This window comes from Osmerus mordax, chromosome 23, assembly GCF_038355195.1.
Source record: "Osmerus mordax isolate fOsmMor3 chromosome 23, fOsmMor3.pri, whole genome shotgun sequence".
Taxonomy (NCBI): Eukaryota; Metazoa; Chordata; class Actinopteri; order Osmeriformes; family Osmeridae; genus Osmerus; species Osmerus mordax.
Genome location: NC_090072.1, coordinates 8,019,631 through 8,129,270, shown reverse-complemented (window position 1 = coordinate 8,129,270; position 109,640 = coordinate 8,019,631). Strand labels below are relative to the sequence as shown.

At 43.8% G+C, this 109,640-nt stretch overlaps 13 protein-coding genes across 16 annotated transcripts; 6 read left to right on the top strand and 7 right to left on the bottom strand.

The window, feature by feature from the left end:
* The first annotated feature begins 7,677 nt into the window (after positions 1-7,677).
* polr2a (RNA polymerase II subunit A) lies at positions 7,678-25,381 on the top strand. The gene is given in 30 exon segments (XM_067261934.1): positions 7,678-7,968; positions 8,701-8,833; positions 8,986-9,122; positions 9,300-9,473; positions 9,568-9,849; positions 9,989-10,150; positions 10,233-10,351; positions 10,353-10,451; positions 10,562-10,694; positions 10,786-10,910; positions 11,276-11,486; positions 11,705-11,914; positions 12,004-12,172; positions 12,289-12,383; positions 12,531-12,734; positions 12,952-13,174; positions 13,466-13,649; positions 13,867-14,038; positions 14,211-14,316; positions 14,971-15,176; positions 15,429-15,692; positions 16,044-16,251; positions 16,367-16,467; positions 16,582-16,686; positions 16,911-17,093; positions 17,399-17,602; positions 17,997-18,183; positions 20,578-20,691; positions 20,812-20,961; positions 21,264-25,381. Coding segments are annotated over 30 exon segments (5,904 nt in total). The 5' UTR covers positions 7,678-7,881; the 3' UTR covers positions 22,421-25,381.
* Positions 25,382-26,642: 1,261 nt separating this feature from the next.
* capgb (capping protein (actin filament), gelsolin-like b) lies at positions 26,643-35,051 on the top strand. The gene is made up of 9 exons (XM_067261742.1): positions 26,643-26,800; positions 30,163-30,356; positions 31,834-31,988; positions 32,674-32,835; positions 33,102-33,251; positions 33,480-33,566; positions 33,714-33,846; positions 34,002-34,093; positions 34,607-35,051. Exons 1-9 carry the CDS (start codon positions 26,733-26,735, stop codon positions 34,670-34,672), a joined length of 1,107 nt encoding a protein of 368 aa, XP_067117843.1. The 5' UTR covers positions 26,643-26,732; the 3' UTR covers positions 34,673-35,051.
* A 1,298-nt stretch (positions 35,052-36,349) lies between these two features.
* Positions 36,350-42,577, top strand: si:dkey-219e21.2 (E3 ubiquitin-protein ligase TRIM39). 2 transcript variants are annotated; one of them, XM_067261741.1, is made up of 10 exons: positions 36,350-36,820; positions 37,144-37,197; positions 38,068-38,216; positions 38,483-38,581; positions 39,614-39,742; positions 39,912-40,031; positions 40,460-40,588; positions 41,417-41,495; positions 41,645-41,671; positions 41,811-42,577. In XM_067261741.1, exons 2-10 carry the CDS (start codon positions 37,152-37,154, stop codon positions 42,341-42,343), a joined length of 1,311 nt encoding a protein of 436 aa, XP_067117842.1. In that variant the 5' UTR covers positions 36,350-36,820; positions 37,144-37,151; the 3' UTR covers positions 42,344-42,577. The 2 variants fall into 2 exon arrangements, with proteins under 2 accessions (XP_067117842.1, XP_067117841.1); XM_067261740.1 differs by lacking the exon at positions 36,350-36,820 and having other exon boundaries at positions 37,065-37,197.
* A 1,723-nt stretch (positions 42,578-44,300) lies between these two features.
* LOC136967719 (receptor-type tyrosine-protein phosphatase eta) lies at positions 44,301-50,322 on the bottom strand. Its single transcript, XM_067261625.1, has 13 exons — positions 50,302-50,322; positions 49,998-50,053; positions 49,819-49,881; positions 49,078-49,166; positions 47,856-48,384; positions 47,428-47,676; positions 46,968-47,213; positions 46,746-46,866; positions 46,299-46,447; positions 45,859-46,134; positions 45,368-45,649; positions 45,139-45,230; positions 44,301-44,585 (listed from the first exon to the last, which is right to left on the bottom strand). Exons 1-13 carry the CDS (start codon positions 50,310-50,312, stop codon positions 44,520-44,522), a joined length of 2,229 nt encoding a protein of 742 aa, XP_067117726.1. The 5' UTR covers positions 50,313-50,322; the 3' UTR covers positions 44,301-44,519.
* Positions 50,323-50,982: 660 nt separating this feature from the next.
* LOC136967455 (cellular tumor antigen p53-like) lies at positions 50,983-56,695 on the bottom strand. Of its 2 annotated transcripts, XM_067261236.1 has the most exons (12): positions 56,586-56,695; positions 55,428-55,579; positions 55,265-55,325; positions 54,923-55,123; positions 52,964-53,150; positions 52,761-52,873; positions 52,432-52,541; positions 52,168-52,295; positions 51,980-52,065; positions 51,778-51,881; positions 51,312-51,398; positions 50,983-51,237 (listed from the first exon to the last, which is right to left on the bottom strand). In XM_067261236.1, exons 2-11 carry the CDS (start codon positions 55,508-55,510, stop codon positions 51,323-51,325), a joined length of 1,149 nt encoding a protein of 382 aa, XP_067117337.1. In that variant the 5' UTR covers positions 55,511-55,579; positions 56,586-56,695; the 3' UTR covers positions 50,983-51,237; positions 51,312-51,322. The 2 variants fall into 2 exon arrangements, with proteins under 2 accessions (XP_067117337.1, XP_067117336.1); XM_067261235.1 differs by having other exon boundaries at positions 50,983-51,398.
* Positions 56,696-60,236: 3,541 nt separating this feature from the next.
* LOC136967416 (solute carrier family 2, facilitated glucose transporter member 4-like) lies at positions 60,237-70,315 on the top strand. The gene is made up of 11 exons (XM_067261176.1): positions 60,237-60,515; positions 62,583-62,678; positions 64,818-64,978; positions 66,110-66,234; positions 66,458-66,573; positions 66,788-66,950; positions 67,157-67,344; positions 67,483-67,587; positions 68,276-68,377; positions 68,670-68,873; positions 69,035-70,315. The coding sequence occupies exons 1-11, from the start codon at positions 60,483-60,485 to the stop codon at positions 69,254-69,256; spliced, it is 1,515 nt and encodes a 504-aa protein (XP_067117277.1). The 5' UTR covers positions 60,237-60,482; the 3' UTR covers positions 69,257-70,315.
* Positions 70,316-70,802: 487 nt separating this feature from the next.
* On the bottom strand, positions 70,803-76,007 carry LOC136967417 (Y-box-binding protein 2-B-like). Its single transcript, XM_067261177.1, has 10 exons — positions 75,762-76,007; positions 74,691-74,754; positions 74,192-74,225; positions 74,007-74,096; positions 73,541-73,786; positions 73,191-73,279; positions 72,776-73,082; positions 72,017-72,166; positions 71,821-71,896; positions 70,803-71,405 (listed from the first exon to the last, which is right to left on the bottom strand). Exons 1-9 carry the CDS (start codon positions 75,838-75,840, stop codon positions 71,861-71,863), a joined length of 1,095 nt encoding a protein of 364 aa, XP_067117278.1. The 5' UTR covers positions 75,841-76,007; the 3' UTR covers positions 70,803-71,405; positions 71,821-71,860.
* A 1,298-nt stretch (positions 76,008-77,305) lies between these two features.
* On the top strand, positions 77,306-82,632 carry LOC136967934 (eukaryotic translation initiation factor 5A-1). Its single transcript, XM_067261937.1, has 6 exons — positions 77,306-77,647; positions 79,404-79,576; positions 79,825-79,929; positions 80,223-80,354; positions 80,459-80,531; positions 81,491-82,632. Exons 2-5 carry the CDS (start codon positions 79,409-79,411, stop codon positions 80,519-80,521), a joined length of 468 nt encoding a protein of 155 aa, XP_067118038.1. The 5' UTR covers positions 77,306-77,647; positions 79,404-79,408; the 3' UTR covers positions 80,522-80,531; positions 81,491-82,632.
* Positions 82,633-82,639: 7 nt separating this feature from the next.
* On the bottom strand, positions 82,640-86,606 carry LOC136967933 (G protein pathway suppressor 2-like). 2 transcript variants are annotated; one of them, XM_067261935.1, is made up of 11 exons: positions 86,467-86,606; positions 85,854-85,971; positions 85,605-85,714; positions 85,362-85,474; positions 85,131-85,210; positions 84,957-85,036; positions 84,577-84,757; positions 84,367-84,450; positions 84,029-84,105; positions 83,813-83,908; positions 82,640-83,211 (listed from the first exon to the last, which is right to left on the bottom strand). In XM_067261935.1, exons 2-11 carry the CDS (start codon positions 85,945-85,947, stop codon positions 83,119-83,121), a joined length of 1,008 nt encoding a protein of 335 aa, XP_067118036.1. In that variant the 5' UTR covers positions 85,948-85,971; positions 86,467-86,606; the 3' UTR covers positions 82,640-83,118. The 2 variants fall into 2 exon arrangements, with proteins under 2 accessions (XP_067118036.1, XP_067118037.1); XM_067261936.1 differs by lacking the exon at positions 83,813-83,908.
* A 1,717-nt stretch (positions 86,607-88,323) lies between these two features.
* On the bottom strand, positions 88,324-90,988 carry LOC136967773 (gamma-aminobutyric acid receptor-associated protein). The gene is made up of 4 exons (XM_067261701.1): positions 90,756-90,988; positions 89,431-89,509; positions 89,227-89,345; positions 88,324-89,096 (listed from the first exon to the last, which is right to left on the bottom strand). The coding sequence occupies exons 1-4, from the start codon at positions 90,843-90,845 to the stop codon at positions 89,016-89,018; spliced, it is 369 nt and encodes a 122-aa protein (XP_067117802.1). The 5' UTR covers positions 90,846-90,988; the 3' UTR covers positions 88,324-89,015.
* A 754-nt stretch (positions 90,989-91,742) lies between these two features.
* Positions 91,743-97,963, bottom strand: LOC136967586 (CTD nuclear envelope phosphatase 1A-like). The gene is made up of 8 exons (XM_067261429.1): positions 97,309-97,963; positions 95,363-95,429; positions 94,510-94,628; positions 94,347-94,418; positions 94,043-94,159; positions 93,713-93,824; positions 93,238-93,322; positions 91,743-92,986 (listed from the first exon to the last, which is right to left on the bottom strand). The coding sequence occupies exons 1-8, from the start codon at positions 97,411-97,413 to the stop codon at positions 92,926-92,928; spliced, it is 738 nt and encodes a 245-aa protein (XP_067117530.1). The 5' UTR covers positions 97,414-97,963; the 3' UTR covers positions 91,743-92,925.
* Positions 97,964-98,603: 640 nt separating this feature from the next.
* On the bottom strand, positions 98,604-101,320 carry elp5 (elongator acetyltransferase complex subunit 5). Its single transcript, XM_067261538.1, has 8 exons — positions 100,997-101,320; positions 100,689-100,749; positions 100,514-100,594; positions 100,212-100,423; positions 99,846-100,021; positions 99,471-99,566; positions 99,279-99,379; positions 98,604-99,160 (listed from the first exon to the last, which is right to left on the bottom strand). The coding sequence occupies exons 1-8, from the start codon at positions 101,067-101,069 to the stop codon at positions 99,052-99,054; spliced, it is 909 nt and encodes a 302-aa protein (XP_067117639.1). The 5' UTR covers positions 101,070-101,320; the 3' UTR covers positions 98,604-99,051.
* Positions 101,321-101,539: 219 nt separating this feature from the next.
* On the top strand, positions 101,540-106,663 carry phf23b (PHD finger protein 23b). Its single transcript, XM_067261537.1, has 5 exons — positions 101,540-102,074; positions 103,495-103,526; positions 103,649-103,741; positions 103,855-104,491; positions 104,700-106,663. The coding sequence occupies exons 1-5, from the start codon at positions 102,047-102,049 to the stop codon at positions 104,891-104,893; spliced, it is 984 nt and encodes a 327-aa protein (XP_067117638.1). The 5' UTR covers positions 101,540-102,046; the 3' UTR covers positions 104,894-106,663.
* The last annotated feature ends 2,977 nt before the right edge of the window (positions 106,664-109,640 follow it).

Below are 109,640 nucleotides of genomic sequence, written 5' to 3'. Positions count from 1 at the left end.
AACACCCTTTTCTTTGGACACAACAATGGAAAACTGAAATTCCAATGAAACCCTCTCAGTTTTCACAATCGGACAATGTATTCACCTGGCGTCAGCCTGTAACCCTGATGTCTCAATATCTGTAAACAATTCTGTGGACCAGCAGCGTGCCTATTCCCGGCCAGTTGATGAAGCAACCAACGTCCATCTCGATTTGTCTCAAATATGACTGTCTGCTTTCATTGCGAACCCCTGAAGACTAAAGAAAGAAAACCTAATAAACATCCAAAACAGTCTCTGGGTCCCAATACCTGCACCCTTTCCCCCCTAAGTGTGCACACTTGAAACACCACATGGAGTTTGGGACAGCACGTTCAAATCCAATCTGCTTTCAAGGATGCTGAAGGGCATGCTTCCAGAAAGTTCTGAGCGAAAGAAAGAGGCTGCTGACCTGCTATCCTAGAGGCCGGGGACAAGGCGTGGGGCCGAGCAGAGGTTATCTCTGGTTCATGCAGGAACTGACCGTCTGAGAGAGAGGAAGAGGCTTAAGAGGGTTTCCGTTTACAGTTATCGAAAGAGAAGAAAACATGTCGGAGGAAATCATCAGCGCACACACAGCACATGCAACCACAAACACGGATGAATTTTGGACAGTTGAATCCACCACTGGCAATTCAACCCGCGCTCTATAAAAACACTGATTCCGTCATTTCTAGTCTGCGCTAAGCAGATGTCCCCAAACAGCTTGATGGTAGACGTACTGTAGTGTGGCACAGCAGATTAGGGAGCAGGGTGGATCCGCCGCGATATCAGATGACACAAATGGGTCAGCAGTAAATGGCGCTAAGTGATTCATATCTGCTTTGCGCCGGTGAGAGAATGAGCCAGCATGTTTGGGTGAGCGGTGCAGGCCCCGGGTGGTGCGCAGAGCAGGATCCGTTGTGTCGAGTCACCTAAACCGTTTTCGGGGGGGGGGGGGGGGGGAGACAACAGCGGTGAAGGATTTTTTGGGTAAGTTCGCAGGTAAGCGCTTAACTAGCGTGTAATACTTTAACCCAGTGTGATATACAACTATGGGAAAATCTGAATGCCTCCCACTCGGACAGGGGAAAGGGAGAGGAGTGAGAGGAGGGAAGGCCAGAGTGAAAGGAATAAACACTGCCAAAAGAGACTGGAAAGGATGGGTGGAAAATCATATGGAGGGGTGACTGATACAGTTTTGGTGGGAGGGGGGGGGGGGGGTGAGGGGGTGGGGGGTGGGAGGAGGTGGGGAGGGGGAGGGGGCTGGTTTTTCCACTGCAGGGAAAGAACGGCTAAATCAAATTAATTAGCTTCTTCATCTCCAGGCAGCTACTCAGGCATGCTGTACTGGCAAAGAGAGGGAGAAAAAGAGCGAGTGGAGAGCGAGGAGGGAGGGGAGGAGGTGTGTGCAGAAGAGTGAGAGACAAAGTGAGAGCACGGAAGAGCGAGAGGGGAGAAAAAGAGAGCGAGAGAGGCAGAGAGGAGGGAGTGGGGCAGAACTCGGAGCGGGGCTGAATAGCCTGTTGTGTATGTGCTCCGTTCATGCGAGCTGGAGAAGGGGGGGGAGGGGGGGAGAGGGAGGGAGGGCGCATAATTCTCTGATAAGCGGGAGGGTTGTTTTGCTGGGCTGAGCACGCGGAGGCGGGCGGGGGAGGGGGGGAGGAAGTGGGGCTGTGTGGTTGACTGTGTTGGACAGTGTGTGCTCGCGCTGCTGCCGCTGCGGCTGCCGCTGCGGCTGCCCAGCTTCGGGCCCTGTGATACTTCCTGTTTCTAGACGGCCCCGCTTTTTCAGGCTCTTGTCAACACCCCGGCTTCTTCCGTCACGCCTCTTTAAATAGCACGCACACCTCAATTTGAATCTACGGGAGATAGGGAGAGAGGAGGGGGAGGGGGGGAGGAAAGAAGAGAATGTCCGGGAGGGAGGGAGGGGGGGGGGTGCGAGCGATAGACGTGGAGAGGGGAGCTTGTGAGCGAGAAGCGCAGAGGATGGGAGGGACGGGCGAGTGGGAGAGAAGAAGAAATCGAATCACTCCCCGGCGATCAAAAAGGGGACAAAAAAAACACCGTAATAATCGCTGACATCAGGAAAGGGCGGGGGGGGGGGGGGGGGAATAAAAGGAGCGATAAAGGGAAAGAGAAAAAGAAAAGAAAGACGGGCAGATGGTCAGAGGCGGTGGCACCGTGCCAGGGAAAACACAACAGCGGCGGGGCAAAGAAACTAAAAGAAAGGAGAGGAGAGGGAGAGGAGAAAAAAAAACCGGACAGCCAGCATGCGGTCGTCTCTGCAGCTCTGTTTGTACAACACGACCAGGGGACGACAAGAGAGCAGGCAGGGGGGAAATGTGGGTACGGGAGGATAGAAGGGAGGCCGACAAGAGGATTTGGCGTTGAAGAGAGACCTTACGAAGATGGGCGAAGGGGAGAGGAAGAGAGAGGGGAACCTGAGGAGTCACAAAATGGACACCGTGGAGAGAACTAAGTAGAGGCGGCGGGATAGATTGATAAAGAAAGTAAGTCAGGATGAGAAGGAGAGGCAGAGACGAGGGAGGGAGGGTATAGTGGTTAGGAGAGGTAGGGACAGAGAGAGAGAGAGAGCGAGAGCAAGAGCGAGAGAATGAGAGCGAGAATGAGAGAGAGAGGAGAGAGAGAGAGAGAGAGAGAGAGAGAGAGAGAGAGAGAGAGAGAGAGAGAGAGAGAGAGCGAGAGAGAGAGCGAGAGAGAGAGAGAGAGAGAGAGAGAGAGAGAGAGAGAGAGAGGAGAGAGAGAGGACGCCGGGGGCAGTACTCTGGGGGAGTAATACTGGGGAGCTGCTCTGGCCAGACTTGGCCGCTGTTGAAAGAGGCCCAGATTAATACTAAGCCGATTGCAACGGAAGGTGGGATCAAGTGCAATTAATTTAGCACCCAGATAGTTCCAGAAACAGGATCCAAAAGCACCGCAAGGAAGGTAGAAGTACGAACCTCGATCAAAACCCTCTGTGTGTGCGCGCGCGCCCTCCAAGGAGGCAAACTGTTGCACTTGCATCCCCTGGCTTGTGTGCATCTGTAACATGACGCATGCAATATGGCTATAAAAAGCATCGTAGCACTAGGCGGGGAGAGATGCATGTGGGTAGAAGTGACGGATGGCTCGACGATGAAGGGCCTGATCAAAGAAAAGACTCTTGGAAAGTGGGCGCCGCCATCATCAAAACAAACAGTTAGGGAACAGGACATTCCCTCCTTGTGCCTCCCGGTGGAACTCCGGGATGCCTTTCATGTAAAAGACCCACTTGTTCCACTGCTCTTCCTTGAAACGTGTGCGTCTTGCCTAGAGTCATTAGTGTTATGACATAACAGCAGGCCCACTGTATATAACTGATACGTTGCTGTTTTTGTTCTTGTGTATTTTAGACGCTGAAGGTTCAACGAGGAGTTTCGCATAAGCAGGCAGGATTCTCCAAACCTGCCATGTGATTCTGAATCTCATCTGATGATCCTACACTGCACTCGATAGGCTAGCTTTGGTCACATGATTCAATCTGAACTCCATTATAAAATAGAGCATCAGTAATAGAACTATAATAGTAAGATAATAGATAACAATAAATAAATAAAGGACAAGGTTTAAAGGAAAAAAAGCTTGAAAGGAAAATGTAACATGATAAAATACAATGTTTCTGAAGTATTCAGAAACATAGATATGAATAACCTGGTCAAGTATGTTTGGCTATGTTGCCATGACTGTTTTAGTTTGTTCACACCTGACGAAAGCTGACATCAGAAGGTGAAGAGGTCAAAGGTCACGGTAGCAGACGGGAAAGGAATCTGAAGAGAGGATAAAAGTACAACCAGCTATGGGAGAAACAATTCTCAGCATTCATACCATGACAAGCTGGAGTAACCTACATGAGATTGCCCATCCATACCAAGCCTCCTTGCTTAAATCACCTGGATAAGCATTCACACAAACAGCATTCAAAAACTGGGAGGCCTGTACCAACAGTTAATAACAAGAGCGGTATCTAAAGATGAAGACTTAAGGGGATATCCTTGATCGTCTCTGATAATCTCTTACCTTTCATTAATCAAAAAGGACGAACATTTCGACGGGCTCCACAATCTGGAAGTCAAAATGGAGTCCCTTCTGTCCTTCCCCTGCCGTTACGTGTTCTCTCCCACCCTCCGGCTGTCTCTTGTCCCTCCCTCCCTGCCATCCTCCATCGTTACCGAGCTACGGAGCGACCCCTCCCTCCCTCTCTCTCTCTGCAGACTCGCTCGCTCTCTCCACGAACACTCACTGCCGGGCAAAAACTGTGTGTGGCAGGGAGCTCCCCCTTGATAAGTGCATCTTGGTCCTTTTCTAGGAAAATGTGACACCTTGTCAGAAAAGACACGGTCATAAACAGAAGCGGTAAGACAACGTTGTTCACTGTAAAGTCACTGTGACATTGTAAACACATCCTTCAATTACTTTGACCCCATGAAGACCCATAATTCTGCATAAAATGAGGATCCTCAAATAGCCTTTGGGTCATTTCCCACCCCCTAAACACACTACCTGGCGGTATGGTGGAAAAGGCCAATGCATCTGGTCTTGTCCACTTCAAGGTAGCACTGTGGGTACTTGACACTGCTAACATGTGTTCTGTGTCCAGTAGAGGGAGCTAGTTCAATGGATTCAGTTCTGGGAGCATTTCCGCCTTTGAATTTATGTTGCGCAATTTCTTGATGATACATGACATTCTCACCACACGCCACAAGAGGTAGCCAAGTGGCCTATAATAGTTGTGCTTTCACACACAATAAGGAAGAACAAGCACTGTGTTATGATGAATCGTTTTTGCCGTCACTATGGTATGTTGGAACTAGCAATCCTTACATATCACCTCTAACCTTAAACAAGGTTTGCCCACTTAGGAATATGTAGGATTTGACTTCTGTAACAGCTACCAGACTTGGGCTTGAGAACAGCATGTTATTCAATATCCTGGAGTATGAAGGCAAAGACAACCATGTTCATCCTGGCAACAGTCTCAAACTTTACCATTCAATAACAGTCCAAAGTTGATTTATTTATTTTATTGGTTCTCATTGGAGCATAACAAGAAAATTACAATACAGTTTGTCAAGTTAAGACTGTCCATTTAACATTAGAACAGTAGGCCATCATATGAATTGTGCCAAGCAACTACAAAGTCAGTATCAACACACACCAGTTTATGTACACACAGCAACATAACTTGTCAGAGAAAACCAACAAATCAAAACATTTCATGCAATAGTCTGTCATTTCTGTTACAGCTACACACCTAATAATAACAGCTATAAAGTTTAAGTGAGAAATTGTACAATTCATCCTGTCCTTTTTATACTCAATCATCTACAATGGCATTTGGCAAAATGTGCTTTGTATATTGGCTCTGCATGGTAGCACTTGGTCAGTTTGCTTACAAACGACAATTTAAACCACACTTTGTGGTCCAACTCCTTTACTAACAAGATGAATGTATTGTGCAATAGCAGCCACAGCCATTGGACAAGCGACTTGTCTAGGTCTGGAAATAACAATGAACATGAACCAGTAATGGCTTGAGAGACTCATGAAGCTATCTGACAAGTTTGTTGACGAAAAAGCACAAACGAGAGCAACCAAGTCGTTGACTACAGAAACTAGGCCTATTACTCATTTTTTTTGTAATGAAACAACAAGTGAGAGGTATAGTAAAGATGTGTCACCATAAGAGTACGCCAGCTCTTTACAAGAAGTCTCCATTTTTCTGACCAACAAGAAGCATTGCCACAACACCGCCATGTTGAGACGGTTTCAATGTTGAACACAACTAGACTAGAGCTACCTTACTAGCAAGCTAGCCAACCACATATATCTAGTCTACACGACAAACGGAATTAAAGCATCGAATTTAAACCACACAGCCCAAGAAGAGCTCAAATATTTGTTTAACATTAATTTAATAATGTATTAGGCCACTCTTGATAAGAAATGACTACTTTCTAGAGAACTACAGTACCGTAGCTAGTTACAGTACATAGCTACAAAGCCACCAGCCGCTGACAGTCCAAGGAAATTATCTCTCCATTAAGCTGGCCGTCAACTAATGATATTAGCACCAGTGATTGAATAACTAGTTGATAGGGCTAATGCGACACTACTGTTGAGAGCTTGCCGGGAATAATTCGAAGTTCCTACATTTGGCTAACTGTAGAAATATGTCCTATTCTTCTTGCCTCTCTTGGCGGCCATTTTACTTCCTAGCTAGAACAAAAACTAGAGATAGTAGCTACTAACGGTTCGCTACCTGTATACATTCATAATTACTTACAAAAACGCTTACATTTAGTGTGTCATCTTGAATAGGTGATACGTTATTGGCCAAGTTGCTCAAGCTAGCCTGGCTAGATAGTAGTGCTAATTCCCAGACATTCCTATTGAATAACCTTAGCTACTGTTGCTAGCTAGCATAGTTAATGTTGGAGCTAGCTCTAGCTTAACTATCTACGTTTGTTTAGTTGTATTTTAGTGGTCATCGATTCTTGAAATAAATCGAATTACTTTGATTAAAAATTGTTATATTAATAACATCCTATAAGCCCAAGCCATCTTTCGCTATCGCCACTTATTTTAGCCTAGCTAACCACAGTACCGCCAAAGCCAGCCATTCAGACAACACACTTTTGTTAAACGTGGCCTCCTAAAATTACCTTTCTAAACATAGTAAAAAATATATATTGTATAGCATGCGTCACCGCTAAATAAATGTGCATGCATTTGACTAATAATTTGGTCAAAGTAGTCGCAATTAAGAGTAATTTACACCCGAAGGCTTTTCCCGGTCTTGCCAAGTTCACGCGCGGAAATTAGTCACATCACTTGGGTCTCGGTCACAGGCGAATCCGAGGACTGAGGTAAAGTCCCGTAGAAAATGCAAATGTTACGAAAATAAAATAAATATTTCGACATATTCTAAAAAAGCGTCGAATTACAAATCATATGATCTGGTTTTAAATAAAAAATTACAAGATCACACTTATCATATATCTATGGTTTCATCAAGGGTTTAGGTAGGCCTCATGCGCGAGCTTCTTTTCCAAGAGTCGTAGCTGATCCAGAGCGAGACGAACGAGACAACACAGATTTTTTTTATTTTTGCTTTGAGGGTAAAAATTACGAATCGGAAACGTTCGGAAAATATCGGAATTGAGGCGGGTTTAACGAAAGTTATTCAGGCGCTATAGTATCTTTGTAGGGATTGGTCCGTTTGTCATGACTAATACATATTAATACGAATTTGGACAAACCAAATTCAAGCTTATTGAATATGCAATACACTAAAACTAAAATGAGATTGCAGCTCCTCCTTTAACCTTATTTTACCAATGAGAAGAAGTTATAGCGCTTGAATGCCCTCCTCTTATTCTGATTGGTTTATGGAAAGAAACGTAAGGTTTTATTGGCCATGCGTATTATGAATTGCATTATTCATGTTGTCCTCTCGTCTAGCCAATTAGCGATTAAGTACGCGGATCCATAACCCGCCTACCGACTGTTCAGCCCCTGCTTCCTTGAGTGTGTCAACCTGTAGCAAAGCATACAGTCTATAAAAGCACGAGTTGGAGCCTTTCGAGCTCAGATGCGCTTAGAGCGCACTGGAGTGTAGAACAGGAAAAGGGAGGGGGACAGCTAGTTCAGATAGCGGTTAGGACCAAAACGTAAATAAATAGGATCCTAGGACAGTTAACAACGTGGGTCCTTGGGATATCGCCATCGGAAACATTCCGGTCACCGTTGGCGGCCTGGTCTGAGTCCTGGTGGCATTTTAAAGCTGTTCCTTCTCACAAAAGCGGCGTGCCGAGGGAGGACGCGTCTCTTTGAGTAGACAGGATGCACGGACCGCCCTCCGGCGACAGCGCATGCCCATTGCGCCTCATCAAGAGAGTGCAATTCGGCATCATCAGCCCAGATGAGCTTGTAGGTTTTGCTTTGGGAATGGGGGGTCATTTACTTTCTGATCATTTATCTTATCATTATGACTACACCTAGAATTGATCTTTGATGACAAAGAAATGGTTATGTTTACAAAGCAAGTACTTTGCAGCTAGCCTAGCTAGCTAAATCAAGCTAGAGCTAGCTAGCTAGCTAACTCGCTAGCAAGGTAGAGCATGTTGCAGGAAGTTTGACAAACTTTCAGCACATCGTTTTCCAACTGAGCAAAGCCATAACATGAATGAAACTCCCTATTACTTTGGAAGCTCTACATGTATGCTGAAAAAAACAAACACATTTGGCAACATTTAGTTAACATTGTCATTGGGTTTCCCTAAAGTTGCATTCACTACCATTAGCTTTTCACTCCAAATGTTTTGTAATAATTCATAATAAAAAGGTAACACAAATAAAGTCTAGGCTATGCATGTGTTCTTTACAATATGTGGTGTTACCCGTTGCAACGTAGTTTACCATTGGCTGCAATGTGCAGTATTTGAGCAATCAAACCTACCCAGTTAAGTCACTTTGCTTTATGGTTCACAGTAAAGTATTGTCTTCTTTATTATTGCTCTTCATACATTTGTCTTTAATTCCTTTTATATATATTTTTGTGTTAGAAAATGTGTTGGTGTCAGTGCAATGATGCCCTGTACGTTTAATGATGTAACTGCTAATGGTGGATGCAAATGATTTAATTCCAATGTTTTGTCCTAGAAACGGATGTCTGTTACGGAAGGGGGGATTAAGTACCCCGAAACCACAGAAGGAGGGCGTCCCAAACTTGGTGGCCTTATGGACCCAAGACAAGGGGTCATAGAACGATCTGGAAGGTGTCAGACATGTGCAGGTAAAAACAAAAAAAAGCTGTATTTTGGTTTATAACGTAGGCCTATCTTGACTTTACTGATATTTGTAAAGCGTTTTATTTATGACTTATTCATAGTCAAACTGATATTGACCTTATATGTTTGACAACTAATTTTGCCTTTTGCCACACAGGTAACATGACAGAATGTCCAGGTCACTTTGGACACATAGAACTGGCCAAGCCTGTGTTCCATGTGGGCTTCATGACAAAGATCATGAAGGTTCTACGGTGTGTCTGCTTCTTCTGCTCTAAACTCCTCGTCGATTCGGTCAGTACACAGCAAACCATCTCTACACAGCCTTCACAACCAACTCATACTAAATCATCCACAACCACTGTCCCGTTGTGAGAAAATATTTGTCTAAAGATTGCTGTGTACGACAATATTCAAGCGGACACTGGCCTGTGGTAACCAACAGTTTCTGTTGCCTACTTAATTTTCCAGAATAACCCCAAGATCAAAGACATCCTATCCAAGTCGAAGGGGCAGCCTCGGAAGAGGCTGACCCATGTGTACGACCTGTGTAAAGGAAAAAACATATGTGAAGGTGGGGAGGAAATGGACAACAAGTTCGGAGTAGAGCAGCAGGAGACCGAGGAGGACATCTCTAAGGAAAAGGTAGAGTGAAGAGAGAGACTTGGTGGAACGCGTGCTTCTTTAAGTAGTTCCGGCTCTAACTTCCTTGTTTTTCCTTCCTTCTTCTGCCTTGCAGGGCCACGGTGGCTGTGGGCGCTACCAGCCCCGCATCCGCCGCTCCGGCCTGGAGCTGTACGCCGAGTGGAAGCACGTCAACGAGGACTCCCAGGAGAAGAAGATCCTGCTGAACCCCGAGCGCGTCCACGAGATCTTCAAGCGCATCTCCGACGAGGAGGACGTCATCCTGGGCATGGACCCCAAGTTCGCCCGGCCCGAGTGGATGATCGTCACCGTCCTCCCCGTGCCTCCTCTGGCCGTCCGGCCTGCCGTGGTCATGCAGGGGTCGGCTCGTAACCAGGTGAGGCGTTGTTTGGCGAAAAGGAAAAACCGAAAAGACGTGCATTAGGGGTCGTTTGTTTTAATGACATTTGAAAGGTCATATCCGATGCGCGCTAGCTAGACGGGGTGACGAACTGTCCTCTTTTTCGTTCTCCCAGGACGACTTGACGCACAAACTCGCGGACATCGTCAAGATAAACAACCAGCTGCGCCGGAACGAGCAGAGCGGCGCGGCGGCCCACGTCATCGCCGAGGACGTCAAGCTGCTCCAGTTCCACGTGGCCACCATGATTGACAACGAGCTACCGGGCCTGCCTAGGGTACGCAGGCTCCCCCGGGGAATCCCGCTTTTTTTTCCCGTCCCTGCGTTAGATAAACGAATACCTCTCGGTCTCTCCTCAGGCGATGCAAAAGTCTGGCCGGCCGCTCAAGTCCCTCAAGCAGCGGCTGAAGGGGAAGGAGGGCCGTGTCAGGGGGAACCTGATGGGGAAGCGTGTGGACTTCTCCGCCCGGACGGTCATCACCCGACCCGAACCTGCAGATCGACCAAGTCGGTGTGCCGCGGTCAATCGCCGCCAACATGACCTTTCCGGAAATCGTGACGCCCTTCAACATCGACAGGTGAAGCCGAGCGTTTGACCTTGTGTCGGATGTCGCTGTTGGCTTTATTGGCCATTTGACTGTCTTATCAGACGCCACTGTCAATGTTGTTTTTGGTTGCCTGTGTTCAGGTTACAAGAGCTTGTGCGAAGAGGCAACAGCCAGTATCCAGGAGCCAAATATATCATCCGTGACAACGGGGATCGAATCGACCTCCGGTTCCACCCCAAACCAAGTGACCTTCACCTCCAGATTGGCTACAAGGTCAACTGAGGGAATGTTACTAAAATGAGTGCTTTGAGCCGTTATGTGAGAGCTTGACTTCAATTGATCCAATGTGTTGTCTGCTCCTCAGGTGGAAAGACACATGTGCGATGGAGACATCATCATCTTCAACAGACAGCCCACGCTACATAAAATGTCCATGATGGGGCACAGGGTTCGAATCCTGCCCTGGTCCACTTTCCGACTCAACCTCAGGTACTAGGTTCAGACATGTTGTGACTTGTCCCTTCAAAGTCTTAATGTGACATGCATGACATACCACATACTTATATATATATATATATATATATATATATATATATATATATATATATATATATATATATATATATATATATATATATATATATATTAAAGTGTTTAGTATTTATAAAAATGCTTGTATGTGTATAATTAGTCGTTCTTGGACTTTCTTTCTGGAACATTTGGATTTAGAATAAGATGATATACTTTGCATAGAAAAGAACAAGGAATGTCAGAACGATAAAGCTTGCAAACACCTAAAAATAAACAAACAACTTGAGACTCAACAACATTGACATTCTCCCCTCCCCCCATAGTGTGACCACCCCATACAACGCTGACTTTGACGGGGACGAGATGAACCTCCACCTCCCCCAGTCCCTGGAGACCCGGGCGGAGATCCAGGAGCTGGCCATGGTGCCTCGTATGATTGTCACGCCCCAGTCCAACAGGCCCGTCATGGGCATCGTGCAGGACACCCTCACGGCCGTTCGCAAGTTCACCAAGAGAGACGTCTTCTTAGAGAGGGTGAGGGACTCGCACTCACACACCACGGAACGATTAGTGATATGTGCCGTGACTCGAAAACAAAATCATCGCAAGCTGTACGCGAGCAAACGTTGTTGCTCAGATCTCTTTCGAAATCAGATATTCGAGATGGGTACTTTGTAACCGTGCGAGAATACACACTTTTTGAAAAGTTTCTAACCTTTTTGCATTCCCTCACTCTTCTGGGCCCTCCTCAGGGTGAGGTCATGAACCTGCTGATGTTCCTGTCCACGTGGGATGGCAAGGTGCCCCAGCCCGCCATCCTGAAGCCCCGGCCCTTTTGGACAGGCAAGCAGATCTTCAGCCTCATCATCCCCGGCCACATCAACGTCATCCGCACTCACAGCACCCACCCGGACGAGGAGGACAGCGGGCCCTACAAGCACATCTCCCCTGGCGACACCAAGGTCAGCGACAAAACCCACAAGCCGTACCTGAATCCCAACACCATCTAGAAGATTCCTGAAATTCAGATCGTCTGTGTGTGTGTCCTCAGGTGATTGTGGAGAACGGAGAGCTGATCATGGGGATCCTGTGTAAGAAGTCTCTGGGGACCTCCGCCGGCTCCTTGGTCCACATCTCCTACCTGGAGATGGGCCACGACGTCACCCGGCTCTTCTACTCCAACATCCAGACGGTGGTCAACAACTGGCTGCTCATTGAGGGTGAGCAGCGTTTCCAGGGTCGACCTGCGAGGACGTGGTTAAGCTGAAGGGGGGGGGGAGGGGGATGGGTCTCATAAGGGTACAACTTTTGTTTTAATATCGACCTTTCTGTGCAGGTCACTCCATTGGTATTGGGGACTCCATTGCTGATGCCAAGACATACCTTGACATTCAGAACACCATCAAGAAAGCCAAACAGGATGTGATAGAGGTGCGAGCATAAAAAACTAAACAAAAAGGTCTTAAAACCACCAAAGTGCAAGTAAAAAACAAGTCTACTCACAAGCTAAACACTTCTACGGCAAAGACATGCTCATAACATTTCCCATGAGCACATTTCTTTTGCGTTCTCCTCCAGGTGATTGAGAAGGCCCACAACAACGAGCTGGAGCCCACCCCCGGTAACACACTGAGGCAGACCTTTGAGAACCAGGTCAACCGTATCCTGAACGACGCTCGTGACAAAACGGGTTCCTCCGCCCAGAAGTCCCTGTCGGAGTACAACAACTTCAAGTCCATGGTGGTGGCCGGCTCCAAAGGCTCCAAGATTAACATCTCCCAGGTGCGTTCCCCAGGAGACCCGGGTCCTGCAGACTAGTGTCACGAAACTCTTGTCCCAGGGGTTCAGTTCAGTCTGTGAGAACATGGGAATGGATGGCTTTAGGTGTTTCGTTTATTTTAAATACAATTCCCCCCAAAACAGTATTTTGTGAAGTATTGAGTCAGTGGAGTCCCCCTGTTGACAATTTGAGGTAAATGTTTTCTTTATTTCCCCCCAGGTTATCGCCGTGGTGGGGCAGCAGAACGTTGAGGGGAAGCGAATCCCCTTCGGCTTCAAGCACCGCACGCTGCCCCACTTCATCAAGGACGACTACGGCCCTGAGAGCAGGGGCTTCGTGGAGAACTCCTACCTGGCCGGCCTCACGCCCACAGAGTTCTTCTTCCACGCCATGGGAGGCAGGGAGGGGCTTATCGACACGGCCGTGAAGACGGCCGAGACTGGTGAGTCACCATGGAGAAGGCGTTGAGAAGGAGTAGAAGCCCGGTTCACGTTTCAGTCAGAAGTTTCTGGAAGTGATGAGGGAAGATGACGTTCTTGCATGGGGTGTTTGACAAGAACAGTTAAGTGTTGTTAAGAGTTAAAACTCTTAATACCAAAAGTACATCCTCTATGAGTTGGTCACTTTTGTGTTTATCTACACACTTCTCCATTGCAAAGTTGTTGTTGACTTCGACTAAGATGGATAAATGGTGCTATGTTAACAACCTGATAACCGTGCATTTTCCATCCAGGTTACATCCAGCGTCGTCTGATCAAGTCTATGGAGTCTGTGATGGTGAAGTACGACGCCACGGTGAGGAACTCCATCAACCAGGTGGTGCAGCTGCGCTACGGGGAGGACGGCCTGGCTGGGGAGTCGGTGGAGTTCCAGAACATGGCCACGCTGAAGCCCTCCAACAAGGCTTTTGAGAAGAAGTGAGTCGCTCCCGGGTTAAACGTGTTGAGTCGAGACTTTCGGAAGTCCATTTGTCCCCATGAGCTATCCCAAGAACTGATAACCGTCAAGAGTGTGGGCGGGGATGGGAACAAGTGTCACTCCTCAAGCCAGCATGGCCGACACGGTTATCGGTCGTCATGTAGCGCTCAGCCCTTCTGACAGTTAACCCCCCCCCCCCCCCCTTAATCCGTCCAGGTTTAAGTTTGACTGCTCGAACGAGCGTGCCCTGAGGCGCACCCTGCAGGAGGACGTGGTGAAGGACGTGATGACCAACGCTCTGGTGCAGAGCACCCTGGAGAAGGAGTTTGAGAAGATGAAGGAGGACAGGGAGATCCTCCGAGCCATCTTCCCCACCGGGGACAGCAAGGTGAGGGAGGGAGGGTCACATAGATACTGTACAACGCCACAAACCAACTCTCCTGTACACGGCCCCTCAAGGATTTGCAGTCCTGTGCTCGCGCGCGCGCAACAGTGACAACTACCACTCGCAAGCCATTGTTGAAAGTTTTAACGGTCGCAATCTCCCTCCTCACCTCCAGGTGGTGCTGCCTTGCAACTTGGCCAGGATGATATGGAACGCCCAGAAAATCTTCAGGATCAACCCTCGTACGGCAACCGACCTCAACCCCTTGCGAGTTGTCGAGGGTAAGCATGAACCGCAAAAAAAACGCTAGGTCGTAGGTCAATGCTAGCATCCTGAGGAGCGGTGAGTTGAGCGAGTAGATTCGCAGTAGAAAGTTCAGAGGCAGCCATATTGAATTTTTGTGGGGATTGGATGTGGGTCATTGTCTCGGAGGCATTATTCTACATGCTACTACCCATTCTCTACTGGCGTACCGCTTTTCAACATGACTCGTCCAAACGACAGCTCGCAGGATTATAGCCAGTAAAGTGCCAGCTACTGCTTACAGCTATATAAAGCCTGCAGGCCTATCAATGCTGGCTATATAAAGAGCACAGACTACTTAGAGTAATTGAGAGATCGCTTACAGGATCTCCAGCATTGTGCCTCGGTGGGCTTTCAGGTAAGTCACTCTGGGACATAGATTCTTATACTGACAAAGCCTGGGTTGCTTTAACTCTTGGATAGTTGGCAAATTGAAATAAATGGCCACAATTCATTGTAAAATGGCAAGGAGGCTGAGTCGTGTGTGTCACAATTGAACATAATGGTATTCAACAAAACTCCCAAGTCCAAGAAAGGTCCCGAAAATGAAAAGCACCGTAAACAGACTTCAGAGTGGTCTACACGACTCAACTCTGTCTCTGTCCCCGTCCCCCCTCCCCTCGCTCCCCTAGGTGTGCAGGACCTGAGCAAGAAGCTGGTGATCGTGAACGGGGAAGACCCGCTGAGCCGGCAGGCCCAGCAGAACGCCACGCTGCTCTTCAACATCCATCTGCGCTCCACGCTCAGCTCGCGCCGCATGACCGAGGAGTTCCGCCTGACCACCGAGGCCTTCGACTGGCTGCTGGGGGAGATCGAGTCCAAGTTCAACCAGTCCATCGTAAGCGAGGGGGGGGGGGGGGGGGGGGGGGAGACACGCGTGCACGCATACACACAACTTAAGAATGAGATACGATCAACCATTAAATAGGTTGTAATAATTCAATATGACGTAGCCCCCTCTCTCCCCCCCTCCTTTCAGAGAACATAAGCTAGATAACGAGTTCGATAATGATAACGACATGATCAGTCACTGTAGCCATTACACCACCACCCATCCCTCCACTCACCTCCCGTCCCCGTCCCTCCTCAGGCTCACCCAGGCGAGATGGTGGGGGCCCTGGCCGCCCAGTCCCTGGGGGAGCCCGCCACCCAGATGACCCTGAACACCTTCCATTACGCCGGCGTGTCGGCCAAGAACGTCACCCTGGGCGTGCCCCGTCTCAAGGAGCTGATCAACATCTCCAAGAGGCCCAAGACGCCCTCGCTCACCGTCTTCCTGCTGGGCCAGGCGGCCCGCGACGCCGAGCGGGCCAAGGACATCCTCTGTCGGCTGGAGCACACCACCCTGAGAAAGGTAGGCGCCCGACCCGAGAAGCTTCGGGACGCTCATCGGGAACATGGGCGTCTGGGACCAATTTCAAACCGAAAACGTCAAACCTAGACACGAAGGCCCCACACTAAGGTTTCCCAGACATGGAGAAACATGGTACTCGGCTAAAAACATTTTCAATGGAGATCTTCATTGAATTTCTCGTACTTTGGAACTAAGCTTAATCCATGTCTGGGGAATCGGGGCCTAAGCTTCTGTTTGGAAGGCAGGAATAATGGCCATATGGATTAGGTCAAGGATTAGGTAGTTGGGTTGATATGAAATGTACTTGAACGCCTTTGTTTTAACCAATGCCCCCCCCCCCCCCCCCCCCAGGTGACTGCCAACACGGCCATCTACTACGACCCCAACCCCCAGAGCACAGTGGTGACGGAGGACCAGGAGTGGGTCAACGTCTACTACGAGATGCCCGACTTCGACGTGACCCGCATCTCCCCCTGGCTGCTCCGCATCGAGCTGGACCGCAAGCACATGACGGACCGCAAGCTCACCATGGAGCAGATCGCCGAGAAGATCAACGCCGGTAGGTGGCCCATGGGAGCTAGCGCTAGAATCAGAATCCACTTTACAACACGACCACACTCGCTCTGGAACACACACACACCTGCTCACTCTGCTCCTGGGCTCGTTTACTCCAGGTTTCGGAGATGACTTGAACTGCATCTTCAACGACGACAACGCTGAGAAGCTGGTGCTGAGAATCCGGATCATGAACAGCGATGAGAACAAATTCCAGGAGGTGAGAGAGGGGTCACACTGGAGCCCGTCCTTGAAATGAAACACAGGGGTGTTTTGGAACGAGGATTCATCCGAGAGACCGACCGCCTTTTCTCTGTGCCTTTTCTCTGTGCAGGACGAGGAAGTGGTGGACAAGATGGACGACGACGTGTTCCTGAGATGCATCGAGTCCAACATGTTGACAGACATGACGCTACAGGGCATCGAGCAGATCAGCAAGGTGATTGGGAGATGGCCTACACACACGGTCAAACAGCCACAAAGAACATATACCCTACAATCCCCTCACCTTCAGTTTCACCAACCGTCACAATATTCAGCAATATTTACTTGCCATACGTGCCTAACGCCCATCTGTCTGCTCATGCCTCGGTGGTCTAACTCCCCCCCACCCCCTCTCCCCTCGTCTCTCTCTCTTCCCCCCCCCCCCGTCCTCTGTTCCAGGTGTACATGCACTTGCCCCAGACGGACAACAAGAAGAAGATCATCATCACGGAGGACGGGGAGTTCAAGGCCCTGCAGGAGTGGATCCTGGAGACGGACGGCGTGGGCCTCATGAGGGTCCTCAGCGAGAAGGACGTGGACCCCGTCAGGACCACCTCCAACGACATCGTGGAGATCTTCACGGTGCGCGCTCGCCCCCGCCTCCCCAGTCTCTCTCAGAGTTCAAATGTGGACACGTGATCGGCTTTCAGTACACACGATGACTTGCATTTCATAGATGAGCGTTCCGATTTAAATATAGGAGGATTGAAATGAAATGTGAGAATTGGAAGGGGAATATAGGAAAGGGGTTATTTTTTTTTTAAGACTTCCAAAGCTGAAACAAAAACGAGGTGCATTTCATATACCAATATGACATAGTCAAAAAGGGAGGACAAAGCGCAATGAAGTTTTATATGAATCTGTCTCGTTCCCGCCGTCCTCCCCAGGTGTTGGGCATTGAGGCGGTGCGCAAGGCGCTGGAGAGGGAGCTGTACCACGTCATCTCCTTCGACGGCTCCTACGTCAACTACCGCCACCTGGCTCTGCTGTGCGACACCATGACCAGCAGGGGTCACCTGATGGCCATCACCCGCCACGGCATCAACAGGCAGGACACGGGCCCGCTCATGAAGTGCTCCTTCGAGGAGACGGTGAGAGCCTGATGCGTTGTGGGTCTCCTCCCAGCTGGGATGATGATGAGGGGTTGGGGGGGGGGGGGGGAACGTGATTGTAACATTTAGCCGACATTTGTGCTGTTTTCACCTTCCACCTGCCATTTAGGTCGAGCGCCCCAGCCTAAGGGTTAGCCACATTCTCCACCAACCCCCTACAACAGCATCAAATCAAACTGTATTAGTACAACCCTTTTACAAGCTGTGTCACATGTGCCCATAGACCTACAACTAAACCAACCTACAATTTCAAAGAAGACAAGCTCATCACAAACTTTATCCGATGTCCCCCAATTTTCACCACAACATTGTTCCACTCTCCACCAACCCCCTCCTAACATCCACCTGTCCCGTCCCCCCCCCCTTCCCCCAGGTGGACGTGCTGATGGAGGCATCTTCCCACGGGGAGAGCGACCCCATGAAGGGCGTGTCTGAGAACATCATGCTGGGCCAGCTGGCCCCGGCGGGGACGGGCTGCTTCGACCTGCTGCTGGATGCTGAGAAGTGCAAGTACGGCATGGAGATCCCCACCAACATCCCCGGGATCAGCGTGGCTGGACGTGAGTACCATACCTCCATCTCCAGCATTGTCTGGTGCTATTACAACCACCACATCAACCGCGAATCTCTGAATCCTGTCTCTAGCCTCCTCCATGTATTTGATTTATTTATATATGTAATTATTAGTGCTGTCAGTTTAACGGGTTATTAACGGCGTTAACGCAAACCCATTTTAACGGCGTCAATTTATTATCGCACGATTAACGTTCTTTTTGGCCTAGCAAATTTTGTCGTTTTTTTTTCACATGCTGTTGCAGCAACTACTGACGTTAGAAAAACGACAACACCACACCGGATCTAGCTAGACCGCAAACAAAACAACAGGCAGGCCGCACACACTTTTTTGGGCTTGCGAGCCGGCTAAAGAGTAGTAGGCTAACGTTATGTTTTGAGTGGATTGCGATTTGCGAGACGCCGAAATGGATGCCAATAAGATTCTGAATGGAAATTTTACTTTAAAAAAGTTGCCAAATGGTTCCATTGACAAGACCAAAGTAATGTGTGTTTTTGTCGTTGTGAACTGAGCTATCATCGCAGCACGTCTAGTCTGAAATACCACTTGATGGCCAAGCACACAGCTGATGCGAATTCTCCGCCCCCTCGTCAAAGCCAGGCGATTGCAAAGTTGTTTAAAAAAAAAAAAAAAAAACATTTGCACCAAGCAATCCGATCCACTTCTCCAAATATCCAAAAATAATTGGACAAAAAGAAATCAAGGGACATAAAAATGTGCGATTAATCGCAAGTTAACTATGACATTAATGCGATTAAATATTGTAATCGTTTGACAGCACTAGTAATTATATAGACACACACACACACACACAGCTCTGGAGAAGAGACCACTACACCTGTTTCTTTCCTTTCCAAAAACGTTGAGAAGGAGAAAACAAAACAGAGCAATAGAAGGGTTCAATTCAGGCCACTAAGTTGAACCCTTCTGTTCCTCCCTTAACTTTCCTTATATAAATATTTGGAAAGGGAAAAAAAAGGTACAGTGGTCTCTGAATTTTTTTCCGGGGCTGTATATAATTATCTTAATAACTAGAGAGGGTATAATTTCTGGGGAAATTGTAGGGTGTGCTTGCTTGCGTCGGTTGCACAGGGGTCAGTTTTTGAATGACATTTTTAAAACTGATATTTCTGTATATTTTATATAAAAATGCATACTTATTATTTATAAAGATTACATAGATTTAAAAGCATTTTTTTTTTTGCTGCTCATTTACAACTGAAAATACGAGTGAAGTGTAGAATGAAATAGATCTTCTCATTTCCCCTGCAAAAGGCATCCTCATCGTTGAATCAAAACGAATAAATTTGGCAGACCGGTGTAAAAATTGACCTAATCTCTATGACGTAAACGTCCTTTTAAGTTTTTCCCTTCTCGTGATATTTTCATGCATTTAGCCTACTCATTGCATTCATTCACGAATAAAGAACCCCCTTTGAAGATTATTCTACAACGTTACCGGCAGTAGAAGATTGAATCGCGATTCAAACAGTACCATCTTCTAACTGAAAATATTCCCCCAAAAACGTAAATAAGCTTGACATTTATTTAGTGGAAAATCGCTTTCACAAAGCTCACTGGTAGCGGATCATTAAGTAACAACAGTAACAGAAGTGTGGAGAAGCTGCCCCGGTAAATTGTACTACTACTACGGTACAGTACTAGACTACTGCTGTGTTCGTCTTGGTAGCGATTGCGTTGGTTGAATTGGATTTAACGTTCCGTTTTACGGTTTAGGCTGGAATTAATTATTTTCATGAACAGATTGACAAAGTTTAGGCTGTGGCAATGAAGTTAAGGTTAGCAGTTAGATAGACTTTTGATTTAAGTAAGGGGAGTGCCGAACATGTTCTGTCGCCGGTTGACTTCCTAAACAGCTGTGTAGTTTACTGCAGCTGACTTGCAGTAAAGCTATAGTTAACCTAGCTATCCCCCAAGTTAACAGATGTGAAACGAATGTTCTGCTACAGGTAGTCACGCGTGTTTTCGTGACGTTAGTGACGTTAGTAACGTCAGTGACTGTGGCTAGCAAATTAGCCACCGTTAGCTTCACTTTTCACCACAAAAACGCAATTTCTACTTAAACCATGCAACGGAACGTAAATAAAAATACAACCAACGCAATCGCTACCAAGACGAACCTTTTGACACCGCCGTTGTGTATGTAGTCCAAATATTGACTGATCCTTAGGGGGGCGAAAATAAACAATAAATAATATATGTGAGAGAACAAAGGTTGTGCCCAAAGAACACCCAATTATTTTTATTATTATGTTATTGTTATTAGTATTAAAATATACATATATGTTATTATTATATATATGTTTTGTTGAATTTATTTTTCTCAACCATTAAAGTGTCTCTGTTTGCTTGTCTCCAGCCACTGGAATGTTCTTTGGCTCTGCGCCCAGCCCCATGAGTGGCATGTCCCCTGCCATGACCCCCTGGAACACGGGTGCCACCCCGGCCTACGGCGCCTGGTCCCCCAGCGTGGGTGAGTACACAGCGTGGCTGGAGATATCAGAGAGGGGGGGGGGGTGACCAGGTTTATTTCCCATGTCTCCTAGCCTGACTCATTGACTGACTCCTGTGACCTTTGCTCTTTGACCTCCAGGTAGCGGGATGACCCCCGGGGCGGCAGGCTTCTCTCCCAGCGCTGCGTCCGATGCCAGTGGATTCTCTCCTGGCTACTCTCCAGCCTGGTCCCCCACTCCTGGGTCTCCTGGCTCCCCAGGCCCAGCCAGCCCCTACATCCCCTCCCCAGGTCTGTGTCTGCACCTGGCTCTCAGCATCATCACAACAAAGCCTTTGTCTGACTGTATTTTCAATGTTGGATTGCAATTTCTGTATGAAAATGTTGTCATTTTGTTTGTTGTCATAGTTTTACATAATGTCATAGATGAGTACCGTGTCATATCACCGCAATTGACAGCTAAGAGGCTGTTTTATGATGTGGCTAGTTAATACAGACTGTTCCTTGATTGATTCCTCAAGTATAATTCTCTATGAAGGAGGATCTCCCATAAGAGTCCTTCTGATCATTCATTTAAATGTTTTGCTTTTCAGGAGCAATGTCTCCAAACTACTCCCCCACCTCCCCCGCCTACGAGCCCCGCTCCCCAGGGGGCTACACCCCTCAGAGCCCCGGCTACTCCCCCACCTCCCCCTCCTACTCCCCCACTTCCCCCTCCTACTCCCCCACCAGCCCAAACTACAGCCCCACCTCGCCCTCCTATTCCCCCACTTCTCCATCTTACTCCCCCACCTCCCCATCCTACTCCCCCACCTCCCCCTCCTACTCCCCAACATCCCCATCTTACTCCCCCACCTCCCCCTCGTACTCCCCCACCTCCCCCTCGTACTCCCCCACCTCTCCCAGCTACAGCCCCACCTCCCCCAGCTATAGCCCGACATCGCCCAGCTACAGTCCCACCTCTCCCTCTTACTCCCCCACCTCCCCCTCCTACTCCCCCACCTCCCCATCTTACTCTCCGACATCCCCCTCCTACTCCCCCACCTCCCCCTCGTACTCCCCCACCTCCCCCAGCTACAGTCCATCCTCCCCCAACTACACCCCGACATCCCCCAGCTACTCCCCCACCTCGCCCTCCTACTCCCCCACCTCGCCCTCCTACTCCCCCACCTCCCCCAACTACACCCCCACCTCCCCCAACTACTCGCCCACCTCCCCATCTTACTCCCCCACCTCTCCATCCTACTCTCCCTCCAGCCCTCGCTTCACCCCCCAGTCTCCCACCTACACCCCCAGCTCGCCTTCCTACAGCCCCAGCTCCCCCTCCTACTCCCCCACCTCCCCCAAGTACACACCCACCTCCCCCTCCTACAGCCCCAGCTCTCCAGAGTACACCCCCACCTCGCCCAAGTACTCCCCCACCTCGCCCAAGTACTCCCCCACCTCACCCAAATACTCTCCCACCTCCCCCACTTACTCCCCAACAACCCCCAAATACAGCCCCACCTCACCCACCTACTCGCCCACCTCGCCCACCTACACCCCTACCAGTCCCAAGTACTCTCCCACCTCCCCCACCTACTCTCCAACCTCGCCTAAGTACTCCCCCACCTCCCCCACCTACTCACCTACCAGCCCCAAAGGCTCCACCTACAGCCCCACGTCCCCTGGCTACAGCCCCACCTCGCCCACCTACAGCCTCACCAGTCCGGCCATCAGCCCCGATGACAGCGACGAGGAGAACAACTGAGAGAGCCTGGAGGAGAGGAGGCAGCTGAGGGGATCCCCGCTGCCCTAAACATGCATCCCACACCTGGGGTGAACTACCGAAGGATGAGCCCCTCTTCTCTACTGGAGGTGGTGCTTGGAAATTCGACGCAAAACTAAGGGGTTCCATTTGTGAAACGCTCTCTCTCCCCCCCCCCCCTCCCTTTTGGACTGCTGTACCCCTAGCCTCTTACTCATCTTAGGGGGAAGGGGGCTCCAGAGATCTTTACTACTATTGTATTTGATAGACTTGAACTGTTTAGCCAGGTGAAAAAAGGCTGCCTTTTCTGAAATAGACCTTTTTTTGTTTTCCAGTTTTAAATTTTCACACAGGGTGTTTGAAAACTAAGAGTGGAGTAGAAAGGAGATGGTGGGGGGGGTTGGAAAGTTGCAATGGAACACTGACAAGATGGCCTCCTACCGGTATATATTTCACTGCATTTAGCTCTCTTTCTCACTAACTCAACTTCAGTGTTGGATGTATAGAGTTGTATTGGAGAGCTCAAGCATTGCCAAAAGCCTTTTGAAAAGCTACCAGTGGATTGTATTTATCTCCTTAATTAAAGCATTTAAGCTTCCAAAAAAAAAACAGTCAGGAGTTAGTTGAGACGGTCTTTATTGCATATTTTACTAAAAACTTATCTTTAGTAGTTTTGTTTTTTTTCCCCAATTGTTTTTCTTAAATGTATAGTTGCTGACAGTTATGGTTGGTGGAGGAACATTGAGCTTTTGATATCAGATGGTTGGGCCAGAGATGAGAAACATTAATCAGAAGGATAGCTTGTCTTACAATTGAAGTTACTCTTGTGCAATTCCAAACTGCTTTGGATGCTTATAGAAAGGGTGGCCTGATTGAACTGAGCACAGCTGTGGATTCGAAAAGCCACTCGGATGTCGTCATTTGATGTGGAAACAGGAGCGAGAGAGGACAGTCTGCAGGGGGGGGAAGGGCGCATGAAATTCTTCTGTGGCTAAGCCCACATTTTTCTCTTTATTCACAAATGTCCTCTGCTTACAAAATACCCTTTAACCCCTTCCTACCTAAACCCCAAAGACAAGCCTGAAAGATGTCAAAAACACCCACCAGCATCCCTAACCTCCTTCAACATTTGGAGAACTTATACAAGACTGCAAAAATTATTTTTCTTTTTTTTTCTTCTGTTTTTTGGAGGGGGCAGGATTAGAATCCTTTCCACCTAAACACTAGGATGGTTGATTTCTATAAAAAAAAAAAAAAAACGAAATACTCATTTAATATCAGGATGTTGATTCTATTATTTGGATTCAAGGAGATGGGGGCGTAGGTGTACGAGGGATACTAGTTTAGCTTTGCTGCTTCTGTCATCGTTTGCATGAGCAGTACCTGTTAATACGTTTTAATCAAGTTTTAGGTTGGTACATCGACTTTGAATCCCTCCCATTGTTCAATAATATTTGTTCCGATTCTGATTATCTCGCTATTTGGACTTGCTATTCAATTTATTTAAAAGAAGAAAAAAGAAAAATGTATTCTGTGTGGATAAGAATAGAGGAAAACCTGTTATTTTGTTGTTTTTTCTTTTGCTCTTTTTTTTTTTTTTTTTTTTTGCTTCCGGTGACGACTTTGTGAAATCTCTTTGCTAAGGCTTATGTTCAGGTACTGTGGATAGAAGCGTTTAGAGAGGGAAAGGAGAACGTTTCCCACTCTTGCCTTGGAGTTCATACCCTTATTATTTCCTTATAGCCTTTCCACTCGACCATGTCAGGTCAACCAAACCAAATGTCTGCCCAAGTTCTTCAGCCATTGTTCTAAATGTTGCATGCAGTCGTTTGCGAGGCTTCATTCTGTAAATATGTTACTGCTGAAGTGGTTCCCCTGTGTAGGCAGAAAGGCAAAGTTCAGGTAGAAGTTACGCTCCTGAACACTGGGGGGCGATACAGGCCTCATCTGGGGTAGGTGATGGAGACTTTTGTTCAAAGAGGAAACTGATTCAATTGAAGGATTTTTAGGCAGACACCATCAAAACGTAACTTTTGACTTCTATTCATATAAACGTCCTACCCACTACATTAGTGCAATTTTGTGAATCCTTTTACATCTATTTTGAAAATGTATCAAGCATAGACTTAGTTTCATTTCTGGGAGCTTTTACATGCAGGTTTGGTAAAGGGAAGCTAGTGTTTGATTCTTTGGCTTGATTGACAATGGAGCACAGATACTTTCCCTTTTCTTGGTTCCACCCAAGCAATAGGACAGGAAATGCAACATCTTTTCCCAACTTTTTATTGGAATTGCGGGGTCTCCTCCCTCTCTCCCCTCTTCATCCACAAGTGTCCCTGATCGTTTCTGAAATCAGTGTTTGTCCTTTTTCTACCAGTGTATGTACCTGTGATTTGGGGAATCTCGGGGTGGGCTTGGGGAGGGAGTACCGAATAGGTCCTGGGAGTCCTCAGACAGTTGAAGTTCTGTCCCTGTGGAATTTCTTGAACTGCACTGTCTGGTTCATGGTCGGAAACATTTCGACTTTATTTCTGTTTCCTGTTTTAATTCCCATCGACCAAATGTTTCCCGTGGCTCTTGAATTGATTGGACTGCCTGCTGCATTGGGGGAAAACACGGGCTTAGCCAGTGTTGGATGTAAATGGGTAGTCACTACAATTTTCATCTAGCACATTCATATCCCATAGTTGTTGTCCAGTTAATTCCAGAAACCGGGACTCCCAGTTGTGTGCATGTGGATGAAAGTGTGTGTGAATGTTTTGACAGGTGAGCGCATGTGTCAGTGATGAGACAGGGTTTTCATGGGTTGGAGAGCAACCGGGACAGAATGTCTGGGGATAGAAGGTTTAAATTAAAATAAGAAATTGCCACTGTATAAAAATCAATTCAATATTTCATTCTCTGTATCTTTTTTGTTTTGTTTTTTTGACTTTGAAAAAAAAAAGAATAAAAAATTTTACTACACACTTGTCTTGTTTTTTTAATAAAATATGTTAACTTTATTCACTATGTAAGCAGAAGGGAAATTATCTTCCTCGTCCTTTAATTTAACTATAGACTTACACAAGTGATTAGATCAGAAATTTGCGTTCATGATTATTATCATGATTTCATTATTGTTGCTGTAGTGATTATCTTTGTCTAGCAACAGCCTAAGCATTGGTGGTTCATGGTTCATCCAGATGACTGCTACAATATTGCCTTAGAGACAGGCCCATGTTAAGTAAACAACTGTCAGTTGAAGGAGCAACACTGACCCATCTTGTCATATCAGGCACAGTCAAGACCGGAGTCCACTTCCTAGACCCTTAACATCATTTCCTACCACCTTTGTTCAGACAAGACAGGCTACAATACCAAAGATGAAAAGAAAGAATAGACACACTGTGTAGAAGGATCACTAGAATAATATATATGTTGTCCTTTGTGATCAATGCTAAGTTTGTGGTCTGGACGGTAGGTATCAAAACGGTACTGGGCTATTTGCAATATAGCGGACGGCCCCCTTTCCAGTAACCTGTCATTGTCAACTGAATCAAAAACGCTGATTCATCCTCTCAGTTCCTCTCTTTATTTCCCCTTTTCAATGTGGTCAAATCACAATATCGTTATGGAAACAGAGTTTTTGATTAAGGACTACTTTATAGGCATAACTATGCCTCTGTTCTAAATGGGGGGCTCAATATTTGTTACACACTGTTAAACACAACACTTTCCGGATCAATCCATGACTTTCGAGTACACTTTTTGTCTTTGATTTGGGAGTCGGTCTCTTCAAAAGGGAACCCCCGAAGGTTATAAAAGTCCAAACACTCAGAGACGCCGTATGTGAATCATAAATTCCTCTCTGGGCTTGAGTATACAGTTTCAATCATGAAGCGATGGCATGCTGTTTGGTCATGGGTGGGGCTCACTGTCAAGTACAGGGTTCCCATCCAGGTGTTTCTGGGATAGTCCACTGGTGACTAACTTGTGGGTGGAAGTGTGTGTGGGGTGGGGGGCATTTATGACAGTATTTAGTCATGTTGCTGTAACATTTCTCAAGGTAGATCCTGAGAGTAAGTTACAATTGAGCTATTGATTACTGTAAGAAGAATTCAGACCAAACCACACCCTCACATAGTGAACACCCCCCGCACACACACACTGAGTTTAGTTTACATTTGGTCTTTTCTTTACATTTCACACACACACTGCACTTTTGTTATTTTTTCAGCTTTTGTGGCTAAGCCAGGAGGCTGGGCTCCAACCTCATGAGACAGGAAGCAGGGAGGAGCACGCCTGTGTGTGTGTGTAGAGACGTGTTTCCTCTTGCATGACTGCATTTCCTCCCACTCTGTTTTCTGGTTCTGTACAGCAACCACCTCACCCAAATCGAATAAGGTAAGCTGGCTAAGAACTTTTAAACTGATTTCTTCTCAAGACTTTTTTTCTCTGTTACATTTTGAAAGGGGGATTTTCCCACCCAAGGCGCTCCTCTGTATCTCTCCTTCTTGCATTCTTTTCTGAAATGGACTGTGGAGGAGCAATAAAACTCAGCCACCACTAAACTCCCTTTACCCTCCCTCCCTCTCACTCATTCCCTCCTTCCACTCTTCTGCTAACCGGTAAATCCAAATCTGATCTGCACTCTTTCATTTTACCCTTCCCTGTTTCAGTTTCGTAGTGTACGTGCCTTTTGCTTTTTTTTAATTGTACTTTAGATATTTTCATGATTGTCCTCATTGGTCTTTCTGACCCTCTTTATCTCTCTCACACACACACACGTACACACAAACATGCGCGCACACACACACGCGCGCACACACACTGTCAATCAGCAAATTGCTCTCATATCTCTCCCTGCCTCCCTCCCTTCATCCCTTCCTCTCTGTGTCTGCCTGTAAATTGGCTGCTCTCATATTTCTCTCATCTGATTATGAACGCATGGGTGGCTGACTAGCTCGTTGACCTTGGCCCCCCTATCTATGACCCTGTGTCTCCATCTCTTGCTCTCCCTCCCTCCATCTCTGTCTGACCAGACGCCAAGACCCGCTCCACTGGCTGGGGCCAAAGGGTCAGGCACCACCTTATACCTCACTGTCTGTCACTGCATGTGTCCTGATTCTCCTGAGTGACTGCCTCTCCTATTCTCCATGTTTCCTTGACTCTTTTCCTTCCATGCCATGGTTGTCGTTCCCTAAAATCAATGTAAGCCACAAATGAGGAAGACAAAATGATGAAAGCAGATGGTGAGGTTAAGCCTCAATTTCAAACCCTTTAGGGAGGATAATCCTACTTTTTCTCCACCCCCATGGCGGGTAAGACATACAGGTGTGAAGGTGGCAGGGAAAGGGGAGGCAGAAGAAAACGATGGAGAGACAGTAGTAAACAGCCCAGCAACGCACAGTAATTATCAGCGTGGTGTTTAGCGTTTGTCAGGAACCCGACTCTTCCCCCACACGGCGTGCTGGCCATAGCCCGCAGGTATCATCACTCTATCTCCAGTTACCTACCCCATATAAGCTAACCAGGCCAGGTAAACGAACGCAAACACACTCCTCCTTCGCTGTCCAAGCCCCTCGGTCCTTTCTCATACAAAAACGTCCACACACATACCACACTCCAGCGGACAGGCAGAATGGAGCCGGAGTCAGACACCGTGCCGGCGCAAGTCGAGGGGATCATGCAGTTAAGTGGACCGGGGTTTTTTCTTTCTCTTTATTTACTCTTCAGGGTTGGTCCGGCTGTCCAAGCATTGTAACCCGAATACTCTAAGGCGCGCACGTGTGCTCCATTCGTGGTCCTCGTAGCCTCCTGATCTACCTAGCATTTTTGTGTTTGCGTTAAAGTATTTATTATCACTCTCTTTTTTCTGTTGCCTTTTTACTCTGACAGTAAGCCTACTTCTACTACTCAGGTGTCCTGAAATTAGTCTCTTGGTAATTAAAAGTATGACATCGACATGGATGTTTTCATCAGGAAAACGCAATTATTGTGGTCAGCATTTATTGTGAAGGAAACCGAGCGGGGCTTTTCTCACAAAATGATCAATGAGTGAACAATGTTAATGTACTCAGATAAATGTTAGTCTTCAGTTGTATTAGGTTAGTAAGTGTCTGTTGTTGTCAGTGTTGGTGGCCTAAATATTACTGCACAATGTCACCTGATGTACTGTTATGATTGTGTGGCACGCACACATGCACACACACTGACAGACACTGACAATGCACACCCATGCAAACACACCAATTATGTATTTATTTAAAGATTAGGCAATAGTTTAGCATTGAGGTCATAGTTTACAGTTTGTTTGCATTCACTTCAACTTGCTCTTTCTTTCTTTCATACTTAACTTTTTCTCTTACTTAAGATGTATGTGAGGTCTTTGTGGTCAAGTGGAAGAAGGAAGGAAGTCAGAGTTGCGGATTTCATAGATGCTGATCAACAGACACATTCTTAGAATGTGACGAGAACGGAGATGAACAGACAACAGAATTCAAAGCTAAGCATTTTTGTTCTGCTGAAGACAACTTAGTCATTTTGTAATTTTACTCAAATAGTTTTTAAGGACCTACTGTATAGTAATGCCAACCCAATCAGACTACATCAGTAACAGACTAAAAGTGGTTCCTGTCTGCAAACTTAAACATAAAGGCCCAGTTTCCCAAACATGGATTAAGCCTATAGAATAAAAACGTTTTCTGTCTGTGAAACTGGGCCGAACTACTGAAACACAAGACTTAAATTGTCACCCTGTCATAGGTGAGGACACAGACAGTATGTTGTGAGCAAAAAGTGTTACCCCAACTGTATATAAACAATATTAAGTGCTAAAGAGCATTTTATTTTTACTCCTCTAGAAACATGACCACTATAAATAGCATATAATGTTGATCTCTTTGTGGTATGTGGCCCATAAACATTAGTTAATATTTTTGTTATATCAATGATAATTTAGGGCATGCAACAACTACTCAAGGTTATAGGGCTGAGTGCGCTATATATTTATAATTCTAGTTCGCTGGAGAGAGAGCATACAAGAGATAAGTGGAGCAAGAGAGAGAAAGGGAGAGAGAGAGAGAGCAAGTCAAATAAAGGTTACGAAACTGTAAAGGGAGGAGGTACTTTGTCCATTGTAAAAATGTGAGACGTGATCCAGCTAGTCCAGAGGCACACCTTCTTCTACAATGGCACTGGTGTTGCGTTGGTACTGCGTGCTTCCTTATCGTGTTGCGTAACAGGGATGTCATCAACCAAGTGTTGTCTGGGAAATCTTTTTCTCAAGTGTTCTGCCCATCCTCTCGTCGTCTTCTCCTTAAACATCTACCTACATGGACGTTTGTATATGTATGCGTGTGCATGTTTGTAGTTATATAGTTCCAACTTTCTGCCAATTCCTCCGAATAGGTGCTACAAGAATATAAACAGCGTATAGGACTACCGCTGTAGTTATCGTACAGACGTACATTATAAGATAGTTATCCGATGGTAACCGCACCTCTTCGGTCATTCCTCTTTGACATTCCCTCCATCTACAGTGCAAGACACAGCCATGCTTCGAAAGACACGTAAACATAATGTCAACACACACAGATACTACACACCTACACTCCCCTTGCAATCCCACCATGTCCAATGTATCTCACGCTCTTCAAGTCAAGATCCCCAACTTTTCCTCTCTCCCCTCCCATCCATCCATCTTTCCATTCTCTCCTGACCCACCTCCCCCTTGTCCCCCCCCCCTCCCCCCCCTCTCCCTGCAGAATGCTCCACTTCCAGGCAGTGCCGGGTCAGTTCGGGCCTGACACCAGGGAGCCAGGCCTGAAGGTGTGGAGGGTGGAGAAGATGAAGGCGGTGCCGCTGGAGCCCTCAGAGGTGGGGGCCTTCTTCAACGGGGACTCCTACCTGGTCCTGGAGAACCGGGGAGAACAGGGGGCAGACCTGCACATGTGGATAGGTGAGATTCTGGAGAAGCAGGGGGGTGTCAGTGCACTCATTGTTTTGAAGTGATGCTAGAGCTTAGACTGAACACTACACATTCTTGGCAATGGTTGATAATTAATGAATATTTCTCATGCAGTTGAAAAGTTGGCCTTCAAAGAATCAGTTTAGGTTGTTAGTCATCAAACCCGTGAAAGTAGATCACATGGAATGCAACACCGTATTAGTTAAACAGTAACTCTCTCTCTTAAAATATATTCTGTTGTCATTTGCAATGGCTTTGTGATTCTATAGCAATATCAGACAATGATAGTAAAAAAAGACGATATAAGTTAGGGTCTTTCATAAGTTGTATGAAGACGTGAAGGTCCTTCCTTGCAATAACTGAGCTTGGGTCAAATACAGCAATGTCAAGAAATTGTGGAGTAATCTTGAGTAGGTGTTGTCAAGCCCTCGTCAAGCAGCTCGTCAACCTGTGAACACACCACATCTAATTACTGTAACTAATAACCCTCTGGCTAATGGCCCCGACACAAAGCCAGGTGGACAACCCAACGAATAATCATGTGAGGAGAGAGGGCCCAATGAGATGGACGGGAGGATGACAACAGAAAGAATTAGAGAGAGAGAGAGGAGCGGGGTGTGGCCAAAAGAGGGAAGGGATCCCGAGGGAAAAAGGGAAGGGCGGGTTTTGTGTAGAGGCCATGAAATATGCAGGAGCGCTGTTACAGTACTCAAATGTGGCCGTTGTTTCCCAGCGTGTATCCGGTGCTTAGGTAACACTAAGCTGATTGTCACAGCATGAAGAGGGCCCCTCATCTATCTGGCCCTGGCCCTCGTTCCCCCCGCCCCCCCCCCCCTCCCTCCACTGACTTTCACCGAACACACACAAACACACCCGCAAACATGTCTAGAAACACGTGTGCGCACACGCAAGCACAGCGACCCAGCACACGACCCCTGACCCCAGCGATGTCGTGTGTGTGTCCGCCGCTTGTTCCCTCTGGCTGTGTGTGTATCCGTTTCCTTGTCTGTTCACCTTGTGCGTGATACCCCGCCCCCCACCCCCTCCCCGGGCCTTGCTCTGCTGCTCAACTCATCCCTCTGTCCTCTCTTTCACCTCCAACTCTTAACGCTCCCCTCCTAACCCAGGCCAGCTTTTTCCCTTCGCTATCTCTTTCTCTTACTTTCTCTTGCTTTCTCCTTCTTACCCATTTGACCCTGCGACTATTTCTGGATCTAGGTGTTAACTTAAGTGTATTGTTGAGACAAAAACTAATAAAAAAAATTCATACAGAATTCACCAAAAATGTGTTGAGTTATGGTTTGTGAAAAAAAATATTCAAATTACCATCACAAACCAAATTATATTGTCCTTGACCCTTGTGTTATCTTTGGGTCATTCTGACCCCGAAGGCAGCCCAAGGGTTAACATAGTGAAATACATGCTCTTTATCCCCTGACCCATCTCCTCTCTCTGTCCACTGTGGCAGGTGAGAAATCGTCTCGTGACGAGCAGGTGGCATGCGCTATGCTAGCTACCCAGTTGGACAACTTCCTGGGTGGCGACCCCATCCAGCATCGGCAGGTCCAGGGCTATGAGTCCCCTGAGTTCATGATCCTCTTCCCTCGGGGAGTCAGCTACAAGGTAGGCAGAAGGAGGCGGGATCTGACCCAAACACACCACTCTGTGCTAGAGTCTCATTGGCTGATCATGAAAGAGATTTCTCAAATAAATATTGCTTGTTTTTCACCCAAACCAAATACAATACACTCAAAACTGTATTTTAGACTACATCCTCGAGATCTTTTAAGGCAATTGCATAGTGAGCAATACATTGGCAAATGATGGGGAATAAGACACATTTCTAGGAAAATCTACAAATATCTGCTAAAACAAATCCTAAACTAATCCAAATCCTTTTTTTACACGTATATGCTGTTCTTTTAGGCTCTACATATTTTTATGAAACAATTTGTAAATCAACATGTTGCTGTCTCCTCAAATGTCTGAGAAAAGGAGAAACAGAAAACTCATTGTTAGTCTATGACACATGCAGCTAAATTATGCGCTTATATAACTATGGACATTTTTTGTTATTTTCCGGAAAGATTATTCCAGCACTTCCACTAGCTGAGTAAACAATGTTAACAAACATAGACAAACTTGATCTTTCAAGAACTGTTAAGTATGTATGTATGAGCAGGTGTATAAAAAAAAAAGCACATTTCGATTTTTTTTCTTTAACTACCATCTTACCTCAATCTTATTATAAAATGTTTAAGTTTATAGTTTCACATATTTTCTTTCTTCATCACACACACTCACAAAGGAGGGTGGCGTGGAGTCGGGTTTCAGACGACCCCAGTCAGGTTCGGACCCCGTCCACAGGCTTTACCAGATCAAGGGGAAGCGGAATATCCGTGCCAAGGAGGTGGCGCTGAGCTGGGAGAGCTTCAACAAGGGGGACTGCTTCATCCTGGACCTGGGACAGGTGAGCGAGACAGGGTCCACCACTGCTGATGATAGACACAAACCATGAACCACTCGAATCTCTGTTAACAGGCAACAACTGTTTATCGTTTGGGGTGGGATAAGATTTGGGAAATGAATAATTGAACATTCGTCTTTTGGGTAACTAATCTAAAGGGCTATATAAGATGTATCAAATGTGACAGAGCTGGCGTGGTTAAAATAGCAAGAGAAACAGCTGAAGGGGGTTGGTCGGTTGTTTGTCGGCCTGTGTTATTTGTGTGGTAGACCATCATATCATGGAGCGGCTCTCAGGCCAACATCTTCGAGAAGCAAAAGGTGCGCGAGATCGCCAGCCTGATCCGAGACACGGAGAGGCACGGGAAAGCCCGCATCACCGACATCAACGAGGGAGAGGAGACGCCTGAGATGCTCAAGGTAAGACGAGGGGTCACGGGGTCGTTACTGAGGTAAGTAAAGATCTGTGAATGTTTGCTGGTGTTAACTGATTTTACCATTGAAGGTTTTTTTTTATCGTATGTTAGTAATGGGTTGGTAGTTGGTTGTTACGTTTTTTATACTCTAAAAGTTTTTGCAAATCGAAATGTTTTTAGAGTACGAAAACATAAACCACATCCCCATAAGTCACGTCCATGTGATTGACAGGTGCTGGGACCAATGCTGGAGCTGGCTGAGAGCACTCCAGAGGAGGACAGCAAAGCTGACGCCTCAAACTCTGCCTCCCTCTTCAAGGTTTCTGAAAGAGTTTTTTAATAACCTAAAACTAGCACATAGCAGAATAGTCACTTATATTCCATAACCTAGTAAGTAATAAAGGTCAAAAGGTTAATTCAACAAACAATCTGACCCAGCACCTGTAATTAACCGTGTTCCTCACAGGTGTCCGATGCAACGGGTTCTATGACGATGACCAAAGTGTCAGAGAAGAGCCCATTTGCCAAGGATCTGTTGGCGCGAGACGACTGCTTCATCTTGGACAATGGAGCCAATGGAAAGATCTTCGTCTGGAAAGGTGAGAAAAAAAACTCTTGACCCTTGAACGAAGAACCCCTGCCACACGTAACGTACACCCGCAAGGGGCAAAGGAATGAAATGTTAATGGCAATCCCGTGAAAAGGATGGTGGGTGCAACCTGGGATGAGATGTTGTTCAATTGGTGATTGACAGGTACTGGTGCCAATGCGGAGGAGAAGAGGGAGGCCCTTAAGATGGCGGATGACTTCATCAAACAGATGAATTACCCCAGGATGAAAACACAGGTTAGTCATGCTTTGGGAAGGAAGCTGTTTGAGAGAGTGACCTGGCCAGTGGTGAATAGACTGACATTGCAAGACTGTAAAAGGTGTTGCTACTGTATGTGAGCACTGGGTCCTGACAACCTTGCTACAGCATAACTCTGTGACCAATTTTAGGATGTAATAAGTTCAGTTTTGGATGCTTTTTGCTCACACATTGTTTTTTTACTGTTGTGTAATTATGCAGATGTTCATGGTTATCATTGATATTACAATAACTTTTACTGTAACTATCACATATTTGGCCAATCGCATTCTAGGTTGATCTTAACAGAGCATCAAGAGAATTCATTGCTCTCCTATAATCCTTGTCTCATCAGCTAATTAAATCATAACTTTAATAATGTCCTTTATGACTGAGACGTTTGTATTTTTCAACCGTCTAGGTCATGAACCTTAGATGTTATATGCTTTATATATGTAAAAGAGGTGGTGTGTCACAATCCTGTTGTTTAATCCCTGTGCCTTGTTGGCTAGGTGGAGATTCTGCCTCAAGGGAGAGAGACCGTCATCTTCAAGCAGTTCTTCAAGAACTGGAATTAAACATTGGTTATGAAACTCTCAAGTTAATGTTGCACTCAAAAAAGCGATGGAATATTCTAGTATTTCCTATCTAACGGTTCTCATGGAGGAGCTACAGCAGTAACATATCTTTTTTTATATGTGTTTACTTGTATGTACTGTATATATTTTTAAGGTACTGTGCTCTGTACTCCTTATAAATTCAAAGCTGTTTGTGATAAGAAATAGGTCAAATTAGTTCATGTTAGGACCACAAATAAGGTTCAAGGTTATCAAAGCCAACACAACATTCCCCAAATTATGTGGTTCTTCTTTTCTTTTTTTACATTTGTTGAAGAACACCAGGGAATTGCTCCACAATCTAACATACATACTAAGAAATAAAAAAATTGAACCTGAATAGATTTGCTTGAATTTGTATTTTATTTTTGTTGTGTTTCAACGACAGTCACATTGAGTTGTGACTACATAATGGAACCTACATAAATAACCTCCACAACAATATTGGCTGAATAAGTGGACACCACACAGAAAATATTGAATGGTGGCAATTGAAAAAGGTTATTACTGAATTTGTTAACCTTTAACTCTATTCTTCATGAAATTGTTCCAAGCTGTGTGAAGATATCAGGGGAGTCCTAACCCACTAACCCAGTTTGGTCAATGCAGTGAAAACTGCATGTAAAATGACCCGTTGTAGATACTTTAAACCAACGTAAGCACATCTTTGGATTTGTTGGATTTGAATAGCACATGTCCAACAACAGCCGCACCTGACTGGGGCAAGGACCTTACAGAGATGTACATGGTATCTATTGTACGTGAACCCTTGTGGAGGTCAACCATGTTGATACTGTTGTGAACAGTAAAGAGGGTTCAGACACTGTACGGTGTCATTCATTTATGGCCTGCTTTCACCTTCACCCTAGGCTCTGAAGCTGTGGATGTGGGTGGGGATGGAGGGTGGGGGGTTAACATTAGATAACTGACACCTGCACAGGAAGATCCCCCTCCCAACCCCCCTCTCCACACATCACACACACAGAAACACACACATCTTTTGTAGCCACCGCTAGTTAAGGCTAATACTCATTTCTAGTAAATAATGTGTACGTGCGTTACATTAACATCTGCAAGATATCCCATCCCTTAACTGTCTTCATGCAAAAAGGGTAATCAGTCATCGGTTGAAAGGGGTTGGATGCCAACCAAACACTTTTATGACTCTTTGTCATAAAACTGTCTAATGCCAGTTTGCCCTTTATATCAGAATCAGAATGGGATTTATTCGCCATGAAAGTTTGCACAGACAAGGAATTTGCTTTGGCAGGAAGGTGCATACAATAAACATATAGGGACCTAAAATTTAAATATGTGGACTATCCATACTAAGGGTACATAAACTAGCAGTACTAAGTGGAATTAGAATTAAATAAAATATACAATAAAATAAAATATAAGTTGCCGTAATATAAAATACGAAAATACAAATATTACAAAAAATACAAATGTACAAGATACAATTTTGTAATGCAGTGCAAAAAGCAGTGCGTTTTAAGCAGGAAGTATAAAGGGCAAACTGGCATTAGGTAACCTATTGCTTGTTCTGTATCATGGTTATATAGATGGGCCCAATTGATGATCTGCAGCTATGAATGTATACTAAACGCCTTTTTGGTTTGCCATTAGTCTCCACTCAGTGTAATTAGGTGAAAGGTTCAATGGATCACAATTGTTGATTCACCAGTATAGTAGCTTATGTGTCAGCACGTATGAGTGGGTCTTTGCCGATGCCATAGTTTATACCTTTAGGCCGTTATCTCCTTCAAATTGATCGACACCCACCTTATAACCAATGAGAAATGGTCCACCTGCGTCACCAAGGTGTCTGACACGCAAAGAAGACCTGTTATCTTCAGCGATCATAAACAAGCATGGATCTCTGAGTTTCCTGTAAACCAGGTGTGATAGGTGGGAAGGTTCATGCTACACTTGATACCCCTTCAAGATCGTTCCCTGCTTTCTCCCCATTGGACCCTGCTGAGGACCATAAAAAAGTCCCAAGGTCAGAATATCTTGATGAGGAACAAAAACACTGAGCACACAGAGCCTGCCGCCCAGTCTGTCCCTCCTTCGAGACCGAGCGCTGGCCCTCCCTTCAAGTACAGGGTATGGTATCACGTACACAATTTTAGAATCCTAATAAAATGGATTAATCAAATGTATTTATGGTCATGTCATTTACCTGTTTTTTATGCTTTGTTTTTTTCTCATCTAAAATATTTTTATTGCATTTAGTTGTTTTTGACTAAACCTGATTTTATAATTGCAAGATGTTGCACTTAGAAATGAACTTTCAGTTCATTCCAAAACATTTTTTTACAACTGTACAAATGTTTGTATTCAAATTCATTTAAAAATGCATACATTATTACATGACATGGCTAGACATCCTTTGGAAAATTTTCAAGGTGCATGTTGTTTTCACGTAGGACTTGAGATGACTCACTTTGAGATGAAGAGTATTCTGAAAGGCAAGACGACGAGTAAGTATCTCTTTCTTTGCCCTTCATTGAGGTTATTTAGATGAAAATTTTGAGGTTATTTAGATGAAGATATTGGACTGCATTTATCCAAAATATTTTATCTAGAACAAACCCTGTGGTTACAGAGATGCATGTGCCATATCACTGATACTAAGATGTGTGTGAAACCTTCATCTTACCAGCTAGACATTTCTGGCTATGAAATAATAGATTTCATATGATTTGATTTTAGATTACCATCAAAACTTGATGAGGAAATGTTGCCAAATAAATTAGCGTACATACAAAATCTCAGTGTTAAAGAAGTTTTAATCGTAAGTTACCTGTAAGACTGTACAGTCGTGGCCATAAGTTTTGGCAATGACAAATGTTGTGTTTTGCAAAGTTTGCTGGTTCAGTATTTGAGGAAAATGTTTTCACATGTTTCTCTAGAATACTGGAATCACAATAAGGCACATTTCATATTTTGTAAAGCTTTTTGTGGGCGAATATTTTCAATATATGCAAATAGTCCCCTCTTTTACAGCAGTCAATCTGCTCTTAAAATCCAGTCAGAATGATACAGTGATTTCACCTGGATAGAACTAGTTCACACTTTCCCCTGTTCTGATTATATCACTTACTGAAATTATGTTAGCAGTCATTTTATGCCAAGGCCCAGCAAGCTTTGCGATCACAAAATGTATGTCGCTCCCAATACTTTTACAAGGCTGTACCATATGCCTTTCAAAAAATCGGAGTGTCTTTCATTAATAACTTCAAACCACGATTATTCACACATTACTGCATAGAAAGAAACTGATTATTTTACGAATCCTTCCTGTTTGTAAATGAAACCCAACGTTCCCTCCACTCCCTTCTCCTCCCCAGAGCTGACCTCTCGGCTGAGGCTGGAGGAGTCCACCCAGAGTCACTCCATTGGGGCGGTACGTTGGAACCTCCCTGAGGAGAACCTGCAGGCCCACTCCTCGGCCCCTAGCAGCCACTTCAAGAGCAGCGCCCCTTCCACACGCTCGCAGGTACCCACCGTGTAAAGTATACTGCAGAATACACACACACTCATTGGCCTGTACACACACATAAACCAGCACACAGGTATAAGCTTGATCTGACAAACAGTCAGCTTGTTACCTGTGTCAAACTTTAAAATTGATCATATTCTATTATATACATGGTTCCTTTGTCCAAAATAATTGTTTATGTACATCGTATGTGCCACACTGTGGCTTTTTAGGTCTGTTTGTCCATCCATACAGATGTATGTGAATGTGTCTCTCTTCTTCAGCAACACCCTCGTCAGAATGGTTTGAAGGACCTGAGGAGCTTGCAGGAGTGTGTCAACTTCATCAACCACTGGAAAGAGCAGGTGGCCCAGGTCTGCAAGGTAGGCCTAAGAGAGAAAACTAGAACAAAAGGGGCTTAGGGGAATTTCTGTCAATACAGTTGACAGAAATGCCAATGGATAAAAAAAGAGATTGATATAAATATTTAAAGAGAAAGGAGTAAGTTAGACAAACAAAAAGAGAGCAGATAATATTAAAGAGCAAAGTTGGGGAAGTAGAAAAAAGGGGTTGAATAAGGAACAAGAAAGTAGCAATGAAGTAAAGAGAATCAGTGAATACAAATGGTTGTGTGCAAAAGTGTTATAAAACGATTTAATTATGTGCCAAGTTCAATAACTGCTCAAGGTCAAAGTTCACACAAGTTCTGATGTCTAGTTTGTTTATGTAAATACCTCTAGAATTCCGAGGATAGAGGATAAAGGAGTTTGCCTCATTTTCATGTACTAGATTTTACTGGCAGACAAATGTCTCTTTAAAATAAGAAAGGATGACTGACAAGCAGGTTATTGCCTCTCATGGTATAACAATGTACTTTTTAACTGGTCCATGAAAAGAATTGTTGTTTTAGTTAATCTTTCATCTTCATTAAGAGTTTGTAAGACAAGATAAGGTTCAAAACTAGTTCTGGTCAATTCTGGTGCCGAAGATAACCCTTCACCCAATTTCCCACTATGGAGAAACAATTTATGGCTGCTCGCGTATCGGATAAGCGTTGCTATTGGATACGATTACACAGCTAAGCGTCCCCAGGTGAATAACACAGGCAAATGTAACTGATAGGATAGTTCTTATTGCTGTCTAGTAATGGGTTACAGAGGCTACAGAGATGTGCTTGTACAAGTGAGGGTGTAATTGTGTAAACTGAAGACATCCACCTCAGTTCCATCATCAGATATTCTGGCGTTAATTACCTTGGTTAATAACACACACCTGGAGCTTAAGGCTTTGAAAACAAGCAATATTTCAATAGGGTTACATTACTGTACTGTATATAATTGCCTTCCAAATCTGGAGGTAAATAACCTGCACGAAAAAAAGACCTGTATCACTGTATTGATCGTGTCTTGTTTCAGGGGGAAAGTGATCCAGAGGAGGGCAGTAGTCGAGTGGTGCCCCCCGCTGACCACCGTACCGAGCGCAGTCTGGAGGAGAGCAGGAAACTTATCCTCCTGTGGGCCAGTGAGCTCAATAACGTCGACAAGGTGAGCAAAGTCCCATGGGATCCATGTGCCTATCGCTGTAAAAGAGAATAATAAAAAAGATTTACAAGCAAATCATGCTTCCTTATACTCTACAGGAACTTGATCAAACATCTGCATAGCAGTTAACAGTTTTAACAACTTCTACGCCTAATCCCCTGTGCGTCCTCAGCTGTCGAAGGAGTGCTGTGAGGAGGATAAGGAAACAGGGCGTGTCAAGGGGGAACAGGACCTCAACGAGGAGCTCCAGAGAATCATGGAGTGGGCCAAGGAGCTGCAGAGCGCCTCAGAGGTGAGAGGTCAGGGCTGAGAATCAAGATCCGACGGTCAGACTGACAAATACTCACAAGTATAGAATTGGGACTTCTGTAGAGATTAATCTATCAGGAAGATAGGAAGGCTCATTAGATCTCCTGCTTGCTCCCAGGGGTTTTATGGAAATAGATTTGCTGTCCAATAACTCATTCAGCGCCAAGCCATGAGCTGCTAATCATCCGGGCTAAAGGTTATAGAAATACGTTTGTTTCTGGGTGTTTTGTTTTGACTTACCTCTCTTTGCCTTTGTCTGTGTGTGTGTTTGGCTGTGTGTGTGTATGTGTGTGTCTGTTTGTGTGTGTGGTGTGGTGTGTGTATCTGTCTGTGTGGTGTGTGTACGTCTGTGTGTGTGTGTGTGTGTGTGTGTGTGTGTGTGTGTGTGTGTGTGTGTGTGTGTGTGTGTAGAGCTGCGGGGTGCAGAGCGAGGAGCTAGGTCAGGTCCTGCGTCTCCTGGGACTGAGGAAGAAGAGGCTGGTCAACCTGCTGCCTCTGCTTGAGTTCATCACATGGTCACTGCTGAAGGAGGACAGCAAGGTGAGCCCCCCCCCCAACAACACTAACCAGGCTGGTGGGAGCAAATAAAGCTGAGCTGACTTAAAAATATGTAAACCTCTATACACCACCATCTTTGAAACCGCTTTTTGTAAGCCAAAATTAGCATCTTCGTGCTAGCTGCAATTCTGCACCTCCTGTAACCTCCATTTGATTATCTTTGTTGTGAATTCTATACTATAACAAACTATCACTGTATGGGAAAATACAGTACAGAGAATCCAAGCAAATATCACACAAAGATCTTCACGCATCTATGCTTGCCGCATTTCAGCCACAGTGAATGATTGACAGTTGTCTATTTTGCTCTATCTATTGAGATTCTTGACGTGTGGTGGAACAATAAAACATCTTGATAAGAACACTGACCACAGCAGAATATAGATACGTTGTGTAATTTATGTCATAAAGTTATGGGTATCAGCATTGCAGGGCCAAAGCATGTGTTATCTGCATGGCGGTGCAATAGGTACAATCTTTATTTCAATTCTTTCAGCAAAAAATAATAAAAGTTTTTCCCCCTATAAACATGTTGTGTAAGCTCGGAGAGGAATACCTTCCTCACTGTTTTTTTTGTGTCACTCAAACCCGAGCGCAGGAGTTCAGACAAAAATTGTGGTTGCAGTTGGTCATATTTAAATATATTTTATGTTACCTACTGCAGCTTTAAGTTAACTACAAGAAGGATGAGCATTACTGAAATAATTTGTTGACTATGTCAATTTGATTACAAACAATAACAATTGTTCCAAAACTATTAGGCCCCAATCTAACAAAGTAATACTGTATTTCTCTTGTTATGTTCTTTAGGATATGATTCCACAGCTATGGTTATCAGCTAAGCAACATACCTGGAAAGCTGGAGCACCAAGATACATACCTAAGTCAGGTGAGGAATCTTTGACAAAGAAGAGACTGGAATAGTCCACTCACAAACCATTTCGACTTTATGAAGTATTTCAGTTCAACCTGCACAGTGACGTGTTTTAAAACACTTAAATGGAAGCTGAATCTAAAGGATTCTGTTTTCTTCTGTAGTGTGGAGTTGGATCAGCAGTGCCTCAGGTAAGAGGACCTCCGGTATGAACATACAGCTGGGAAAACATTGCATTTACAAAACACACAAAGCACCAGACAACTAAAGCATAAAAAATAAGACCAGATTGGAAAGATTTCTCAACTGTCTATCTCTTTCACATTGCAGCTGACGTCACCCTTGACCCCTTGACCAACCACCCATGGCTGCAGCTCTCAGATGACCACCTAAAGGTCCAGGAGGGTCGGACCGAGTCAGCCCTGCCCTACAGCCCCCAGCGCTTCGACAGCTGGCCTGGCGTGCTGGGCTGGGAGGGATACTGCAGCGGGCGCCACTACTGGGAAGTCGACATTGCCAACAATGGCTACTGGCGCATCGGTCTGACCACCGGCGACTCCAAACGCCACGGCCGCTTTCCCATGAACCCCCGGTCCGGGTACTGGTCGCTGTGGCGAAGCACGCGGCAGTTTTATGCCTGCACCAACCCTGAGACGCTGCTGCCAATCAGTCTAGTGCCACGCCGGATGGGCATCTATCTAGATTATGGGGAAGGGCAAATCTCCTTTTTCAACGCAGAGAATAAGTCGCACATCTACACATTCACGGGCACCTTCAGAGAGAAGCTGTACCCGCTGTTTGCGCCGCTGGACGGACGCACGCTCATCACCATTGTCTCACCACACGAAATCTCAAAGTTTTAAAATCACCAAAAAATACTTTGTCCCATGCTCATTTCCATGCCGGTCTCTGATGGACCCTCTACCTTCAGGAGAAGAGCAAATTAGGTAGAATCAAATAAAGAGGGGTTCAAGTTAGATTTTTGTCATTAAAAACAACAGTGCATTGGCATTATTTGTGTCCTTCTATGCCTAAGCTCTAAATGCAATCTGACACTTTTTCAAATTAAAACAACCAAGCAAAGAATGAAAAAGAATCTTTATGTATTACTGTATATATTATCTATTATACGATGTATCTATACATATCTATTTATATGTAAATCTGTTTATCTATGCACCTTACTTTGCACTTTCCCAATATGTATATGAACATGTGTTGATATTTGAAAATACACTTTGTATGGACCACATTTCTTCCCCCATTAAATATTGTTACAGTACAAGAATTTCAGAGTTCAAATCACACATTTGTGAGGATGGAATCAGCACATCAAAACCTTAAAAATTGATTTCTTGAAAAAACTTGTTTCAAAACCCTCTCCTTTCGTGCATTAAAATTTACTAAAAGAAAAAAAGAGACTAAAATCTCTGTGTATATATTTCCGCATAGTTTAGCATGTCACAAACCTTTATTTCTAATATCACTAATATCACCTAAAATGTAATGAGATGCACTTGCTTGAAACAAAGTTCATAACCGCAAAGACTGCGGCTTGTTTATATTGGGAAACCACAAAGACTGTGGTTCGAGATACCATAAAGACTGCGGCTTGTGTGTTTTGGATTCCCGCAAAGACTGCGGCTTGTATTTTGTTGAGTTACATCTTTATTGGGAAACCACTAAGACTGTGGCTCGAGATACCGCAAAGACTGTGGCTCGAGATACCGCGAAGACTGAGGCTAATTTGTTTTGGATTCCCGCAAAGACTGCGGCCTGTGTTCTTATTGAGTTACATTTTTATTTATATTGGGAAACCACAAAGACTGTGGCTCAAGATACTGCAAAGACTGCGGTCTGTGTTCAGAAGGGTTTTATTACTTTTATTACTTGTAGTATTGTTTTTGTTGATTTTATGTAAAGCACCTTGAGCTGCAATTCTTGAATGAAATGTGCTATATAAATAAAGTCTTATTATTATTATTATTATTATTATTATTATTATAAGATAGAGATTAACTTATTATGTAAGTACTTTAGTTGCTACAAATACAGCTGTTAAAAAGTCTTTGCTTGTAAATGTTTGGGAACACCCATAGAAATGAGTGAATGATCAAACTTCCCTCCCCAGTCATATGCTGAGATAACACATTAACACCAGCCCACAGTTTGTGGATACAACCAAATCGACCTCTGATTAACACTTCATTCAAACTGAAGTAGATGGAAGTGTACAGTGTATGAAAATCAATGTTCTGTATGCCAACCCATTAAAAAAAAAATCCTTGTATATAAGCATATTTTTTTGTAAAGGAACATTTACAGGTGCTACTTCTAGTTTTACCCAATTTTTACATGGATGGGTTTTATCCATTCCACCATTACAAATTATTACAGGTTAACTTGACAAAATGTCAAGTTCCCTCCACCCAGCAGTAATGCATTAAAGTTGTTTTTTAATTTCATAAATACATTTCATAACTGACTGTCCATATTGTTGGCTCAACATACTATACTTTCATGTAAATCCTACTTCCTTCCCATGTTGTTTCATATTGATATTTATGACCAAAACGAGAAAGTCAAATACATTTACATTTAGTCATTTAGCAGATGCTCTTATCAAGAGCGACTTACAGTAAGTACAGGGACATTCCCCCGAGGCCAGTAGGGTGAAGTGCCTTGCCCAAGGACACAAAGTCATTTTGCACGGCCAGGGAATAGAACCGGCAACCTTCTGTTTAATAGCCCAATTCCCTAACCGCTCAGCCATCTGACCCTCCCCCCCCCCAAATAACAGATAAGTGTTTTTATTTATTTTTATTGATAAATGACTAGCCTAAATATGGGGTACATAAACAAATATTTCCACTTCTAGACAAAGTTCACATTCAGTCAGTCCCATTTTTGAAGAAAATCTGAATCTTGAAAATGACGATGAAATTACATGATAAAGATATACAAATATTTTTCATAAAAACAGACTGTGACAAACCTGCACAGTATACAGTACAGTGTTTACTCTAAAAGTGTTTTAACTCAAGGTTTTTCATCTAGGTTCCAAAAAACACTTTCTTTGAAATGGCTCGATATGTGTTGTTGTAACTGCAAGAGAACAAATTTACACAACCACAATTAAAAATGTGAGGGGCTGTAAGGTATGTCATTCAGAATAACTGAATTACGGTAATTGTGCTACTGTATGTGGGAGAAACATGCACTTTTCCTCTTACACATATAAATGTAAACTAATTTACACTCACATGCAAGTGAAATGCTTTTAACTGAAACACAACACTCACACAAACTGAAAGATTACATGCTCACATACAATTGAAAAGCTTTCACACAGATTAGTAAAAGGTGCTCATATACACAGCTAAAATGCTCACATATAATATTGTCAAAACCTTTATATAAACCCTCTATGAAAGCCTTTCAACATGGTGTATGAGGATCTCAGCTTGTTGTTCGAGAAGATTTACGTATGTTGTTTGAGAAGCATTTTACTTGTATGTGTGTGTGGGTTTTAGAATGTTAGGTGAATGAGTTTGGTTTCATGTGTGTGTGTGTGACAAAAAGTACATGTACCCCTCACAGAAAAACCTGGGAAAAAAACCTCATCATCAGTAAGCTTCCTTGTCATTATTGACCTTACCTGTCCAACCATTTTCAGGTACGCATCCGTACAATTGGAAACCATAGGAGCGGAGCACTCCATGTCCAAATATAAAAAACTTTTATTTGGGTCTGAGGGAAGGAGAAAGAGACGAAAAATGAAAGACACACACACATTCACTTGTCATGCTGGTTCATATTTTGATTGACATTTGAACGTTAAATTCACCTCAACATTTTTGTGCATGTTTATCATTTGTATGATTTACCTGTCATCGCTGACGTGGACACAGGGTTGCTTGTATGGTTTCCAGAAAGTGTGACTATAGAAAATTTGTAATTGGTTCCAGGTCTCAGGTCGACAAACGTGTAGCTGTTATGCGTGAGGTTGGTAGCAACCGTGTCATTATATCTCTCGTTCCAGAACTCCGCAAAATACATGATGATGTAGGTCACAAGCGCCCCTGAGGCATCCTCGGGGGGATCCCAAGTGAGATTGGCACTGGTGTTGTTGCTGGATATGACAACGGCATTTCGTGGTGGCTTTGGCACTGAGGGAAGAAGCCAGGAAGATAATAGTGGAAAAAGGTTGGATGGAGACAAATGATGGGGGAGAGAGCGAGCAATTATAAGTCGACAGTAAGAAAGTCATATACTTTGCAACACACAAGTCTGCAATATTGGCAAAGCGACTGGCCTGCCCCTAACCCCAACACAGCACTAAGAAAGTGATAAACCCAATCACTCATCAGTCACTCACATGTGAAATTGGTAATGGACCTCCATTCGCTTTTTAGGTTTCCATTTTTGGTCTGGATAGAGAGCTTGTAATTGACAGAAGACTTTATATCTTTTATAAACAATTTATCATTCCTTGATATGTTACAAAGACACTGGTCATCAGCAAGGTTCATGTCTTGGGCTGCCAATCTTAAATTGAGACAGAAAATCTCATAGTTTCCATTCGGTGAGTCCCAGGTGGCGTCAATAGAGTTTGTATCAGTGAGCATTTTTATGTTAGACACGGGTCCTGGGGCTGGATAGAGAGAGAAAGAGAAAGAAATATTGATTATCTAAAAATGACCATTTTGAATTCATCAGTCAGTCATCTATGCATTCAACAGCATTTTACACATTCATCCATCCATCAGCCCATCCATTGAGCCTTTCATTTATACACTGCAATCCGGCCATCCTTACCGGTAAAGCCTGTTACATTGATGGAGTCTCCTTCCAGAGTGCTGCCCTGCACCAGCACCACCACACTCATGTTCACACTGGTGCCTGCAGGCAGGTTATTCACACTGAAAGTGCTATTATCACCGCTGGTTGTGTTACAGTACCCAGTGCTGTAAGAGGATCAGCCCATCATCAATTGAACATTTTCAAAGGTCTTTTCAAGTTAACGAAAATGGGGATGATCGTGTTAAAAGATTTTTTGTAAAAATATATATTTTGTGTTGGACCATGGTTGTAAATGTAAGTGATCAGATAAAGATGTTTAGATTGCCTTACTAAGGAACCAAATTGATGTAATCATATTTTTTAAATCATGGTATACTGAAAATAGTGTAGAATATATAGACATTTATTTTTAACATTTAAAATGTATTTTGTACATTTAACATTTTATAAAGGTCAGCTTACAAATTTGTCCACGACACACAGATCCTGTAATTAGAGTAGTTTCCGGCTGGATGTGTCCAATTAAGAACCAGAGAGTTAAAAGTTGGTTTGATGGCTTTCAGATTGAAAACTGTGCTTGGTTCTGTGAGAAAGAATTAAATTTTTAAAATGGTATTATTGTATTTTATTTATTTTTTTATCAAGGAAAATACCAGATAGCACTCTTGAATATAGTTCACTTACTGGTGTAGGCTGAAATGTTCACCCGATCTCCCTCTTTGGAGTTGTTGACCTCAACGTTGACCTCAAACGTGTAGAAGCCTCCAGGTGTCAGATTGCCGACTTCTTTAAACTCTGTTTTTGTACTGAGTTTCATTTCACCCATCCTGACCTGGTAGAGATCAGACTTTCCAGATGGCGGATTCCAAGACAAGAACACAGCTGTTTCTGTGACGTTGGTAACATTGAGGTTGTTGACTACGTCAGGTTCTAGAATGGAAGATGCAAGATTGTTGTCATTGACGTTCTTCTGTTTATATCTGGTCTTTACTCTTCCTTGCCTTTTTGTACATGACATCGCTTAGCAATTCAACAGTTTAACATAATCTACAATACATATACCAGTAATAACAACTCTAACAGTATTTGTATTAGCAGCACTACTTATTGCTACCATTAACTATAACAATATAACAATACTCACTGGTGTAGAATGATGTATTTTGAGGGTTGAGCTCTCTCTCACACTTGATGGGGAACACCTGAACAGTGTACAGTGCGCCTGGGGTCAGGTTAGTGAAGTAATAGGTCAGTTCATTTTGGTTAAATGTCAAGTTTTGTTCCCCTCTGACGTTCACTAGGTAGTGACTGATGTCACCAGGCCCAGCCAACCAGGTCAGGTTAGCGTTATGCAGGGTTATGTTGGTCACTTCAGCCTTGCCATAGAAGCGTTCTAGGCACAGGTGTTGGTTGCGATGTTATAGTTAAGAGAAAAAGAAGAGCAAAATGACAAAGGAATTTAAATGCACATATAAACAAGGCAAAGTCCCATTTATACATTCAAAATGCAGAGTATTCAATTCAGTATTTTACACAGAACTTGAACAATTAACTACAGAACTAACTGCTTACCTTCAAAGCAAATATAGGACAAACGTTCAGAGCAGTTCTTTTCAAACCAGAGACCGGAGCTGCCAATGGACACACATGGGTCCTCAAGGTACACAACCTCATCGTCAGTAGTGGTGCCATTGGTCACTGGTTCAGATACCAATCTAGACGTTGGTATAGTCGTTGGTATAGTCGTCAGTTTAGTCGTTGGTGGAAGTGTACTAAAAGAAGTAGTATCGGAAGTATTTTCATAAAACCCGAAAGTATTGTTGTTTGTGGTGTCCTTGTGGCAGCAGCAACCACATGTGGGTTGTAAGTTGTTTGTAGTGTACGTATTCATCACATAGACAACCGGAACCTTGGGTTTGGATAGAACAGGTCGCCCTGGGTACCAGTTCTGAAAGGACATCGGTTCACCATTGGACCAGCCAGACCAGGCATCTGAGCCATTGAGGTTCTTGCGGAGCCCGATCCAGTAATCGGTCGTGAGGTTCTGGATCAGGTGGAGGACATTTTGAGGATTCAGGCTCACCATCTCTTTGTAGCAGACCTGATAGAATGAAACAACAATAATTAGAACCTGGAGCATTTTACCACTAAGATTTCTCCTAAATAGCAGTAAAGGTTCTTAGCTAAGAGTTTCCTCCTAAAACATATTCACAAAGCTGCTAAGACCAACTTTTACTAAGAAATGGGGAGAAATCTTTAACTAAGAGAAAGGGCGGGGTTGACCTTGTTGCTATTGATGTTGCTTGTTATTCGCCTCTTACATGTGCATCTCACCCCAGATCGCCAATTCATACTGCTGCCTTTATGCATATTCATTATTTGTTTATGAGATGCACATGTAAGAGGTGGATAATTATCTGAACATATAATTAGTTTAATTAGTGGCACTTAGCCTACAATTTAAAATATTTATTTTAATATGGCAACATTGTACCTCGTTCTACAATATTTCTATGATGAAATGAACTGACAGAGACCCATCCCCTATTAGCCAATCACTGTGGGCATAGTTAATAAGCTTGTTGACATCATCCACAGCAACAAGATCAACCCCGCCCTTTGTCTTAGCTTAAGATTTCTCCCCATTCCATAGTAAAGGTTGGTCTCAGCAGCTTTGTGAATATGTTTTAGGAGGAAACTCTTAGCTAAGAACTTTTACTGCTATTTAGGAGAACTCTTACTTTTAAGATAAAATGTATTGTGAATATGGCCCCTGATCCGGATGTTCCTGTACCTGGCAGTGCTGTCTTGCCTGGTCCCAGGTGGAGACATTGGACCATCTGAAGTACTGAGGTTCAGCTCCACAACACGCCCAACACAGAGCTGAAAGAGAGAGATTTTGCATAATGTTTGCCTTTAGTCCAGGAAATAAGGAAGTATGCCATCATAAAATACAAATTGGGTTGTTAACACTACATGATAACGTTATTGGGTTGAAAACAAAAGTTGGTTTGTCACTGTACAAATACAAATGCACTGCACTGTAAGTATCAGACAATACAGTTTCAGTGAGAAGGGAATATCATTCTTTCAATACATTTAAAGGGCTGTTATAACAGTGGAAAGTTCATAACAAAAAAATTTATACTGCATATACCTTATTACATATTACTACTTAATATGTATGCATAGGGGTGCATATGCATTTGCACCCCCAACTGTTAGGATGGAAACATTTACATTTTCAAATTAATGTAAAAAATATTTTTCGAATTTTTTTCAAAGTGATGTCAGAGTTGTATGTTCTATCATGGTTTGTTGTACTCTAATGATTACTTTTACATTTTAAGATCTAAGAATCGTGTATGTATGTATGTATTGAAAGAACGATATTCCCTTTGTAAAAGCTTACCTTCTTTACTTGCAATTTACTTTCAAAGGCATTGTTTGATTTCAAATTAAATGCTGGAGTTTGGAGCCAAAACAAAGAAAAGGTGTCACTGTGCAATATCTGAAATATAAGTATTTTACTCACCCAAAAATATCAAATGTATCCGGTTCATCCTCAGATTTGTGACAATGGAGTCTAATTCTGGTTCTGGTCAGAAAATCCAACAACACATTTATTATTTGAAAATATAACTACTGAATTACAGCGTCAACATAAGTTGCTTTGGTTCTGAACCCTCCAAAAAAACATATTATAAGCATCACCTTTCCTACTTTGTTCGTACAGGTTTGCCTCTAAGCATCGTAAGCACAACTGTGTCCTGAAAGGTTGTAAAGTCAATATGAGGATGTTAAAAATGGTAATCATTCAAAACAGGTGAAGAGAACTCAGGTAGCCTACAGTACGTGTTATCAGAAATTACAGCTGTTTTGCATTACTATACACAAGCAGAGTATTGATAGAGGAAGGCTGACTCAACAGGCATGGTCCCTACATGCAAAACTAAAGGTTGTTGCAATTCAAGTATTTATATCATAATTTAGGAACTACAAAGGGATTGTACATTACCTGAGTAGCATAGTAAAATGGTCTCACACCTGGCTTCAAAGCCTAACATGAAACAGACAGAGGCAAACCTTTTATGAAAATGTATTTTATTGAAACTCCCTGAAACAGGTCACACATTCGCCATACTCTCACGCAACTCCCGCCCCCCCCCCCAAAAAATGACCGTCGCCGGTCATTTTTGTACCCAAACGTTGAAAGGTATGTAATAATGTAATCTCACGCCAAACTTTGGATGAAGTTTACATTTACATTTAACAGACGCTCTTATCCAGAGCGACTTACAGTAAGTACAGGGACATTCCCCCCGAGGCAGGTAGGGGGAAGTTCCTTGCCCAAGGACACGTCTTTGACACGGCCGAGAATCAAACCAGCAACCTTCTGATTAATATCCCAATTCCCTAACCGCTCAGCCATCTGACCCCCAAAACTTGAGCCCTGTCCTGCAATGTATTTTTTCATAAAAAATAAAGCATTCTGCCTTAGCACCAAGTTCCAACAAGATAATCAAGCAACGTTTCATAAAGTCATTACAGCAGAAAATACATATGATAGTATACATGGTAATGCATTTTTAGCAGAGAGGGAGATTATACAAAAACATGAAATTGTACAAAACAGCTGAATAAAAGGAATTTAAAAAAAACGGTACAAAGAGGATGATCAATCAAAACGTGGCAGTGGTTAGTTTTAGATTTTTTATTTTTTAAATGCGAAGAAGAAAACAAAACTCTTTAGGGGAACTGGCCAATGAGAGCTGTCAGCATATTAGTTGGTCATTTCTAGGTACGAAACTGATAGGGCCAAATCATTAAACTAACCTAAAGTGCTAGTGGACAAACTTATCTCTAAGTGGGTAGCATTTAGCTCCAGCTGTCACAATGGGCCCACACACAACATGCAGCTCCAGCTGTCACAATGGGCCCACACACAACATGCAGCTCCAGCTGTCACAATCGGCCCACACACAACATGCAGCTCCAGCTGTCACAATGGGCCCACACACAACATGCGGCTTCTGTGGCTACTCAGAGCTGTCCTTAAGTAGCAGTCGCTTGCCACTCTTTGGCTCCAACATCTCGAGTTTAGCCGTCTTCTGACTGTTTAAGGAGATGTTGGGGTTAGTTGGGAGCCACAAAAATGCAACGCAAATAATAAAACAGTGGTAATAATAACAGGGATTTATACTGGCTGCGTGTTAGGTCCCCATACATTTAGTCATTTAGCAGACGCTCTTATCCAGAGCGACTTACAGTAAGTACAGGGACATTCCCCCCGAGGCAAGTAGGGTGAAGTGCCTTGCCCAAGGACACAACGTCATTTTGGTTGGCATGGCCGGGAATCGAACTTGCAAACCTTCTGATTACTAGCCCGATTCCCTAACCACTCAGCCATCTGACTCCCACTCCCCATATGCAGTCTGCAGTCACACACAGGTAGCTTGAATTTCACCCAAAATGGCTACAGAGGCTTATTTACCTTTTCAGCTTGACTTTCTCAACATCAGCTGCTGGCATACGGTCCATCAGTTCCAGTCCATCATTGACCTTTTTCAGCCACTCATAGCGCTCTCTTCCATGAACCTGGAAGGGTCAGTCAGAGTCAGTTGAATAGAAGTTCAAACTGAACAACGCAACTTTTGAATTCTTTGGTAGTTGCCTGCGTGCCACATTGTACTTACGCGGAGGACAAAGACGTCGTCATCTTCGGAACCAGAGTTGGTGCTCTTGACTTTCTTGGCCTCTGTAGCAGGTGCTGGCTGGCTCTCTGATGAGAGAAGACAACATGAGGACAGAGAACAACAACAATATCTTCCACAAAAAGAGGAAGGGAGACTGCAAGATGGGATAGGATATCATGCTGCTTTACTTCTCTTGGTTCCGGGCGTTTTGGTGCCGTTCTGGGGCTTGTTGGCGTTCACCTCCTCCGTCTTGCGGTCGCGTCCGGGGCAGGCGCAAACACGGACCTCGAAACAGCGGCGCCCGAGAACTTGGCCCCTTAAGGTGACAAGAGGGATGAAGACCCATTATATAACACACACACACACACAGAGACAAAAAAAATTAGATGTAAAATCAAATAAGGAGCAAATTCGCACAGACAAACAGTAAAGCGAGAAAAGGAGGGACTCACTCGGGTGTCTCCAGGGTCAGGATGGTCAGGATGGGCCGACGGTTCATCCCACCCATGCAGCTGCTGTTGCACATGTAGTTAAGCAGCAGGGTGGTCACCTCAGAGCCCAGCTGCGAATAAACAGTCAAACAAACCCTTCAAAAATAGACAGCGCATCATAACTAAAAAGTCGCCTTGCTTGCGTGGCACCAGGCCTTGTTCTTGTTGTTAAAAAAATGCTTTGATTACTGCTCGGATCTTAAAGATGCAGATCGACTGGGTTGGCTCAACCGTAGCATGTGGAGCAGTTCTTTTCCTGAGCTACAGCAGGAGTGGGGTGTGGCACAGACCTGGGGGGGCTCGTACAGCACTGTGACGCTCTGTCTCCCGGTGTGTTCATCCTCCACATACTGAGCCTGCTGGTTCCCCTCCACTCGGATTAGGTGACTGCGGTGGGACACGCCTGAGGGGGCGACAGGAAGAGTTGGGACTCAGTTCTTCCCCCTGTATACGACCTGTACAAGGCTTTTTGTGCTCACACACACACACACACCTTCGTTGTTCTCGGCCACCTTCTGGTGGTGGGGGCAGCGGCGGACCACCTCGGCCACGTGCTCCGCCTTCTTGTAGACGGCAGTAGCCCGGAGGATGGCTCCCTGGGGGGGCTCCACAGCCACCAGCACCTCGATGGGACAAGTCTTAGCCAGCTGGCAGTACAGTTTATTCAGTTGCTGGGAGAACTGGGAGGAGGGGAAAAATAGGAGGTAATGAGTGAAGATTTGGCATTAGGACATGTGCATTTACTCTGAAAGAAGCCAAGAGGTAGGTTTGAATAAGCAAGTTATCAAGTAGGTTGGAAGAGCAGGGCACGAAGAACGCTGCGCTCGAATGACAGCGCTTGCATTGGGCTTAGACAGTGCATCTCAAACGACTGAAAAAGTTGTAATCACTCAATACTCAGTCTAGAAATCAGTCTTTTGAACATTGAAACACTTTAATTACATTTGTATCTCATACCTTTCTTTTGATTGGGCGTGCTGCGTTTTAACCCTGTTCTTGCTGGAAAAAAAAAAAAGAGTTCCTGTGTGAGGAACATGCCCCGTCTTGTCTGACCCATGCATTGCAACCAGCCTGCAACTCGCTCTTAGACCTATGACGGACTAGCAGGGGGCGTTGGTTTAGTGATAGAGCAACCTAACGTTAATCCACATAGGCCTATCCTAGTGTGCCGACCAGTAAGGCATTGGGGTAAACCTTTGCACAATTGGCTGTTTTTATCTGACTTCAAATCATCTAAACTTGCCTTTTTAGCAAATCGTCACAATGAAATGAAGGCCACATGAATGCAACTTCATGGAATATCCTTTGTCATCGGTAAGGTACAACATTTTGTCCAAATTAAATAGGATGAGAGACATTTAAGCCTAGGGTGAAATAATTTAAAATCCTATCATTTATTCTGATGTTGAAATAGACTAAATATTTGAGAAATTAAAATGAAAATCCATATTAAGAGTTAAAGAATATTTGTATATAAAATGTTATGTAAATTCATTTTTGGTAACTTATCGCCTAAAATGGATAAATAAGTTTACGGAGAACGACCAAGTCCGTCCCAAAACCATTTTGTTCACGCCAGTGGTTGGTCCACCATTACCTCGGAGGAATCCGAGGTAATGGCTAATGCTGCTGACTGACAGACATTTGAGAAGGAGTGACGCACATTTATTATGCTGCCAATTGAGCATTTTAACTAGGGATGCAGAATAAATATATCGCCATAATCCGCTTTATTCACTTTTTTGTGTCATTTTTGGGGATAATTTGAGGTTAAATTTAAGAACTTGAGTAATTTCTATGTATGTATATTTACAACCGGGTGAAACTGATTCTAAACATCATGGGCTAGGCAATCACATTTCTCCAGACTTCTGGGATAACGAAAGTCATTACTAAGTCATACAACTAATAACAGTTCTGCAAATTAGTTTCCTTTTCAATAGACGTAATGATTTCAGAGCTGATAATATTTTGCCATTCCAGTTTTTCTATGCTGTCTACGCCTGGTTCACTTTGAATCTAGAAAGAATCCCCCCTATTTTGGTATTGTTCGCTGCACACCCAATGTTTAGTTACAGAACATTGTAGGGCCTGTTCTTTATATCAGAATGAAAGCTCATGGTTAGGGATGTCAACAACTAATCACAGATATCTTAAAAACTGTCAGCCAATAGGTTGATTTGCATACACACTTCGCTAATGGCTTTGCTGTCAAGCAGCAGTCTGAGGTTATACAAAAAAATAAAATAAAAATATGTTAACTACACAAAGCTCGGTGTGATACTAATGTAAACTGTGTGATGGTTGTATATGCTACCAATCAGTGTGGTAGAGGGTGACGGATTAAAATAGCTAGTTTGGCACCTCGAGTCCGAGTATGTTATGCCATCATGAGATACTGTGACCAAACTCATTGAAAACAACCAAATTAATCTACATTTCCTGTACTTACAGTGGAAGTGACAGACTTGGCGATGCCGGAATCCTGGAAGCTCAGTTGGAAGTTGTGCTGGCCTGGGTGGTCGACAGTGGACAGCACGGTGGAGGTCGGGGGTGGCACGTTGTCCACAGGTGATCCCGAGAACTCCTGGGTGCTAGGCAGCTCAAAGAGGCCTTCGTCAAAACCCTCATGGAGAGCATCATCAGGTATGAGCTGGAGGGGGGAGAAACATCAATCACCTCCTTTTGAAATGTAGCTTTAGGCCTCTAAACGTTTAAATCAGCCATTTTTAAATCAGGGCGAGGACAGTTATGAAAGGCAACCTCTTTATTGGCCCATATAGTCCCAACTTACCGTAACATTAAATTCTTCCCAGTTTCTGGTGGGAGTTGGACTGTCAGTAGTCTGTAGAGGACTTTGTGTAAGAGAGGTACAAAAAAATAGAAGAGAACGTGAGTCTTTGTTTCATCTCATAGGAATAGATGCGTTACCAGGCCAAATGATTGTCTCAGCTTACATGTTCTCCCACAGCTTCTGAAAGGAGCCTTGGCTCAGGGCAAAGTTGTCCAACAGCTCTTCCATCTGGTGTTCCCCGTTCATTCTCTCAGCTGCTCGCCCGGTAATTTTAGGTGGTGCTGAAGGAGGCTGGAGACAGGAAGGCGACAGGGTCTGTGAGAATGAATTGAGTAAAACAGGAGTGAATTGATGATTTAGACATAACACACTTTCACTGTTGCGAGATGAGTGGGAACTGTGAAGGTAGGTGAGACAGAGAAAGGAATGAAAAAAACATTTAAGAATTACGACTTGGAATGCATCTATAACACTTCAGTGACTGAAGCAGGAATTCAGGGTGGTTTAAAGTAAAGAAATAAAGTGAATCAAAAGAAAGTAAAAAGTACAATGATGGTGACTCACTTATATAACTCCTTGGTTAGAGGCTAACCAAAGACCATTGAATCTGAACTTTAGACTTTCTTCACACACATCCCTTTTATTTTATATATAATAAAATAGCAAAGTTAGCTGATGCACTTAATCCTTGTACTATATCTAGCCAACCATTTCTACGTTCAAAAGAGAGGACGGGATGGAACACACCTAAATAACTAGATTCTGACTTCAGTATAGTCTACCCCACATCCAACATACCCCTTTCCCTGGCTAATTGACAAACATTTGGAGTAATTGTAAACTATACAATGTGTGCAGAACAAGCAGGTGAGCGAGAGATGCTACAATTTTGACTCCAAAGCATGACTAAAACGGGATTAATTCGTTGAAGAGGCAAGTTAATGTTAATGTAAAACTTAAAAGAGCTACATTAGCTAGAGCTAGCTAGGCTAGCTACCATAATTTCTTCAATCAGTTAAACATAAGGCTTAAACAAACATGCAATCATTTTGGGCGACATGAGTGATTGATATCAAGTTAGACAAATAGATGCGTTAACGATGGATAAGCCTAAACGTGATTGTGGCTAATTAACTAGCACTAATCAGTGTAGCAAGCATACTAGGTTGCCAGCTAGCTAGCTATCTAGCTTGACTCGACGTCGATTATGCGTTTGTTTTAGGAATGTCCCATGCAATGAGCGAAAAGAGTGCAAACTTTTCAGTTAATGAATGACAAAAAAGACACTGAACATATCACATCGTCACGTTGACTAAAATACCTCGCCTCCTGTAGAGTAATGTTGTGTAAGTCTTTAGGTTGCACCCTTTCTAAAAATGATCAAAATCGATCAGTCGTTCGTGGTCGCTTGCAATCTGCGACAGAGGAAACAATATTTTGATGCAAGCAGCTCCACGTTTCGGGGATTTCCCGAAAAACCTGAATGGGGAAGGTTGAACTCCTGGACCATCCACCAATCACAGACTACATAAGGCAAATGTATGTTTTTAAATGGAATAGCGCCATATGCAATATATGAAACTGGATCTTTCCTAAAAGCGAGCTCACCCATGAAGACAGGCTTATTTCGGTTCGTCTGGCAAATTTGTAATTGATTCAGTTTTAACATTTAACTAGTTGGTTTAAACTCAGATTTGTCAAATATTCTGGGAAATTATTAACCTAAACGGTCTGGTGCACACTATGGCTACCGCCATGCTGTATGCTGTCTGAGTTGTTGCATAAAGAAGACACATTTCATCCAAAAATCCTAAAGACATGTTTTGACATTGCTGAAAAGCAATGTCTCTTTTCAGAAATGATGACTCGGTTACTTAAGATAATACACATCTTGTTTTGCTAAGTTTCATTAAGGAACTTTTTCTTTCTACCGAAGTACAGTGAGTTGGCGGGTGTAGGCACTGACCCAAGGTAAAGCGATTATTTTACCACTGACTTCTGGCGTGCTGCAATACTTTTTTACTTTATTAACAACAACCAGTCTCGTTGATAAAAAATCTACTTCATAATTAATCTTTTTAAAATAAAGTATATAGGCTAGGCCCTACAATGATACCTACATGATAGGCTATATATTATATAGGCTAAAATGATATAGACCGGTCGTGTCGGTGTATAAATAAAAACAGAAGGCCTAAGGGAGGGGTGTACGAAGTAGGATACTGTGAGATGTAAGATACTAAACAACTAAACAGTGGCCTACAAACAAGAGCAGAAGGTTTTATCCATAGTCAATGGGCAGGTGAAGGCGTGCGGAGCCCTGGTGCCTTAGGACAAGCCCTAACTATTCGCTTCTGGCACTGTTCACCAGTCATGTGAACAGCAAGAAACTGGCCATGGTCAACGTGATTGCTGTTGATGGAACTAGCAGGGGAGGTTCTAGACCATTTCAATTACATTAAACATCATTGTTGTAATTTTTCTTCACTACATAACAGGCATTAACAGGCAAAATACCATGCACAAGGGGGTCCAAGCTTGTTGTCACAGGGGCACTGCACCCCACCCCCACCGTAGAACTGCCCCTGCTGACTAGCTGCTCTTCAGTCTACATTTACATTTTACATTTAGTCATTTAGCAGACGCTCTTATCCAGAGCGACTTACAGTAAGTACAGGGACATTCCCCCGAGGCAAGTAGGGTGAAGTGCCTTGCCCAAGGACACAACGTCAGTCTGTTCCCACAGTTCTACACCCTTCCATTATCATATTGGATGAACAAATAAATAAATAGGGTCTAAATGGATAGAAATATAACCTAACTAATTTAAGCCTTTTCTCCCCCCTAAATTGTAATTCCTCACTCATTTATTTATTTGCATTCATTGATGCATTTAGTAATGCATGCAATTGTGCATTTTTTGTTTAGCATGTTGTGTACATTTATTCATGTATTTATTGATATGGCAGGTTGCTCCATACCTGTATCCCTATTTTAAATAGCACCCATTCTTTTCCCACACATCATGTTACTGTAACAATATTAAGAACCAGTTGGCCCCTCAGGCAAATGCACACACACACCCACAAACACACACTCACGCATAGTCATTACCAAGGAACGGTATTTACATCGCCTGACTTGCCAGGTCACTTGAGTCACTGTTAGAGGGCAGTCACATGTTCTCATCTGTGAGGTGGTGTGACTTTGTTTTAGATATCTGATTGTCGTTCTCAGTTTTGTGACAAACACAAATGACATTTGCACTGTGAGTTTCAAAGTTAGCAAAGGCTGAGTTTTAGGGTATAAGGGAAAGCCTGCATACTGGCTTGAATGTAAATGCTAACTTAACTATGTATGTGTATATAATACTTGTATGATACATCTCACAGTTCTTGGTAAACCTCTCCCTATGTCTGTATTTATTATTTAAAAAATAATAATCTTATATTTGTATATTGTATAATTAGTATTTTAGGTAAACTGTTTTTTTTTTCTCCTTTTCCTATTTTCCTTTCTTGCCTGCTGTTACACTGCAATTTCTCCTTGGGGGGTCAATAAAGTACCTAATACTACTGCTGTGTAGACATGTCTGGGAGCTTGAGTTTTAGTTTAAAAAAAATTTGTTTTAGCCTAATTCACAATTTGTTCTTCTCATGAAAGAGAGAAGAAAGAGAGAGTCAGGTGGCTGAAGGTTGCCGGTTCGATTCTGGCCGTGCTATTACGTTGTGTCCTTGGGCAAGGCACTTCAACCACTGCCTCGGGGGAATGTCCCTGTACTTACTGTAAGTCGCTCTGGATAAGAGCGTCTGCTAAATGACTAAATGTAAAATGGAAGCATATGTGTTACTCTTTTAATTTTTAAATAGCTCCAATGACCTCTCTTATCTATCTGACCCTGGATGTTCACATGCTCTGCTGGTTTTGGGGGCTCCAGCCCACTGTTCTCTGGGTATAGAGTTTCTCTCCATTTAGTGTGGGCAACACACATGACTGGGACTGGGGGCCCTGGCTTTGAGAGAGGGTGTCAGGTTCTGTTTCTCAATCCACGCATCAGATCAGAGGAGGATGGAGCGGTAGAGAGTGGCATGAGATGAAAATGTCGATTCAAAGCGGGAGGGGGTGAGTAGGGCTTGGATTGAGTTAAAGAGCAGTCATTTTCCATGAGCTATATCATAGGCTCTGTTCTACCTCCCAACCAACGCCCCCCAACTCCCTAATCCATGCCTCTAGACACACCTACTTGCTGTCCCCAATTTCCACCTCTCTAGCACCAGCCCGTGTGATATGTTCCAAATTTAGGCTCCACCTGTTGCCTTGGGAAGGATTAATATTTTGTGTGAAATAGGGGAGGGTTTGTGGATGGGGTGATCTGGTGGTGTACTGGCTGGGTGCATGGCCCCTTTGGCATGTGTTTGAAAATAGCCTGGTGGATTCACAGCAGCTAAAATGGCAGACAATAGGAGGCACAGACAAGTCTGTTCTGGCTGTACAGCACAAGAGTCAGAGCCCCAGATCAGTGCTGGTGACAGTGGCTTCAGTTGATTTCAGGCCAAGCCTTTGCACGGGACTCAGGACTGTTTCTGTTACTGGCAACAAAACAAAAATATATTTTGTATAAATATACGTTGATTGACAGTGAAATATACTGTAATAGACAATGCTGAATTCATGTTTTTTGCAACAACAAAAAATACCCCCAAGATCCAGTTTTCCAACTCCATCTCCAAAAGGCCGTGATTGAAAGGAGGTCATAGAACTCACTCGTGTGGTGATTTCACCAGTCTGTATACAGTTGACACACTTGTCTTCAGGCAATGGTGGATAAGGTCAAGAAAGCTTTCTGCTTGCGTCTTTCCGCAAAAGACGACCTCTGTCGCTCTCAAGAGTAGGGACGGCTAAACCTCTCTCCAGTACCCCTCACAACCCCTCCCTCCTTTAGAAAAGACCAAGAGTTGTGAGATAGACTGTGGCCATGGCATTCTATTAAGGCTGAACGGACGCACCACGAACTTCATCGAAGACAGGATCCAGTGAAAGAGACGCATTAACACTTGCTCCTAATTTCTTCTCTTTATCGTGGATTTTTTCTTTTTTGGATCACTTTAATTCCACACTTGCGTGGTTTTTCGGGTCTACAAAGGGATTTCACGTGGTTGGGACTGCGCGAACGAGAGAGACGACTGAACGGCTACTATTGGTATCTCAGCCTGTAGCCATGCCAGTTGGGTTTCAGCAACTTGGAGGGGAGGTAATGTCAAATTTAATCTTTGAAAATGTTGTTTCAAAATGTGTTTTGCAGATCTAAATGAACGATATTTATAAATCCATCGTCATTGCGCAATGCACGCTCAACCGATGGGCCCGTCCTATAGGCGCAGATATACTGTGATTGCCTCAAAGCATGACAGGGATGTTACGTAGGTGTCGTATTCTTTCATTCATTCATTATCAGAAAAAAACATTTACACGTTTTTATTGACACCTGTGATAAACATCACAAACTATAGCTAAACTTTACTGCATTAGGTTTATGGGCATTTCGGCTGCACCAGAATAGAAACGAATGAGCATTTCATTCGTTTTCAAAAGTAGGCTAATGAGAGAAATGTGAATTGTGAAACTTTGTTTGTCCTCAGTGGTGACCTTGACGAGGAAGACCTTTCGATTAGCTATGCTGCTAGGTCTGGGTCAGGTTGAATTAGGGTGGGTGAGTGTGTGTAGTTCAATGGGTTTACATCACAGCTGCCATGAACATGACCACCTCTCAAATCCTTACCCCTCTCAGGTCATATTGGCATTATGGCAGTATTTTCTCAGGTCCGTGGTAAGGAGAGGACTCTGGTGTTTAAAGCTTTAACAGTATTACAGAGCACTAGACATTGCCATGACACTCAGCAACTTGCTGACGACAGAATCTGATAACGTGACAAACATTAGAAAAAAGCTGAAAAAAGGTATTTTGTCTTGACTTCACAGAACCATTCTTCAAATTCTTCCATATGGTTACATATTGAGTAATGAGGTGTTGTGGGGCATGTATTCTATGGAGTGAATTAGAGCAAGACTTTGGCATTCTAGCTTTATGTGGGTGTCTCTCATACATGGGCTACACACACACACACACACACACACATACACGCACACAGTCAAAGACACACACCCTTGTATTGGTTTATTTATTTTGGTGGATTAGAAAGCACAGCTTGTCTGGAGACTCAACACTGCAAGGTCATGTTGTTAATACACAGGCACGCCCAACCCATTCTCTTCACAAGGTACCTAATACAAACATGCAGCACAGTTTGAGTAAGTCACAATTCACGTCGTACTATTGAGAAATTGATAACTCTGTCTAGTATCCCGCACACATTTTCTGGGAAAACACATTGCAAATTGCATTTAGTAATGGCACAACATGCAAAATGAGTGAAAGTGCACCGGTTTATGTCCCCTGTACAGATATTATTATTCACGCTTGTAGGTTGTGAAAGGTTCTTGAGCCACTCAGGCTCAACTCTCCGTTGGCAGTGTTGAACATAAACTGATGTCAACAGAAGGGTGGTTTCTCCTCAAACTCCTGTCAGTCAGCATGCAGACAGGTGTGTGTGGCCAATTGGGGAATGGGGGGGGGGGGGTTAAAGTCCAAGCACCTATCACACGATACACAGTTAAGTCCAGCCCACCGCTGAATAGATTCTTTCTCATTAATAACACAGTTATATATAGTGCATATTAGAGACACTGTGTGAGGGTCCGTGTTTGTGTGTGGTGAGTATCCATTTTATCTTGAAGAGACAGTTCACCCCAAAATGATTTTTTTTCTCCTCTGATTGTTATTTATTCATCTATATTGTTTTGGTGTGAGTTGTGGAAAAATAATGGAACTAAATGGCACTCGGCTTGTGGTGGTCAAATTGGCTAAAAAGAAATGTGATTTATATATTTTTTATGTAGGGGATGAACTGCTCAAGGAACACATTGCCTTGCAATCTTGGCCCTCCAGGGTTATATGTGAAATAAAGGTGTAATGTCTGGTAAACAGGGGCATAGGTTTTATTAGACATGAGTGGGACATCCCACCACTTTGTGAGAACACCAAATCTGTCCCCCCACCTTTTATTAAGAAAATTATAATTAACGGCCTCATCCTCAGTTGTTAAGCTGTCCCACCCAATTTGAAAACAAACCTGCAGCTCTGATGGTAAATGTTTCCAAAAACCTACAATCTTCAACTTCTTGTGCTGTTATGTGTTTGTGCTTGTTATCACCATGGTGTCAACATGTGTTCTCATGTGTGCCTTGTGTCCTGATTCAGACGGTGACTGGAACCCTCGCTCTCTCTGTGTTCACCGCTGTGCTCGGATCCCTGCAGTTTGGCTACAACATTGGCGTCATCAATGCCCCTCAGAAGGTAGTACATCTAGCATTAACAGATCAAACTCACTTCGTTTTAGATGTAGGAATGTCTTTTGAGACTGTTTGTTCCAGACCAATGTGAAGGTGACTCGGCTAAGCTGATTAGGATGTGTGATATTGCTCTGATGAGGCACGTGAGGGAAGACAGTAATATGACATTTAACCAGATGTCCCTGGTTGGTTCCGGAACAGCTAAGTCCATTCTCATAGTTGCAGCTGTTACAGGCCATCATGTCTGTGTGTGTATACCCAGAGCACCTCATTACAGAGAGCTAGAGCTTAAAGGGAAACCTGAAATATGGTGATCAATTCCTTTAATTGATGAGTCACGTTCTAATTGTGAATGATAATTGGTCATTCAATGAATGATCTGCCATTTATTTAGCCCAAAAAGCATTGAAAGGGTTTTAGTGGTTTGATACATTGGCTGGAGCAAGAGGAGGAGGGAGAAAGAGCCAAAAGTGGAAAGGAAAAAGAGTGAGAGACACAGAGATGAGGGGAGAGACTGAGTTGGGAAGAGGATGGGTAAGGAGAGAAAGAGACAGCAAGCATCCAGTACACTATAGCAGAGAGTGGGACGTAACGAGGGAGTATCTGAGAAATGTCAACACGGGGGTGTGTGTGGCACATCATGCAGCATGCGGAAGCACGGTGCCCCGCCAACCCCCCTTGCCCCTCCCCCACCCCGATTCCCCCTCTCCTTCCTGGACCATCACTACCCCATGTCACTCACCCCCATAGCCTGCCGTCCCGGCAAGCTTTCACACATATGTACCTATTTGTATCCACCCAACCCCACACACACCCCACACACACACTTCACCATTCCTCCATCTCGGGTGACCGGGCACAGCTGAGAGTTGCAACCCGAGGCAGCAGTCTGAGACTGCCGCTCTGGTGTCATGGGAAAAGAGGGGCTATTTCTGTCTCCTTTAAAGGGGGTCGTTGGGGAGCCACGCTCATATGGTTCGCCAAGGGTTCACGTTGTGACACAGACAAGGGGGGGGGACGAGGTGTCTTTTTCGGAAAGGGACACACATCATGGTGCACGTACACTAGATTAGAGGGGCTCGAATACTGTGAATGCGGTTCCGGTCCCTTCAGCGTGAACCCTAGTTCTGGTTGAAGTTTTGCTTGTGTGGAGGATAGCCATCGTGCTGTATGGTGACACCTTAAGCAAGCCAACCAAATGATAACTATCTATCTGACCTTTTGCACTCATGACAAAGGGATTGTCTATGGCTAAGTATGGCCATAGACATTGATTTTCTGCCACAAAAATGATATGTTTATTAAGCAAAAATGGGAACAGCTTTGGTGTTTATTGAATTGTTCTCAATGAGACCTAGTAAGGGCAGTCAAAGGGGATGGTCACTTTAAGGACAGTGAGTCAGACATAATCAGTCAGCTTGTCACCAGTCAGGTGAGCAGTCATATGAGACATCACAACTTCCCAGCCTATGTAGGCATGTGACCTGCCGTCATTATAGCGTGTGTCAAGTCTTTCAACTCTCACACTGTGCACACCAGGCCAAAACCTTGACCCTCCATGACAGAAATGATGTGCTGGCCTTGAGCTACAGAGACTGCGCTGGTCTCATCCTGACCGCACCATGTCTGACATCCATTGCTGAGGGGTATTCTAGTTCAAGGCTTTGTGGGTGTGTAGAGGACCATCGTTCTAAAACCAATTGGCAGGAAACTCTTGTGCTTGAGTTTGTCAGGAACTGAAGTGTGAACTCTTTCTGTGTTACATTGTGTTAGGATTTTATATAATATCAACACCATTATATTATATCAACACCATTGGTGTTGATTTTATATAAGTAGCTGCTGTACTGTAGACATTATAATTAAATATAACTATTTCAAAATACAATATTAAAGTAATCTTTGATTTGGTTGCTCCGCTTTCCAATTTTGCCTCAGCACATTGAATAATCAATATGAGAGTTGTAGTGTACATTTAAAGCCCATGTGGTAATTTTACCTCATGATTATGTCGTGTTTTTAGTTGTTCTGGTTTAGCTTGACATTATTTCCTATGTCCTGCTTTTGCTTTGCTTTACTCTCCTGTATATTGTCTCTCCTTGATCTTGACCTGCGTCTCCTTCTCTTCTCTCTCGCCCGTCAGATCATTGAGCAGGACTACAATGCCACGTGGCACCATCGGTACGGGGAGCCCATCCCCCTGGGAACGCTCACCTCGCTCTGGTCCCTGTCTGTGGCCATCTTCTCCATAGGAGGCATGCTCTCCTCCTTCTGCGTGGGCGTCATCTCAGAGTGGCTGGGCAGGTAGGGACAAAGCACAGAGAGAGCACACACACACGCTCAGACACACAAGCATGCGTACACAAGATGCTGCAACCATACGTAAATCACACGATGGAAGATATCTGAGAGACATCCGAGCCTGTTCAGTACTGCATGTAAAGCCTTGTTTTTAAATTCGAGGCAGTACCCTGACAGTTGACTGCCGCGGAACTGTCAATCAGAATCATTGGTACTTTCAGCCCCCTTGTAATAGGCTGTATCACGCCCCCTCTTTTCTGTCACTGATCCAAACTGGATCCTCATTTGGAGCAGATGGCTGAGCGGTTAGGGAATCGGGCTATTAATCAGAAGGTTGCCGGTTCGATTGCCGGCAATGCAAAATGACGTGTACTTGGGCAAGGCACTTCACCCCAGAAGCATCTGCTAAATGACTAAATGTAAATGTCATTGGTTAGTCCCTTTCATCCAGTCTGTCTGTCAGGAAGTGCGTCCACTGTTATGTTGTCCAGTTTCCAGCTGTGAAACTAGCTAGTACACAAGATGGATTATAGCCCAGAGACCTGGACTATTGAAAGGGGATCCCAGAAGAGATGAGTGGATTGGGGAAAAGGGAGGAGTAAAGCTGTGTGTGCTGAATGTGTGTGTGTGGGCTGTGTATGGTGTGTGTTGTGTGTGTGTACATGCTGTGAGTGTGTGTATCTGCACAGGCTATCACAGTTTAGTTTTCTACCTGATGTCTGTCCCTGATCCTACCTAACCCTCATGCAAATCCTTACCTGTTTTACAGGCTTTACTGTTATCAGATTTGGGTCAGTCTGAAATTCATAACACTTCACATCATAAACATAGTTTTAGTTGAGGCATGCATTATCAGTTATTCATATTTCTTGTGCCCATCCTTAGCATATCAGCTTTGAAAAAGTACGTATTTGACAGAGTAAAACATGCTTTTCATTTAATTTTGTATCAGAATTTTAAACCCCACAACTTAGTCTGCACATGTTTGTTAAATTGTTTGTGATGAAATCCTGCCATCTAGAGGCTTTGCATAAGCCTCCGACATCTAACTACTCTTTTAGAGTGGTTACTTTGTGCAAACTAGCTACTGGTTTTCTATATTGAAAAAACATTGGTTTCTTTGTGTTTTGTCAGGAGGAAAGCCATGTTGATCAACAACTTGTTTGCGTTCATTGGCGGAGGCCTGATGGGGATGTCCAAGATCAGTCGGTCATTTGAGATGATGATCCTCGGCCGGTTTGTCATCGGGATGTACTGTGGTGAGGATCTAGTAGACTCAAAGTTTATCTGGAGAAACATATATGACCCTGATATAGGACTATTATAGGCCTACCCCTAATTAAAATCTGGGCAGAATATTAATAGAAAATAGTAGAATGCCATTACAAATGCAAGTTACAGTATACAAGCATTTTGCCCAAACAAGTATATCTGAATATGATACTGTATACTAGTTTCTGTTCCTTGTCTTTTTATACTCAGGATTGGCTTCAGGGCTGACACCCATGTATGTGGGTGAGATTGCACCCACCAGTCTCCGAGGGGCACTGGGCACCCTGCACCAGCTGGCTATCGTCACAGGCATACTCCTAGCACAGGTAGGATTCTGGACATACGTGTGATCAAGAAAAGAAGCACCAGGCACAGCATTCCGGGAGGGTTAAATCGTTTTGGAACAAGAAAACATTTCTTACCGGAACACACATTGATAATTACATAAGTAAATATGCTAAATAGTCAACGGTGTAGATGGTTTACTTTTGGATGGTTTATTCACCCTTCCTAATTGTCTGTCTCTCCTTCCCCTGGTAGATCCTTGGTCTGGAGTCTCTGCTGGGTAGCGAGGAGCTCTGGCCGGTGCTGCTGGGGATCACCGTTATCCCCACCGTCCTGCAAATGGTGTTGCTGCCCTTCTGCCCCGAGAGCCCCCGGTTCCTCTACATCATCCGCTGCCAGGAGCACCACGCCAAGAGTGGTGAGAGAGACGTCTCGAACGTGTCCCAATACTCCGTAGTGGCCTCCTTTCCTGTCTCTTTTAGGAGTCACTAAGCTTAGAGGACCTTTAGAAACTTCACGAAAGACGTCCCCAAATATTGAGATGTGTACCAGAGATAAGCTATTAATGAGCTATGTGTACTCTCTCTCTCTCTCTCTCTCTCTCTCTAATATACATACTCCCAGGTCTTAGGAGGTTGACGGGGAGACAGGATGTAGGGGACATGCTGGCGGAGATGAAGGAGGAGAAGAGGAGGATGGACATGGAGAGGAAGGTGTCCATCCCGGAGCTGTTCCGATCTCCGTTTTACAGACAGCCTATAATCATAGCTATCGTACTGCAGCTCTCCCAGCAGCTGTCTGGAGTCAACGCTGTGAGTAGAGCATGTGCATGTATGTGTCTCTGGGTGTACAGTTTGTGAATTCTTTTTTTATTCAATTCCAGGGCAAACCATGGTATATGTTTGGATCGTTAAGTTGTTTCATCTTATTTCTTCTTCTCCTCCTACCAGATATTCTACTACTCCACCAGCATCTTCCAGAAGGCAGGGGTCCAAAGCCCTGTCTACGCCACCATTGGAGCCGGAGTGGTCAACTGTGCCTTTACCGTGGTCTCGGTAGGCTCATTAGTCACAACCACAACCCCATCCTCTCCTGTTTAACAATGCTATCAGAGAGTAAACAAGATAACGCTGTGGATCGACCCAACCTATCCTTTCTCTAATAGTTATCCAAAGAAATAAGCGAGATATGACTTGTTGGGTAGAGAAGTTTAACTCCCAAGTCACCCATAGTGTGTCCCAGTGTGTGTATTTGTAAATAAGAAGGGGTGGAAGTACTTTTTGTTTTGAAAAGTTGTTGTCTGGTCAAGTAATACTGTTACCCTTATCACAATACTAAACAAACTGAACTATGAAATTATTCCATCCTTATCTATCTGTTTATTATGACTCTTGTAGTGTCCTCATCAGCTAATTAGATAAGTCTACTTCTGGAAGTTTAACCAGGGTGGTACCTACAATGCTTGTATAAAATTCCCTTTTTGCCTCATTCTGCTTACACACCATACTGATCTGTTTGATCTTTTGACACAAACATTTTAAAGCTAGTTTGCATGAGTGAACTTCCTTGGTTAACTTCAACCAATTAAGTTGCTTAAATGTTTTTTCCCTTCCGAATGACTCTTAAGACACAGACAGAAGTGAATGAATAATGACTAATGAATAATAATGAATAATGGGGAGCTCTTATTGGACTACGACTGTTCTCTAATCTTTTGTCGTCCTCCTTTCATCCAATCAACAGCTCTTCCTGGTGGAGAGGACAGGCCGCAGGACACTGCACATGCTCGGCCTGTCCGGGATGTGCCTGTGTGCTGTCATCATGACGATGGCCCTCGCCTTATTGGTCAGTCCTGCATAAACATAAACAACATGTGCTATGGTTCAGCTACAATGACAGAAAAATAATGTACTTATTGATTAAAGCTTCTGTATTACCTTACTTGCACATTGTAGGCACAGACACCAAAAAACGAATTCAAGAAATAAACATAGAAAAAAATATTTTTACATAATAAATATTTTGTCACCTGCTTGTGTCAGACTCTTTCCTTCATCCCACCCAAAAATGTCAGCACCAAATGTTCCTAGTTGTTTCTATAAGACGACAATGAACCCTTTAATCTTGTCCCTGGCAGGATAGGGTTCCCTGGATGAGCTACATCAGCATGCTGGCCATCTTTGGCTTCGTGGGCTTCTTTGAAGTGGGTCCTGGTCCGATCCCCTGGTTCTTCGTCGCCGAGCTCTTCTCCCAGGGTCCCAGACCTGCTGCTATGGCTGTGGCCGGATTCTCCAACTGGACCGCCAACTTTATTATCGGCATGGGCTTCCAATACATCGCTGTGAGTGTTTGGATCCATGTTGTTTTACTTTAGTAAAGGAAAATAGTAGTTGATTATAGCCTTGTTGAGGTTAACTGGTAAGCAGATGTCATAAATGATTTATAAGTGAACCTTATCCTTACCGTGAACCTCTTTCTCTTAATTTCTTCATTTCTCCTCAGGACGTTTGCGGCCCCTACGTGTTCCTGATTTTCGCAGTGCTCATCCTCTTCTTCATCCTCTTCACCTACTTCCGGGTGCCAGAGACGCGGGGCAAGACGTTTGACCAAATCGCCGCCAATTTCCAGCAGCACTCAGCGACCATGATGGACATGGACCTGGACCTGGGCCTGGACAAGCCTAGCACCGAGCTGGACTACCTTGGGGATGGCACTCTGAACTAAGGGTGGGGGGCCTGAAGAGGGAAGGAAGGCTGGGCGCCATAGAAATGAAGTTGGGTATCGTCCCGAGGGGTGGACAGTCCTTTGGGCCGGATTCCAAACCCATTGCTGTGTATTTGGAGAGTTGATGAGAGTATGCAATTGGTTTGGAATCAGGCCCTTGTAGGATGCCATGGGTGAAACAGGGAAATTACACTAAGTGGGGGGGGCATTCCTGGAACTCAACTTAGTACAATCAGTTTCAGGGAAAAGGTTATACAACTTTAGAACAGAACTGCAACAACTTAACAGTCACGGGAGAGGAAGAGTTGGAGGCTTGTTACCAAGTTTGGGTGACAGATTCTGATTACCATTGCAACCCATAATGGGTCATAGTGGGCTGTAAAAAATGTTTTTTAAGGCATAAATCACATGGTTTTTAAATGCAGGTTGAGGTTGGGAAATTATTCTGTGATATTGCACACATATTATATATAGAGCAATGCTGGAGAGACTTTTTACTGCACTTTATCTACAAATATGTCAGGTTTTCAGAGATGGAGAAAACTAGTTACAGAAGGGAAATAAGGTTAACCAACTATACATAAGTAACTAGTTAAGTGGTCTTGACGGAAACATGTATGATTTGTTTCTGACATTTCATGATGCGTATTGCACAGCCTACAGAAATGTTACTGTGAGAATTGATAATGATGTACAGTACTTAGTACTTAATGTTTATAGTGTGCTGGTTTGATTGAAACAAGGGAAAAATAATGGTTTGAGGGTCTACAAATATTCTAACTTTACCCACTCCAAAAGGAGGATGCCTTTCATTTCTTGTGACAGGTATTTGAAGTGGTCCTACTGCAAGAGATTTAACAAAGCTTTTTTTTTTTTTTTTTACCATCTCTGCAATATGTCTGAAAGTACTATGCATGCAGTTAGAGATTTTGGATGTACTGGTGTGATTGTTTCTTGAAGACTTGTATTGAGATATTGTACAAAGGACACCAGTAATTTATAAAATGTGTGAATATTGATGCTGTGTTCAATGAAGTAACAGATTGTTGACAAATGCCACTTGATTGTCTTTTTACTCAAATATTAACAGCCCAATTATGAAGATGTTATCAAAGGACTACTAAATATATTCAAGTAGATATGTTGACACCCCTATTACTTCAGGCATCATATGTATCACACCCAAATGCGGGGTACAGTGCCATACAGGTAAAGAACTATACTTGAAATGTCACTTTAAAGTTAAAGAAATTGTAGGTAAGGAATATTAAACTGACTCGCCAGATGGTTTGTTACTGTTGAAAAGGACACAAAAAACACTTGGCAAGTGATGAACCATCTGTATCACGGGCTAACTTAAACCATCCCTGTAACTGCCAGTACGAGTTTCCTTCTAGGATGCAAATTGGTCCAAACCACTGGCTCGGGCACAACTAACTTGAAGTTTGTCAAGATGGTCCTTATCGTGATGCCAGCTGTCTTAGCATGAGGTAGCATGTGAGGGATCTCATGAGGGAGCAAAGAACAGTGGCAGCATTTTTTGCAAATATTTTTTTATTGACATACTGAACTGACATTGCACATGATCCCCTCAAAATAAATGCATATAAAAATAAAACAAATGAAATTACTTTATACCCAGCTCCTGGCTTTGATCATTTAATAATGGGCAGCATGTTCGATTTTAGGTGATACGGATCTCGATAATCTCCCAGTATGCACTACTGCCCTCACCTGCTTCGCTTCCCCCTCGTCAAACTTAAAAATCGAGGCTGGTTCCTCGTTGCTTCTCCTGCCCTTCTCAGTCAAAGAAAACTACCTGGGGTCATGTTGTATAACGGGGTATCGAAGCATATTTCAATAATTTTCTAAAGATTATTATTATTTTAAGGTGCACTTAGAATTTCTAAATATGCATGCACAAAACCCTTCACTACCCGAGCATTCCCCTTCCAATAAGCAGTGCCTAGACAAGACAAGACTGTCGGTGGGGAGGGGGGGGGGGGGGCAGGGGTCAAGAAGAGAGGTGAATTGCAGGGAGGGGAGAGGGGAGTATGTGAGTGTGTTGGGGGGGGGGGGGGGGGGGGTAATTCACAGAGCAGTGGGTGTGTTGATAGGCCCGGTAACAGAGTTTACCAACCCCTACGACCTACAGACACAAGAGAGGATGAAAGGGGGGGGACAGAAAGACAAAAAGACAAAGGAGGAAGAAAGTGGGGAGTGACAACACAAAACATTAAAATATTAGACAACACGAAAACATGGGCATTAGTCAAATGTCTCTCTTCCCCCCCCCCCCCCCTCATGTCCTCTGGGACAAAAGGTCACAATCCCATCAGTTTTTCAACCTAAAAGGCTCAGGGTTAAAACTAATTAAAGAAGAAAAAAAAAAAAAATTATAAAAAAAAGGTCACACACATTGCATCACAGGCTATGAGAACCAATGTTGCCATCATGCAGATGCAGAGCACGAGGTCAAAACCCTAGACCCACGCAGTCCACCACCCCACCCGAAAGGTTCAAATATTTTTTGCATGTGCGTGTGTGTGGGGGGGGGGTCCCACCTCTTGCCAGGGGTCATGCAAAGAGGTCCTCTCTCAGCCGTTACTCTGCCGGTGCCGGAACTGTCGGGGTAGATGTCTGGAAGCAGTAACATACATGAGGGGGGTGGATGCCACCATCTGTGCATCTACAGTGATTGGGAATCATTTAAAAAGTGGAAAGAATATGAGTATGGATAAAGAAAGTAAGGTTACTTACCTTAGGTGACTTCTGGGATGTTTTGGGGGAGTCCTTTGGAGAGGTTTTGGGGGAGGACTTGGGGGAGGACACTGGGGAGGACTTGAGGTCGGCTGGCTTCGAGGACTGAGGGGGGGTGCTGGGCTCTGAGGCCGATTTCTCCGTTCCATTCTCCAGAAGGGAAATTTAGCACAATTGAAAGCAACTCCTTGTTTTTGGTGATTATAACACCCCCCCTAGCCTGGCTCTGCCCTCCTACGTACACTTCCGCTCAATTTTCATTGTGCTTCTGTACTGCGTCTGGGCTTGAGGTATATTGGTCAGATGGCTCCGTAAACTTTTTACCGGTCCAATCAGCGAACAGAGGGAGTGGCTGAGAACGACGTTGATGTCATGCGCTAGTTTGAGTTGTAGTTACGTAATGGTGGCGGAGAAAGATGCGAGCGAAGCCTTTCGGCCCGATTATCCAGAAGTTAAAGCCGGAGCAAGAACAATCTTTGATCCCCACGGGGTTCATTTGATTTTCCAGCTAACTCCGTTACTGGTGAAGGAGTTGGCCAAGGCGAACGCTAGCGATTGGTTATGCCAGATCCAGAGTGGCTCTGGGCAGATCCAATAGTTTTAAACTTCAACAGAGTACCCGCCTTCAAGGAAGTTAACGCTTGTCAATGGATCGAGCCCAGACTATGTACAAATGCAATGTACGACAGTCTGGTTAGGACCAGGCTAACACCCCCCCCCCCCCCCAAAAAAAATAAAATAAAATAAATAAATCCATACCTTTGAGGCTGAAGACTCAGAGTTCCTCTGTCGGCGCCGGCTGAACTGTCGACGAGGCTTCTGCCCGTCCAGCTCCCCATTGGTCTGCTGGTCGTCCTGGCCCCCCTTCCTAGCCTCCCCCTGGGCCTCCGCCTGGCCCTCAGCCGGAACAGCCTGGCCCTCAGCCGGAACAGCCTGGCCCTCAGCCGGAACAGCCTGGCCCTCAGCCGGAACAGCCTGGCCCTCAGCCGGAACAGCCTGGCCCTCAGCCGGAACAGCCTGGCCCTCAGACTGGCCCTCTCCCGGAGGTGGCCGAGGGCGCACAGGTCTGGAGGCCCGATTGGTAAGAGGCAAGAGAATGGTTATTATGGAATATGTTTACATTTATGATTTGAATTGCACTTGGTTGTGACAACGATATGGTCACGATTGTCACCTGCGGTACTGGGGTCTGAATCTACGAGGTGGCAGCTTCTGCTGGTCACCATCTGCAACTACTCCATTCTTCTGTTCACCTCCTTCCCCCTGGAAAACAGACATGCTATGCAAGGCTCCAATAAAAAAAAATAATAATCTATTTAAGACTATGGGTAGGGGGCATCTCAGTGATTATGATTCATATTCCATTGCTACAGAACACATAAGCTTGATTGGAAAGAGAACTTTCAAGTTCACTAAGCCCACCTGAGTCACCGTGCAGCAGCACAGTATAATCTTTCCCAGTACCACACCTAGGACACTATATTCCAGGTTAATGCGGTCCATGTTTGTAGCCCTCCACCTCACCTCTTGACCCTCCTGTCTGGGCCTGCGCGGCCTGCGTCGTCGTGGGGCAGGCTGCGGACCGTCGTTGTCAGCTGCTCCCTCGCCCTCAGAGCCCAGGCCCTCGGGGCCCTCCTCAGCCTTGCCCTGCTCGTCAGGTCGGGGGCTGCGCGGGAAGAAACGCCGGCGGAAGCGGCGCTTGTTGGGTGCGTAGCGGCTGCCTTTGACAGGTACACCGCCCGGCCCCGTCACATTGGCTGCTTCTGAACCCTGACGGAGAGGACAGCAGAGGGGTTGAGGAATATTCCGGCGTCCTCGATGTAGCCAGATACCTTAAAATCATTTAATTAGCCCAATAGGACTGTATATACGAAATAGGAATACAAAATGTGGCAACCAATTTCCACAACAGCACAAATGCCTGTTTTGGTTGGCAAAATATCACATGTATTAACCTGGGGACAACAGACAACACTTTAAATTTACTCACCTTGGCTGCTTCAACAACATCAAACTCAACAACTTCCCCATCGCCAACACTTCTAAGGAATTTCCTGGGGTTGTTCTTTTTGATGGCAGTCTAGTGGGAAAAATCAAACCGGAGGTTAGTTACTTAAAACTATTATGTAGCACACTGCCCAGAGGGATTCAGAATCAACTTCATTGAGGACTCACCTGATGGACAAACACATCCTCTTTTGTATCATTTCTGAGGGAGCAGAAAGCATGAGTGTCAGTGCTATAGAATTCAAAAAAGCGCCAGAGCCAAGCAATGGTTTGCTTTCAGACAGGGTCGGCTCTAAGGGGCAATGCCCCCCAAATAGAATGATGTGCCCCCTCAAAAAATACTTTGGCATTGGCTCTAAATTAAATATCAAGATGGCTACACTTTCCTGCAGAATATGCATGTCTGATCTTATTTTGACACTAATACATGCTTTGTAAATGCGGGCCCCCCTTGTGAAAAAAATGCCCCCCCCATTTAATTCGTTCTGGAGCCGAGTCTGCCTTCAGACCACCAACACAGAATCTATGCAGTTTAACAAAAATATGTATTTTTGTTGCGATTTAAGAGACAACAGTATAGTCTTCAGTGTCATCCTTGAGCACCCTGGAAAAGTAATGTCATTTGAGGGGAATTGGCAGCAGAAGACATTGACACACTACAGTGTACCTGTTGATGAAGCCGTATCCATTTCGCACATTGAACCATTTCACAGTGCCTTGGACCAGAGTGGCTGCAACAACAATATAAACAATTTAAAAAGCACTATTACAAACTTAACCACTCTATAAACACATAGCCTAGAAGGGAATATGTTTGCCGTTCTCAACTACCTTTATCACCCCAAGCAGAGCTAGGTCATGTTATGCATGATGTAGGGCCTGGAGTCAATCATTAACAAGAAAACTTTGAAACCATTTTCTCCTCTAGGTCAACAGGGTAAGATTGAATACCCTTGTGTGTTTATGTGCATAACTCATAAGTTTGATGTGTACCAAGATATCTGCCTAGTGGTGTCCGCATAACTTTAAGTTAACCCAAACGTTAACAGTTACTCATTTCTGTCAACCGGCAAATAGTGTCGAATTATATTTGAACATGACTGAATAAGCTACACCTGGGAGATCGCTCCCTCCTGCTTTGCACACGTGACAACTGATATGGAGAAAATCAGTGTAATGGTTTCACATGAGTAACTTTCTAATCAAAGTCTCCCTCATAAATGTGAATTACTCGTCAAGTAAAACGGATCACAATCTACGCGTCTGGAGATGCCAATTGTCAAACGCACATGTCAAACGCACTTACATGGGGTCACTTGGGGAAACAGTGTAGACCAGATACCTTGTGTTCCGAAATAAAACTTGTAAAATGGTTGATACATTTTAGATGGGGACACAGATTCGTATTATTGTAACTAGTAGGCCCATCTCAAATATTTCAGTAATCGTTGTGACACGTGAACGTTGGGAAACAAATCAGGCTAAATGGCCTAAATGGAAAACTTCTCAGGAGTAGCCTTCAAATTTCATAAAGAATAGTTAATAGATAGGCTACTACTACCACAACTATATGGCCATGCGGTAAATGACGATATACACATTTCAAACAAATAACATTCTAGCGCAAGTACGTAGCTCAATCTAAAGTGCGCTCGTTGCGATACTAAAATATTAACGTTTATCAAATAGGTTTAGCCTTAATAAGCTGCTTGGCATGCCTTGAGTACAGATTCCCTACCTATCACTTTTCTCTCGGGCTGTGGCTCGTCTTCCACAGGTACCGACGGTGGGGCGCTCTGCACTTCGACTTCGGTCATACTCTCTCGCGGATATACAACACAATTGCAATTGCGTCCCCCTCCCTCCGTCTCTCCAAACTTTGCTGAAGCCGCCACGGCAAACTTTTTATCCCGAATCCCGACACCCTCGCGGCATTCACTTGGTCAGTCGCCCCCTCATTGGTTTCACAATAGTCAGCCCCGCAGCCTCATTGGTTAAGGAGGCATGACAATTGGCAGGGCGAAGGGTGAAACCGTGCCGCGAAGAGTGACAGTTTTCAAAGAACACTTTCAAGTGTGATCAATTGCGTAGTGATTGTAATTGTGTCTAAATGCAGTAAAGAAAGCTAAATAAATCCTACAACGATTGTTGTGGATTACATTTCATTTTGTGGATTTGAAAAATGATATCAGGTTTCAACTTAATATATAATTAGAAGCTGCTATTGTCATTGCCTGCATCTTGTGGCTCAGTAGCTGTAACCCTTGCCTATACATAATATTAAGCTACATAATATTAAGAAGGGAAAAAAGCTGACCACAAACATTTATTGATCGATATTCATACCTTAGTGCTGAGCGATGAGGTCCCCTTTATGCACCTGTTATTCCAGTGCTGCCGTCCTTGATTGACATTACAGCATTATCTGGTTCCTTGCCTGATCGGTCAGCACAGACCATCCAGGCTTCCACGCTAATGAAGGGCTCCCTTTCTTCCACAAGCGCTTACTAGTTACCCCCCCCCCCCCCCCCTCCACACACACACGCACACACTCACAAACATCTACATACACCAGGAGCCCACCAGGAGCCTCTAGTTTTTTACCTCACTTCTCCCAACCTGAGCCCCCTCATAGGTCATAGGATTTAAATTTCAGGGAGCTATATTTAAACCAATGGTTCAGGCCACGTTCTACGGAGCCAACCACCGGGCATTGCACTGCCAATAGTTTATCATGAAGTCCCTGGAAAGGTATTCTACCACAATTTATAAAGCGAATAACGAAATTATGACCTGCCATTGCACCAAACTATCATAGAAGAGGTTACCCATGACTTATGTGGCAATTAACATTCCATGTTTCAGTCTTTTGAAGTGCGTCTCTACGCGAGAACAGTTTATATTAACCTATATTTAGTTAGACTTGTTTAAACTTACACCACTTATTTAAGATCTATTCCTATATGTTGAATGTATGCACCTTCTTGTCAAAGTAAATTCCTTGTCTGTGGCGATTAAAACTCTTTCTGATTCTGATAACGGGACCACGATGAATGAGACTGCAAGCTAATCGATACGATAAATTATTAAATAGATAAGATTAAATATTGAACTTTGATTGTTCCTAGTGTATGAACCGGATTTTTCCGTTCATCGCCCGATATCGCCCATGACTCTCAGCGCTCCGTTCTAAAATCAATAACGGATTGGGGTGACAACGCATGCGCAGTGTTGTCTAAATTGCCTAGGTTTATTTCATGGGTATTTGGAAAGGCTGGGTGAGGGAGTGAGCGAGAGGAGCCTACGGACATTGTGGGATATTGGGTTCCCACTCTTTTTTGGCTGGCGGCTGACCTGAGCGTATGCCCCCTTCAACGAGAGCGATTGCAACCGTGCAGTAGGATAAAACAGGGAGGCTAGTGGAAAAGACTGGAATGAAAGAAGAATAAGAGAGAGAGCTGATATAAGAGAAAAGGCACAACAGCGTGAGGCACCGCGGCTGCAGACACCAGCCAGACTAGGCAGACGGGGAAGAAAAAAATAAACAAGGGAACGGACTTACATTTCCTCCAAGGGCTCGGAGTAACAAAATATAGGCTAGTATTGGAAACGTCAGGACGCAAGGTAAGTTGCTTATCCCAACAGCCAGATTTCGGGACGTAATTTACAACCTATTTCTCATGCACATGTCTATGTAGCTACGACACTATATTCACGTTATTTTCACCTGGAATCAAGTTATAGCTTCCTGCTAATAAAAGTAAATTGCATAACGGTTGTTTGGATGTGAAAAACAGATCCAGTCACCTTATTTAATATTGCACAAATTATGGACTTGCTTAGATGCTTAGAATGGGAGGTTTTGTCGTTCAACAACATGAAAAATGTAAAATGTCCTCTTGAATATTTGGATCATTTTTATGCATAAAAATGAAGCACAATAGCTTGGATCAAAACTCATCAGTGTAGCTATTTGCACGCCCTAGCCTATATGCGTATTAGCTTAGTCATTACCTGCAGTAGGCTATTCTATGCCACAGATGACAAGGGACGATAAGATCTGGGCTCGACTGAGTACGGTTTGCTCAATTTCTTTATCTGTTTAATTTACAATGTAACACCCTGATATGGCCGCGTTGGTACAACAATGTAGGCTATCATTCGTCCCCGAACTACAGCCCCATGTTTCGTGGGCCTCAGCCCGAATGCAGTGCGCATGCATCGACGCCGTCTGACAGCCAGTGTACGTATTGTGCAGACTAGGCCTCACACACGGCGCCCACACTGCAGAGTGCACGCGTGCCAAAAATGTGGCCGCAACAGTGTGTCAGTATATCATTAAATCCATATCGTTTTGTTAAATACTGTCTATTACTTTATCATGTTATGTCATGTTATGTATATCCCAAACAAGACTTGCAATTATAAGGAATTCAATGTGGTGGACACAGGTAGCCAACTTCCGACTTAAATGATTTGAACATCATGGGGTATAGCATTTGGCCTTATTCGTTTAAATGCTTATTCATATAGATCAAATTGCCTAATTATTTATAGGAATTTAACATACTAATAATGTAAGGCAACGTGTAAGGCATGACAACGTCCTCACGCTTGGTCAGATCCTGATAAGAACTCCGTGCCTTTGCTTGAAGGGTCGCGTTCATACGTCGACATGACAGTCGGTTCCAAAAGCTACTGCATAATAGACCCAATAACACTGAACATGGTCTCACCATGTTTTTCATTTTGTGTCTTATTATTGTCTAAAATATCACCAAAAACCATTTAATCAATTGTAAATCACATTTAAGGACTACTTTTATTTTAGGTGGACTCATGCCTGTCCCACTGGTTCAGTTTACAAGTGCCAGAGTTCTGTTGCTTAATTTAGATCGCACTTCACTTTTCCCCCTTATGTCAGTGGACCGGTTCACCACTGATTTAGCTGTGAATGATAGACAGACTGACTAAATCAACAACCAATGTTTATGATTGTAAAATGTAACTTAATTACTATTTTGTTTGTGTTTGTATCCTTGTATACTAGCAATTCTACAACTCACCCAAACACAAACTTTAAAGCAGTTATTTAGCCTTTTATGGCCATTTAATGCTATTCAGATAAAGAATAAGACTTCTGAGAACGCAGATTGTAAGCCTGTATTTCAAACAACAACACTGATATGATGCACATACTAACTGTCATATAATGAATATTAGGTTGGACCAACTGCCACCTTTATTACCAACCTCCTTTACAGCTTCACCCTCTCCCACTTCCGCTCACAACAAACCACTGTCATTAACTGGTCATAAAGTAGTCATTAATCTTCATTAACATAGTTCCCTCCTCACCCCTGTGACATGGCCTCCACAGCAGGTATGGCAGATGCAGACTTGGACTTCCAGACAGGCGATGCCGGCGCATCTGCCACGTTTCCCCAGCAGTGCTCTGCCCTGCGCAAGAACGGCTTTGTGGTGCTGAAAGGCCGACCCTGCAAGATTGTTGAGATGTCCACCTCCAAGACTGGCAAACACGGCCACGCTAAGGTCAGTGGGGCTGGGCTGGTCCAGAGAGATGGGACAGGAATGAAAGAATATGTTGACAAAATGGCCTGAATAAAAAAGACTGAGGTACGATTAACTGTACATTGTGGTTTTTGAAAGATTTGAAAGATCAGCGGTAATACCTACCTGTGTTTTTGTGTGCTGTATTCTTTGTTTTGGATAAGGGGATGTTGTGTCTGAGTTTGTCTCTAGCCTGAAGTTCAGTGTTTTCTGCTTCACTCGATGTGCAGGTCCACATGGTGGGAATTGACATCTTTTCTGGTAAGAAGTATGAGGATATCTGTCCCTCCACTCATAACATGGACGTCCCCAACATCAAGAGACTGGACTACCAGGTGAGAGAGAAAGAAGTATCAAAGGAGTTCAAGAGGGAGAGAGGGGATGCCGTAAAAGTAAAGAGTTATCCATTTAGAAACAATATAGGAAGCCTGTTGTAATTACATTCCAACATACAGTATTTACAGGTAAAAAATACAAATGAGTAGTATAAAAGGACATAAGAGTACAGTAAGGAGCAGTTTATTTGTATTTACCTATGCACATAGTGTTGTTATATAGTTTTCTATTTCGAATCTATTTGAATGCAGTCTAACTGAATGTATGTCCTATCTCTCTCACCTCCTGGTAGCTAATTGGGATCCAGGAAGGCTACCTGTCCCTGCTCCAGGACAGTGGGGAAGTGAGGGAGGACCTAAAGATGCCCGAAGGAGACCTGGGAAAAGAGATTGAAAGCAAATACGAAGCTGGAGAGGAGATTCTGGTCAGTAGTTTTTTGCAGTAAAGTTGGCAAGAATCCCATTCATTAATAACCTGATTTAGTTAGATTCGTTGTAATCTGTTTTGCTTGTCTCTTTTGTTCTCCAGATCACTGTTTTGTCTGCCATGAATGAGGAGGCTGCAGTTGCTATCAAAGCCATGGCAAAATAAGAGACTGCAGGTAAAAGTTTACATGCTAAAGGTTTTTGAGTTTGTATGCCAGTCTGCCTGCACCTCCCCTGTGTGTGTGTGTGTGGGTATGTTTATGCGGACGTACATGTGTGCGGCCGTACCCAGCTAGAAGACACTCTACTGTGCCAGCAATGTGTGTATGTGCCTGTGTACATCCATGTTTTGTTAGTACAAATTTGTTTGTGTGTTGATGAATGTTGTTTTGTGAACTTCAAAGGGAAGGCAACTCCAGTCATAAACAACCTGACTTTTATACATTGTTTTGTTTAAGACTTATTGTTAATGAAGTGGTAATATTTTGCAGATTATCATAATTTGTCTCTTATATATTGTTTCTTGTTTATTTATTTTGAGGAATATTTATTGGGCCGGATATAAGTTTGGGAGTTGGCATTCTTTCTAGTTACTTTTATAGCCTCCCCCAAACAGTCCATTTATTTGTTTGATTTCTTTTTTCTTTTTTTATATGTCGACCAGGCCATGTTTGTCCTGGGAAAATATAGAAAAGGACGCTTTGTACAATGACATTGTATGTCATTTGGTATTAAATATTTTGTACGATGTCCACTCCTTGCCATTGCAATGGATTTGCCTACCCTCTCTGCACTTTGTCATGTCTTTTTGTGTAAATGAGAATGCACATCATTTGAGTACCTTGTACTGCTTTGTATTGAAAATATCCCATTCATATTTAAAGTTGTATTTTATGTTTTGCACAGTGGCATTTCTTTTATTGCAGATAAAATGCACATGTACACTTTATAGGCTGTGGTTTACTTGCATTCTTTGCGAAAGGAATAGGTTGGAATCTGCACACACACTATACCTTCTGTGTTGATGTACACACTTATTGTTCTGTCAGTTTCTCCTTTCCCCTTGTATCACTCCCTCTCTTTCTTTTCTTCTGACCTGTCCTTTCTCTGTTCTGCTTTTCCCATTCTGTTTTAGGGGTTAACAAGATGCACTGGACCTTGGAAAAAGGAGGGAATATTGCCTCGTCAATGCTTCTCCCTCTTTTCTTTCTTTTGACTTTCTTTTTCATATCCTCTATCACTCCCCCTCTCTTTCTCTCCCTCTCTGTACTTTCTTGCCCCTCTTTGGGTTCAATAAATAATTGGAAGTGACAAACAAACACCTTCTATATAAATTGCACACAAACACAACAAGCAACATACAGTCTGTCACTACAGACTCAAATGAGGAGAGAGAAGGGCAGAATAGAGTAGTCTCTCACAAACAAATGGTCGCCTATTGTGAGTAGGTACATCCTGCAGTACCTACCTCTCAGGGGAGGGATGGGGAAAATGTCACTGTTTTTGTAAAATATTTCCCCTGATTCATCAAGGGCTTCAACTCTAGATTTAAGATGGAGTGATGTCGTTTTGTTGGGGGGGGGGGGGGTGTGGGGGGGTGCCACACTTACTCAATCTTGACGTAGAAATGTGTTGCACAGAACTGATGCCCATTTCCTATAACACAAAATGACGAGTCTGTTCTGTGCGTCTAATTTGGATCTGTAAAAATCCTGTGCGGCGCTCTCCTCTGAGCAAGCACCCTCTGTCTTGTTCTATATTTTGTGTAACGTATATAACACATAAAAACTTGTCTATTAAAATGACGTTGTCAGGTTTACGGGCCAGGGTCCGTTCTTTCTCAGCACCAGGAGTGTGTCACTGAAGAACAGTCCTGTCATCTCTTTCTCCCCCAAGTTTCACTTTCCTGAATATCTGAGTGAAAATAGTTTCTCTTTCCTGAATTTTCGAGAAAGACCACGTAGAACACAGAAGAGACTCCTCATCCTGAGGACTAAGTCCCTTGGCCAATCTTCCCTTATCTTCTATCACCAATAAAACATCTGGTGAAGGAACCTATGACAAGAGACTGCCAACAGAGCAGATACTACCCTGGGTCACCTGTAGGAACAGGAACAGGCACAGACTAGAACATGACACATTTACTTTGTACAAAGCTCCATACGAGTAAAGAAGAAAAAGTCATGATGGTATATTTACTTTTTTTTGTTCACAAACAGTCCAAACTGTGCAGAATGTCTCCCCGCCTAAATTAAAGACGACACAAATTGTTAGAAATGGTGCGTGTGTTTTTGTATTTTTTATTTTAACGACACAAAGTAAGGCGGACATACATAAAGGCCTACAACCAGTTATATTCTGAACGAGGGTAAAGGAAAAGTCTCATTACTATTTCACAGGGTCTTCACTGACTGACTCCAGTTCCAGTTATATGGAGCTGCAGGGGAAGTAGGATTTAGACCTACTGGTAGCACACCACAGTTCCAATACCCATCTGTTCAAGACCAGGTTCAGTAAAACGCTGATCTTAGACATCAAAACTAAAGTAAAAAAGAGGAAAACAAAGGATGAGCAGAGGACACTACAATATGCAGTATATGGTATGTACAAAGTAATACTGCAAAGACCAGTCCACGGTCCTGTCCTTTTTACAATCAACCATCAGGATCCAAGATTTGGAGAGGTGGGGGAGGGCAATGAACTCTCATCCATAAACTCCGGGGGGGAGGGGGAGGCAGTCAGTGTAGTGTGGGGTCACCGTGGTTACTTGCTGTGATGATAGAACCTCTGTCCACTCTGGGCGTGTGGGAGGAAGGCGTGGCGAGGAGCAGGCTGGGGCGAGCTTTGGAAAGGAGCCTGGATGACACAAATCGACAAACAAGCGTCCAATCAACACTTTCCGAGCCAAAGATTGATTCTTGCATGCGGATCCCGGCTAACTGTGACCATGAGCGAAGCTAGAATGCTTACAGTCATCCAACTTGATGATTCGAAAACGACTGTTGCTAGAAGCAACCATTTTTTGATGACTCAACATGGGTCCAACCATGCTCCTGGAATTTGCCTTCTTGTAGGCCTTCATTCCAGCCCCAGTTGAAACAAAAGATAATTCAGCTCGTCAACCAGCTAACTGTTAGAAGCAGGTGTGCTGGGTTAGGGTTGGAATGAAAACCCACAGGATGGGAGCTCTTCGAGAACAGGGCTAGGCAGCCTAGATCAGGTGAATGGGAGACCAGCTAGTTACAGACCGGCACCCATGTGGCTTGTATCAGACAGGACCTGGTACAGCCTTCGATGTGAATGGGGAGGCAAGGCGGGGGGGGGGGGGGCGGTGACGGGGATAAGGAGGTCTAAGGTGTGTGTTTGGGGAAGTATATTGGAGTGGCTTTGGGGGGAGTCAGGATGGGGGCTGGGGAACCAGGAGAGGGGGATGGGGGGGGGGGGGGGGGGGGCTCACCTTGGCTGTGGGGATCTGAACAGCCATGGAGGGAGTGGGAAGCAGACCTGCAGCAGAGGCATGGAGGGCTTGGGGGTGCATGGGTCTCAGGGCACCCTAGAACACACAAGAGGATTTTGTATGAGGAGGCAATGACAGGGCAAGGGGGACAGGGCCTGAGGTATCGTGCATAGGACAGGCCATAACAGGCACCCTGGAGTTTACCAGAGGACTTACTGTGTCGGTGAAGCCAGACTGCTGGTTGGCGTGTTCCAACTGCTTCTGGAGGGGGATTCCAGCACCAGGGATGAATCCTGAGAATAATAATGAGGGGGACATAAAACAATTCTGCAGCCCATATAGGTACATACATTTCTCAAATGTGACAGCTTGCATGAAACAGCACTTGTACAGTAGTTTAACATCCTCTAAAGAATATCCATACAATGAGTCGCTTTAGTTAAAAGTGTCTTCTGAATGACGTAAATGTCATCATCTACCACAATATGGCAACTTTTTTCTTTCTTTTAAGAGCTGAAACATAAAAGTGAATGAGGCAGGATAGAGAGACCGACCTGGCTGCGAGGTGAAGTGACTGTGGACGGCGAAGCCCTGCTGCTGATGGGGAAGGTACTGCATGGCCTGGAACGCCGACGCGCCTAAAGGAGACACGCCGTAGCCGCACGTGAGACCGACAGGGGGAACAGAACCCCTACCGTGAGCCATACAGGCTCACCGGGTCCCACCCACGTCGACCGAACGGTCGAGAGCCCACACGCACACACCTCGGATCTGGGAGCTGCTGGCGAAGCTGACGGGTACGGAGGGTCCGGGGGCGTAGGCGGAGGGGTGCTGGGATGCCGCCACCCCGTAGGTCTCGTGCACCCCCTGGCTGCTGCTGCTGCTGAACTGGCCGTGCTCTGCCGACCCCCCGCTGAAGCCAGGCTGGGTCTGGTAGTGGCGACCCTGTGTGGGGGGTGAAAACAGTACAACTATTCATGACGTATCCTTACTTTCTCAGCGAGTATTCTGGAGACTGTGAGCCCCATTTGGGATGGCTAACCGCTACACAATACGCTGGCCTACAGAAATGGCTGCTGGGGAAGATTTGTGTTCTGATAGTGGCCTCTGGTGGTCAGAAGAGGCATTTGTATGCTGCACTCACTGGGATGACCGGCGTTGGGAAGAGCTGCTTGCTGCGTTCTCCTAACAGAGCTCCGGGCCTGCTGTGACCCACTGGACTTCCTGGAGGAAAATACACAAAAGGGGAAGTCGTATGTTAAAGTACTGATTCAGAAACAGAATTCAAAAATGATTTGTGACTGCTTCCATGTGCCACCTTGAATGCTGAGCAGATGCTGGCTCGAGTGCATGGGTAGACTGGGCTGGTAGCTGGCTGAGGTCAACGTTGTGATATCACTGGAAAACAAGATGGCGAGCTGTTAAAAGGTGCTATTTATCGGATTTCTGACAGAGAGACTTCTACGTGTATTTTCCTCCATACAACAACACATCCATAGCCACAGAAAGCTGAACTTGCTTCTAAATTTCCAGCTTTTCTGCCACTCACCTTTGCTCCTTCCTGCGCCTCTTCTCCTCCTCGTGGAGAACCTTCTTTAGCTGCAGGAAGAGCTGGTGTTTTTCCTCCTGCAGACCCTGCAGCTTCTCCCCCATCTTCATCACCTGGTAACAAGGCACACGCGATTCACAGGAGACCCTCACCAGTAAGTCTGCTGAATGAATACGGACATCATGCGGTGTAACTGTCTTTTAAGAGGACAGGGAGCAATAGTGAAAGGTGTGTCGTGCTCACCTGTTCTTTAGTCTCTTCCAAAGACATACGCTCCTCTATCTCTTTTGTTCTCTTCCTCTCTTCCTCCTCCTTCATCTTCTGTTCCATCATCTTATCAACCTCCTCCTCCTCTGAAATTTGAGGCCAAAATAGGACAGACTTTATGTGATTGGAGAGCATGACAGCTTGATTCTAATCAAATGGCTTGTGGGTTCCAAGTACAATGATATTTCAATGAAATGTTGCCAGATGCCCTAGCATATATGTCACCTTGTCTTTTGCGCTCTCTTTCTCTCATTATGTGCTTGTGGAGGGCTCGGGCCATTGCGTTGGACAGCTTGGGTCTCTCCAACAAAGCAGGCATAGTGACAGGCAGGGGTGGGGCCAGCTGAAGATCGAACAAAATAAATTGATTTTATAGACAAGGTTCACAAGAATGTTGTGTTTGTGAAGAATATGTTATTCTATCTACAGTAACCCTAGCCCAGATTCCTTGTATAATATAAACATTTACAATTATTACTTAACAACACCTAAATATGCCAATTCTCACCATTTGAGAATTTGTTATGACAAGTATGTATGACTATGCTAGCGATAGGGTAGCTTGCTTCCCTTTTTGACGTCTGTGCAGTGCTCTGACGGCAACAGCTGTGTAAACAACGCACATATGCCCTAGTGCTAATTGGCGGGCTGAAAAGGCCTAGTTTTGGGCATTTTATTTTGTTTACTGTGTAGATACTTGCCAGGATATTGGTAACGCGCAAAACATAAATGATTAGGACCAAAATCGTGCAAAGGGATCATGCTAGGCTAACTAGTTAGCACTTAGCTGCTCAGCAGTTGGTCTGAGCAGGCGGCAAGTCGTAAACAGATAACTTACTTTTGTTTCTTTGTGAGTCTTTCAGAAGAAGATTTGCGTCTACGTTTGGAGATAGTGTTGATATGTGTATATTTTACGTGAACACTACAAAAAACTGTTTTATATCGGCAGGGGATTCCTGCTGCTAAGCTAATTTTCATAATATTGCTTCGAAGAAAGTTGTATTTCCGGTTCATACGGCGTTTCCTCTTTGTCCGCGATTGAAATGCTAATAATAAGTCAGTTCTACTGTGTATTCCTAGAATCAAGGTCTACGGTTTAAAGCTATGGGAAATGTCTATTGTTGGAAAACAAAGTTCTCATTGATCTGCGAATAGTGTAATAAACCTATAGCTTCAACAGCTTGTTCAGGGTTACATCTCTGTTTAGCTTTGAAAAGGGTCCGATATAATAAATGGCCTACAGATATACAGACCCACCTTCCACCAGTTATACAATTAACATGGCCATGAACGTCTAGTACAGAAACAAGTAACTAGTAGTGAAGATGAGAGATGTCACAAATACAGAATATAGAAAGAGGATGTTGGGTTAAACTAAACCATATAACGTAATATAAATGGCCTGCAGATATACAGATCCACGGTCAATCATCAGATCCTGCTCACTAGACTTTCTGAGATGGGCATCTCTGGTACTGCACTTCAGTGGATCTCATCCTACCTGTTGGGAAGATCCTACCAGGTCTCCAGGGGAGGTAAAGTGTCAGGGCCCCGCCAGCTCTCCACTGGTGTCACAGGGCTCTGTACTTGGACCCCTCCTCTTCTCCCTGTACCCCACCTCACTTGGACCGATCATCACCTCCCATGGCTTCTCCTACCACTACTAAGCTGACGACATGCAGCTGTACCTGTCGTTCACCCCGACTGATCCGGGATCTCAGCTAGAATCGAGGCCTGCCTCACAGACATCTCCGCCTGGATGACAAAGCACCACCTCCAGCTGAACCTCGCCAAAACAAAACTTCTCATCATCCCGGCCAAACCCTCCATCCCCCACGATCTCTCAATCACCCTGGGATCTGCGACGTTGACCCCTTCATCCTCTACCAGGAACCTCGGGGTTACCCTCACGGCCCACATTGCTGCAGTCTCCCAGTCGTGTAGATTCACCCTCTACAACGTCCGGAAGACCAGGAGATACTTGGACTACTGCAACTCGTTTTTCGCCCCTCTCCAGAAGATTCAGAAAGCAGCAGCCTGCCTGATCTTTAACCTACCCAGACGCTCCCATGTTACCCCGCTCTTCATCTCCCTCCATTGGCTACCCATCACGGCCTGTATCAGATTCAAGACCCTGGTACTGACTTTCCGAGCGGTGAACGAGACTGCACCTGACTACATCCAGTCTCTCGTCGAGCCTTACACCCCCACCCGCCACCTACGGTCTTTTTCTGACAACCGTCTGGTGGTCCCACCTCTCAAGAGCGCCCGCTCCCGACCCAAGCTCTTTTCCTGCTTGCTTTCCTCCAGGTACACTCTAGCACTTTTGAGGATCATGTTGTTTAAATGTAATTTGTTTAACGACTTGTCTTCTGGTTCTACCCATTGGCACTTATTTGCTTTTCACAATGTATGCTTCATGTTTTGGCTCCCCGCAATGTTTTTTATGAACTCATTGTTTATGATCATTGACCTATGCACTTTTTGTAAAGCTCTTCTTGTAAGTCGCTTTGGATAAAAGTGTCTGCTAAATGAATACATGTAAATATAATTCTGTGTATTCTGTGCCAGAATTAAATTTAGAATTAAATTAAATTCTGTGCCAGAATTAAATTTAATTCTGGCACTTTTCATGGTGGACAGTTGGGCTGTTAATGGATTCAGTGTCTAACACAAAAAAGAGACAGAAAACCAATTTGGGTTTATCACATTTTTATCATGTATGGTCATGAGTGGAGAGCGCCAGTAACGCAGCTATACCGAGTTCACATCTTTAAAAAAACTCAAACTTAAAAAAGGAAAAGTTGCACTGAGTGTTACAATACCTTAGAAATTAAGCCATCTAAAAATCAAGTACATTAACAACAACCATAATCATAATAGCAATCAATCAAAATAATAAATGTTACCATTGAAAGCAGAGACAGAGGGGGAAATGATTGTTCAGTCTGAATTCTATTCCATTCCAGTTAGATGTCAAACATTACCATTTCACCACATCAATAAAAATTATATATTATTTTGCCAACTGGAATTTATCCTCTAACATAACATACAAACTATCTTTTTCCCATATCTTTAGAATGGCAATTATTAATGGCCCAATTCAAACCACGTTTAATGTGACATCAGAAAATGCATAATGAAAGCGCTACCAAAACTGACCACTTGACCAATCAACTTCAAGTCCTTGCAGAAGAATCCTGTAGGAAGATAAAATTCAGACTGTAGAAGACTAATAAAGAGGTAGGGGGGGGGGGGGAGGGTGTAAAAGTGCATCTGACATATTTGCTCTGGGAACTCTAGGCTGCTGAGCTGGATTAAGTATTTAGATGGAGACAGGGTGGAGGATTTGGGTGTGAAAGGGGGTTTGTGTGGGAAGGGGGTTTAGATTTCTATTTGGCGGTCCCCATAGACGCTCTCATCACTGTAGGCGATATAGAGGAAGAAATCTTCTTCGTGGTGCTCCTGGAAAAAAGACAAGGATAAAAAATTGGTTTGGTATTGAAACAAGGCAAAGAAAAGAGCGTCAACTTATGAACGTCTGCTAAATTAATAAAAATGTAAATGTATAAAACTATAAGTGAGTGAGTCTTACTTGGTATAACAGGCCCATAGTTGCGGAGGTGGGGGGAATTACATTGTTAACAAAGAAAAAGAGGGCATCCTCAGCTCGCAGGTGGATTCGTTTCCGGATGAGGAAGTAAAACTGGCCAACTATATAGAGACAGACAGTATTTTATTGAAATAATAGACTGTGATTGTCATTTTTAACTTGAGGAACACTTGTTTTTTGTAATACCTGTCAAGTCGGAGGGAACAAGGTATTTCTTCTTGTCCAGATCTCCTATCCTTGCTTTGGGAGCCTTTTCCACAATTACCTAAGCGTAAAGAAGCAAAAAAAAGTATATATATATATATTTGTATTCAGATTATTCTTGCAACTGCATCTTATTTATTAGTATGAATACTTATTTATTCACTAATCATTTATTCAGCACATACCAACTCATGAGGGGGGCCTGTTAGTACAAATTCTACAAAGGCTAAACAAATAATGTCCCAATTAATTTATACATTACCAAGACCAATGATATCAAAGACAAACTGGTTAAGGATGAAGAAAGGCTAAAAGGAAATATGAATAATGTGCTCTAGTCAAGGCCTTGTGTTTACATTTGACATTATGTAGGCTTGGGCTTCTGAATCTATTTCTGTAGCTATGTTGGTTTCAACATAGCTACAAACCAACATTGGTTTTTGGATTCAGTCAGTTACCTATTGTTTACAGAGTCTACAAAACGACGTACAAAACGTCATAAAAAGGTTGGTTCACCCAACAATTTAAATTAAGAAAGTTGCATAAATTACAGACATTCTGACTTTTGCTTTAAAGTGGAAGGGGGAGGGGATCTATTGCAGGGCGGTGTAAACAATCCATCTAGGCTAAATACATAGGTTAAGTCTATGCGTAAACAAACAGATAGCTAAATGGGCTACATGTACTTGACAACACTATTTAAGGCTCAAGTATTTGGAATGTTTCCGCACAGTCGAATCTCTTTTCGAATTATTCCTTTAGTTTAAGACTTTTGGGCCTGCATATGATTTAGGCTACTTCAAGGAAATCGACACGACAGCTTGCTGCTTGACTAGCTTAGCGACTGTAGTAGCTCAAAACCCGTTTGTTAGTCTACCTTCTCAGCCATCCCATCCACATTTGCCTAACACTAGATTGTTGAACTCAGTACTTTGTTTGGTACAATTGTTATCCTATCATTCAATGTATTTATCTGATCAGTCTTGTTTTTTTCAAACGCTGTATCAGTTCCTGTTTACAGCTGATAGCTGGGCCTCGGATGCAACTGGCCGCCATGATAATGAAATGCCACTCGTGTTTGCTATCTCAGCTGAGTGAGTGTTTAGTCATAGCTATCGAACATACAATGTAGTTAACAATCAAATCAATAATAATTTCCCTTACACCGACAAGACAAGTAAGAATACGATTACACAACGATCCTAGCTAACACTGTTAAGCTACCTAGCTAGGAACTACACTTAGCTTAAGTAGCTACAATACTGTACAGTAGAGCTACTAGTAGTCACCAAAAGAGAGCAACTTACAGGGACCCTGTCAGGATACTTCTTTCTAATTTTCTCGCCCTCGGACCGTCTCTTTTCAAATGGATGCTCCTCTTTGTACTGGAACTTCATTGTCAAAGAAATGACAGGCTGTAAGTAGGTTGATATTAGATGTCTGGTCGAGATTTCTCAATTTGTAACACTACAGTACGACACGGCGATGACAACACGACAGTCTTTTGCTAGCTTGTTTGGTGGCTGCGGGCTCTGTTATTTTTCAGTGCGAATGCGGCGGAGGGATACAATAACAACGTCTGACGTACGTAAGATCGCTGCGTTGAATTCACAAAGCATTTGCGCTCCATTCAATAATCGGGATGTGTTAACGCAAACGCCATTATTGTTATTGAATAAAAACTTTTCCATTGTATTTTACAGCTAAATGTTTTTTTTCCTCAAGTTAAAAAGTCTTTATGGAACTACTTTATTTTTAACCAGACACTTTTTATGCGAAATAATTCCACCAGATAGGTTGTGGTACGGTATGTGTCCTTGTCATATGACCCGTACGCTGCTGCAGTTGAGAGTTGACGTGATGTTAGTTGCAAGAATGTCGTAATATCAGAGGATAGTTCGACGTGTCATGGGAAATGTTTTCTTGATGTCTAAAATGTAATGTATTCCTAGGCTACTAACAGAAAAATCTGAATCCTGTTTTCAAATACACTAGATTATATTCACAGGCAGTGTGCGTGAACGGTTACACAACAGTGGTAATTTGCGATTCATCTCCAGATTTCACCACATGCGTTCTGCTGCATTGCCTGGGTTTCACTCAGTGTTTGAATAACATTGTCATTATCACCCTTCTATTGCACGCCATCATTTTTAGTTTCACATTGGTAATGTGAAACAAGGTCTGATTTTCGATATAGTTGTCACACCATATTAATATCTTCACATTTGATGATGTGAGCAGTGGGCATGACTGAGTACCATAGAGAGACTGAAAACAGCTGGAGACTGGTAGATACTGACAAGTGTTTTATTAGAAACACAGATCTGGAGACTGACCTGATAAGCTGTTTTGAGCCCTGGACTAGACAGAAATGGTTCAAGTGCCATTTAATAGATGTTGGTCGGACAGTGAAACCAGTAAGGGTAGCAGATCTGAATAACAGATGCTCGTTTTGCATCAAATACAAAACCATCCACAAAATGATAAGAAATTAAGTGCATGTCCTTATCTTTCAAAAGCCGGATGGTATCAATTGGTAGAAAGGGAAAGCAAAATGTTCAGACTAGGTCATAGGATTGTACATCATAGTAGTAATTCAAGGAGGGCAGGTTCAAAGCCCAAAGGTCTTGAACAATTATTTCCTTTCACAACTGTTCCAAGTTCTGTTTCATGTCTTTGTATTATTGTGTACCGTGAGGAGTTTTGGAGGGGAAAAAGATGAGATTGGTTATGGATGATTTTCATTTTATGAAGAAAAAGTCTGACCTGCTTTTGACCTAATTCAGAGATGTTTTGTGTTAGGTATTTAGCCAGCAAATCCTTGTTGCATACAATTAACCAAAGTACAATGTACAAACACACAGGTCCTAAAACAGGCCTGGGATTGAAAATCGATCACACCCTCACTCATATTTTGCTTTAGCTGCTCGTGGCTATGTCAAGTGAGGTTCAGTCTGGTATCAAGTTATCTAATAAGAGATGAGAATAGATTGCAGTCTCCATTGAAGTGCAGTGTCGAGGGTAGTAAACGTAAGGATTAATGATGGAAACTTGTCTTCATTGCTTTGCTGTCCCTTCTCAGGTTTTTCTCTTCACGTCAAAAAGTTTAAAAAGACCCAACGAACACGTGCATACTCCTCGCTCACAGACTCATGGACACGGACGCAGCCCCGGGCGCTCTAGGTCAGGTCAGGAGCTGTAAGGCAGAGACCATCCATTGTGTTTTAAGAAAAAAAAAAAAAAATTGAAATCAAGAAGCAGGACAAAGCTTGCGTCCCCTCTTTCCCAGTCATTTCCTGGGGCAGTCCTGTTTTGCTGTCCCACCGCATGCCCCTCTCTCAGGTGTCCCTTCGGAGAGGGACTCACAGAGAGGGAGACAGATGCCCGTGAGGAAGGGGAGGAAGGATAAAAAAAAAAAAAAAAGGGCCAATCGATAAGCCCCCTCCCGCATCCTCAAATTCTGAATCCAGCCAATCACCAGAGCCGGTGCTGGTGGAGGTTTCGACTGAGGACGGAGCGGATGTCAGCGGTAAACCTGAACAAGAGCAGAAGAGTGACGAGTTAGAAAGGGAAAGAGTGGTGAAGAGGAATAAGTGACGTTATGGAGTAAAAAAGTACTTTTCCCCAGGGGGAAATTGCACTGTTAGACACATTTACAGACTCAATACAATTATAAAATAAAATAATAATAAGAGTATGCACTGTCAACATGACCCGATGGACAGATTAAACCATCATCCAAAGAAGCGTCATGCTTTGGTGTGACAGTAACTTGGAGTGGCTTACCTTAGTGCATCGAGCATAGGCAGCAAGTTAAGAAGTGCAGTGTCACTAGGGTCGCTGAACCATGACTTTATGGGTATTGCATTGTCTATAAAACAAGCGAGCAAAAACACAAACACATAAAGACACAGCCAGCAAAAACACACGACTTGTGTGATATTCAAGACGTGAAGTGATCTCTCATGCAACAAGTGATCTAATGTGCCATTCTTTTATGTACAATACAATCTATGTGTTGTTTGGAAGCGAGTGGTAACATTTCGATTACCCCGGCTTCCCGCCTTCTACATAGGCTGGCAGTAGTCTGTTTGAACTAAAGGGTGTAGATTGTTTACACACAAAATGAATGTATAGACATAAGAAAGCTGTTTCACACCCCTCGCTAACTTACACTTGTTTGATTGCAACTGTATGGACTTTAATGTTCTATACCAACCAGGTGTACTGCGTGTGCATGTTTTGGGGGGGGTCATCTCACCTGGATGGCTCCGGTAGGCACCAGGTGAGTTATCCAGGATAACAATACTGGCCAGGTCTTCGTGTACGACGGATAAGTCTTTAATGTAACTGCCTAAATCCAGTGTGCAATGCTACAAGAAACGAAGAAAGGTGACTCAGTTTGTTGTTATATTGCAGCATGATACATCCCAACAGCAGCAGCAGCCTCCACACCTCAAAGACCCAGACCGACGCACCGCTGTCCATTATCCACAAGGTCACTGGCGCTAATTTAGCTTTTTAACACAAAAGACGAGGAGAACGCTCCGGAACAGCGGTTTCTCCGTAGGGAGAAGGAGGGCCGTCTTACCTGTCTATAGTATCTGCGTTTCAGGATGTTCCTATTGTTGTCCAGTTTGTCTGCCACAGCCGAGCCATATATCTCCATACTGGCAGTAAACACCACCAGCTCGTACCACTGGCTAACCTGGGGGTACCAAGTTTCACAGATGGAGGAACACGGGAGGGTCAACAATACCTTATAGAATTTAGTTGGAAAACCAATTATATTCAGTTTAGTTTATTCTTAGCAAAGAGAATGTATGACTTAACTTATTAACTCATAGGAGCTCTTAGGTTAACTACAAGAGAAGGCAAAGGAATTCGGAAATTACCACTTCTAAAAAGAAGTCGACGTGCGGTCTTTTGTGTACGAAGAATCGGACTGGATGCTTGTCAATGACTACCTGCGAATCATATGGAGAAAAAAACGATTTTTAGGAGAGAAATAAATACCTACACATCCTTGTGCCACTGTATGTGTGTGGGGGTGTGTACCTTGAGGATAAAGTCTGGCGGTGTGCCTGGTCTCACAGTAGGTCTGAGGACCCCATCGTGGTGAGAGTGGATCAACGTCTCATCCAGATCCAGCACCAGAATCTTCCTCTTCACAGCATCTGGAGAGAATGTGAAGAGTCCACACAAACAAAACGACAGCAACACAACTATTACATTTATCGACCACATAATTTCTAAACTGGTCTTGCCAGTCTCATATGGAATCTTGGCCTGGACAAGTCCTCAGCACTCATATCAAAAGCACTTAAGACAATCAAATATTAAAGTATCCTCTTGGTTGTGCAGGATGCAGTCAAACCAGTCTTGATTCCATTCTAGCCTCTAGCATTATAACCTCCCTCGCCACAGGTTCGATCACGTGCTTCAACAAGCTTTAACAACAGAAGACGTGAAATACCGTACCGCTAACAGATTTGGCAACCAGCCAATTGCTGATTAAAAAAACATTATTTTTAATCAAGGGAAAGTCTCTCTGATTAAAGAAGCAATAATATACTTTCCCTTCAAGATGCGAAAAAAAGATTCACCAATTAATCACAAGTTAATTCCAGGCCTTTTAAAATATTTTAACGCGGTCTGTACTGTAACAGACCTCTCAACACATGCACTGAAAACACCCACTTATGCCTTTCTATATCCTCCATCATCCATTATCTGGTCTGTCAAAAAGGGATGAATGCACATTAAATATGCAAAAGTCTTCACAGGCTGACGGCTGGAGATAGTTGAGGGTTAAAAGGTTAAAGTGATTTTTCCAGGGTCTGTCTGTGCACACATTTCCTGGCGAAGGGGGTTCAAGGGAGGTGAGACGGAGTGACAGAACGGTACTCACCGAGTCTGTTTCTGGAGATGGGGGACAGGGGTAAAGTGTCGTACCGCACCGTCTGGTACTGGATTATCTGAAAGAGGAAATGACAGGCATTGAAAGGTCAGGTGGAGTGGGTGTCACTTGAGAGTTTATAAGATGAATACAAAGTACAGTAGATAAAACCATACACTTCATGTTACAGGTTGAAAGTTGAACTTCCAAAAAAAGCACATTTCACGGTACCCTGCCATATAGGCTTAGGTGCAATGAGGTCTGACAGGCCCCAACTGAATCCATTCACAGCTCCCTATATGGAATGCATAACTGGGAAAAGTGATGCCCTAGGGAATGGGTATGTCTCTGTAACTTTGGCGACGTCATACTTCACAACTTCTCCAATGTTGCACAGGGGCCGACTTTAAAACAAGCCATTTTTAAACTCCTTCAAAAGAATATGCCATAGAGTGACCTTTCCGTGTTTGCTGTACTGTACACATGCAACGTTTCCCTCGCAGAGGAGTTCAAAGGGGAGGGCGCTAGTCCAGACTATTGAGATCCAGCCACTGCTCCTAGCTTCCCTTCTTTCCTCTGGGGTACTTGACACTACAGGGTGGACACACTCCTCTGCTGTACTGTCCTCAAGCTCTGTTCTTCCTAAGGGCTATTTATAGGACACCCAGCTGTCTGCCAGTGTCAATGGAATAGGGGCCTAGTGAAAAGAGACACTCGCAGCAGGGTGACTTTGACGTCTCCTGGCCAGGGTTGTTTTGTCCCAACCCTTCCAACAGGGCCCCCTCTCTGGCTAGGCAGAGTGGGCCCGGGAAAAAGCAGTTTAGAAATGGCTGCTGGGATGAAAACAAGTGGTGGGGACAAGGGAGGCGGGGGAAGAAACAGGCCTAGGTGTAGTGTGTGCACCTGAGTTCACCTGCTACCCTCCTCTCTCCTCTTCGTCCAGGCTATCAGTTGTGTCCTGGGAGATTATGCATCGTTGTCACGAAGATTATGATGCAACGGGCTTACCATATGTTTACTAGGGGCTGCATAGGTTGGTAAGAACTTGTAGCATATGTGATAGTTTCTTGTTCCCATCTAAGACAATTAACGACTGACAGCAGCACTGAAAGCAGCATGTCACATCAGAAAGTGTGGTTACTATATAGTCTACTGTCACATACGGCTGTATTTCTCAATTGGACAACTTATGTCCAATTGAGTCCAACCAAGACAGCCTGCACTTCTATTGACAAACCTGACATTCCAATGAATAGACCTAGGCCTCAAGGCACCTAAATCATTAGCACTGAACAAGTATTAAGCAATGCTGTAAAACTTTAAACACTTGAGCTAGCTCATGTGCGGGGCAGTGTGTTTTTGTGAGCTGAGGTACTAGTTTATGAGCGTGTGTGAGGGTGAGCTGGATACAGGGCATTCTCTGTGGAATGGTAATCCCTCAAACTTCAGCTTTTTTCTTTAAAAACTTCCCCTTTTACCCCTGCTTACTACAAAATGTACAGAAACCACCACTGACAACATGAGCCCAAATTCAATTTTCGTGTGGAATGGGTGTGTGTAGCCTTACTAAGACATGACATGTTACTAAGATATGTGGTTGTCTTATGCAGAACGTATGATTTGAACAACTACTCAGATGTACAACTATTTAGTTGCCTTCCTGCTCACAACACGTTAAGAAACAGTGCGTTTTCTCCCTGCAGTGCCCTGTAAGGCTTCCCAAAAAGAGTAGGCAACCATGATCCGACAGTCTGATTGTCAGTCAGATCAGTTTTTCCCTCTAGGCCATATGTGACACCAAAACTTTCAAGTAATTGACCACGTGGCTACTAGGATGATGGTTGTGTCGTTTTTTTGTGTTTTTTTACGGACAGATATGATCACCAATAAATTCACAAGATGAATACAATACAAAGGTGTTGACAAACTGCTAGTTGTCATTCAATGATAATTCTCACCGTACGAAGGTGCTTCCTGAGAATATACAAGATGAAGCCCCATATTCTGGACGATACTCCAAGTAAAGTGCGGATGCCAAGTAGACACTGTCGGGTCTTCAGCATTACGACGACCACTCAAGAATCCAGACTCGGGAACAATGCTATGCCGAAATGACAGACTAGTCCTGACAGCCAAATTGGCCAATGTGATTCAAGCCGTTAAATAATGTCAATTTTTTCCTCATTCGCTTTCCTATCAAAGAATCGAACACAATCTAATTTAGTCGAGACGAAGCAAACATGCGAGTGGCTACCTCTGCACGCTTGCTACACAAACTCATAGATAAAAACGCATCGTGGTTGTAAAGTTGACTATTTGTTCAAATTAAAAAAACGAAACACCTAAACGTGGGTATTCCTGCACGACGACTGCTAGTATTACTAGTCGGAGTCCACCACGCAGCTCGCTAGCTGATATGTTGACCACCTTGAACCTTTAAGAAAAATTGGCCAAAACTTTCGTGCTTCCCGGCGTCAAGTCACTAAATGGTCTTCTTCTCTTTGTGTCGTTTCAATTCAGAGCATCTACGGGGAAACACTTAAAGTCAAACAGTCCACGTTAAAACTCTTTGTAGTTTACAGCAAATCCGGAATAGAACAGCGAGCCGCCATCACCGCCTTTCCGTCACTTCCGCGGCTTCTTGCCTCAACCCGATTCGAACCTGGTGGTTGCGCGCAGCACGCTCCCGTGGAAGGCAAATAAACTAAAGTGGACGAGCACAGCAAATATATATTTAATATTCATTCAAAGTAAAAGGCTACACGAGAGACCTAAAATATTTTAATGTACATAGTTGATGAGCGATTCTCTGATTTAGCGATTCGCTTTACTGCTCTCATCCGCCTCGTTTTATGAGCCGTTCAGTGTGTTCTAAAACTTACAGTGGTTTCAGGCAAGTTTTCACTCACTCATTGATTTGTAAACACTTTTACTTGCTTTTGTGCTTTTGTTGGCACACAGGACTGATGCCCTTAAGGGTCTCTGATGACATAGGAAAATTCGGATCATGGTGTTTCAGACGAGATTACAGAAATTGACCACCGCTCAATTCATCGTGTTCATAAAAACATAAATGAAGCATGAATGCAAATGTATCCAGGTCATAAAGACAAAAATGAAACATCCAACGAAATACTCATGACTCAAACTCACTCCAGTGGTTGCTGACAGAAACTGCACAAGCATGTGTCTGATTTACAAATTGTGTGAGAATTCCTTTTTTATATATATATTTATGCAACATCCACAAGGAGACAAACAAAACAGTGTTTTATTTGAATAAAGGCTTATTGTGTTCAGCCTTCAGCTGCTCTTCATTTACCAGGAGACAGATCTTATGACAAGCTTTCATTCAGCCAAGGTATACAACCATTTGCATCGACAGCGCATACCAATTTTCTTTGACTCTGTACATCTCTGTTCATCATATCTTAAAGCATTGAGTATAGGCCTACTTGTCAAATGTGTAAAAAAAATAAAAATTATAAAGCACTCCAACTGCAGTCTGCTTGCACTATTAGCAACGCTAGCAGTGCTCTTGCATTCTGAATTCATAGACACAAACATTTTATGTAAATGCCATGAGAAAATGTTTCTGCCTAGCCTCTGGTCTGTGATTCAGGGTTCTCCAGAATATCACATATCCGAGGTCCCATTAGCTGTGTTTAGAAAAGACTCCTGCTTTAGTGGGGTTTCCTGGCCTATACATCCAGGTCGTCATCAGGATCCTCCTGGTCAAAGTCATCGTTGGCGTCAGGCTCGTACACGATGCGCCCTGAGCCAGGGCCAGAGTGGAGCAGAGCCGACTTCCTGGGATAGAGGAGGGGGAATAACAATTTAGACAAAACTTTTACAATTATTACAAATATTTAAGGTACAGTAGGAAGCCACCCATATATATATATATTTATATATAAATGAATCTCACTTGTCTTTACTGAAAACAAAGGGGAGCGACAGTTTTTCTTTAGCTTGGCGCTCCTTCTCAGACAGACGGAGGTTGAAAGTCAAGTTGGCTGTTGGATCTGTCTATGGATGCAACAAAAGAAATCCCCACGGTTAAACTTTCTCATTACGAGTAATGGAATTGCAATGCCTAGACAAAAAACAGCTGTCATACCTCAGTTTCCACTGTGTCCATCTGTTTGGCTCCTGAAGGGCTGGGCTTGCCATGTACTGTGACTGTTAAGTCTTCTTTGATGCTAAAGATCTCCTCCTATAGGCAGACACAACTGATTACATTTACATTTAGTCATTTAGCAGACGCTCTTATCCAGAGCGACTTACAGTAAGTACAAGGACATTCTCCCCAAGGCAAATAGGGTGAAGTGCCTTGCCCAAGGACACAACGTCATTTTTCACGGCCGGGAGTCGAACCGGCAACCTTCTGATTAATAGCCCAACTCTCTAACTTCTCAGCCATCTGACCCCCTATTATCATTGACAATAGTAAATTAATACATGTAAGACCTGTGTGTCAATCAGAAACCCTTACAGCTTGCAAAATCTTTCCAGATTTTGAGCGTCTTGTTATTTTGGCAACAGTCCCCTGATCCCTGGGCCCAGGTGCTACTGTGATGACTGAGGTAGCCAAGTGGCATACACTTCCCACAGTGCCATGCTGGTGCAGGTCTGCATGCAGCAGGCCAATGATAGTTCTCACAGCTCCACCTAAGGACACAAACAGTAAAAATACAGTAAAATTGTTAAAAGCGGTAGCGTTTTAATGGCACTGATGTCACAGGCATTGATGTGTAACAAACTTGAATGTGATTGTCTACTACAGCACATAAACAGCAGGTGAATCCTCTTAAGCAAGTTAGTGCTGCAGCAGGTGATCTTCAAACCGTCACGAACAAACCTTTCTTAAGTTGATGGAGAGTCTGACAGATGACAGTGGGATTGAGATGCCTCAAAATCCACGTCAAAGAGTCAATGACGAGTGTCAATCCTTTGTTATTGGGTGTTTGCTTAAGACAAGTGCTGATATCGTCTGTGGTAAACTGGTGGATGGTGAAACGTGGGTTTTCGGTCCAGCCGAGGGGGTCAGTATATGCATCATGAAAGTGTACCCTACATTTACAATGACAAACACATCAAAAATTATCAACTGCCCCAATGTATTGTTTTAGTAGTATCAGACAAAATGTATGTCAAAGTCACCTTTGAATGGATGATCTGTCTAATCCATCTTTGAGTTCCTGCTCACTGACCTCGAAACCCAGCACGTGGACAACTTCCTCCCTAAATAGAATGATGTTTTATTTTTGATTTGTGCTTTAAGCATGGCATGGTTCTTAACTTCTATATTAGAAATCTACTGACGACAACACATTACCTATTCAGTGCTGCATTAATGTAGCTTTTGAGGAGATGTCGACCAGAGTAATTCACCGAATCTGTAAATTGGAAAAGATAAAATAAACGGTTATTTCACAAATGACATCAGTTTCACCGCTGTTGCCCACCTTTTAAACTGTGGTTGCAATCTGCCATCAAATCAAAAGAAGAAGAACGGAACAGTGTTGGCGATGACGAAAATATCAACTTGTAATGTAATGCAGTAAGATGCAGACACAAATACATCATGTATTACATAGCTGGCATCGTAAACAACTATGAAGCAAATTGACATGCATAGTGTACCTTTTATAATAATCAATCCTCCTGCCTCGGCTCCTTGTAATGATTCGAGCAACATGATGGATTCTAAAAACATGAGCTAAAAATCTCAAGCTAACTTTACCAATACTGCTGCAACCGCGTGCAGTTTGTTAGTCTCTTCATTTCGGATATGCAACCACAAGTGTAAACCATGAAACCCGACAACTCAAAAAGAAACGTTACAATAAACAAAGTCCATGTTGGAGTTATGAGTGATCAAAAGGATGGTTTCCATGGAATGCCAAATTCAGATTTTGTGTTTTGTTTTCAAGCTAGCTGGCTAGCACCATATATATATCTATGGCTAGCACTAGCTACTTCTACATTCGGATGCGGAAATTAAAACTACATATCCCATGTAGTTGAATGGCTCTTGACATAGGCAATGTAGTTTATCACGGTGGATCCGAGTAGATAAACGCCCCTGATTAAACTACAATACCCAGAAGAGCTCAAGTTACTGTCATTGCGTTGTGGCAACCACAAGGGGTTCTGCAATCAGTTGACATCCTGATGGCTTGAGTGAGGGCGCGCAAGGGACGACACGGAGACGTATTTTTAGTCCAACTCTATTCGGTTGTTGCCTCTGTTGTGGGGAAAAACGTTAAACTTCGGCTAATTCGTCGACCCAACGCTATTTGACGCAACTTTAAAAAAAATCTACGAATTGTAGTTATGCTCTGCGTACTACGCTTCTTACTTTTACTACCAAACTAGTTTAATTGCAGGATTATTTATGCAATAGCTGCTGTGACGAAGAAATTAGCTCGCTAGCCAGCTAATCTTGTCCTCGACTCGGATTGCCACAACGTCAACGGCTATCTTGCAGCAACTGGGACGCACAACCAGGAGAAACAACACACGGAAAATATACTGTTTCTCGGACTGAATTCTTATTTGAAGAGTTGTTTAGAGTCCTTCGTCCACGGCTGGTGCTGCTCAGAGTAGCAGTCAAGCCGGGTGGAAGAGCAGTCTGCGGCGGATGGTAGCTACTTAGGCTACTAGCCACAAGGCCTTGTTGCTGAGGCGACAATGCTTGAAATAATGTCTGAGCACCAAGGTATGTAGACACTGCCTAACTGGATAGCTACATTTGTTTGTCAACTAGGCTAGTTATGAAAGTGTCATTTTAATCCTTTGTTTAATAGGATTTGTTACATACAATGTGATCTTCATCGAGTTTTAGAAATCTGGTCTGTCGATGATAAGTTGTCGACTGGGGCTTGTGCTAGTATTGGGGCTAGGCTAGCTAAACAGTAGCTACTGTAGAGGCTATATCGCAGCACTGAAGTTAGTTGGTTATGCTATCTGATAGCAGTAGCACCTCATTGCGGCAACTACCGCGCTAGACTAGCTAGGTTAGCAAGTTAAAACGCATGACGGCGATGATGTAGCTATAGTTTAGGTTAACCTTGTTTGTGTCTGGAATTTTTTTATTCAAATACTCCAGTACAGTACAGCAGTATGAGGCACCACATTTATTAATGAACTAGTAAAGCATTAACGACGCTGTACTGTACAGTATCTGGCAAGATAGAAAATGCGAGCTAGGTTGCTAACAAGCTCTACTACTAACGTTAATGGTAGATAAGTCCCACGCTTCTACTTAAGTATCCACTATGAAGTATCTAAACGTCTGCCCTGTCCATATAAAATGCGAATCTTCGACAGATTATAAGCGTCTGTAGTGAAAAGATTAACATCTGAGTTGGGCTCGCTTGCTAACGCTACTTTTACGTAATAGAAATAATTCACGTTGCGTTGGGTTTGCAGTTCTGCTGATGGTAGCTATACATGGATAGCCTATTTACCTTGAACTTCTGATAGCTTACGGATAAGCACTTGTCCAGCTAGAGCCAAATGTCAAACTTTTCTGCACAGAATGGATTGGATTGTTGGCGTCGAGCTTGCTAGCTACTAGTAGAGGTACTGGAGAATCATTGTTTGTGCGCCATTATTTGGACAACGCTAGTTAAGGCTAGCTAGGTCCTGTACTGTAGCTAAGAAAACCTATCCGCTGAAACCTACTACTATTATACTACTAGCTTACGTAGTAGTTTGCTAACTGGCTAGCTACGCTTTGCACCAGAGTTTACGATAAACGCGTATGCTAACGTTAATAATAGCCGCTGTTGGGATTTGTATTTTACTCTCGTGTAGTAGCTAGTTAGCCCGATTCAATTGTTTATTAATGTTTAGAATACTTTACCACTTTTGTCACTTGCTGGTGTATTGCTAATGTTGGTTACATTGGCTTTTACGTTTACACCAGACACAAGAAAAAACATTACCATAAGCCATTCCCGGCCAGTCAGTAGACTACTAGTAACGATAGCTAGCGTCAACTACGGTGTGGGTCTGACAACGTTACCCGCTAATAATCACCTACCGTAACACATCTAGTTTGTAAAGAAATTTCATTTTTTTGTAAAAATTTACATTATTTTGTGGAAACTCACAATCTTCTCTCCCCTCCACAGATTCGTTATTGAAGTGCAAAACTGAGCCTCTGGTGAGTACACTTCCGGTGTAGAGATCTTGTTCTTCATATAACCCCTTTTGAGCGTCAGTGCACTGGCAAGAGTTTGACATATGTGTACTTGCCTTAAAGCTTAATGTCATTTCTACCTTCAGCCTCCAGAGAGGAGAAAGAGGACTGTTGAAGACTTTAACAAGTTCTGCAACTTTGTATTGGCATATGCAGGATATATCCCCAGTCCCAAAGAGGTAGGCTGTTTACACACTCTCCTGTTTACCAAGATGTCACATAGAATCAATGTCTTAATGCTATTTCAAACGCTGTAATGTAACAAATTGAATGTGTTTTTACCCCCTTGTAGGAAAACTCATGGTCTCCGGCATCTTCCAGCTCGCCGCACAGTTCAGGGGCATCAGCAGAAGGCGGGGGTGGTTGCAGCGGAGGAGGAGGCAGCTCGATCGGGGCCAGCTGGGGTGATGGGGGCTCCGACCTGCACACCATCCACACGTTTGTTCACAAGGCTCGTGCCAACAAGGGCAAGGGCATGCGCCGCATGCATTCGGACAGCACCCTCCTGGACAAGATGCGCCTCAAAGACTCCCTGTACGAAAGCCAGGCCAGCAGCAAGGCTGAGCGCAAAAAAGACAAAAAAATGAAAAAGTTGTCCATGGGCTCGGCCGTGTCGATGGCTGGGGGCGAGAGCGGGAGTAGTGGAGGGGAGAAAAGGGCTCGCATCAAACGCAGCAAAAACCCCAAGCAGCCTAAAGCCCTGAAGAAGCTCAAGAGCTCGGCCACTCAAAGCGAGACAGACTCTGAGACGGGCCACATTCACGTCGGAGAGCGGTCGGTTCGGGAAGACCTCACTGGGCATGGCGTCTCCACGCAGGGCATGCAAGGGCTGGTCAAGATGCATGCAGAGGAGTCCACCAGGGAGGCAGAGATGAGCTCGAGTGAGGGGGAGACCTGGATCGCAGATGAAGATATCATGGTAGAGTCTGGTAAGTAACATCCTGCAAACGCAAAGTTTGACACTTTACTGTTTCACTGTCCACGGTTGTAAATTGGCACTTGCACTGTGCTGCCCAATATTTCTTTGTATATTATTTTTTCAAATGTTTTGCGATTTTATGAAGTGCACCAGTACATCTTGTTTTAATTTCCATCGAGGGGAACAATTGTGATGAACTCTTCTTCTTTTCAACACAGGTGATGATTCTTGGGACCTGATAACCTGTTACTGCGGGAAGCCATTTGCAGGAAGGCCAATGATTGAATGCAACCAGTGTGGCATATGGGTTCACCTGTCCTGCGCCAAGATCAAGAAGTCCAACGTTCCTGACATCTTTTACTGCCACAAGTGCAGGGACACACGACGGTCAGGGCACAAGAAAGACCCTTGAAGAGAGGGATGTGAAGGACGACCAGGCAGCCCTGCCCTCACACACATCCCTCTCAAATGACTTTCATCCTCTCTTCTCTTTGTCCTCCCAACACCCAAGTTCTGTACTGCGATGCCTACCACTGATAAAGCCTAAACTTTCACCTGGATGGCAACATTTAGTTATGCCAGTTTCTTTTGACAATCACAAGCATTCTCATTTACTCATGGTGTTCTGTCTCTTTCTGCCTCTGTGAAAACTGGCCGTGAAACATGAGAACAAAGTGAGACGGGTGATCTCCATATCAGTAAAACACAAATGTAATTGCCTCTCTTGCTCAGTATTCTTACTAAAATGAGACTGGCATACTGTTTACTGATTTGAAATGTCAACTTCACGGAAGTATCCACTCATAGCTTTCATGTTTTGTCCTACCAGAAAGTGCACGAGAAGTTTGAGAATTATTTATTTCAGCATCGATGGGCTTATCTTTGTCTGTCCAAGGAAAATTTAGTATTTTATAGTGTACATCAGATTTTGTGAAAGCCATCTCCTAAATGGTTATCAATGCCATGCTACTGCCACACCATGCATAGGTATAACTGTTTCCCCATCATTATTGTCAGAAAAGATTATGCGTTTTGTTTTTGTCCATACATTTCTTTATTAGTGCTAGATGGGCAGCTCTTGCGATTGTTTTTGTGGCAGTTGTCACAGAAGCTTGTTTTTGATTTCTTTTGTATTTGTTATTTGTCTTTTACTAGACACTCAGTTAGTCACTGAGTCTTAGTCCCTAGTAAGTCACTCGTAGGATCATTTTTTTCCGATTCAAACAAATGGCAGATCAAATCTGAATGTTGAATCAATTCCATGTGAACGCACACAGACAGCTGTGCTAGGATGGTGCACTTTTTCTTTTCTTTTAGGTGAGCCCATACCACCATCCTATTTTGGGGGGTGTAATTGGAGAGTAGAGTTGACAGTTTTTCCTCTTTCTGCTAAATGAATTTATAAGCATAAACTAACTACATTGGTGTCTGCAAGTTTGTGATGCAGCACTAATTGTGTCATTGTCAGGCTTATCTTACAATCCAGATTTCGGAGCCTGCTCACTTTGTTTTCATTGACTTTTTTGTGTGTTTTGTTGTTTTTCATTATTGAAAGTCTTTAAATTGAAGACTAGTTTCATTGTCGTTAGCTAAATTGTAAAAAAAATTATAAAATAAGGAAAAAAAATACATTCTGTTGGATAGCCCAGACTTTACCATGTAGAAGTGGCTCAAAGACTTGCATGAATGGTTGTACAATTTTATTATTTCTTTCATTTGTTTTATTTTTACTTTCAGCTTTCTGAAAAGCCAGACATGCTCCCAAATCAGAGAATGAACGTAACAGGATTGTCAGGATTGACTCTAAACAGAAGTTGGCTTTTTGTGTACAGAAAATAAGTAGATGCCACCGGAGTCATGGCATTCTTTTATGTTTGGTTGGTTTTACCTTCTCATCCTTTTTTTTTTTTTTTTGGGTGGCGGTGGAAGTAGTGTTATGTTTACTCCCCAAAAAGCAAATGCACTCTTGCCACCTCCCTCAATTATCTGTATATACCCTGTTCTTTGATGACTGTATATATGTGAAAGTGAAGAAAGAGAAAAATAGCCAAGCAAATGTTATATTTTCGGCATATGATATTGTTTTCTTTAACTGTAGCTTGAAAAATAAAAAATGTTCATTCTTGGGGACTGATGTATTGTTATTGAGTACATATATATATAAATAAATGAGAGAAAATAACAGGTCAAGCAAATATATATTTATTTTGTGTTTTAAGTACATCCTCTAGAGGGCGAAAGAGGATACATCTTGGTTGGTAAGCTGTTAAAATATCTATAAATACTGAAGTAATTTTGCAAGCTGTCAAAGGACCATTGTCCACATGTGAACAAAACAAACCATAAAAAGCAATCATGACAAGGGAGATTTGAGATGAACAAAGTTGTCAGCAGTTCTGGATAGCTTCTTCATTCCCAGTAGTCTTCACGTGCATCCTGAGGGGGATACACAGTCTAATTGACATTCTGACAGATACGTATGTTGATCGGGACTATGACCTTTCAATCACAGGGCTAAAAAGTAAGTGTGCACATGTGTAAGAAGTTGACCATTCAACCACAAGTTATCTCACCTTTCTACTCATGTAGCTGGACATGAGAGTGCTGCTGCCAATAGAATCCAAAGGAGACACCCTTTTTCTGAAGTTCAGAGAAGAGACGGAACAGATCTGTTACAGTTAACATTCCACTTTCGGGGCTGGATGTTGTGATTTCTAATTAATCTACGGTAATCCTGGTCAGGAGTCATGTAACAGATTTGTTCCTCTTTGCCTACCAATGTTTATATCTTATGTGTCTGTAAGAATAATCGTTCGCAATAATCGATCGCTACTTCATCAGGGCACTCCCCCTTTCTGATCTCTCACCTCTTGTCCTTGGGTTTACGACGGCGTTGGTTTTGATGCTGATGGACAGACAGGCGTTCCAGTGGGGCGTGGAAGGTGGCGGATTGAGAAGTGCCGGACTGAGTGTGACGTCCTTCAAAATCCTGCTTTGTATCGCCAGCATCACCTGGAGAAAGGTCAGCTAAATGCGATAGCTCAGACAGGTGGGGGAAAAACTCTTGGTCCAGCCAATTAACGTCCTGACGAGAAATAAAGAATAGTATTAATATTTCAATGTATGCTGTCACTTAAATTTCCTTTGGGATTAATAAAGGAAATGTAATTTAATCAAACAATTTCCCCAACATACAACAATATAACAGGTTATACACTCATCATATACCAGAGCAACTATAGGCCTACATTGGAAAAGGTGAGTGTGGGGCTTGCATGTATTTACCCTTTTCTGTCTTAGCCTGTAAGGCAACAAAAACGCTGACAGGTGTTCCAGCATCAGGCAAAGTCCCAAGACGGGTAACACACACCCCGCAGAAAGCATCTGTAAAGATAAAGTGTTATTGTAGCCATTGATGAAGACAGTGCAACACAAGATGTACAAGTCAACAGAACATACACCAGAAGATGCAATGGAGACTCACTGTAACTTGGTAGAGATTTTGCTGTTGCTCTTGCTTGTGTCTTCTCCACCTTTGTTCTCTGTGCTGCTGGGTGATGTGTAGGGTATTTGTAGGAACAGGGCTGGGGTGGGTTTATATTTGAATGGGATGAAGATCTGTTTAGGCTATGGGTGTGTGTGTTGGAGACACTGTGGACTTCCGAAGTGCCAATTACTTCTCCTACCCACATTTCCATTGTTGAACTGGGGGTGGGGTTTGTGTGTGTGTATGGAGGGGTGGGGGGTCAAAGATTTCCCTTACACACACACTCACACATAAATTAATACACACACACACTCACACCACTACAAACCCCCAGCACCCACCTCCTTCCACCATGATGAGGACATGATAAGGACATTGGATGCCGTTCATCGTGTAAACACTTCAGGTTGGAGATGCATGTTGGATGGCTCTGGAGTTCGTCAATCTGTATAATCTTTTACGCAATCTAAATACCAAGTTAGATATACACATGTATAAATTATATAGAATTGGCACAGAACCCCAACAAGAATCCATACATCACATTTTTGGAAATCTCACAAATACAAGGTGCTTGACAGTAGGACATGCAGGGAAATTGATGATTGATATCAAAGAATTTGATAATAAAAATAATTTGACAGACAAATGATGCAGAAACAATGATGTCTTTCTCCTTTACCCCCAAATAAAAGCTACTGACCCAAAGAATACAAAACAAAGGGATATGAGTGAAGAGGGAGGGGTTGTGTGGAGTAAGGGACCGCTCGGAGCAAACGAGCGGTTGGACACGTTTCCACTTTTCCTCTTTTCCCGCCCTGTCCTAATTATTTCTATTTTGGGACCTCTGGGGCCGCCAGACCTAGAGCTAGTGCTGATAGATATCCCCTACAAAAATAAACTGACTAGCTGTCGCAGCCTCCCTCAGCAAGGGCCCTGTCAGGCCCACCCAGGAGTCTGTCAACATGGGCAGGCTAGATAGGACTAGCTGATTACCCTAATTATCAGAGACGTGTGGTACTGCCGGTCATCATGAGTGTGTGTGGCCATCTCATGGCAAAAGACAACCGACTCCCCCACCCAAATGTGTGTGCTTGTATGTGTGTGTGTAGATGTGCAATAGGTAATAGAAAGAAACTTCTTGTCCTCTATAAACATGTTGCTTAAGCTAATGAGGCCCTCAGAGAGTTGTTTAGCAACACAGACAGCTTAGTGCCAGCGGATTGTCCATTTTGAAGTGGCCCGCTACTTTCCAGCCAATTATGTTCCAGCAGTCCTGTTTCAACCAATCACCTTCAACTCAAGCTTTACGAAAGCGTGGAAGTTCAGACAAGAGGGGCGCTGTTCAGACAAGGGGGGCGCTGTTTCTCATTGTTGAATGTAATTCATCATGTTACCTATTGCAGCTTTAAGGAGTGACATGTTTGACCGTAACTTTTAGCATGTGCGGTCATAATTGCCCCCCACTCCCCTCACCCTAATTGGCCTACAAGTAACCAAGCCAGTGTGTGTGCCAAATTTAGAACCGTGCAGTACCCATTGGTGGCTTGCGAGATGCATGGCTCCGTCTGTAGACAGTCGGCAGTCCACGCTATGCAGTATGGAAAGCCAATATTGCCTGTTGGCGGCAAATATGATAGCCAATATTGCCCGTTGGCTCGCAAGATCCATG

What these genes read in the sequence shown, in the direction of transcription:
- LOC136967773 (XM_067261701.1), bottom strand. Translation starts at nt 90,845, where the DNA reads ATGAAGTTCCAGTACAAAGAGGAGCATCCATTTGAAAAGAGACGGTCC. An exon ending in TGTTCCCTCCGACTTGACAG is followed by an intron (nt 89,346 to 89,430) that starts GTATTACAAAAA and finishes GTCTCTATATAG; the next exon opens with TTGGCCAGTTTTACTTCCTC. An exon ending in CTATGGGCCTGTTATACCAA is followed by an intron (nt 89,097 to 89,226) that starts GTAAGACTCACT and finishes TCTTTTTTCCAG; the next exon opens with GAGCACCACGAAGAAGATTT.
- elp5 (XM_067261538.1), bottom strand. Translation starts at nt 101,069, where the DNA reads ATGTTTTTAGAATCCATCATGTTGCTCGAATCATTACAAGGAGCCGAG. An exon ending in TCTCCATCAACTTAAGAAAG is followed by an intron (nt 100,022 to 100,211) that starts GTTTGTTCGTGA and finishes TTGTGTCCTTAG; the next exon opens with GTGGAGCTGTGAGAACTATC. An exon ending in CTGGAAAGATTTTGCAAGCT is followed by an intron (nt 99,567 to 99,845) that starts GTAAGGGTTTCT and finishes GTCTGCCTATAG; the next exon opens with GAGGAGATCTTTAGCATCAA.
- LOC136967455 (XM_067261235.1), bottom strand. Translation starts at nt 55,510, where the DNA reads ATGAACGGGGAACACCAGATGGAAGAGCTGTTGGACAACTTTGCCCTG. An exon ending in GGGAAGAATTTAATGTTACG is followed by an intron (nt 55,124 to 55,264) that starts GTAAGTTGGGAC and finishes TCCCCCCTCCAG; the next exon opens with CTCATACCTGATGATGCTCT. An exon ending in AACGCCCGGAACCAAGAGAA is followed by an intron (nt 52,066 to 52,167) that starts GTAAAGCAGCAT and finishes TTCTCTCATCAG; the next exon opens with AGAGCCAGCCAGCACCTGCT.
- LOC136967719 (XM_067261625.1), bottom strand. An exon ending in GAACATTTCAGCCTACACCA is followed by an intron (nt 46,867 to 46,967) that starts GTAAGTGAACTA and finishes TCTTTCTCACAG; the next exon opens with AACCAAGCACAGTTTTCAAT. An exon ending in GTCCACGTCAGCGATGACAG is followed by an intron (nt 45,231 to 45,367) that starts GTAAATCATACA and finishes TCCTTCCCTCAG; the next exon opens with ACCCAAATAAAAGTTTTTTA.
- LOC136967417 (XM_067261177.1), bottom strand. Translation starts at nt 75,840, where the DNA reads ATGACCGAAGTCGAAGTGCAGAGCGCCCCACCGTCGGTACCTGTGGAA. An exon ending in TTCAGACCCCAGTACCGCAG is followed by an intron (nt 73,083 to 73,190) that starts GTGACAATCGTG and finishes TCGGGCCTCCAG; the next exon opens with ACCTGTGCGCCCTCGGCCAC. An exon ending in CATCCCAGAAGTCACCTAAG is followed by an intron (nt 71,897 to 72,016) that starts GTAAGTAACCTT and finishes TACTGCTTCCAG; the next exon opens with ACATCTACCCCGACAGTTCC.
- si:dkey-219e21.2 (XM_067261740.1), top strand. Translation starts at nt 37,071, where the DNA reads ATGCATACATTATTACATGACATGGCTAGACATCCTTTGGAAAATTTT. An exon ending in TCTGAAAGGCAAGACGACGA is followed by an intron (nt 37,198 to 38,067) that starts GTAAGTATCTCT and finishes TCTCCTCCCCAG; the next exon opens with AGCTGACCTCTCGGCTGAGG. An exon ending in CCCCTTCCACACGCTCGCAG is followed by an intron (nt 38,217 to 38,482) that starts GTACCCACCGTG and finishes TCTCTTCTTCAG; the next exon opens with CAACACCCTCGTCAGAATGG.
- LOC136967416 (XM_067261176.1), top strand. Translation starts at nt 60,483, where the DNA reads ATGCCAGTTGGGTTTCAGCAACTTGGAGGGGAG. An exon ending in CAGGCATACTCCTAGCACAG is followed by an intron (nt 66,574 to 66,787) that starts GTAGGATTCTGG and finishes TTCCCCTGGTAG; the next exon opens with ATCCTTGGTCTGGAGTCTCT. An exon ending in TGGGCTTCCAATACATCGCT is followed by an intron (nt 68,874 to 69,034) that starts GTGAGTGTTTGG and finishes ATTTCTCCTCAG; the next exon opens with GACGTTTGCGGCCCCTACGT.
- LOC136967933 (XM_067261935.1), bottom strand. Translation starts at nt 85,947, where the DNA reads ATGCCTGCTTTGTTGGAGAGACCCAAGCTGTCCAACGCAATGGCCCGA. An exon ending in AAGAGAGCGCAAAAGACAAG is followed by an intron (nt 85,715 to 85,853) that starts GTGACATATATG and finishes CTCAAATTTCAG; the next exon opens with AGGAGGAGGAGGTTGATAAG. An exon ending in AGGCGCAGGAAGGAGCAAAG is followed by an intron (nt 85,211 to 85,361) that starts GTGAGTGGCAGA and finishes CTTGTTTTCCAG; the next exon opens with TGATATCACAACGTTGACCT.
- phf23b (XM_067261537.1), top strand. Translation starts at nt 102,047, where the DNA reads ATGCTTGAAATAATGTCTGAGCACCAAG. An exon ending in AATAATGTCTGAGCACCAAG is followed by an intron (nt 102,075 to 103,494) that starts GTATGTAGACAC and finishes TCCCCTCCACAG; the next exon opens with ATTCGTTATTGAAGTGCAAA. An exon ending in AGATATCATGGTAGAGTCTG is followed by an intron (nt 104,492 to 104,699) that starts GTAAGTAACATC and finishes TTTTCAACACAG; the next exon opens with GTGATGATTCTTGGGACCTG.
- capgb (XM_067261742.1), top strand. Translation starts at nt 26,733, where the DNA reads ATGACTGCATTTCCTCCCACTCTGTTTTCTGGTTCTGTACAGCAACCA. An exon ending in CTCGGGGAGTCAGCTACAAG is followed by an intron (nt 31,989 to 32,673) that starts GTAGGCAGAAGG and finishes ACACTCACAAAG; the next exon opens with GAGGGTGGCGTGGAGTCGGG. An exon ending in TCATCCTGGACCTGGGACAG is followed by an intron (nt 32,836 to 33,101) that starts GTGAGCGAGACA and finishes TTTGTGTGGTAG; the next exon opens with ACCATCATATCATGGAGCGG.
- LOC136967934 (XM_067261937.1), top strand. Translation starts at nt 79,409, where the DNA reads ATGGCAGATGCAGACTTGGACTTCCAGACAGGCGATGCCGGCGCATCT. An exon ending in TCAAGAGACTGGACTACCAG is followed by an intron (nt 79,930 to 80,222) that starts GTGAGAGAGAAA and finishes ACCTCCTGGTAG; the next exon opens with CTAATTGGGATCCAGGAAGG. An exon ending in AAGCTGGAGAGGAGATTCTG is followed by an intron (nt 80,355 to 80,458) that starts GTCAGTAGTTTT and finishes TTTGTTCTCCAG; the next exon opens with ATCACTGTTTTGTCTGCCAT.
- LOC136967586 (XM_067261429.1), bottom strand. Translation starts at nt 97,413, where the DNA reads ATGCTGAAGACCCGACAGTGTCTACTTGGCATCCGCACTTTACTTGGA. An exon ending in AACGCAGATACTATAGACAG is followed by an intron (nt 93,825 to 94,042) that starts GTAAGACGGCCC and finishes CGTTTCTTGTAG; the next exon opens with CATTGCACACTGGATTTAGG. An exon ending in TGCCTACCGGAGCCATCCAG is followed by an intron (nt 93,323 to 93,712) that starts GTGAGATGACCC and finishes CTTGTTTTATAG; the next exon opens with ACAATGCAATACCCATAAAG.